General features: G+C 41.0%; 1 protein-coding gene and 30 non-coding genes across 32 annotated transcripts in view; 30 read left to right on the forward strand and 1 right to left on the reverse strand.

Annotated features, from left to right (window-relative positions):
- ecel1 (endothelin converting enzyme-like 1) overlaps positions 1 to 14,373 on the reverse strand; it is a 49,834-nt gene extending 35,461 nt beyond the window's left edge. The window contains exons 1-5 of one of the 2 annotated variants that reach the window (XM_077566351.1): positions 14,226 to 14,373; positions 6,399 to 7,578; positions 3,363 to 3,431; positions 2,883 to 2,993; positions 2,652 to 2,744 (exon numbers count right to left, since the gene is read on the reverse strand). In XM_077566351.1, the coding sequence (XP_077422477.1) occupies positions 2,652 to 2,744; positions 2,883 to 2,993; positions 3,363 to 3,431; positions 6,399 to 7,256 (1,131 nt within the window). In that variant the 5' untranslated portion in view covers positions 7,257 to 7,578; positions 14,226 to 14,373. The remainder of the gene's footprint in view (positions 1 to 2,651; positions 2,745 to 2,882; positions 2,994 to 3,362; positions 3,432 to 6,398; positions 7,579 to 14,225) is intronic. The other variant, XM_077566352.1, reaches the window with a different exon arrangement.
- Positions 14,374 to 60,021: 45,648 nt separating this feature from the next.
- trnae-cuc (transfer RNA glutamic acid (anticodon CUC)) lies at positions 60,022 to 60,093 on the forward strand. The gene has a single exon. It is a non-coding gene; the product is annotated as a tRNA-Glu (tRNA).
- A 1,110-nt stretch (positions 60,094 to 61,203) lies between these two features.
- trnae-cuc (transfer RNA glutamic acid (anticodon CUC)) lies at positions 61,204 to 61,275 on the forward strand. Its single transcript has one exon. It is a non-coding gene; the product is annotated as a tRNA-Glu (tRNA).
- A 3,801-nt stretch (positions 61,276 to 65,076) lies between these two features.
- On the forward strand, positions 65,077 to 65,148 carry trnae-cuc (transfer RNA glutamic acid (anticodon CUC)). Its single transcript has one exon. It is a non-coding gene; the product is annotated as a tRNA-Glu (tRNA).
- Positions 65,149 to 69,392: 4,244 nt separating this feature from the next.
- On the forward strand, positions 69,393 to 69,464 carry trnae-uuc (transfer RNA glutamic acid (anticodon UUC)). The gene has a single exon. It is a non-coding gene; the product is annotated as a tRNA-Glu (tRNA).
- Positions 69,465 to 69,671: 207 nt separating this feature from the next.
- trnae-uuc (transfer RNA glutamic acid (anticodon UUC)) lies at positions 69,672 to 69,743 on the forward strand. The gene has a single exon. It is a non-coding gene; the product is annotated as a tRNA-Glu (tRNA).
- A 485-nt stretch (positions 69,744 to 70,228) lies between these two features.
- Positions 70,229 to 70,300, forward strand: trnae-cuc (transfer RNA glutamic acid (anticodon CUC)). Its single transcript has one exon. It is a non-coding gene; the product is annotated as a tRNA-Glu (tRNA).
- A 2,197-nt stretch (positions 70,301 to 72,497) lies between these two features.
- On the forward strand, positions 72,498 to 72,569 carry trnae-cuc (transfer RNA glutamic acid (anticodon CUC)). The gene has a single exon. It is a non-coding gene; the product is annotated as a tRNA-Glu (tRNA).
- A 765-nt stretch (positions 72,570 to 73,334) lies between these two features.
- trnae-cuc (transfer RNA glutamic acid (anticodon CUC)) lies at positions 73,335 to 73,406 on the forward strand. Its single transcript has one exon. It is a non-coding gene; the product is annotated as a tRNA-Glu (tRNA).
- Positions 73,407 to 74,697: 1,291 nt separating this feature from the next.
- Positions 74,698 to 74,769, forward strand: trnae-cuc (transfer RNA glutamic acid (anticodon CUC)). The gene has a single exon. It is a non-coding gene; the product is annotated as a tRNA-Glu (tRNA).
- A 1,012-nt stretch (positions 74,770 to 75,781) lies between these two features.
- trnae-cuc (transfer RNA glutamic acid (anticodon CUC)) lies at positions 75,782 to 75,853 on the forward strand. Its single transcript has one exon. It is a non-coding gene; the product is annotated as a tRNA-Glu (tRNA).
- A 3,869-nt stretch (positions 75,854 to 79,722) lies between these two features.
- trnae-cuc (transfer RNA glutamic acid (anticodon CUC)) lies at positions 79,723 to 79,794 on the forward strand. Its single transcript has one exon. It is a non-coding gene; the product is annotated as a tRNA-Glu (tRNA).
- A 1,574-nt stretch (positions 79,795 to 81,368) lies between these two features.
- Positions 81,369 to 81,440, forward strand: trnae-cuc (transfer RNA glutamic acid (anticodon CUC)). Its single transcript has one exon. It is a non-coding gene; the product is annotated as a tRNA-Glu (tRNA).
- A 1,389-nt stretch (positions 81,441 to 82,829) lies between these two features.
- On the forward strand, positions 82,830 to 82,901 carry trnae-uuc (transfer RNA glutamic acid (anticodon UUC)). Its single transcript has one exon. It is a non-coding gene; the product is annotated as a tRNA-Glu (tRNA).
- A 485-nt stretch (positions 82,902 to 83,386) lies between these two features.
- trnae-cuc (transfer RNA glutamic acid (anticodon CUC)) lies at positions 83,387 to 83,458 on the forward strand. The gene has a single exon. It is a non-coding gene; the product is annotated as a tRNA-Glu (tRNA).
- A 458-nt stretch (positions 83,459 to 83,916) lies between these two features.
- Positions 83,917 to 83,988, forward strand: trnae-cuc (transfer RNA glutamic acid (anticodon CUC)). The gene has a single exon. It is a non-coding gene; the product is annotated as a tRNA-Glu (tRNA).
- A 1,598-nt stretch (positions 83,989 to 85,586) lies between these two features.
- trnae-cuc (transfer RNA glutamic acid (anticodon CUC)) lies at positions 85,587 to 85,658 on the forward strand. The gene has a single exon. It is a non-coding gene; the product is annotated as a tRNA-Glu (tRNA).
- A 458-nt stretch (positions 85,659 to 86,116) lies between these two features.
- trnae-cuc (transfer RNA glutamic acid (anticodon CUC)) lies at positions 86,117 to 86,188 on the forward strand. Its single transcript has one exon. It is a non-coding gene; the product is annotated as a tRNA-Glu (tRNA).
- A 1,387-nt stretch (positions 86,189 to 87,575) lies between these two features.
- trnae-uuc (transfer RNA glutamic acid (anticodon UUC)) lies at positions 87,576 to 87,647 on the forward strand. The gene has a single exon. It is a non-coding gene; the product is annotated as a tRNA-Glu (tRNA).
- Positions 87,648 to 88,132: 485 nt separating this feature from the next.
- On the forward strand, positions 88,133 to 88,204 carry trnae-cuc (transfer RNA glutamic acid (anticodon CUC)). Its single transcript has one exon. It is a non-coding gene; the product is annotated as a tRNA-Glu (tRNA).
- A 458-nt stretch (positions 88,205 to 88,662) lies between these two features.
- On the forward strand, positions 88,663 to 88,734 carry trnae-cuc (transfer RNA glutamic acid (anticodon CUC)). Its single transcript has one exon. It is a non-coding gene; the product is annotated as a tRNA-Glu (tRNA).
- A 1,598-nt stretch (positions 88,735 to 90,332) lies between these two features.
- Positions 90,333 to 90,404, forward strand: trnae-cuc (transfer RNA glutamic acid (anticodon CUC)). The gene has a single exon. It is a non-coding gene; the product is annotated as a tRNA-Glu (tRNA).
- Positions 90,405 to 91,974: 1,570 nt separating this feature from the next.
- On the forward strand, positions 91,975 to 92,046 carry trnae-cuc (transfer RNA glutamic acid (anticodon CUC)). The gene has a single exon. It is a non-coding gene; the product is annotated as a tRNA-Glu (tRNA).
- Positions 92,047 to 92,504: 458 nt separating this feature from the next.
- On the forward strand, positions 92,505 to 92,576 carry trnae-cuc (transfer RNA glutamic acid (anticodon CUC)). Its single transcript has one exon. It is a non-coding gene; the product is annotated as a tRNA-Glu (tRNA).
- Positions 92,577 to 97,202: 4,626 nt separating this feature from the next.
- Positions 97,203 to 97,274, forward strand: trnae-uuc (transfer RNA glutamic acid (anticodon UUC)). Its single transcript has one exon. It is a non-coding gene; the product is annotated as a tRNA-Glu (tRNA).
- A 486-nt stretch (positions 97,275 to 97,760) lies between these two features.
- On the forward strand, positions 97,761 to 97,832 carry trnae-cuc (transfer RNA glutamic acid (anticodon CUC)). The gene has a single exon. It is a non-coding gene; the product is annotated as a tRNA-Glu (tRNA).
- Positions 97,833 to 98,290: 458 nt separating this feature from the next.
- On the forward strand, positions 98,291 to 98,362 carry trnae-cuc (transfer RNA glutamic acid (anticodon CUC)). Its single transcript has one exon. It is a non-coding gene; the product is annotated as a tRNA-Glu (tRNA).
- Positions 98,363 to 99,127: 765 nt separating this feature from the next.
- Positions 99,128 to 99,199, forward strand: trnae-uuc (transfer RNA glutamic acid (anticodon UUC)). Its single transcript has one exon. It is a non-coding gene; the product is annotated as a tRNA-Glu (tRNA).
- A 207-nt stretch (positions 99,200 to 99,406) lies between these two features.
- Positions 99,407 to 99,478, forward strand: trnae-uuc (transfer RNA glutamic acid (anticodon UUC)). The gene has a single exon. It is a non-coding gene; the product is annotated as a tRNA-Glu (tRNA).
- A 486-nt stretch (positions 99,479 to 99,964) lies between these two features.
- On the forward strand, positions 99,965 to 100,036 carry trnae-cuc (transfer RNA glutamic acid (anticodon CUC)). Its single transcript has one exon. It is a non-coding gene; the product is annotated as a tRNA-Glu (tRNA).
- Positions 100,037 to 108,475: 8,439 nt separating this feature from the next.
- trnae-cuc (transfer RNA glutamic acid (anticodon CUC)) lies at positions 108,476 to 108,547 on the forward strand. The gene has a single exon. It is a non-coding gene; the product is annotated as a tRNA-Glu (tRNA).
- The last annotated feature ends 34,307 nt before the right edge of the window (positions 108,548 to 142,854 follow it).

Raw genomic sequence — 142,854 nt, forward strand, 5'->3', positions numbered from 1 at the left:
TGAAATAAGTAAGCATGTGAATCACTACATTATCAGTGATTATAAAGTAGGGATGTTTGATACCACTTTTTTTCAACCGATACCGATACTCAACTATTGTGTAGTCAATGATACCGATACCAGATACAGATACCACTAGTACATGAAATTCCACCCCATAAAATGACAGTTTAATTTTAAGGAAATACCTATAAATCCCAAAATAGTGTTTTTACTTAAAATTACATGAAATTAATGGCAATTTTCTATTCCTCTCATTTTTAGTTCCTGATTGTAAAACGGTCACTAGAGGGCGACCGATACTGGTATCAGCCACCGTCATGAGTATTGATACCTTAAAGGTCTCATATCATTCAACTTTTCAACATGCTAAAGTAGTTCTCAAATGTGTAAAAGACATGTCTGAGTGGCAACACATGTGACGTGTATGTTGGGAGTGCAGAGCGTCGTGTGACGCGTGCTCTTTGAGAGCTACACCCAGAAGTGTTTACACATATATGGGAATTTTTAGCCGGCTAATAAGCATTAAATTAAACTGTTAAGCAGTCAACAAATCCTATCTTGGCAGTGTATCAACGGCTTTGTGATTAAGTTTGCTTCGTGCTAGCTAGTACGACAGAGATGACACGGATGGATTTAAAACCTTATCAAAAGACAAAAATGACTTCTGCCGTTGGCCAGGGTACAGTGAGGGATCTAGTGGTTAAAGTAAGTTCTTTTAAACTTTATATAGAAAAACTTTTCCGTAGGTCAACGTGGCTGTGTTGGCCACAGTCTTGGTACACTCAGATATGTTTTCAAAAAAGAGAATACGAGATTCGGTAAAGTGCTGTGAACAACATATAGTGTAGACAGTGCTATGTACTGTAAATGTATTCCATTTACCATTCACCATTATGATCAAATTGGAGTTTTTATTTTTTTTTGCAAGATGACGAGTTTTTCAGGATTCGGTTGTGAAATGGTAAACGTACATGCTAACGTGGATATAATTGACAGTATAAGTACACAGCAAATAGTGTTAGATCAAATATGCAGTATACAGTATTATTTTAACACTGACACTAGTGCAATGCACTCATATGTGTTTAAACACCAGAGTTAAGTGTAGTTTGGCAGAATTAAACACTATAGTGTAAAGTACTTTCAACACTATTCAGTGTTTACCAGTATAGATTTTTAACACTATACAGTGTTGGAGTAATATGGAGTAGTTTAGTAGTAGTGTGAAAAGGGTAACACTTTGAAAAGTGTTAGATTTATACTCATTGGTGTGGACACAAACACTATTCTAGTTTTATATTTAACACTCAGTGTTAATCTAACACTGGCGATTTTGCTGTGTAGTTAGTTATATAACGCATGTAATGTAATGTAACTTATCCACCCATCCATCCTCTACACTGCTTATTCTATTGAAGGTCGTTGGCGCCTATCTCAGTTGACTTCGGGCAAAGGCAGACTACGCCTTGACCTGGTCGCAAGTCATTCTCCGGGCACAAATATAGACACAGACAACCATTAAGTCTCACATTCACACCAACACTGAATGGGAACTGAATCCATGTTGTCTGCGCCAAAGTCAGGCGAACATACCACTAGACCATCAGTGGCACTCGTGATTTAATATGGAGTTCCATATGAGAGAGTTCCATATGCTAGAAAAAAAGTCTGTTCTTTCACACACACCACAAACATGGTGGATATGCTGCACTGCTGCATTGCAGCTTTCGGCCCCCCAAAAAATTCAAGATGCAATATGGCGCAATGATTTCAAAGTGGTTAGAATTAGGGAGGCCGGACTGTAGTGCATTTCAATAACAATAATGATAAGGGGTAAAAGAAAGAAAGAAAAATGTTTCTTAAATATGTCAGCAAAATATGTGATTTCTCCATTAATAAGAGTAGAGTATTTTTTGTACAAGATCCAATTAAATTAATGAGAATGTTTTCCCTTCTTTGAGAAATGAGTCCAGAGTTGCCTCAGGAAGCAAATAGTTTAAAGCAAAGACCGAACAAAAAAAAAAGAGGGAGATCCAGAGTGGTTCAGAGCAGCTGCCTTCCACAAATTCATTTTGAGGAATCAGTTAGTAAAGCCTCTTAATTACGCATCATGTAAACAAAATTTGCATCCTAAATTCATCAGCATCCCCCAGATCCAATTGACAGCAAATTGGTTGTGGCAGCACAGAGTGCTTTTTAAGCTTCTGTTTCAGTTCAATTTTCAATCTGCATCTTTGGCCCCATTTTCAGGTTTGCATACTCACTCTCAGAGTATGTTATTTCTTTATATACTCCATACAGTATACTTAATCTCTTTTTTTGGCTGAGAATTTGAAATCAGGCATTTTATCTTTCGTTTTCCCCCAATGTGTCTCTCCCTTCTAACCACAGAACATCTTGAGGATCTCTGTCAGCGTGCTCACTGCTTCAGGGTAGTGCCTCCTCCTTCTTCTCCTCGCTGGAAATCCAATTTACCTTTCCTCCTCCTCCTGCCATCATGTCTAACACCCTCCAATGTCCGCTTATATTCCTTCCTTCTTCTTGCATTCAAGCCTCAATCTTAAGTCCTGCAGGGCGGACACTTTTTGTGATTCACTCGGGTTGTGTGTGTGCGCGTTCGTGCATGTGTGTGTGTATACAGTACTCACACCAGGAGCTGTGCGCTGTAGCTGCCTGAGTGTAATGCGGTTATACATCGTGCTGACGTCCTTTCTTTGGTCATCATATTCTGACATGGTGATCTGAAGAGAGATTTTCCTGAATACTGCACACATACACGCATATGCTTGCACATAAACAGGGGCACACACACACGCACGCGCGCGCACACACACACACACACACACACACACACACACACACACACACAATCAGCTCACATTGGCTAGACGAGTCTCCAGCTGTATAATCTCCTTGGACTTTTGTGTAGCATTGTGAGCACCCAGCATGCTTAGTAAGCGCTCCATCAGGGCTTTGTATGCCGCCAAGATCTGAAAGACACAATGACTTCAACACTAATCGAGGGGAGGAGCATCATCAATAACAGCTGGTGACGGCCTGACATGTGGCGAGGTGCAAAGGATAACAAAAGCACAGTGGGACACAGAAGAAAACAGGTGGATTAATGCAGATGAGTGAGGCAAGTAAATAGAACAGATGGGGAAGAAGGTGGGAAAGACAAGCAGGTGAGCTCATTGACAGTGAAAGGTGCAGGAAGGCATCATATGGGAAAGGGGGTTGAAAATAGGATGTGGTCCAATAGGAAGTGAGAGCAGAAGGGGAAGAGAAAGTGCAGCGAGAAAACGGCAGTGAAAAGTAAATGACGGATGGTTCCAATAAACAAAAGCAGGGATTTTTACCTTGACACTGTCTTCATCCTGACCCAAGTAAAGGCTTCTCTCAGGCAGCGTGAGTCCCTCCTGGTCAATCTATCCAAACATCACACGCATTTCAATGTCAGAGTCAGAAAAATGCCAATATTTACAAGCTAATAAACTGCCTTCCAATCGATTAATTTATCATCCCATTTAGTGCGTGTGTGTATAGAAATAGAGATTACAAATATTTAAGGAGAAGAAAAAAATGTCAATGCTATTTGGCCCTGTGTAAAAACATACAGTACTTACCCCCCTTGTTCAATCATGAATATAACCGTGGTTAATCAAATTTTTTGTAAAGCTGACTTCATTTTTACTGATCAAATCCGAGCCTGATTATCTCCAGATCTGTCCTCATCAAGAAATGATGTGTGGAGTTAGGACTCAAACACAAACAAGACACGGGAGTTGGCAAACAGAGTCTTTATATAAAAATAAAAAAAGTAAAAACAGAGAGCAGGGCTGGATTCAGATGGCCTCGAAGAAAACATTTGACGGAGAAACCTTGACTGACAAATTTGCATGGAAAAAACCTCAACCTCCATCCATCCATTTTCTTAACCGCTTTTTCCTCACAAGGGTCGCTGGGGTGCTGGAGCCTATCCCATCTGGCTTCGGGAGGAACCTCGACACACTGACAAAAGAGTCATTCAGTAACTCTCCCTAGAGCAATGCACAATTCTGTATGACAGCATAAATGCTTATATGACTAAATAAGAGTGACCAGACAAACTAAGAGTGGCTAGTACGTCATCATCATACATTATCATCATAAGGAACATAGTAAATAAACAAGACTAGAGGAACTAAGAGAGACTAATACATTATCATCATACAAATATCATCACATAACAACTGACATCAACAATATGACCCAAGCCAAAACACAGTCATAACAGAAGCTGTCTGGCAAAATGACATTGGCCAAAAGTTCTCCAAAAGCCGCAACAAAATTTCACAATGCAAAGGAATTCCTATCAGTCATCCAGGAAACGGTTAGTGGCTGGCTCACAGAAACTACCCCAAAATCTCAGTGAAAACTCATCCAGGAAGTCATAAGCAACCCAGGACAACATCTAAAAAACAGCTGGCTTCCCTTTACTTAACAATATGGAAGAGACGGGATTAAAATGACATCCATGGCACTGTTCAATGTGAGAACCACTGCTGACTAAAAAGGAGGAAGGCTTGCCTTACTTTTGCAAAAAACTAAATAATAATAATAATAATAAAAACATTGGAATGATCCCCAAGACTTTTAGACGCAAGTTGAACTTTTTGGAAGGTGTTTGTCTTGTTACATCTCACATACATTAAACACAGCATTTCCGATAAAGGACATCATACGAGGAGTCCAAAAAGGGTGATGGTATTGTGATGGTCTAGGGCTGCTTTGCCCCTTCAGAACCTAGACAACCTGTTGTTATTGATTGAACCGTGAATTCTTCTCCAGAGAGTCAACTTCTGAATGTCTTAAAAAGGACAAGAAAGTTTTGGAGTGACTGAATCAAAGTCTGGACTTGAATCAAGTCGAATTGCTGTGGCATGACCTTATAAAGTCTGTTGTGTGTTCAAAATCCATCCTGTGTTGCTGAATTTCATTAATTTGACAAGGCAGAGTGGGCCAATTGAGAGATAAGCGACCCACTGCAAATTTCAGACAACGCTTGATTTTAGTTGTTAGTGCTCAAGGTGGCTCAACCATTTCCTAGGTTTAGGGGCCAGGTACTTTTTCCACACAGTGCCAGGTAGTTTTGAATAGACATTTTGACCTATGATGAATATAATAATCACCATTACAAACTGTGTTTTATGTTTACTAGGCTTATCTTTGTCTATTTACATGTATTTGTCAATTTCAGAGCCTAATGCATGTGCATTATGTTAAAGTTGAACAAATCGGACATACAGTCATTTAATGCAGTGACCGTATTGCATAACATTTTGCTAGATGGTTGATAGGATGTTAAGGAGACATGTTTTAACTTTTTAATGGCTTCAATACACATTGTTGGGTCTCTGGATTGGCTGTCTATTCATCAAGTGTGAAACTGAATCACCCAGTAAATCATCTGCCTAATTTAGAAAATGTGTGAAGGGTTATTCTTTACTTCCAACTCACTGACTACGTTTACATGCAGGCAATAACCCTTTTAAAACCGGAATATTGGCAATAACCGGAATATGCTTTTATTTGGGTTTTTAAAAACCCGATTAAGACCCCTGGGTTACTTCTTTTATAACCGGAATTATTTTTCTGTATTCTTCTTCGCCGTGCGCATGCTTGCTATTTTCTTCTTTGTCTTCTTTTTTTCTTCATCGCTTATTTGACTTGCAAGGAATCTTGGTCTATGTAGTCACAACTTGTATTCACAGCTCCGTGCTACTCGCTAAAGGAGCCTCCCTTGAATGCATTGATTTCTCCGCTGCTGTGTCACATTATTTTGTGTCTCTACGGCAAAAACGCCACCGTTTGTGCCTATATACACATACAGTAAATACAAGTATAAGTCCATGCTTCTGGCGTGTAACCCACTGGAAATACTCAAGCCGTTGTCAACAAACATGACGCTCCCAGCAAAGAAGCACACTTCTGGGGAAACCGACTACTTTATTTAGCGTGGTGAGTGACATCGATATAATGTCTTTTATTGAACGTATAGTCTGTTAAAAGCGGAAATAATTTTTTTTACGTAATTACGTTGTACGGGGTATTCCAATCGAGCACAAATGAGCATGTAAATGGGAGTGACTCGGTCCGCCACGCATGTAAACCTTGATTGTTTCAGAAAGCGTAATTCTGACCTTCACCCGAATATTGACTGCATGTAAACGTAGTCATTGTATTAAGACTAAGAAGATTTCTTTGTGATCAAGTTCAACTCCGATGTTTAAACATTCTCTAATTAGTCGTCACTTCTGTAACAACAATCTGTGTTGTCAGAGGATTAATCTTCTAGCATAATGACACTCGCACACAGATACACGCGCAGCTTAGAGATGGACACTGTTTCTCACCCTGATTGCATTCCGAGAAGAGTTTTTGTCATCCACATTGACGGTGAGAGAGAAGAACACGGCGGTGCTGTACACGCCCTGCGTCCTATAAAGGAGCTCGTTGAAATCTGGTCTTTGTGGGGTGCCCTCTTTCTCCCAGCCAGCAGCACCAGGAGGAGCCCCGACTTGATCCCACCCTCCACAGCTGTCAATCACCTCCATCATGGGGTCCGAACCCAGCTTGTCAATTTCCTGGACGTTGACACAAGATCTATAAAACTCCTTGACCTTGCGCTCGGCCGAGTCGGGCTCACGCCTCTGAATTGGCTCCAGAAGGATGCGCTGCAGTTTTTCTTCATTCTGCTCTCCTATGGCTGTAATGATTCCATAGCTGAGCTTGTCTTCTGGGATGGCGTGACGCCTCAACCAGCCTCCACACGCAAAGGAGTAAAAGTCCTGGCAGGGCTGAATGGTGGGGTCAATATTGGCCTGCACAAAACGCGCTGCCCGCAACAGTACGCGTCTCCGCTGGCAGTCTTGCCTGCACTGCGGATCTTGCTGGGCCTCCAACGAAATGTATTTGAGTGCTAGCATGCTTCCCAAAATCACACACATTCCCGCTGCGAACACCAAAGCCGAAAGGAGGCAAATCTCCCTCCGGCTCCATCGGGGGAGGCCGCCACTGCTGCTCGTGCTGCTCGCATCTCTGTTGCGGCCATTTGACCAGGTGCCTCCCCGCCCATGCGCCATGTGACGGTCCAGACTGCCACCCAAGTGAAGGCTCATACCATTACTGAGGATGTCACTGCTGTAGCGGCCGCCATATTTCACTTCCTGGAACTCATCATAGTGTGCGGTTAGTGAGTACGTCTTCTCCATGACAATGGGACGTTATGAATTAGATGTCAATAGCAGACGGCTGTGGGGGGGAAGGGATTAAAGGGGATTTATTTTGTGTTCAGATTAAGACCATGACTCCGACGGAGATAAATAGAAGGATGCCACGCAGGGCAAAACACGGAGGATATGGCCTTCTTAGGCTACGTTGCCTTTGTTCCTTTCAAATCACAAGACGGCAGAATGAGGACTTCTATTCTGCATGAGGAATCTCACGGGTCTTCCTCTCTATCTCGCTCATCCTTGTTCTCCTGGCTCCTTTTCCATTTGTTCTCCGCCTTCCCAGCCAGTTCCAGGTCACCTGCTGATGAAAATGAGATTGATTTAGGAGGGGGCATCAGAGAAATATTGAACATTGGGAATTCAAACTTTTGGCACAGTTTTCTCACATATTCTGCCCAATTCTACTTACTGCATGGCAGCTAAATCTGTCTAAAGAAGTTTGGAATAGAGATAGGCCGATGTTTTTTTCAACGCCGATACCAATTCCGATTATTGGTAGTCAAGGAGGCCGATAACCGATATTTGAAGCCGGTATTAATTCCCCCCCCAAAAAGGGGGGGGGGGGGATATTGACGTCAAAAATGTTTTATATACAGATGCCATTCTTGACTTTGTTGTAAAGTCTTAAAGCATTAATGCTTATCATATACAACATACTTAATTTTAAATTTCTAAAAAAAAATGTTCACGGAGCTCCCAAGGTTATCAGTATGTCTTAAAAAGTTAAAAACAAACTTAAATAAGTAAATACCACAGGTCTGTTTTTTCCAAAATTAAAAAAAAACTAAACTGAAATCTTAAACGTTCACATTTCTTTGTTTTAATGTCGGAACAAAAACAAAAGGTTCAAAAGGTCAGATTTGGAAAAAACCCAGATACTGGTATTCATCAAAATTCCCAATAGATTACCAGTCTATCCCTACTTTGGAGGTCTCACAACTTTAAAGAGAAAAGAGCTAAAAAGTTAGCTATCAAGCTGGAGGTTGGGTTTGGCACCATAATTGTTTGCTTAAAAATAAAATGCACTCACGGAGAGTAAAGAAAAGCATAAAACTTTGTCACCTGAGAAATCAATGGCTCAATGACTATCATCCATGTGTGCTAAAAGAAGGGAAGGTTTCATTCAGATCCATGTTGTCTCTAAGGGAATAGTAATAGTACCCTATCAGCAAAACAAATTCAATCTTGATCAGATTAAATATTAAATCAGCTTTCCATATCTACAGTATAGTTCAGTCATGAAAACATCATAAAATATTATATTTCAAAAACAAAAAGCCAACAATAATGCTCAACAATGCAGCAATGCAGACTCACATGGGAAAGGTAACTACAAATAGTCCAGGGCTGTCTGCTCCTACTAATCCACTGGCCATACTGCCTGTAGGCGATATCACACACCACAATACGAGCGCCTGACAGATAAGTCCTGTTGTAGCGCTGTGAGTGTGTACATCTGTATAACTGTGTTGGGCGGGTTATTGGTCAGCCAGAGGCAACCTGTCCAGAGCTATGAAGACCATCAGTTATACCTGATCTGTGAATACCTTGCTTGTAATACCGTATTTGCAAGCACACACATATACAAATAAGAGATCATCTCATTTTATAGGGGGCCCTATTTTCGTGGCCTATGCAGGTCTAGTGCCAGGTTGTGCTATTCCAATATTTTTAAGATGATAATGATAATAATTCCTTCAATAAATGGATTTCCACAATGATTCAGAAGGATTGTCCCACACCGTTGTAACATTTATCAATAAAATACTATGACATCCACCATACATGTTGCCGTAATTGCTTTATACCACCTGCGCCATTAGATAGACCTGGTTTTACAGAGTTTAAGATTTTGTCTACTTTTGTCAGCAAATTTTAGATGAGGGAGGCATAGTGCGTCAAACAAATTTGAAAATTTGTTAAACTAGACTTGCCTTGGCACGTAAATTACAATGCACCCGTTTTTCCAGTGGAGCAGTAGCTGTGTGCTCCGGAATGTCCAGAGAAGCGTAACACGTGCCCAAACAAAAAAAACTGAGATGTGCCTGTTTTTACGCCGGGCGCATGTGCGCCTGTATATAAAAATAGAGTCTAAGAAGTCGAAAGATGAATATTAAGTCTGTGGAGAATGTACTACTAGTGTATGATCTTTAAGCAAAATAAAATAGAAGAAGTGTATAAATTAGAAAAAAAAAATCCCAACAAACACAATCACCTTTGTATAAAAAACAGCAGTGTTTTAATTGTGTGTAATTCAAATTACTAGCAAAATCATCATCATCATCATCATAATCATCATCACAGTTTAAGTAATTAGGCTCTATCACAGGCTTATGACAAAGGGACTCCCATTAATAAAAAAGTGACGTTAGGCTTCACATGCCCACCCTGACATCGGAGGTAGTGAGGAACTCGCTCCACAATGTGATGTCATTGACGTGTGAGGTACCGTCTTCAGAGCCAGACAGACAAACCCAATTTGAGATTCATTTTTATTTTTTTCATCCTATTTTTCAGTTTACCCAGTAAAAAACATTAATGTCATTAGTGCCTTTGAGTTTCTGTTGTTTGGCTATCAGTGATTCGCACCCTCCTCATAGTGTTAGTCGTGATTCAAAGTGTGGTGCAGTTCAAGGCAAGTTGGGCATCTAAAAGGGCGGATAATTGGGGTAAGAACTGAGGAAATTCAATGCTCAAATGTCTAAGTAAGATGTCAGTGTCCATCCAAATTTTCATCTATCAAACCTCCACTTCTGTACACGTGCTCGATAAGAAATTTGCCAAATCTGTGAGGCTATATATCATGACCTCAGTTTCATGTACTTAATGGATGAGCACATATTCCCTCTACCTCTACTTATTATAATGCACATCTTATTGGATTACATGATTCAGATATATGCCTCCTCTCTTTGCAACTACTCTCCTCTGCTTTTCAAATGCATGTACACTCCACTCCCTTGTGCCACAGCTCCCTAAACACTACAATAAATTATGGCAACACACACACCTACCTAAGCCAAGTACACACACAAATAACACACGCGCACACCAACACACTCAAAAAACTAGTGTATGGATAATGGATTGGATCTTGTGGGTTTCATCCCAGAATGCTATGTGTGATGAATGGCTATTTACTGAACATGACAGCCTCTGATATCTGAGGGTAACTTATGCTGGAGTGTATGCGCACACACACACACGCACAGTGCAATTTGGACACTAGACACATACGTGGAAAGCACACATCTGATGAGACATGGCACTTTGGCAGCTTTTCCAAGACAGTAGACACCTTAAGCAAGCTGTACAGCGCAACAGCTGTATATGGAGCACCTTTAAAAGTATTCTCTTAACATAAGTGGGGGTAATCATCACTTGTAGAGGGAACACTTTTTCCAATGATGCTCATCACAAACAGTTCTTGATAAGTCTTAAAAAAGACATATTGTGGTAGTTGGGTCTCTGGAGTGCATGCCCACTGATCACTGCTGTTAAGAACATTTCTATTGAAAACTTGGATTCATGCACAATAGCTCAGCTGCAGGATTATTTGCACCTGTGTTACTATAACTACAACTATAATATTTACTGGATAATTCCAAACACTTGCCAGACCCACACCCCCTTCTTCAGTCTGATAATCCATTGCTCTGTAGCATCATTTCTTAATGAAACACTTTATGGTTGCAACTTTCCTGACTTTGCAAATTTTATTGAGTGTTTCTGGTTATTTTATTGTGTGACACAAGCGCGTTCATTACACAAAGTACAACACATCCAGGTTGAGTGCGTGTTCATGCCAAGACCTATAAAGTGTACTGAACTTCAACAGAGGACTAAAAAAACACACACATCAGGCGCTCTGTTTTGATAGTTTTTAAAAATATGTTGTATTTTTTTGCATGTGGGAATGCTAGCATATCCTGACTTTGGTACAGGCAAAAGGCTCGCTGTGCTTGTTTGCCAATTTCACTGACCTGTTTGGGCCAAGAGGGTCATTGTGGCGTAGTGAGGGTGTGTTAACCTGGCAATAGCTAGAATGATATTGTGATTTACTAAAGGGAGTTCTCCACAATATCAACCTGGAACGGCTCCACGGTGATTTGCTCGGGAAAGGCGGGACATTCTCTACAATACTTCAAGCTGATTGGACGATGCGGCTTCACGGCCACGGATGAAAATGTCGTCTTCGTTCTCGTCAATGGGGGGGGGGGGGGGGGTGGATTAATTAGCCTTTACCTATTCTGGTTTCAATCGTAGTAAGGAAAGCAAGTCTATCAAATAAATTAATCAGCTCTCAAACGTTAAAATTAACACTCAGTATTGAAATAACATTGCTGATACAGTGGATTGGATATGCTATTGGATATGCTAGCGTTTTATGCCACTTTTTTTCTTGTACAAATAATGCTGCTGAAAAAAATTACAATTTCTCCAACGTGTGACTAATAATAAAGGTTTATATAGTTTATACATTGATTATATTACTGTAATATAGGTTTTTTCCCCCTTTCTCTTGGAGCTGCCCATATAGCAATGGCACGTGTCCCCCCCTCATTTATGGCAATTCTGTCACACTGAGCAGTGCACACGGGAGGGGATACAAAGACGTCAACGTCAAAATGCATTACTGCGTTTGGACGGTAGGAGGAAAATCTCTACCTTTGGGCAAATTCATACCTTATATTAAATATACTGTCACTACCGCATGCCCCTAATTAAAAATTGTTATTGTTATCATTATTATAATACAATCATTATTATAGTTTTTAAATTATCTCATTAGCTGGCACGCAGCGACGGTGGGCACATGAACGAATTGGGGTGGAGATAAATATATGAGCTCCTCAGACAAATTGTATTTTACCACCAGCTCACACTGACTTTAATTAGTGTACCCTCTACAATTGTCTGTTGCCAAAATGCTCCAGTCATGCACGGATCGCTGCCTCCTTTTCTGCACAGAGACGTATCCATGCAACACTGTCATTGTGCCTCATTTAAAGGGAATGGATCTGCTTTGATTGGCTGCAAATCATGTTGGTTCTGTTCACACCCACAACTTCGCAACCAGTCTTTTTTTTCTTTTTCTTTTTTCTTTTTTAAATATGCTGGCTTGCTTGCATGTGACATTCCCAACATACGATCTAACCCACCTTTTCACTGCGCCAAACTTGCACCAGCGATGAAAATAGAGCCCCAGGTGTCAATGTGCCCAAACACAGAACAAATTTCATTGTGTGAGAATACTTTTAAGAACTCTCTTACTAAAAGGAACAACAGGAAAAATTGCAAAATAAGTGGACATACCAAAGACCAATATTTGTATAAAACTGTGCAACCAAGTAAACTTCAAAATTTTCCCCAACTGTGACATCAGAGGCTTTGGGCGCTTGCGTTACTTTTCTTCATTAGCAAAAAATTTGATCTTGGCCTCAAACCAACTGTGGTAATGTGATGTCCTCCCCGCATTCTCTGCAGTGAGATGGGTACAGAAATAGCTCATTTACATGAAACTGGCTGCTGATCCCAAAACTGGCTGCTTTCAAGAGGTCTGCGAAAGGTTTTGTATGAATTATAAGTGTACCGCCATTATTGTGGTATTTTGACTCCGATATGTGCAATATGTCTGTATAATATGAGGTATTGCGTAATGTCTCTTTTAAGAACTGTCACGATAGCCTTCTCGCATCAATTCAATCTTCTATTCAATATTACTGCCATCACCAATGAGTCACACAGTATGTCTGCTTGCTGTTTGGCATTGAGTAGGCTAGTGTTATATTGATTTTTAGAACATTTTCTGTAAAAGTAACTGCTGGCTGGAGCAGAGGAACTATAGTGCGACATTGTGTCTTTTGAAAGTACAATCATGGACAAACTATAACTCTTCGCTTCACCATGAATACAGAGTTCAGGACTTCCACTGGTGACCAAAAATAAACTCTATAATATACCCCCCCCCCCCCTTTTTTTTAAGTTTCTTCTCTTTAGATTAAATTATTATCCCAAGATCAAAATTGTTTCAAAACTTACTGTAGGAGCACTGGGACTCAACTCTTATCAGCAGCTGCCAGAGGCTACACTAGAGAGCAATGGTTAGTTTTATGGCTACAGGTTTGAAAATCAGCCTTGAATTTGTGATTTTTTGTACCACTGGAATAATTTAGCCACAACAACAACAATAACAAAAAGTACAGCAACAACAAAAACATTATAAAGGACCATAAAAATGTTAACAGATGGCTCACACACGTACTGTACATTTACAATTTACAGTATATTAATAGCTCACACTTGTTTTTATACTATTTTTATTTGACATTCTTGCTATCTATCACACACGATCCTACACGCACGCAAACACACATGGGGAGCACTAAATCTGGGAAGTTTATGATTGAAAGCTTCTATTATTCATTTAGATTATGAATATATTAATACACAATAACTGGGAGACTGCTTCAAATTTTCTCACCATATAATATAAGGCTTTGAATTGGAGAAAAATATTAACCTTAGCAGTAAATTGAATGTGAACTTTCTTATACTTTAAGAACTTTTTTTGTGATACAAATGCATGAGTGTGCGTAAAACGCAACCACTGATAGTCACTTTGATTGAATAACAAAGACGTGAAGGGTTAACAATAGAACAAAAGAGGAATATATGAAAAACAACAAACTGTTAAGTGTTCACTTATCTACTCAAAAACAATTTAACGTGCGTATACGGACCATTCAAACAGCTACTATAGGACCGTTTGTGCTTAAAGTGACGAACAGTACCTTGATTGTAATTATTTCCCCAAGTTACAGTTTCTAATTAATTGCACCCTATTGTCCAAAGTGAAATTGCATAGACCACCTGTCAGCAGTGTGATATTCTAAAGCTCTATTCTAAACGTGAGGGCTAACACGCACAAGAGTAGCGGGAGCTCACCTGTGGAGAGTAAATCAAAACAGCTGGTGAGAAGGTAAAAGTGCTTGAGAGATGATTGAGATCCGCTCCACTGGAAGTCAAGTAGGTGATCCGCTTCCCTCCGGAGATTGGCACGCACACACACCGGGATGTGCACCGTTTACTGCCGCCGCTGCAGCCCACAGCTTCCCAACTAGTATGAAGGGGAGGGAGGCGAGAGGGAGGGACAAAGGAGAGAGAGAGAGAGAGCGAGAGAGAGAGAGAGAGAGGGGGGGGGGGGGTTAGAGAGAGAGAGAGAGGGGGGGGGGGGTCGGGGGGGGGGGGGTTAGAGCGAGAGAGATGTTTAAAGTTTAATAATTGGCCACTATTTATTTTATTTTTTGACAGTTTTTGTGTCAACTCGACTAGGTTAGGTTTTATTTTGCAGATGTTCTCAAACTTTTTTTTTTGTGCTGCCTAAAAATTGTTAGTTCCCCAAGTACCATCATCATGACCACCATTAAAATACAATAGCATAGTTGGCAAAAGTGTTCATGACAAGTGAGACAGTCAGGTACAAGTTAGAATAAATTATGCAGTTTGAACATCAACACTGAACATGTAGCAAACATTTTAAAAGTACAAAATAATTCAATTTAAGTAATTCAATTTATTGCATTTAACAGTTTCTGTAAATGAAAATTGTACTACACCCTTATAAAGGCTGTATCCCACAGGGTGGCATTAGTTTGCAAGTGTTAGTGAGGACATCAGATATAGATTTTTTTCTCAGCGTTTGTTAGGGTTCGCTCAGTTTTTCTTGTCCCAAGGAATTTTTGCTTAAAAAAGACAAGTTCAAAGATCGAATGTAAATGTATTGTACAAAAAGGTTAATACAACTAAACTCTGCTCCACTGGACAATGAAGCTCTGGTGCATGTTTTTGAAATGGGGGGAAAACCAGAGTAACCGAAGAAAATGCAAGATGCCAGACGCAAGCTTGGCCAAAACTCCACACGGGAAGGCCTGGGATAAAATTTCGAAAATCTCAGAACTTCAAAGAAAGCGTGCTAGGATCAGAAGCTGGATCAACTGTCTAACCACCACACACAAGCCAGAGGATCATTTATAGCCAACACGTTGTAAACCAGTCAAACCAAAATGTTATACTGCAAATCAGCTTATTGACTAACTGGCTATTTCATTATCACTATTGAGAGCAAAGGCAAATCCATCATTTTTACTTCCCAATATGCTCGTCTTTTAGAAGGTAGTTGTAGACGGTAATGTTTTGATGACCTTGATAAAATGACATTTGACATTTCAAGGTTACGAATGGCTTACGATGAACTTGTTTTTGCATAAGTGTAAGAATATGTGCTAAGGCAGAACAAAAGGCACTCGTAGTTGCCTCTGCACTTACTGGTTTTCTTTAGACTTTTTTTATACGGTATTTATGGTATATAAGTGTTTTTCATACAAATATTTACACTAATTCTGACTTTAGGACTGCGTTAGCATAATGCTGCCGTTGGGCCGAAACCTCATAAGCCACAATTTGGCAAATTTGATATTTTTGCAAAAATCCATACTTCGGGTGAGTGCGCACGTGTGGGTCTCATTTTTACAAATGATTAACCGGTCTTAAGTGTTGAAAACGGCCTGCTCTCTTGGATGATGCAATGATAGTGGTTGAACAAACATGCCGTTTTTGGGGTCTCCTGAAAAGTGATGATTTGGGAGGTACCAGGTTTTGGCCTGATGCCAGCGATGAGTTAATTGCACATTCACATACAAATTTAATACGCTTTTGTGCTGATCTGCTCAGATGAAGCGTTATAATAGTTTAATTATAAGTTGTTGTTTTTTGTTTGAGTTTTTTAAATAGTTTTTTTTTTAATTGAGTCTTTCTCAAGTTAAAGATAAAAAAAGGGTCACTAAGTATTTTGTAGCTCCAAAGCTCGGCTCATGTATATTAATTAACTAATTTTTTTTTTCTATTTTTTTTTCTGTTTTGTTAATGAAAACATTGTTTTCAATGTTAATTTTAGTTACATAATTTCATTACTTTTTGTTAACCATCGTTACCATTGCAATATTGCTGTTATTCCGCTGTTGACCATCTTGAGCAACAGCAGGTTAGTTTACTTAAATGTTAGCCTACTTGGACCCCAACTGACCCAGCATTATTAATAGTACCTAACCTCAAAAGACCCTGATGGAAGAAGTCTGCTTGATTTCATTCAGTTCCCTATTCAAACTGATCAAACAGACACACAAATTGCTTTTGAATCAACTTTTATTTCATTACATGGATGACTACTTTTTTTTTGGGCACAAAAACCACAGCGTAGACAGCAATTTATGTTGGATATGTTCTATATGTTTGCATGTTCTCCCTGTGCTTTCCTGAGTTCTTCCCACATTCCCAAAAAAATACTTCTAATCTAATCTAATCTAATCTAATCTAATTTTGAGTTTATGAAAGGCTTTCAATTGTTCATATGCAGGCTTGGGGAGTAACCTAATACATGTACCGCCGTTACATAATCAGATTAAAATTTGTTTTAAACTGTATTCCATTACAGTTACAGGAAAAAACATGCAATCAGATTACAGGCACATTTATTAAAAATGGGGATCACTTCGAGGGATTACAATTCCTATGATGAGAGATAAAACTGCCAAATAAAAGTTCATTTTGCAGTTGATGTCACACATCGTCATCTTCATGGATGACTATCTATCTATCTATCTATCTATCTATCTATCTATCTATCTATCTATCTATCTATCTATCTATCTATCTATCTATCTATCTATCTATCTATCTATCTATCATCTATCATCTATCTATCAAACTGTGAGGTGTGGTTGCTTTCAGTGACAGTTCGAAAACAGCATATGGCCTTCAATCAATCAATCAACCAATCAATCAATCAATCAATCAATCAATCAATCAATCAATCAATCAATCAATCAATCAATCAATCAATCAATCAATCAATCAATCAAGCAATCAACCAATAGCCTACATGCTTTTTAATTACACAAGGATTTTTGCTATTTGCAGGCTGCCCGGGTCCCTATCACCCGCAAGTAGCAGGGGCAGTTTGTATAGAATATATATTGTGGGGATATTTATTTTTATTTTGTCTTCATGAGCATACGCAATATTGGAGTAATCCAAAAGTAATCTAAAAAGTAGTTACATTACTTTAATATTATGGCACTTGGATTACGTTACTAACTACATTTTTTTAGCAGGTAACTTGTAACTGTAAGAGATTACATTTTAAAAGTAACTCTCCCAACCCTGTTCATATGTATGAATGTGAGTGTGAATAGTTTTGTCATTTTGTGCCCTGTGAATGGCTGGGCGTACTCAGCCTCTCGCCCAAAGTCAGCTGTGATAAGGTCCAGCTCACCTGTGACTCTAATGACGATAAGTGGTTTAGAAAATGGAATGGTGGCTGTTGGACATTACTTTGGACAAAGCACCCATCTGTTTTTATACTTCATCCATCAATAGTGAGTGACGTGTCACGCTGAGAAGGTAATGTACTGTTGAAAAGTACATACAGTACGCTATTCAGCATTCTTGTTGTGCCTTGGCAGAGGTTGATTCATTAGGAACTTTTCCTTTTGTTTTAAAGGAGAGACAAGAGAATTCTTTTTTGTTTTGTTTTTTCTTTTCTTTTTTTTCTTCAGACAAGAGAATTCTATTGAACAATGCCTGTTAATTTATTCACAAATCTTGCATTGTATGTAATGTATTTGTATGTATGTTTTGTACGATGGATACTTCTTACTGCTTTGCCAGATACATTATAAATGAGACCTTTGTCTAAATTAGTCTTTTAACTGGTCAAACATTTATTGACAATAATATGCTATACGTGACCTCACTTGTCTAAACATAACATTCTGATTAATATTACATTTTTGGAATATGAGTTATGAAGCAAAATCCAGACGTTTTTATGCGTATTAGAGGGCGGCCATTTTGCTCAGGGCTCAGGCAACAAACAATCAGAGCTCAACTGTTTTCTGAAGCTGTGCTGTGATTGGTTGTTACTTGAGACCTGAGCAACTGTGATGTAATTTCAGTCGGCAGCAAGTGGCAAAATGGCCACCCCCTGAGATGGATAAAACTGAATACCATATTTAGGCAAGTGGGGCTGCATAAAACATATTATTGTTAAAAAAATAAAATTAAATAAAAAAGATGAAAAGAAAGGATTGACTTTCCCTTTAAATAAAGGTTGTACAAGAATAATAAAAATAAAAATGTGCAGTTCTCACCAGCTATGATTCCAGCAAGATTTGCTATACATACACAGTAATATCTTAACTCTTCTTCAAATAACTGATGAACACACCAACCAGCTGCACCACTTAATGGAACCTTTTGCAATTAATGGGGTCAATATTTGTGCTTGTTTACACAAAATAAAAACAAATAGGCATTGGATGCCAAAAAACAAACAGCCTGAAAAACGAATGTTGCTTCACAAGTCACATACATTATGGAATCTTTTTTTAATTTAAAACTTGTACACACATTTGCATATATAGAACATGGAATAATTGACAAGAATGGAAAGGTTTCCACTGCTCACATGAGTGATTACACATGTCCAGTAAATGATCAAGGTGGAGCCAAATGATCACAAGCACACGTTTTGCCCATCTTTCCATTTACTACCTGTATCGAAAAAAAAAAAGAAGAAGTCTTTGCTGGGGTTGTTTCATAGCGTCCTCTGACATTTCCGTTGTAGCTCGGGGCATTTTGTCCCACTTTCCCCAAAAGTCATCTTCCTAACAGGTAACAGTGAGAGCAACGAGGCACACTGGCCTATAATCTGGCTCAGTGAAGCATTTCATTTGGGTTCAGCTGTCAGCCTGCACAGAAGCAGAACACTTGGCACAATTATATCCCAAAACACTTGCGGCCTACAGGCCCAGAATTATAACGAGTGCCCCGGGAGACCCGAGGGGAGGGAAAGAACCCGTCGAGCCGGGGACGCTGATGATGAGCAGATGAGCTGGGATCACTGTTGGAGTCCACCTTAACGAACGCCGGGGAGTGTGACGAGGAGCGGCGCTTGGGGCCCGCAGCACTTTCATTCAGACAGATTTGTATTAGGGTGTTATTTACACACCTGCTGCCACGGGGACGGATAAGAAAACCCTCACACCATCTCTGGCTGCTATGCACACACATTATACAAACAAGGGTACTGGTGGGGAAACAAGCACATCTGGGCAATCCTCTCCAAATACACAGACTAATTTTATTGCTCTCTAAACATGTCCTCTTGTAATCAGGGTTAATCAAGAATTGATCAAGGTCTTTACAGCTATGAGGAACAATTTGTTTGTTTCGCTCCAGGAACTGATTTCAAGAAGAAGCCAAAGCAATAGAGTGGGACCAAGTGGAACCCCACCGAGGTCGTACAGTAGGGACTGCTGGTATTAGGGCTGCAACTAATGATTATTCTAATAATCGAATTATCTGATGATTATTTTGTCGATTAATCAATGAATTCGATTTTTAAAAAGCAACTTTTAATTTATATCGCTATAGTCAAAAACATTATTTAAAACTGACAATGCACAAACATAATATTTTATATTGTTTTCCAAAATAAAAGCAAATGATTGCCAATGTTTATTTTGATTCAACACAAAGAAAATAAGTTAGTTTTCTGAAAGTATTTACTTTTGAGTGGCTGAAATTTTAGATTTACCCTCATGTTATGTTGCGACTTGCAAGTCAAAAGGACTCTTTGTAAAATTTTGGACCTTTTGAAGTAGTTAGTATATTGGCGTGAGTACATATTTCGGGGAATTAATTTGACTGTTTCTATGAATTTTAGCACTAATTGTTAGCCATGAAGTCTTCTAAGATCTTTGCCCAACGATCAACCCTCTTGAGGTCAAACTGACCCATTGCAAAATTATTTTATTAAAGTAGTATTAGTAAGTGTGTAATCTCAATGAAATGTAAATATTAATTGAAAGTGATTAATGAAGTTAATTATTTTTATATTAAGTATTTTATTGGTTTTAAGTTTGACTTTTACTCTTAGCAGTGTAACTTTTTACTTTTGTATTACTATTAAAAAATAAATAAATTACTGAACCATTTTAGTGAGTGGACAAGCAGTAATCCAGACTGAACGTTCATCACTGTGTGTGTGTACCGTCATCAAAAATGGGTTGAGAACACAATTGTTTTTGTTTCACAGATATAGCAGCAGTTTAAGACTGGAATTGATTATTTCTTTTTCCGGTTTTCCTATTGGAAAATCAAAATCCTCACACATCAGTGTCTTAGAGTAGAGTGTTTGCAACCTTTTGTGGTCCATTTACAAAGTAAGTGAAGTACTTAAAGCTGCTCACTGTCGAAATTAGCCCAAAAATATCTTTACAATAGCCCTTTATTTGACATCTTCTAGTAGCAGATTAACACCTTAGTTCTTCACAATACATTTTAGAGTCTTCAGTGAAGCTAAAATGTAAAAAAAAATTATATTTGGATGGATGTGTACGGATAGATGTGTACTCCTCTCATATAGCTAAACAAAGTAAGCAAAATGTACCAATATCAATTGTATAATAAATGTACTGTGTAGCTCTTTCACTTTGTCAGACAAAGCCAAGCAACAACATATTTGTACTTTTTGATTCACTACCTCTCATCACATTGTGCAGGTGTAGCGAATGCTGTAGCCGCTGAGCGTGTGTCAGCATGACCACTGATATAGACCAGCTTCTACATGGGTGGGTGAAATAGAACGAGACCAACTTGCCTGCAGCTGGCGCGCGGGAGTAGGAGGACTCATGATGGATGGCGATAGCTTGTCTAGGGGAGGTGGACAACATGATTTTTTCCCTTTGTTTTGCTCACCACGTGAGCCTGACCCCAGCCCATGCATACATCTCTATCTCCCACTCACAAAGACTAATGGGAAGATCCGTTCGTGTTCTTCCACCATTACCTTACATGTCAGGGCAACCTTAATGATCCATGCACATTTTTCTTCACTTTCTTTTAAGAAGTCAATGTTGTTTTATTAAAAAAATAAGTATTCACAGTAACTATTTTGTTGGTAGATTATTAGGTTATTGGGTATGTTGTTGAGTTATGTATTTCAGTCTACTCTTATTAATTGGGAAAAAAAAATCCATCTAGTGGTGAACTAATAATTCATTCATTTTAAAACCGACTGTTTATGCCAATTGTATGTAAAAAAAAAAAAAAAAATGTTGTATCGCATAAATGTAGTATAGATATATATACATATATATATATATATATATATATATATATATATATATATATATATATACATACATATATTGCTTTCGCAAGCTTTTACTAGCTTTATTATTAGTAGCTCCTTCCACTAGCCGCTCTTGTTAGCCACTCCAGCCTATGGCTCCCACTAACTCCCGTTAGCCGCTCTTGTTAGCTGCTCAGGCTAATTACACCGTAGTGTGCGTGCTCCTGCGTGCCTATAATGCTATTCTTTGACCACTAGATGGCGCTAAGGAACACTGAATGTCCCTTTACATTATATGAATTAACACTGAGATTGTATGTGTTTCCAGTTTGAACATCTGAACGTGTATTTTTCCTTCCCTGCATTTTTTGTTGCTTCAAAAAGAGTGCAATCAAAAGCTGTCAGAATTTCTATTTACTTGCTGTCTCCAGTTTAGTGCACATCCTTGTGCGTTGAAGACATTTAATATTTTCTGCAAGCTTGCATAACCAATAGCATTTACAATGTGTCAAAATATCAGAACATTATACTAATACTGTATGTAATGCTGTATTGTCTCATTTATTCAAATACGCACTTTGACAGTTGGTGAAAAAACAGCAGGTGTAAAATGCAATTTTATTCAGGTGCTTGAGTTTTAGCATCCTGGTACAGAGAATGCTGGTTCAATTTCATAGTGTCACGACTTGGTTTACTAGCCATTTGTTATTATAAGTCGTTCTCAATACGTGCACAATGCAAGCACAGTTCTCAGTCGTTCGAGCTGTTGAAAAGTAGTGAGAGCAGGCCTTTAGAGTCTCCACGTTTATCGTAAAAGATGTCCTGCTACTTTCCTCATTCTTGTTCTTCCCAAAGGTGTTTGATGGGGTTGATATCAGGGCTCTATGAGGGGAAGTCAACATCTTACACAGCCAACCATGTATGGACATTATCTTGAGCGCTAAAGCATTGTAATGATGGGGTGGGGTAGGGGTGTGGGGGGTGAGGGTGAGGGTGTGGGGGGCGAGGAAGGGGGGAGGGACAAACAAAAACGGCCTTCGCCAAACTGTTACCACAAATTGGAAGCATAAAATGTGAAATATGAGAAGTTTGCACTGCTTACTGGACATTGTTTACAAACCGATCAGCTTATTCAGGTGTATGAAGGCATGAGGGGAGGAATACAGAATATTGAAACCTTCTTCTTCTTTGAAACCTAACTTGGTATAATGAGGACAATCGGTATTTCAGTATTTTTGCTTGGAGTTGTGCCATTGCATTTTTTTGGTGCAAATTTGATGCCTGTGCTCAATAAAGCTTGGCAAACACTGGTATAGACATACATCCACACTCACATCTACAAAGTTCAATTAACCTAAAGCAGAGTACACATGCCTGTTTTAACCACTTAGCTGAGTCTAAATAAGAGCCCACACAGCCTTTAGAATGTGGTGTACACACAGAACAATAACTCCACTAATAATTGCAAGTCTCCTACCCATATATATTTTTTAATTTTCAATGTTTATTTTAATAGAATAATAGAGCTTTTGGTGTCCAACATTTGATCAACCAAAGGGGTCTCACAATTACCGTATAGTTCTATGAATAACCCCACCACCCCCCAAAAAAATCATGCTTTTCTCTGTACTTGCGTATAATACAGTCCCCCAATTTTCTGGTAACCTTTATTATCAGAGTGAATAATATGAATGAATAAAAATTCAAAACATATGAATACAGTGTAAATCAGGGGTGTCAAACTTATATTAGCTCAGGGCCACATGGAGGAAAATATTTTACTAAGTGGGCCGCACCGATAAAATCACGGTATATAACTTAAAAACAATTGCAGTCACTTCGTCAGTTATACACAGATGTGCATGCCAGCCCTAAATAGCGGGGCTCAACTGTAAATATATTGTTTAAAAAAAAAAAAACACAAATGCAAATGGAACGCGGCAACACTTGGCCCATATGCGTTCCGGGCATGTTATGTCTACCTGTTTTGCATATACAGTATATTGTTCAGTTAATGAAGTTATTGGAAGATCCATGTCATATGTGTTTGTGTTACCAGTAGCTGAATGTGTGTCGTATTCAGCAAGTTTATGTTTGATTTGTGTTGGTCTATGTTTTTATTTTTTATTTTATAAACCGTAACTTTAGATTGTGGTCCCGGGCCGTACGTTTGACACCCCTGGTGTAAATGCTTTTAAATCCAGGTTTTTTCCCGGGACTTTAGATAGCAACCTGTACTGGTAAACGGGAATTTTTTTTTTGGGTGCGGGGGGAGCATGTTTTACTTTATTTTAAGTATCACCTACATTTTTTATTTTATTTTTTCACTCATATATTCCATTAATTTGTAAAAGATAAGATAACATAAAACTTCTTCAATGTTGAATGAAAAGGAGCAGAAAGAAGAAAAGTCTTATTTTATCTGCCCTGTTCCTCCCCAGAATTCAGTTACAAAGTAACAAAATAAAAAAAACGACACAAACAACAATAAAACAAAATACAGTTGTGTGACAGCTGGTCACACAAACAGTCATTTACACTTCAATTGCTGACATTCGTAACAACAAAAATGAAAATGGCAAATGATCAAATTTAACCTCTTTCATATTTCTTTAACAAACAATAAACAATAAATCATTACACAAAAAATAATTTCTTCCATTTTCTTTTCCGCTGATCATACTGATGGTCACTGGGATGTATGGAAACCCAACCAGATGACTTGTTTTGGTGAGAGGCGGACAACAGCGTGAACTGGTCGCCAGCCAATCACAGAGTGCGACAGAATTTATACGATACGATACGATACGATATACTTTTATTTTCCCCGTGAGGAACTTTTTCCTGGACTCCGTCCAGCTGCAGTTTACAGTAAGGAAAAAACAACAGAATAGAAAGAGATAAAATCAAAATTAAATAAGAAGTGCAGCAGTAGTTTACAGTAAGAAAAACAACAGAATAGAGAGAGATAATTAAAATAAATAATACACACACACTCCTATATATATATATTGCACCACTTAGTTAATGTCGGTTATTAAGCAATTTGATGGATGTCGGCAGGAATGAGTTCTTGTAGCGGTTCAGCCTGGTTCTGGGGGCCCTGAATCTCCTGCCGGAAGGCAATAGCTGGAGCTCATGATGCAGAATGTGAGTCGGGTCAGTAACAATTTTCTGTGCCAGTCTGGTGACGGACTGCTCATAAAGCATCTGTAGGGAAGGATGATTCCTGACCCCCATGATCTTCATGGCAGTCCGCACAAGACCGGCAATCTGTGACCTTGACTGCACAGTCAGGTTGCCGTACCAGGCCGCAATGCCGTATCTGATGATACTTTCCAATGCAGCCCGGTAGAACAACAGCATGATCCTCTGCTCCACTCCATAGACCCTCAGTCTGCGTAGGAAATAGAGACGCTGTTGGAGTTTGGAGCAGAGACTTCCAACATGTACCCTCCAGCTGAGTGTGTTGTCGATGTGGACCCCCAGATACCTGTATGAACCCACCTGGCTGATGTGGTTGCTTTTAATGACGACCTGCCTGTGGTCACCAACAGTTTTTGGATCAAATATCACCTCCTCTGTCTTCCCCACATTGAGCACAAGATGATTCTGGTCACACCACCGGACAAATTTCTCTATTTCTGAGAAATAGTCCAGTGGGCTACCGCCGGCCTGCAGCAAGCTGACGATAGCTGTGTCATCAGAGAACTTAATGATAAAGTTCTCTGGGTGTGATGTCACACAATCATTTGTGTACAGCGTGAAGAGGACCGGGAGCTGACGCAGCTCTGTGGGGCGCCTGTGCTTATCAATCTGGGTTCGGAGAGGGAGCTGTTGACCCTGACTTGCTGTGTGCGCTGTGTCAGGAAGGAGTGATACCACCTCGAGATGTACGGGTTCACATTCATCTCCTTCAGTTTACCCAAAAGCAGGTGCGGCTGCATTGTGTTGAACGCTGAGCTAAAGTCAACGAACAACACACGTGCATAAGCTTTAGGGCCGTCTAGACGTTTGCTGACCAGATGTGTGATGCTGTTGATAGCATCGTCAGTGCCGCGACCCCGCTTGTAGGCAAACTGAAGGGAGTCTAAGTGTGCATCCACCTCCCCCCTGAGCCGAGTCACCATCAGCCTCTCAAAACACTTCATAACAATGGAAGTTAGAGCCACAGGCCTGAAGTCATTATTGACCACAGGACATTGTTTTTTAGGAACCGGGGTGATTACTGATTTTTTCCAGAGACTGGGAATGGAGTGTGAGTCCACAGATCTCTGGAAGATGGGCTGCCATGCTGCTGTGAGCTCCTCTGCACAGGATTTTAGCAGAAGGGCAGATATCCCATCTGGTCCTGAGGCCTTCTTTGTGCAGACAGACCTAAAAGCAGATTGGACATCATGGGGATGAATGACCAGCCTTGAGTCCTGCTCATTCACTGAAATGGACCTCAGGACCTCCCCACATTCAGAGGAGAAGTCCTTGGTTTCGAATCTTAAATAAAAGTCATTCAGCTCCCTTGCCTTCTGGAGGTCATTTAGAGTGCTGAGACCTTTTTGAGCAGGAGTCAAGTTGGTGATCCTCCTCATGGTGTCCCACATTTTCTTAGAGTTGTTAACAGCAAAGTGTTTTTCTATAGTCTCTTTGTGCTTCCTTTTTGCTTCTTTAAGCATGTGTTTGAGTTATTTTTGAACCAGTTTGAGCTGGGCTCTGTCCTGGTTCTTAAATGCCCTTTTTTTGCGGTTAATACAGTCTTTAACCTCCTTAGTAATGCTACTGCACGAAAGTCAGCGATGTGCTGGCAAAAATTAAGTTGGGCCAGTGAAAAATGACAAGAGACTGTGTAAACATATTTTTCTGTCCTTGGAAGATTTTCAACTGATGAGAAGCTGACAACCGCTGCAAAACACACTGGCATGTCTCCCATGAGCCACAGCTGCAATGTTCAATAATTGCTTAATTAACTGTTGCTGTCGAAAAGTCTCCTCTGAAGACGTGTGGATGTTGTTTAGTGTGTGTGCTTGCACACACACTAAACAGCTACACGTTGCTGTGCATTCTTGCGTGCACACTTGCACACATGCAATTAAACTTTCACAATAACAAATGAGTGACTTTAAGTACAACAAAATGCTGCAAAAGAACGTCTCAGTGGAATTTTACTTTCTGTTATGCTCACAGACCAAGGAGTTTTTCCGTAAAACTAATTATAATGTCCCTTCATTTACACCCTCCACGGTCCGTCTTTGCCATCTTTTTTTTTTTTTTTACTTCTTTAGTCTCAAGTGTCAGAAACCCCATTACAGTATTTACATCAGTGGACCCTCAAAGAGCCTCGTTCAAAGAGCCGTGGAGGGAAGGACGCATGGAGGCGAAGAGATATGCTTGGAAGGAAAGAGATGGATGGAGGAAGCTGAGCAGCCACACAGAGAGATGTTGACGAGACGCAAGATGAAGGGTGAGGGAGAGGATGGAGAAACGGGAACAAACATACTTCACAACTCGGGAAATATACAATCAACAAAAACACACAGCACAACTCTAAGGTGCACTTGTAGAGTTTTGGCGTCAGTAAATCAGCAGACTGCCAATTTGAATTGCTGCTGTAATTATCATAATCAATTTTCGGATTGATTGGCATCCTGCACTTTTTGGATTGGAGTGGATGTTACCATTTATGGCTTTATTAATCAAAATAACCCTTTTTTTTTTTTTTTTTTAGCTCTCATAGATGTTACATTTTGGGTCCTAATTATTTTTTGGTATTAAAAAGGCAAAAAGGCAGCAGCTTTGTTTGTATGGAAGAAAAGCTTTGGAGTGTCACAAAGAAGCACATAGCAAAGAAAAACCTTGTTGGAGAGCCATTTTATTGTGTTGCCAAACTACTATATTTATGAGCAAGAATATTCAGAAGCAGCATGTTGATTTGCGCGCTTTCTTCTCCGTTCAATAGTATACTCAAACAGATCATAGTCATTTTACAACCGTTTAAAAAGGCAGCAAATTCATTTGTACTAAAGTCAAAATGACAATAATTCAGGCTTGTTTTAAGTCCTTTGCATAGCAACTAATAATGTGTTCCAAAGCTTCAATAATTAACAATTTAAATTACACTTGTATACCCTGGAACCACACTGGATGCATTTCCTTTGTTGTCAAAAGGAAATTATAATTACGTATTTACGTATTATTTTCTTAGACAAAAATAATACATGATAGACGTACTGCACATCCATTTTTGTTTGGTTGTTTGTTTTTGTCCATGGATTCCCAAGAGGAATAAAGTTATTAATTCTTTGGTGGTTTTGCGGTTGGAGAGGCTAACAATTCAGACACTGCTGAGCAAATATCTGCGCCTGAATAGAACCTGTGTTTGCAATTAAATGTACAAAACCAGAACAAGAAAGCAGACTCTTTAAAAGATATCTTGTGACTGGAGAAGATGCACATCAGGTTAGCAGCTGAGTTCCAAGAGCATTTGCGAGAAGGGTAGGAAAAGGACAGGTGTCAAGACCCAGTGATAAAAGCCTCGGAATTAGAAGAGTTATGGAGACTGAAAGGTGGCCAAGGGGAGGACTTGGGAGAGATGGCGATTCAGCACCAGGAGTGCTTACTGCCGTCCTCCTACATTAAAATTCTGAGCTCATAGTTTGCTAAAAAACACTCCCCTCTTTTTATTTCCTAGAGTGATGTCATCTATATGGATCCTTTGGTCAGACGCCATCGCTTACGTCTCTGTCACTGTCGCCATTTGCGTGCACACACGCTCAAGCACTTAGCCTCACAGCGACCTACATCTTAATGCACATTTGCTGCAAAGGACACAAATATATCTGTATCATTAGATGGGTGGAGTCAGCAGGGAGCAGGCGGAAGTGGAGTGCATGATGGAGTATCACAGAGTCATGGCGCACGGACAGTAAGTGAGTTGGAAAGCCACCTATACTAAGAGAGCTTTACGGCTGGTTGAGGCTGGCTAACCAGGCTACTTAAGGCCATTGTGGAGGGGTGTGGTCCATTTTAATATATGAGAGTGGTTCCAGTGGTGAGGGAGGGTGGAGTCGGCCGTGAATCATTTCAAATCATTAGGAATTCATGCATGGGAGGAGAGGAGTTGGAGGTGGGTGTATGTGTGTTTTAATAAAAGGAAGTTGGCCAAAGGCAAGTGCATGAATATTTTATTTTGATTATGTTAAATATCACCACATGATGTGCCAGAGAGCAAACACTGAAAATATTCTCCTTTTCACCAGCGATTTTTAAACTTTTTAACATCAAAATTGAGCACTGTATGCGATCAAATCTGTGTATCGAAAGGGGAAGGTCTGTCATTGCACTGCGCTTGGGAAGGAATGGCTGGATTACACCACCATATTATAAGCAATAGATTTATGGTTTATTGGATAAATTACTCCAGGAAAATACTAATTAGGCTCCCTCAATGTAATTTCTCCCCCAAGAATAATACTTTATTTAGCATTCTAATTCATCAGTTTAACACATTACTTTTTTGTACTTAAAGGAACACAATATTTATGAACAACTAAACAGCTATTCTTTGAGGTGGTTAATTTCAACTCAATCCCTGAAAAAAAATTCAATTTATGTTTTGCATTAAATACAGTATCGGGCATTTTGGACAGTCACGTGATCATCGTGTCGTGTCGCGTGCGTAAAACACGCAAATATGATATGGCCGCTAATGACAACAAAGACACTCACAGGAATCATTGCGTCCCACGACAGACATCAAAGGTGGAATTACGCCCTATTGCAAAGAAGAACTTCTTCAAAAGCAGTACAGCCACGGAGGACTAGCCAAAGATTTGTGTCCACAGCCGAAAACTGGGATGAAAGTGGCCGATAACAACTCATTCAGCCGGCCGGCTCATTGCAAGTCGGAGTTGGGGACGGTCTACAAGTTGCGTGTTACTTAGGCTCAAATGGCCACTTAAGTCACCATTGACATTGTTCACTCTGGAAATGTAAATTGTGGACGGTCCCTAACCTGAACGTTAAACATCCGGGTGACTTTTACTCTGACAGGCCAGCTACATGTCATGTGCTAAGCACACTTTAGCCCACATTAGGACAGGCCACCCACCACCGCCCCGACATGAAACCTGACGTGCTGAGGATTTTACTCTGATCAGAATTGGCGCCGTAATTGGGACAGAAGACGTTTTTTTTTTGCCCATTACGTCAGCAAATTCCCATTCAAGTGAATGTCGGTAGCTGTCGTTTACACACGGGATACTTCATCACGGCCATGTGACCAGGATAATGGCGTTGCACACTGTATGTTTTTATTTTGATGCTTAATCCGCTTAAAAGAAAATTCAGGGAATAAGATGTCAGAGATATTTGCACTTTTATTCTTTATACACAATGCCTAATCTAATACTGGAAAATTAGTTATTAGTGTTGTGTTCCTTCTAGAATAGAAACGTTTTGATGGTTCTCAGGGACCATAATAGAAAGGTTAACAATAAATTCAAATTTTAAAAAATCAAATCAATACAAGCTGACTGAAAATATTAAACCAAGCAAGTTATATTTATGATGAAAATCAGCACCTCCAAATCTTGTCCTCAGTCAGAAAATAATGGAATGCCCTCTCCGTCGGGTCGGAGATGAGATCCTGCCCCAAGCAGAGGAGTTCAAGTATCTTGGGGTGTTGTTCACGGGTGAGGGAAGAATGGGAGATCGGCAAGTGGATCGATGCAGCGTCTGCTGTGATGCGGAATCTTTATCGATGTGTCATGATGAAGAAGGGCCAGACCCGAAAGGTGAAGTTCTCAATTTGACGGCGATCTATGTTCCTACCGTTGATCTGTGGGACGAAGATTCCTAGAAGCGACCAAATGGGTTTCCTCCGGAGGTGCCTGGGCTTTCCCTAAGAAATGATGGTAAGGGATTAGTGTAGACCCACTGCTGCTCCGAGAGGAGCCAGATGAGGTAGCTCGGATAATTCGGCTGACCTAGCAACATCTCGGGGATCCCCCGGGAAGAGCTTAATGAAGTGAAGTGGCTTGGAAGAGGGAAATCTGGCCTTCCCCGCTAAAGCTACTGCCCCTGCGACTGGATCCTGGATAAGTGGCAGAAAAAGGATGGATGGATGGATGGATGGTTGGATGGATGGATGGATGGATGGATGGTTGGATGGATGGATAGATGGCTGGTTGGATGGAGTATGTTTACCTTTCTTTCCAACAATTCTCTTGACAATTCACACGGCGCTCCTAGCCAAGCACCGGTGAATAAAGTATCTCAAAAGGATTCCAGGCTCACTTTTTCCTGATTCTGTCCCATTTGGCTCTGTCACGAATCTTTTTTTTTTTTTACTTGTGATGCTGCTGAGCTAAGCCAGTTTCTTCGCCTCTGCTGCCACCCACTACTGTTTAGCCAGCATCTGAAGCTCTTATAGCAGTTGGTGGTCTGTTATATGGTATAATTGGATCTGATAGTGTTGGTTGGTTCTGCACACCAAACCTCTGCTTACTCGTCAAACTGTTGCCACTCTGTGGTGTTTTTTTTTTAGGCTTAAGTAATCCAGCAGCTGAAGTACTTTGCAGCGAGGTTGTAAATTTAGTTTTGTTTCTTATCGTGAAAGGTGTGGTTAATATCAGAGCTGAGCACTTCCATCTCCCTCTACTTCCTATCGTTGACAACGCCCATCTTTTGCCAAGTGCGCCTGCATATTTGGCAAATGCTTTATGACGCAAATGCTTGCAAAAAATACACGGAATGAGAGGGATCGTCTGTACTCACCCCGATCGACGGACGTAAACGTGCTTCATTCGGTGCTCAGTTCGTGTATTTATTCCAGGGTGTTGTGTCATTGTGCACTCATTGAAAGGTGGGCGTCATCAACGACGCAAAGTGACGTGAGACGGAAGTTCCCAGCTCTGGCTAATATTTTGTATTACATTGATGAGCAAATGGTGGTTGGCATGCGGCCCACGCTCTGTGAGTGGCCACCCTTCCCCCCGCCCAAAAATTTTGGGGAAAAAATTACATATACTGTACAGGGAGTTCCATTCCTACACTGGTGATGTAACCCGAAGTTTAACCTTAAGTCAGGTTTACCTGTTAAAGTCGATATTTACATTAAAATACTTTGTACAGTAATTTTAAAAATCGTATTTGAGTGACCCGGAAGAGCCGGAACCAATATTTCGTGTTTCCGCACGGACATTCATTGCTGACGGACGGCAGAGCAGAGCTAATTCAAACTTAAACACGGATATGTGACACGCCTGATGGTGAGCCGAGCTGCTGATTGACGTCTGTTGCTGGAGTTAAGAACAACACAACTTTGAATAACTTTAAAATGACGTGATTACTGTGGGAAATTAACGAAAAAGAAGGTGCCCTGCGAGGCAGGGGCGTGTTGCAGTCAAAATGACGTATGTCGTGTATGACGTAACTCGAGGACTCCCTGTATACACCAGGTCACAGTGGTGAAAGCGCCAAATCCTAGCCATTAGACCACTAGGGACCACATAGGAACATTCACAAGCAGGCTGTGGAATGAACTGCCAATTTCAGTTCAATGGGGAGATACATTTTCATCAAAAGCTCAAGACCTTTAAGGCCACACAAACAAGGTGGATCGCTAGACTACACCTCTTTGGTACACATAATTATAATTACGGTAGATAGGGGACTTGAGTTACGCTGTTATATCACTGTGACTATTCTAATTGCTATGGACTTTCTTATGGACTTCCTTATCCTTTATTCCTTATACACATTCCTTTAGATAAGCCATCTTCTTTTAGCATGTTCATAGAACTGCAATAACTGTTTGCTCTGTGAAACCCATTGGACCTCCAGCATTGCTAGTTTGCATTCGGCCATCAACATTTGTGTGGTCAAAGCAGAGGTGTCCAATCAAGGTCCAGAAAGTCAAAACCCTGCCACAGTTAGTAGTACATTTGTAGAAGCACCTGTGGCTAAAGCCAAACAGTGGTAGAGATTTTTCTGGAACTGGATTTGACACCACTGATTGAAGCCGTCTACCTGGAGATATTGGTGAAAAAGAGTCATTCACTGTTGAGGCCAAGGGAGCAACGGTCACTGTTGTGGCAACGTCCGTCGATGGAGTCAGTCCAACAGGAGGTATTGGGGCCGGGGAGTCATTCAGTACTGAGGCTGACGTGGGAACTGCTACTGTCAGTGTGACGTCTTTTGATGACGTCACTTCAGCTGGAGATATTGATGCTGGGGGAGTCGTTCACTGTTGAGACCGGGATGGGAAGCGAGCAAGGTCCCACCACACAAGAGAAGAAACTGTTGATGCCACCAAGAATTGCAGGCAGTTCAAAAGCACGAGTCATTTCATCACCTCTTTATTGTTCCAGCAAAGTATGATTGTTAGTAGGGCATACTGTCCAAACCAGTGTTAAATTCTACATTTCCAACTGCATTACTGACAGGAAGAGGAAAATACAATCTGTATAATGCAAAACTGTCAATTAAAGGTTTATTTAATGCAAGTTGAGTGTGTGTGTGTGTGTGTGTGTGTGTGTGTGTGTGTGTGTGTGTGTGTGTGTGCGTGTGTGCGTGCGTGTGTGTGTGTGTGTGTGTGTGTGTGTGAAAGATAGAGTAACTTGAGTAAGCATGGGAGATCAAGTGAGAAGGCAGAAATAGCAACCTGGTCTAGTTGACTATTGGCCGTTCATTGATTAAGGAGTCATTTGAAAGTCATCCCCTTTTACTCGCTGTCCATATCTCTCTCTCCCTCTTTTTTTTCTTTCTCTCTAAACACACATACACACGCACACGCACGCGACTGACAACATAAGGCAACCTGCCAATTTCAGGATCGTAATTTTTAACACGACCTAATTGAAAGTGTTAGCAGCACAAGCAAGAGGAGGAGGAGGAGCAAGGACACGGATGATTTGTTGGACGAGTTGTGAGGTGATTGACAGACAGACAAATCATGGAGTGGGTTTGGGTAGAAGGGGTTGCGGTGGCTAAAAGAGGAATGTCAGAACCTTGGGCCTAATCGAAAAGAGCAGCAGTGTTTGTGTGTACGGCTACAAAGTCTAACATGTCGAGAGTGTCCTTGGTCAGCATCAATTGGCCACAAGATGGAACAAAAGTACACACACTCAGTACAGTACAGATATTTTGTAAAAAAATAAATAACTAAAAGAGTCTACTTGATTACTTCCCACCACTAATGACACAGTTAGCCCATTGTGTCTGTTTTGTTCTCTTATTGGCTCAAATAATGCATGAGCAAAATTTGTGTTTTTTTTCTTTTACATTGCAAATATTATGTACACTCACTGAAATATGTAAGCCTAACTTAAGATTTATGTACTTTTTTTTACATGACAAATTCCCATTTTCTTTTTTCTTCTTTTTGATAATTTTAACACACACCTACCAAATAAACCTTATATGATACATATTCATTAGTCTAATAAAGCCTATTTATTTAAAATGCATAATCCTCAGTTTTATGTACTTAGCATTAATAAAGTATAATTACTCTAAATTAATAATAATGAGGGTAATTATTTAAAATACATAAAGTATATTGATTGAATTGCATAATGACCACCAGATTACCTATAGGCAATAAAGAGCATATCATCAGTGCTATGTGAAGAACACTTATGTCAATTTTTTCCATTTTTTCACATTTTTATATTTTTGGGATGAAACTGAATGCAGACATCCCAAAAACATGAAAATAAAATAGAATAAAAAAAGTATACTTTATTAAAACTAAATACATAAACCTGAGGATTAGGCATTTTAAAGAAATAAGCTTTATTAGACTAATGAATACGTATCATATAAGGTTTATTTGGATGGTTTGTTACAATTTTCACACAAAAAAAGTAAATGGGAATTTGTCATGTAAAAAAAAAAACATAAATCTTAAAAGTTAGGCTTTAATATTTCTGTGAGTGCAGGATGGAAGTATTAGACACTGATGCAGTGCATGTATTTTGCTTATGTCATTTTATATATGTGTATTTCTGAGTAATGACTTGAAAGTCCGCACTCCAGAACAAATATACATTGTTTTCCTCACAGCGATGGAACACTATATGGCTTTCATATAACACTTTAATGAACTTGGCATTGCATTTTTCTCCCAGGAGTGAGCAAAACGCACAGTGACAGAAACAGACAATGTAATAGCTAACACAACCATGAGGGAGGAGTTAAGAGTCGCAGCCCCTCTGTATCGTCCTCCCTTCGGCCTCCTCCTCCTTCTGCTCTCATCCTCCAAACTGAGATGTTCCCCAGATCTTTTTTTTTAAGCTAGTAAGAGAGCGTGAAATGAAAATATAATTGGGTTTTAATTTGTCTGACAAAGTCTCAACTATATCACTGTTCATCACGGCATTAAGGCATAAAAACAAGGAGGTAAATGGCAGACAAATTCCTCCTCTTAAAGAGAACACATGTAGCACACGAAGCGTGTATATAAAATCAGCAAGGCGTGTGTATCTCTTTACACCGATCTGTTTACTCCAATGTTAGCTTTGTTTGTTTAGAATACACAGAGGACCTGGCAGCACTGGCGTGTGTGCTCACAGCCTATAAACAATTGCTCAAGTGGGAGATCTCAAGATCCCTTAAGTAGCTCCTTATCACTACCCTGAGTTTATGTGTGTGTATGAGTGTGTGCGTGTGTCGATACCATGTGTTAATATTCTGACCTGTGACTCTGTAAGCTTGGAAACTCTTAAAGAGCCCTATGAGACAAGCAAGGGAGGTATTAGCTTAACCTGCTGTGCCTACCCCAGCTACTGTCTCACATCTGCAGCTTAGTTGCAATAAAATAGGGATGGGTAGGTACCGATACCAGGTATCGGTATCGAGCCAATACCAGGACACATTTCACAGTATCGGTACTACTCGCAACGGATATCGATACTGGTATCTTCCCCCGTTCTTATGGCCATTTCTCGGTCAGGAACTAAAAGCTGAACTGGTTATTTTGCATTTATTGACCATCATAAATCTTCGGTTGTACGCAACAATTTAATTAGCTCTGAAGTGCAGACAGATCTTTGTATATTATATAGTATATCGTCATTGATTACTGCACTGCTATCATTAGATGAATGATGAACAGAGAACATGAAACAGGAAACGGAAATACAGAGCAAACTTCCAAATTAAAATCATGGATTTCAAAACAAGATATAATTAAACATCACACACTAAACAGCTTGAGGAATTCTTAACATGGTAGATATTACTAAATTACTTGAAGCACTATTGTATTGAATTGAATTCCTTGCACTTCACTGTATTCTTTAAAAATAAATTGTACAACCACATATTTTGATTTGGATTTTGCCTCCTGGCCACTGGATTATTTGTTTAATTTTATTGATCTATTTTTTTTTATTAATTTTATTGTGCGCTCCATGCAAAATGTCTTATGAGCAAATTAAAAAATATATAATTGCCATTATTTCAAGCAATTTTAGGGAAATTTGCTATAATTGGGATATATATACTGTAGGTCTTTTTAAAACTATTATCTGTCGGGGGTTTTGTGCAAATTTTATGTATCATAAGTAGGGATGCTCCGATCCTCTTTTTTCATTACCGATTCGATACCGATACCTTGGGTTTAGTATCTGCCGATACCGATCCGATCTAAATTGTCTTTGCACAAATAATATTCAATATACATATCCACAAAAAAACTAAAATGCTTTTAGATTATGTTTAATGTCTTCGAAATATGTTTTGAACATTTATTGGAGAATGATTTTCATTTAATATTTTCAATACATGTCTTGAATGTATATTGAATGAATGTAATCATTACTTAAGTGACGGTACACTTTTATTTCATTACATTCAAGCAGTGTTAATGTTTCAACTGTGCGTAATGTGGCCAAGGCTCGCCTGATTCCAAGTGCTTCTGTTTACAAAATGAGTTCGATGTGGCCAAGGCTCCTACGCCACTTGCTACCGTCTACACACTGTCTTTCATGTCTGCACGTAAAGAAATATTTATAGGCTACATGCTTTTTTGCTCTTCAGTTTAAGAAAATAGATGATCACCAAATGCCACCTTTATGTACAAAATGCCATTACAACAGGCATAATTAATTGCATTATTCTTTGTCTTGGATGATTTGTCAGTGCTCATCTTGTAACCTGTCCATGTCATGTCTGGGAAGATCTGGTTCTGGTTGAGGGTCCCGATTGGTCCTGAGTGGGTTGCTGCCCTTCCGCGGGTTGACCAATCCGGGCCCTCAGCCACTTGTGCCTGGCCCCAGGTGTGACTAGTTACCCAATTAGTGTGGTTGTATTTAGTTCCCGGGTGGTGATCAGTCGGCGTGGGATCATTGCCGCTTGTCAAGGTCACCCCCGGAGAGCTGTCTGTCACTTTGATTTTGTATCTTTTCAGTTCTGTGAATGAAGTACATCAGTCTCACCCGCACTCTGGTCGTGGTTCCGCTCCGTGGCGGACCGTAACAGAATGATCCCACCATAAACGGACCCAGCGGACCAAGAGGCAGGTACCGTTCCAGTTTTGGCGGCGCGCATGCAGCGCCCGCTTCCAGTTTCCGGCGGCACGTGTGGAGCGCCCGTTGCCAGTTCTGGCGGCCCTCGTGCAGCGCCTGTTGCCGATGTTCTGGCGGCGCTCATGTAGCGCCCATTGCCAGTTTTTCCGGCGGCGCTAATTGCAGCGCCCGTTGACGATGTTCTGGCGGCGCTCGCGCAGCGCCCGTTGCCAGTTTTTCCGGCGGCGCTAGTTGAGCGCCTGTTGCCAGTTCTGGCGGCCCCCGTACAGCCCCCGCTTCCAGTTCCGGCAGCGCTCATGGAGCGCCTGCTTCCAGTTCCAGTTCCGGCGGCGCACGTCCTGGGGCTGCCACCGGTTCCCGTTCCGGCGGCGCACGTCGTGCGGCAGCAGCCCCTGGCATCCTCGCCTGTGCCGCTGCAGCCCCTGGCCTCTACGCCGGAGCCCTCATCCAGGTCCCTCTACCGACGTTGACTTTTGTTTGGGAAGTCTGGGATCCGTCCCTTAAGGGGGGGTACTGTCATGTCTGGGAAGATCTAGTTTTGGTTGAGGGTCCCGATTGGTCCTGAGTGGGTTCCTGCCCTTCCGCGGGTTGACCAATCCGGGCCCTCAGCCACTTGTGCCTGGCCTCAGGTGTGACTGGTTACCCAATTAGTGTGGGTGTATTTAGTTCCCGGGTGGTGATCAGTCGGCGTGGGATCATTGCCGCTTGTCACGGTCACCCTGCCTGTCTGTCTGTCTGCCTGATCTGTCTGTCACTTTGATTTAGTATCTTTTCAGTTCTTTGTTTATTTAACACTAACCAGTACCCCGGTTAGTGTTTTCTGTAAAATAAAGCGCGTCAGTCTCACCTGCACTCTGGTCGTGGTTTTCCTGCCTCCCTGCATTTTGGGTCCTCCACTCCACACGCAAGACAGACTCAACTCCGCTCCGTGTCGAACCGTAACAGTCCAAACTGTCCATTTTTTTTCTTCAGTTGCCAGTCAATCACAGCACATTTTAATAATTACAGTATTCCTTTCGACACAATTTCCATCCATCGGTTAACTACCGTTTATGCGGGGTCAGGTCGTGGGGGCAGCAGCAAAGCCCAGACTTCCTTCTCACCAGCCACTTCATTCAGCTACCAAAGGGATCCCAAGGCGCTCCCAGGCCAGCCGAGAGACATACTCACTCCAGCATGTCCTGGGTCATCCCCGGGGCCTCCTCCTGGAGGGACATGACCGTAACACCTCACCAGGGAGGTGTCCAATTTGAACTCAACAATTATGTATGCTTGTGAATAGAAAACAGAAGTCACTGCTATTTTTTACAGTTGTGCTTGTAAACTCATGAGCACAACTGTAAACGTCGCTTAATGACACAAAAATACTATGAATCGTCACCAAAATTTGCATGCACATCTATACTCATGTCAATTTCAGCCTCTAAAAATGTCATAACATTTGCCACAGTCTTTTGGATATATGGGTATTAAGCCCTTTTCTCACTATACTGTGCAATCCTAAGTTTTCACATAACCTAAGGGTATGGCAATGGCATTCATGCGGTTGGCAAAATAAGAACTTCATCAAACAGGATAAACTTTTAGTGCAAGAAAAAGAAAAGAAAGACAGCACAAACAAAGGACCATTGGATTCCATTGTCAATATAAGTAAAGAGAATTAAATCCTTAACAACATAACAATTAATCCAATACGAATCACACTTAAAAGGGATAAAAAAGAAAGACTTCTAGTACCACCCACTAAAATTCTAGACATTGTTCAGCAGTCTCCTTAGTTTTCACATTAATTTTGTAATTAATGTTAAGTTCAAAACCCTTATACAACATGAGAAAAGACAATCAATGCTGATGGAAAATGGATGGTTGGATGTTACAAGTGGGCGGTGCTTCAAGAATATGTGGTATGAAGTTTCTGATATGGGCTGTTGGTTTGAAGGGACTGATTAAAGATGTGAATCAAATAACTTTATATTCAGTTATGTGTTTAATTGTTCTCATTTCACTAAGATGACACTCAGTGTATGTCTAAAAATGTTCAGCCTCTTTTATGAATATATGTGTGGCGTGACAAATGTAGTTATTCGTCATTTCAGTCTGTATTGATTTGACCATGACTCTGTTCACACAAATTTTACCCAGACACAATTTGTTTTTCTCCCTTCTGCTTTGCAGAGGATGAGCAATGAATCAGGTGTCTTTGAATGGTTAAAAAAAAAAAAAAAGAAAGTCTCCATTATAAGAGGCTGAACTTGTGGTGATATACTAGACCCTGTGGTTAGCCACCAGAGAGCCTGCAAGGTCTTTCTGTTGGACTAAACAATGCACTGGCCGACAACCTAAATTCTAGTATTCGTTCCATAAAATGATATTAATTTATTCCCAAATGCCTATTCTCATTTTGTAGCATTTCTCTTTGCTGCACTGCTTCCAATCAGTGTCGTCAGATGCTAGATTTTTTTGTGTAGTCTGATTTCAGCTTTGATGTGCTGCAATATCAATCTAACCTCACCTGCCCAGGGCTGGCCCATGTAAATTTATAATCCATTAGAAATGCCAAATATATAATAGTAACATCAGAATATTTCTGTTCTCTGATTGGATGGTCAGAGCAAACCAAGTTTAACTCGCAAAACATGCCAGTAGTGATCGACATACAGATAATGTATTTTATTTAAATTTTTATTTTTCCAATGATATTAGATGTATATGTAATGTATATCATTTTTCTCCAAATGATATACTGTGTGTGACACAGTTGCAAACTGTTACATTGTTTTTTTTGTACAGTATAAATGGTTTCTATATTTGAAATGTGATTTAGTGATAATATGAGATGGCCCAAATCCCCACTGAAGATGCAGGTACTAAATACATGGACCACCTCTGGATCTGAACACACTAATGTGATCCGCAGAAGTACATACTGTTAAAACAATTTGACAATTGAATGGCCCAAATAAAAAACAAGCAACACACAGGCATGTTGATGTCCATGGGCTCAAGGATTAAAAAAATCTATACTGCTTCAGAGTAAAAAGTCAGAGTAAATCTGAATAAATCTGAGCATAAAGTGTAATACCAGTATTAAAGTACACCTGAAGCATTCCTTCACATACTCTGATGATAAATGGGTTTGACTTGTATAGCGCCTTTCTACTATTAAGGTACTTGATGAAGCATGTCACATAATTCACATAATGATTAATGAAGGCCGCAAAGGTTGCCACGCAAGCAATAAAATAGCTTATTCACGCATTGATGACATAGCATCACGAGCAACTGTGGGTTCACTATCCTGCTTGAGAGGAATTCAACAGGGCGGTCAGCATCGCGGCCAATGCCAACTCTTTCATATAAGCCAAAAGAAAGGATGGCCAAATTGTATTCCCTTGGTGCAATATTACATATATGTCATTTATTTTCAGTTTTTTAAAAACTTTTATTTCAGTTCATTTGTTAGTATAATATAATATAATATAATATAATATAATATAATAATCATTTTTGCTCAGTCAGACCTGCTATTTTTTAATACTTTGTCACAAGATTGACACACTATTACTGAAAATATGGGGTTTGTGGGTTGTGTTGTCTATGTTAGAACAGCTACATTAGGGATAGGCCATTTCAAAGTGGAATTCAATCCCTCCCCCCACCCCCTATTTTTTTTGCGGGTGACAATGATATGTTATATGTAGCCCCGTTAGTTTAAATATGGTATTCTGGTTAATATTGCGTTAGTGGAATATGAGTTAAGTAGCAAAATACAGCCGTTTTTTATCCATCTCAGGGGGCAGCCATTTTGCTACTTGCTGTCAACTCAAGCTGTTAGAACAGTTACATCAGGGATAGGCCATTTTAAAGGGGAATATAAACCAAACCACCCCCCCCCCCCCTAATTTTTTGGCGGGTGACAATGATATGTTATATGTAGCCCCACTAGTCTAAATATTGTATTCTGGTTAATATTGCGTTAGTGGGACATGAGTTAAGTAGCAAAATACAGCCGTTTTTTTTATCCATCTCAGGGGGCAGTCATTTTGCCACTTGCTGTCAACTGAAGATGGCATCAATGTTGCTCGGGTCTCAGGTAACAACCACTCACAGCGCAGCTTCAGGAAAAAAAGGTGAGCTCTGATGGATTTTGATTCATAACTAAAATTTCAAAAATGTAATATTAATCAGAATGTCATTTTTGGACTAGTGAAGTCACATATAAAATATTATTGTCAAGAAATGTTTAAGGTTGAATTCCACTTTAAAGCTGGAGGTGGCCACAATTCTGATTCTGAGTGTCTGCTGTGTACTTGGGCAAAACACTATACCCTAAATTGCCTCCAGGTCAGCACACAAGAAAAAACATGAAAGTTCAGGCTTCAGGGGCCCTGTGCCATCTAGCAGATGGCTACATTTAAGGAAACAGACTGTTTTGAAGGTTTCATCAAGAGTAGTCAGTGGGAGCCTGATGATTTTCTGGGCTGGGTTAAGAATATTAGGGCCGAAGCAATGAACCTTGCTTTGGGACTTAAGGGCAAAAGAGTGTCTTGATATAAAAAAAAAGAAAATGTACTTTCTTGCGTCAAAGCGTCAATCCAATCAGAAAGGTTGACTAGCTGCATTCCTTCCCTTATACTTGAATGCCCTCAATACCCTGAAGATTCTGTTGAATTCCATCCAAAATTGTCTAGCAGGAGCCTTTAATCCATAAATACTAAATGTGTCATAATGTCATTTCCCCCATCGGCTACTGACCTCATCAACAAGGCACATAAACCTAACAGACAGAAATGTTATTATGAAAAGAACAGGACTTTTGATGGACATATTTATATGTACAGTATGTGAACTGACACACATGGTAACACTGAGGGTTGTGTCTCCATTATTACTATTACATCTGTACACCAACATTCCCATTCAATGCTCGTATTGACGTAGTATTATATTACTTTACTACAGCCCACTGCCGGAGGGGGTGGGTGGATTTCCTGCTTGCGTGTTCCATGTCACACACACATACACACGTGTTCATTTGACTGACCAATATGAAGTGGAAGGAAAGCGAAAACAAAGCAATCCTACTCCTTCTGTTTAATTGACGCATGGTCCAATCTCTACATTCACCTTGCTCATTCAATTATTGATTTATTACTCCTCATTCTGTTTTCTCTTCCCTCACCCATTTAACAACTCTTTCTTGCCATCCTCCCTTCTCACAGCTGGTAAGCTGAGGAGAACCAGTTCAGGATTGTAACCTCTTCTTCCGCCCCCACCACACTCCAGTCGTCTTTTATGAAAAACAAAAATGCCCCCAATAAATAACAGTTTCCCATTACGTCAGTCTAATGAAGCCAGCAGAGGGAAGCAACATAACATGAGTTATTGAATTGCCAATTTTCACTGTCCACTTTTGCACAATATTTACTTTTATTATTATTCAACATTTGCATTTGGAGCATTATGTACAAACAATAGTGAGATTTGTTTGTGTAAATCTAATTGATTGTAGTTGTAACTACATTGTGAGAGCTCATTTTTTCTTTCTTGCCTGCCCTTGACCCTTTCTTTAAATGGCAAGTCACATTCTCATGTGTGACTTAATTCCCAGTTTTTGTGTCATTCCTAGAACACATAATTAAGCAATATTGGAAACCCCACAGAAGTGTGCTATTAAAAAAGTATTCATGTAATCATGAAACTATGATATCATTTTTGCTGAAATGTGTGTGTGAGGTATTTTTTTTGAAAAATCTGACAAAAATGAGTGCATCAGTCATGTATTCATCGCTGCCATGCAATTAAAGCCTGAGCCAATTATTATTCTGCACTGCTTTTTTGACATTTCAATACAAAAGTAAAATAAGTATTTCTAATGCAAGTTTGCAGGAAAGCCCTAGTTAGCATGGGATAATGAGTATGGTAAGTTTCGATATGAACAATGAAATATTTGCATACTTGGAACAGTGACATTTTATGACTTACAAATCCAAGCAAAGTACAAACAATTCTTCCTCAATAACAGTCTACTTCTTTTTGTTTGTTTCTGTTTTTCTCATATCACTGCAGTCGGGCCAAAACTTCATAAATCACAATTTGGTGTGTATGGGGTTTTGGCCTCACATTAGCAATATGCAAGTTGTTTTAGGACACTTGCATTCCATACAAAACATCCTACATTTTTATTCAATTACATTATGTTTATCTCTGTTATTTATAAGCCTATTTTAGGGATCGCACTGCAACCATATCCTCTCTGGTCATGGCATGTACGCTCGGGTGTAAAAACTGGCTATACCTGATTTTTGTACAGGTGCGAGCCTTATTAATAATTTTTGGGAATTTGGCAGACTGCGCTCTGCCAGGCTGGGTGTTTGGGCGGACAGGGGACGTTTTCTTTTACACGCCACCGGCGCACCTGACATTTTGTTGTCTGAGTAGACGAACCCAGCTGAAAGTTGCGGTGCAGAAGGTGTAACTCGACTGGTGGACTTGATTCTGAGCTCCACTGTGTGTGGTGGATGTCATCACATTACATTCTTAATTAAATATTTTTTATATATATTTTTTCAAAAATCTATACTTTTGGTCAGTTCACACTATGTGTAAAGAACCAGCACCCATCATCTTTCTGTTGTTGTCTGCTAAGCTGCCTGCAGTGTCTTCAGACTCAAGCACAGTGGTACTTTTTCATCATGAAATAGCTAGTTCTTGTTGATCAAAAGTAAGCTATAAAATCGGTCTTTAAGTGTAATGACGCTGGATCAGAGACATTCATGATAACATTTTATTTTTTAAATGTTTTCTGGCATTTATTTTTTACTATATATGAAGTATCAATGTAACCCATCCACGTCCTATCATTCTTCCTAATGCTATAAGAGTGACAGATGACTTAAAGATAAGAAATCAAAACAGATGTGGCTCTTCCCAAAGCCCCTTTGTAATTTCTTCGTTAAAGAGGAAGGGATTGGCTTCCTGATGGCAATTGGCGCCTGAAGTTGGCATTTGTGAGAGTGACACTGTGATGAGGATTTTATTATTCTTTGTAATGAGCTGACAGTTATTGCTTTGTCGTGCCTTAATTATTTTGGATTGAAATTGCCTTGCAATAATGAGAAGCCACCTCGAAGAATTCTATTCAATTTTCCAATTTCTCTGGTTTCCAGAGAAAGAGTCAGAGACAGGATCCCACCCAACGATGTTTACCATAAATTACAAGTGCATGGTAGCAATCAAAATTGATTTTTTGTTCTAAAGTGTTGGTCTCTTATGTATGCATGTTTCACTGCACATACAGCACAGAAGAAAATGTAAAGTAACTCATGGGTGCTAGTGACAGCCTGTCAATGATGTGACGGCCCAAACATGGCGACGAGTAAATTATTTTGGCAAATACAAGACTAGACACAAAAATGGGAACACAAAGTAGTTATCAAACTTCATAATATATGCTCAATTTCCCCATCAATACCTCTAAATGTTGCTCTGGAGGTACACTTTCAAGATTTTATTTTAGAATCAACATAATACCCCCCCCCCCGCCCAAAAAAAAAAATGCTTTTAGCATGCAAGGTCAGAAGCTGTTAAGTTTCCCCTAGCTGATGAAAATGGTATGAGGTACATTTCCACTTAATTGCCGAATGTTTGAAAAGTCAAGGGTGGAGTCCCTGCGGCGACACCAAAAAGCATACTGTGTATTTATTATATTCTACTGTAGATTCAAGTTTACGTATCCATTTTCAAGTGAACGCATTTAGTGTCACTTTTTGATGTTGTTGCATGAAACAACCCGTCTATACTGTACAATATATATGCCTAAAAGTGAAAGGTAAAGCCCTATTCTTTGTTGTTACTGTATACAGACTTCTATTTTGCCACTTCTATGTCTTGTCAAGGTGTGGGTCCAAATTGTGTTCTTCACGTCACAAAAGCTTGTTTGTTGGAAATTTCCTGTGATGAATTTGGTGAACACCAAGTTATACCACAAAGTTGTTTTAAAAAAATAAAATAAAAAATTCCCAAAGATAGCTGGAACAGGCTCCAGCATGCCCGCGACCCTCGTGAGGATAAGTGGGTTAGATAATGGATGGATCGATGATGAAAGATGTCACAAAGTTTGCTAACAATGCTGGTGATACAATACATAAATACTGTAGCTATCCAAGTGTTCAGTGCGACAGACGACTACTGAGATAATTCGAGCTGAAGTGAAGCAGCTCGGAGACACTGCTGGTACGTGATGACTATTACTTGTTGTATAGACTAAAACTATGCTGTTTAATGGTAATTCTGCTTGTTATATGCTGCGCTGTCTAACAAGTTTGAAGTTGCCAGACGAGAAGCTGACACTGGACAAAACCAAGACAGTTGATGTAAGAGCGAAGAAATATCAAGGGTTGATGAGAAAATAATAAAAGTAAAGAAAAAGCAATAAAAAGCAAGCTTATGGAACTAAAGTTAAAAGTAGAATTCACGAAACTCAATAGTGACTACAACAAATTCATTGATGTCAATGAAGATTACAAAAGTGCACTTCTTGAAGTTTGACAATCCAATGACAAAAAAACCCAAATAGCTTTTGAAGAACACTTGGGAAAAGAGATTGAGAAAGTCCAAAGAGCCTTAAAGAAATCTTCAGTCCGACTTACAGACAAAAAACAAGGATGACAGTCTTCAAAGGCTCTTACACAAACCTGAAAAGTTATAAAACACTCCTAGAGGTTATGGGAAAACTAATACATGGTGTAAGTCGAGCAAACATCAGGCTACCAACCGCTTAAATAAACCTTACCAAACAATCGAAATTCTGTGAAAGCAACTTTCCTGCGAGTAGATAAAACAATGTAACAAAAAGTCACAATGCAAAAGGGTCTACATGACATAAATTAATGAGACTGTGGAGTGAGTAGCAGCTATAAAACTCATGCTAACTACTACAAGTTTGGAAATGACTGATTTGGTATGTTAGTCACCTGATAGCACCGCCCAAACCTTTATCAGTTACAACCCCTGTTCAACTTGTGTGGAAAAGAAGTCAAAAGTTTAAAGGACTACGGATAGAAGACATTTTTATTTAAGGGAGCAGATGTCCTCAACCTTATCAGGGCCGTCCTGATAAGGTTCATGCATGCAGCACAGGGAGACAAAAAAAGAAAGAAGAAATAGCAGAGGTACGCGTTGACCACCCACACACCACGATGCGGAGATGATTAACAAACGCGGCTTAGTGTTGCAGAATATTTGTGTATTCCAGAGGGTTTTAGGACTTGGGGGAAGATTTTAAGGGTTTTAGGACCTGGGGGAAGACGTTAAAGGTGACAAGGAAGTGATACTCTCGCTTTCTATCCTGCGATTAATGGTTACTTCAGGTGTTTGTTGCCTCTGGACACAAGGGATGCCAAATGTTTGCGCACAAGTGAATTGAGCATGGTCGTTTGTTTGAGCACCTACATAGGCAGAGAATGCTTCAGGAGGACGGTAACTATCTTTTCATCATATCAAGTTAATCACTCCTGTTTGTATCCTCCGCTTATAAATACAGTATATTACATATAGTACATTTGGTGTTATTTTAGTTTCCAAGCATCTGCGTAACTTGTCAGAGTCAAGGTACAATTATTGAGGAATGATTGTTAAAAGGTATGGCTTGTTAAATGACCATTTACAAAGAGGAATGTATGTAACTGACATAAGAGTACCAAATGAAAATGATGTCATTGTTGGTCTATAACTAGATGGTTGGATGGATGGTCTTTTATTTATTTTCTCTTTTTAACAAACTGTAACTTTTATTTCTTTTTAGTAAGGTTTCAATTGATACAGGTATTTTTACCACCTTAAACGGTCAAAGTGCAATATTTTAAACTAATAGAAATATGGCTTATTGTTTTAGTCATTGATACGGTAATTTCATAATTTTCATAAAATTGAGTTAAAATTAAAAAAAGATGTACTGAACTGTGAAAAGAGTGTGATATCGTGTTGAGGTCATTTTTCTGCCACTAGATGGCATAATTGCATTTGTAAGACAGTGACATCTCAGTGCATATTTCTTTTCATATTAAGAGCTATTTAATCTTTAACATGAAGTAACTTGAAAAATTCTGCACATTTTTAAAATTGTAAAATAAAACTTTACCCCAGTCTCCACAAATATGCATTATTAAATTTGTTACTGCTAAATTTTTACATGGACCTGTCTGCTGCGTTGTGACTTACTAACTCAATCGGGCAAAAATAAATAAATAAATAAATAGTGGCGTTAAAGAAACTTTAATTCAACTCAAAATTAACACACTCATTTTGACAACCCTAGTTCTTACACTTTTGGTTTGGTGTGCTGTAAAGAGCTTTTTAGAGAATCATCACAGTTTGTTGTGACGACTACATTTTATGCATTCATGGGTTTTAATTGATACTGGTAATCTGCTTTTCACTTTTGACCACTGTCTTGTTCCTTATTGTATTTGTAATAAAGAATTTGCATTTTTATACTGTAAATCAGACAAACCTGTGAATTGGTGTGGTGAAACACAGTTAAGAAAATGAAACAGCAGTTATATCTCGTTTCCAATCACTACATTTGTTCTGCCTAAATAATCGATGTTTCCACACACGCTGCCCCGCAGGCCACAGGCGCAAAGCAGTTATTCTTTTGTGCAGCCCACAGTTCTCACATCCCAAGGTTGGCCATAGACATTACAGATATGAACTTATGGCCACCCCTATTTTAGTCGTGGTTTCACCCTGGCCACACCAATGAAAATTTGCTGTCTACGCCCCTGACAAACCACTTTCAGGTAGCATTACAGAAGGAAATCTTGTATTTCAGGAATATGTGCAGCTAGCACAAATTAAATAATGCATCGGATTTATATAGCGCTTTTCTAGACAAAGTCAAAGACGCTTTACAATGGAATGGATACATTATTCATGCACTCACACTGCGGTAAGCTACTCAAGTAGCCACAGCTGCCCTGGGGCAGGCTGACGGAAGTGTGGCTGCCAGTGTACACCTATGGCCCCGCCAACCACCGCCAAACAGTCGCAACTTCCATACACCAGTGTGAGTAGCACTGAAAGGTTTACATTTTGAAGACACGTGGCCGCTCGAGTCTGTGTGGCTTGGTCTGCCAACTAAGACCTTTCTTTATCCCTCTACATAAGACTTGATTACCGTGTGTTCAGCTGGATTTTCTCCTGGAAGTCTATTGAAACCTGGTACTCTTGAACAAAAATGAACTGTCGTTCCAAAACTGTTCACAGACGGAAGATTTAGCATGTTCTAAAAAAACAAAACAAAACGTTAAATTGGCAAAAATACACTACATTCAGTTCACATTCACCCAAAATATGAACAAATTCATGAACTTTCGCTCATTGAACTTCTTCAGGTACAACACTGGCTCAACAAAATGGGCGTCCATCATTGACCGATTGACGGGATGCCCATCTTTGATAACCATGTTCCAGAATCACACCCCTACTTGTAAATGTGAATATTTTGTATACCAAAAGAAAAGCTTTGAAAGATTAATCAGTGCCAACACGAGAAAAATAGAAATGCATAATCAGCGTATCCACTAGGTATATGCTACCCCCATCACTTTTCTATGTCATCCAATCACCTATAGTGTAATCTTAACTTTCTAGAAACTCTCTATTTTAATTTTTAATAGACTACAACAATGTTGTCTCGCTATAACGCGGTTCACCCTCATGGCCTCACTGTTTCGCAGATTTCTGTTAGTGCAATTTTGCGTATTTTTGTTTTTTTGTTGTTTTTTTTTTACAATAGTGTACCCTTTTTTAATCTATGAAGAGAGAAATGTGAGAAAATGTTCATGCCTGTCTGAGAAAATTGTATAAAGTATGTGGTGAGGGGTTTTACAGCCTTAAATATATTAAATGTAAAACAATAAAGCTGACTACTACGCAATTTCACGTATTGCGGTTACATTTTGGAACGTAACCAGTAATAAATGAGGGAACGCTGAATATGTAATTCCTGTTGTTATTTAGGGGATTTTTTCCTGATTATCTTATGTATTTTCTGAAATTAACAATTTTATAGTAGAAAGTGTATGTTTGTCAACTCAACTCCAATCTGGACATCGTAGTTGGGAGGGGCCTATAATGATTACTTCACAGCTTCTCTTTTTCCAACATAGAAACCCTGCCCAGACAAAATGCACTGCATGCTTTGAAAAAACTCATCAACCGGCCAGATAGATTTTATATCAGACAGTTTTGCACAAAACAAACTGGCCAGTTCGTGCACAATAAGCATAATGAATTTAATTTATGTTATGAAGCATTGCTGGAACAATAAAAGCTAACAGTGTGACACCAGTATTGACAGCAGCAAGATTAATTACTTGCCAAACAGATCTTTTGTCCCGGCGTGGCATTCTGTGCTTATTGTGTTCCAGTAGTCTCTGATGGGGGGAGGGGGGGCAAGTTGGTGAGTGGTGCTGACTTGGTACAGGCAGCATGGGTTCAATTCCCATTCAGTAATAACGTGGATTTCAGTGGGAATGTTTGTCTTTCTCTATATGTGGCCTAAGCCGGTGATTGGCTAGTGACCAGTCTAGAGTGTAGTTCACCTTTTGTCCATAGTCAGCAGAGAAAGGCTCCCAGTACTCCTGATCAAGTGATACCCTTGAAGACGGATGGATGGATGAATACAAGAAACAGGGTGAACGTCCCCTCTGCCCCTTCACAGTACTATTCTTAAGTCTAACACTCATAGCATGACTTATCTAATCATTTAAGTCAGTCTAACCATCTTAAACTTGACACTTGGCTGAAACGATGATAAGTCCAAAAATTTGAAACAGAAGTACAAAAGATTGTGACTGCCTTTAGTGATCAGCCGCATGCCGGCATCAGCATCTGAGCTAACGGCTAATGAGTTATTTCAAATTGCACATTTTTTTCCCCCACTGGCCAATTCGTGTCTTCACAATTGTGTTTACCAAATGATGCAAATTTCCTTCCCTTAGCTTTAGCAAAAGCATTTAGAATTACCGAGCAAGCAAACAAGTCATGATTAAACTCACTGTTGATGGCTTTGATTACACTCTGATTTTAATCATTTGTGGCTTTCTCCCTGTGGATTCTCCTCCATTTGCGACTCATTTATGTGCTGTTTTTGACTCGTTAGATATAACATCAAACACAGAAAGTAAAAGTTGAAATCAAGATTCTACAAAAATGTGCTTATGCTCCAGCCAACACACATAAAGCCATTGCATGTACTCACACGCACACACACACACACACACACACACACACACACACACACACACACACGCGCACGCACGCACGCACGCACACACACACACACACAAATATACAGATATTTATTGGGGGCCTATAACTCACATTACAAGTGTCATGGTTACTTTTGCTTTGTGTTCTCAGTTCTCAGTTAAAGCGTTAACTAATTATTGAATCCAAATTTTTTTGCGCATTAATCATTCATTAACGCAAATTAATCGCAATTTTAATTTTGACCACAGAGAAGATGGTAACGTTAAAGGTAGCACAGGTTGTGTTTGAGCAATAAAGATAACTACATAGCTACATAACTACAAGGTAAAGCATTTAATAAATGTTTGTGAATGACATTCAGAATATTTCTGTCAGTAAGATGGGGGCTTTAGGACCCAGATGCGGGAAGGCAGGGCAAGGAGGCAGAGGTGCAGTCCAAAAAGACGTTTTAATATCTAATCAAAAAAAACCTAACTTCAAAATACAAAATAAACTGAACTAACAAAACATGAAGCTAAACATGACAAAACAACTAAGGCGAGACTAACAACATGACATGGATCCTGATCAGGCGAAGAGGTCTGCGTGACGTGGCGAAAGACTTACGACAGTTGCAACAGCAAAAATGAACCGACACAAACAGGGGGGAGACAACCGACTAAATACACCAACACTAATGACATGACAAGACACACCTGGCTGAGGGCACTGATTGGATGATACATGAGGGTAATGGGGAAAGGCGGACACAATCAGGGTTGACACAGACACCACACGAGGCAGGGCAAGTGACCAGAAACGAGAGGAGTCAGACTTTTCACAATAAAACAGGAAATGACAAGACAAGGGGAAAACACAAGGAAAACATGACAGGGAGTAAACAAGACTGAAAATAAACATGACAATTTCTTCATGTCAAAACCTTTGGGGTATTTTTCCCCATTTTAAATTGTGCAAGTAATTAACTGATTAGAAAAAGAGGAGGACGATCGTGTGCAGTGGATCAAAAAATGTTGAAAACATCCTCATAACATTAGATGTAAAAAAAAAAAAAAAAAACACATAACAGGTGCTCTTTAAATTTGGTGGGCAAAAAATGTTGATAAAAAAAGCCTTTTGTAATTAAGCGATTAATCGTGATTATTCAAAATTCTAAGATGTGATTAATCTGATTAAAAACTTAAATCGTTTGACAACTCTAGTTCTCACATTAGTTAGATTTCAGATTTCATATAAACATTAAGCCCCCTGTTGAACAAGTCAGCGCAGTTTTTGCATACATGTTGAATGTTAATTCATTATACACTCCCACACATCTTCGCATTCACACACATTTACACAAAGACAATTCTCTACTTGTTTTCTTCCTGGTTCACTGTTATATATACAGGATTTTAAAAACAGTAGAAAATGAAGGAATGTAAGTTTTTTTTCCCATCCCGTTCTTATCTTACCCTCACAAACGCCTCCACATTTCTGGCACATGCTGAAGGGATTGTTCCATTATTTCTGAATTATAGCAACATAAATGGGGCATTTGAGCTACTACTGTAAACACAATGCACAATGTGGTTATTTTGCGTGAGTGAGAGATGTGCACACGTTGGCAAATTATACACATAATAATCACTTACAAAATAATAACTTAGTTTAAGTGTTTAATGCCTCATTCAACATGTACACAAGGCTACAGTATGCTATATTTAGTATTGCAAAATTATGCACACTGTTAAGTTGTCCCCATCGGGCGCAGACTGACCATCGGGAATTTTAGGAGTTTTTCTGGACGTCTGACCCATTTTCAGGCTGGTTCGGTTCCTATTTTGCCTGAACGGAACATTTGGACACATACACTGATTTTTATCTTATTTATTTATTTTCTATCTATCCATTTTCTCAACCGCTTGTCCTCACAAGGGTCCCAGCTGGCTTCGGGCAGTAGGCGGGGCACACCCTGAACTGGTTGCCAGCCGATCGCAGGGCACACAGAGATGAACAACCATCCACACTCACAATCACACCTATGGACAATTTGGAGTGTTCAATTAACCTGCCACGCATGTATTTGGAATGGGGGAGGAAACCGGAGTACCCGGAGAAAACCCACTTAAGTACGGGGAGAACATGCAAACTCCATCCAGGAAGGCCAAAGCCTGGATTCGATCTCACGTCCTTTGCACTGGGAGGTGGACGTGCTAGCCAGTCATCCACCGTGACGCCTATTTTTTATTTTATTTTATTTTTATTTTTTTTATTTTTTTTTTCCTGGGAGCCAACAGGGCGTCTGGGGCTGCTCTATAGTTTGAGACTGAGACTGGGAGGTTGTGGGTTTAATCCTTGGCTGCGTCATACCAAAGACTATAAAAAATTAACCCAATACCTCCCTGCTTGACACTCAGCATTATTGGAATTGGGTGGTTAGATCACCCAATTATTCCTGAGTGCGGCCTTTGCTGCTGCTCACCGCTTCCTTGGGGATGGTTCAAATGCGGAGAACAAATTTCAACCCACTTAGGTGGGTGTGACAATCAAGTGATGCTTTACCTTAATTATACAGGAAAAATAATGATGTTATCAAATTGATGATAGTCAAAATATTTACTTTTTACTTCTGAATATTGCAAAATTAGTAAAGTATCCCTTAAAGCATATTAAGTGAGATACATAGTGATCTTAATATCCACAATGTATTATTATTTTTATCATCCATACATTTTCTATACTCTAGTCCTGTTTAGCGTGATGACTTATGGGTTAACTGCTTGGAGCCTATCCCAGTTGATGCCCACCCCTACTGAGGCCATCCTATGAACTTGCTGGACAGACCAAGCTTTGTTTATACAAGTCTGAGTGACCTACAGAATCAGCTGAATATAACGAAAGATAATTGAATTGTTTCCTCTCTGAGAATTCTGCAGATAACATGATTATATGCTCACTGCTTTCTGATAACTAATGTGTCATTTTTTGCTATTACTATATTAATGAAACTTGAGACTGTTGCAGAGCAGCAGACTGGTGTCTCTTCCATGCATAAACAAACTGTTTGCTTCATTTTAAATGATCTTCACTGAAGGCCTGTATTCATTGAGCGTGTTGCCTCAAAATCCCCCTCTGACCCATAGATGATCGCAGTGGACATGACATACTTTTGTGTCTAAACCAATAAAAATAATTTGGATGATGTCAACATTTGTGGTTCATGATTGGATCCTAGCTAACCAATCACAATCGCAAGTTGATTTGAATGATGTTTATGTTAAAAAAAATGTTACATATAAGCTTGGTAAGTTTCCAACACGTTTCAGCCATACTATCCTGGTGTCCACTATAAGAAATAAAAACTTGAGATAACCCACCAAAATGTTTGCATGTTGTTGGAAAAGAGTCAAAATCAGTTGTTGTTTTTTTAAAATGTGGGTCTGAAGGGGTTACATTTGCGCATATTTAAACAACAAAAATACAGTACACCCCCCCATTTGATTAAAAATGGTTTGATTTACCTCGACCCTCCCCCTCCTCCTTACAAGCAGACAAGCGCAGTGCGTCGTCTTCCTCAGTCCAGTCACATGGTATGTCTCTCTAGTTGAGTGAAAGTGTTCCTTCCTTTTACCAGGATATGTAAAAAGTTTCTTACCTTCTACCACTCAACACTAACGCATTATTTTCATTACTGCTTTTTTGCTCCTTAAACATGTTGCTATGTGCTAATGAGCGAAATAAGTGTTAATATTAAAGTCTCTTTTGTGCTGCTATTAGCTAGCTTACTATAACTTGTGTGGCGTGCGTGCGTGTTGTGTAGTGTGTGTGTGTGTGTGTGTGTGTGTCTGCACAGAAAAAAAAAACTAGCCTCATGGACATGGACATGTCATGGACATAAGATTGTTTTTCAGCAAACAAAAGCTCAATTTTGAAGTATTTGTATTAAAGACAAAATGTAAAAAGGCAGTATGTATGTACTTCATCCATTCACAGACTTGTACATGCATTATTATTTTGTAGATTCAAGCACATTTCTTTTTTTTATGTGTATGTAATATATGTTTTTTATAACATAGTACAGACAAGTATAGTAAAAATAATAATAACAATAATTCTGTATTAAGTTGATGTCTGTTTCATTTAAAAGAACATTTCAAAAACAAGTCCAAGGTCCATTTTTGTTAATTCTCACTGTAGGGAACTGATTTACTCCAGAAATATGCATACTGTCAATGCGTATGTTGAGGAGCTGTTTATATTTTAAGTCCTTTTCTCCTTTGCATAACTTTTATTAGATTCCGTTTACTTACTGACTTCCGATGTAATTTTTGGGGCGGGAAGTAACCCCAAACCACGACAGGCTACCTATCACATACCCCCGTTGTAGTACCCAAGCACCCCTAAATGTCTTTATAGCACCCCTAAACCTCTGAGATCTAGAATCACCTCTGGTTTGCATCAAAAGACGGTACATATCATAATAATAACAATGACACTGGAAGTACTGACAAGGCCTAGAGAAACATGACAAGTGCATCTTGCAACATGAAACTATTTAATTCAATACATCATCAGTGGGAATATTCAAGATAATACATTAAGTCAGTAGGATAGTTTACTCCAACGTGAAGCATGGATTATGAATGACACAGAATTCGTGCTTTATAGTTGAAATAATTTCCGCTTAAATTAAAAGAAAATCCTGGCTTCTATTATAGTTCAGCTTTTAATTAATGTGTGATGCTGGTGGTGGATTTCAAACAAAGCCACAGTCCACAACCCAGTGTTCAATAAGATAATGTGTGTGTGTGTGTGTGTGTGTGTGTGTGTGTGTGTGTGTGTGTGTGTGTGAGAGAGAGAGAGAGAGAGAGAGACTTCTTTGAGTATCTTGTTGGCAGACGATGCACAGATGTGTCCTTTGCAGACATTTTTTTTCCTTAAATCTTGGCAGCTTTAGCTGACAAGGAATGGAGCCTGAATGTGACATCAATGCAATAAATTTGAAGAAGATACACACTTTCCCCCCAAAATGTTATTTTATGGAATAAAGTATTGTGCCCTTGGAGGATATATACTTGCTTCCTGTAAACTTTTCTTACCCAGCTCAGAAACAGAGCTTCCAAACACAAGATGCAAATGGTGGAATAATGATATTTTGAGTAGGTTACCATCCAGTCTGTTCAGCAGGCTGTTTGTTGTCATGCTGCAAATGTTAAACACAGTTGTTTGGTAAGTGTATTAAAGGGACTACGCCATGGTATTTTAAGCCCTTCCACAGTTAACTTTAGGCATAAAATCTTACCTTTGACACAATCGCGATGCCATTTCTTATGAAATGTGAGTTATTTCGGTGGCTATTTTTCTTACCCGGAAGTCAAACGCTCGGTTCAGTAAAACTCCGCCTCTCCCCCTGTGGCTGCCGCGCCCCACTCATAACGTCACAGCGGCCACGAAACATACAGATAGGTTTTAAGCCGATTTTTAAAATGGACTCTAAATGTCAAGGGCTGCTAGATCTCTGCTTTTGGTCACGCAAGCCATCAATTCTTGATTAAACATTTGAAACAAAACGGGTCCTTCCCGCAAGAAATCGTGGAAGAGGAGGGGAGCAGAGAGGTTAGAGGAAAGAAGGAGGAGGGGAAAAAAAGCACTACGCCCTGTTGCTTATGGGGCGAGCGCACGAGCCACTACACCATTCATTCAACTTAAATTCACCAGCGCAAATGTTTTACTTGTAGTTTACACCTGTGTCAGTCAATGGATTTTAAGATTGTCAATTGTCTTTTTGTTGCAATTTTGCATTGCAAATGTGAAGAATAATTGATTGCTTTGAATTCATTTGGACAGAATGTTTATTGAAAGGCTACTTTTGTCATTATCCCATGGAGGGAGGTCTCAGAGAACGTGGGCGTGTGTTTACTCCGCAGAGGCGGTGCGGGGGTGGGGCCGCATGTAATGACGTCAAACCGTGCCAACAGCTCGTTTTCTCAGGTTGGAAGGGACTGGTGCTTGGAGAGCAGAATAACCTAGAATTTCTCATACAGGGGCGAATGGAGGAAAACACAACTTTTGGTGAGGTATTAGCATTTTAACATGGCTAAAAGTTCCAAAAAGTTGATTTTTCATGTTGCAGTCCCTTTAAAGTGAAATGTGTGTAATAATTTTCATTTTAAGTTGTGTTGATGTTACAGTAAAGTACATGTGTTGCAACAACAAACCTGCAAGGTGGAGGGGAGGGGAGGGGCGGGGGGGGGGGGGGGGTGTACATGTGCGTGTCAAGGAGTCATGGTGGGAAAACGAATGAGACCCCTCTAGCTATTTACAGAGGTTTTACACTGACACATATTGATTGTGGGGCTGAATATGGAGCTGGGTGCATGTGGTATAAATGCAGTGGTATAAATGCATGTGGTTGCCATTTACAGTATGTGTTGGAAATTAGTGATTTGGCTAAATTGCAGCTCTTTTCTCCACCAGAAGTTTTATTTGTGAAAAGGAGAAGGAAAAAAAAGAAAAAAAAACCTACAGCAGTAAATTGGCAATTTTCGTAACTAGATTTGTGGAAACACGAAATTCTGATTAATATTGTGTTTGTGGAATATGATTTAAGTAGCAAAATCCACCTGTTTTTATATCCATCTTATGGGTGGCCATTTTGCCACATCCTGTTTTCTGGGTTTAGTAGTGGTGTTTCCTTTGCTTGTTCATGTATTATTGGAGACTCTCCCATGTGTAGTTGTTTCTTGTTAGTAGTCCCTGGTGATCTAGTGACGAGGCTTCGTCACTTTCGCTGCAGCCCGAGTTTGATTCCCGGTCAGGGAGTTAAGAAGTATTGAGGGTCGGTTCACCAGTCAGATTATCTTTAATGTTCGCTGACATTGTCCTTAACAACCAGAAACATGTATGTTATCAGTTGAGCTATTTGACAGATGCCAAAGAGATTGACACAAGGCCGTGGAGTCTTTCTGCCTGTTGCTGCTTGCTTGTTCATATACTATGATATGTTAGCCTTGTCTAGAAGCTGGTTGTACCTGGTGGTCTAGTGGCTAGGATCCAACACTCACAGCAGCGGTCCAGGTTCAATTCCCGGTCAGTAGGTTTGAATCGGTACCAGAGCTGTAGTGTTAATATTTCACATTTATTTATTTATTTTGGTTTCTCATGTGTCCCTCGAGCAATCACTTTGTAGCATATGTGCATGTGTCGGCCTGCCAATGACAGCGGTGGGTGGCACTAGCGGTAACAAATAATTATTTTTACAGTGAATGACATAATATGACAATGAGTCAAACTATTTTTGTTTCAGCTTTTCCAACTACTAGCTGAGCTATGTATTAGTGTAGCACAACATGTAAGTATCGTTTATGTAATGTGACTAAACCAGAGGAACTTTGGTGGCTGACGTTTCTTTGGGTGCAGAAGAGTGACAGTGACTAAGAATATGAAGATTAATACTACATTGCAAAATAAAATAAAAGCCCAGGTATGTATCGGTTGAGGATATTATATTAGGGCATGTTTAAGAACCTAACAAGTCTAATTTGCAAAAAAACAAACACAAGTTATTTAATAGGACAAATGATTTAAAATACCATAATATTTTGCTGAACCGAAAAAGACTTGGTATCTATCTATACTAAAATCTCAAGTATCGCACAGCTCTACCAGTCAGGGAATCCAGGAGTGCTGAGGGTCGGCTCGCAGATACTGTTCTGAACAACCAGAAACCTCTCTGTTGTCAGTTGAGCATTTCACGGATGCCAAAAATATTGAGACTGCTATCTATGTAAGCTGTGTCCAGAAGTTGGCGTTTGTTTTCCCTGGTGGTCAGGTGGTTAGGATTCGGCACTTTCACTGCCGCGGCCAGTGTTTGATTCCCGGTCAGGGAATTCAGAAGTTGATTTTTTCATTTGTCAGTTTGTTTTTAATGCTTGCTAAAACTGTCCTAATCAACCAGAAACCTGTATGTTGTCAGTTGAGCTTTTCACGGCTGCCAAAAAGATTGAGACAACGCCGTAAACTTTTTTCTTCAACTGCTTGCTTGTTGATATACTGTGCTATGTTACTTGTGTCCAAAACGAAGTATTTGTTGTCCCTGGTGGTCTAGTGGCTAGGCTTCGGCACTCTCATTGTCGCGGCCTGACTTTGATTCCCGCTCAGGGAATTCAGAAGTAGTAAGGGTTATTTCACCAGTCATTTTAATTTTTTAATGCTTGCTGATACTGTCCTGAGCAACCAGAAACCTGTATGTTGTCAGTTGAGCTTTTCACGGCTGCCAAAAAGATTGAGACCTATCGTGAACTTTTTTCTTCGACTGCTTGCTTGTTGATATACTGTGCTATGTTACTTGTGTCCAGAACTCAGCATTTGTTGTCCCTGGTGGTCTAGTGGCTAGGATTCGGCACTCTCATTGCTGCGGCCTGGGTTTGATTCCCGTTCAGGGAATCCAGCAGCAGTAAGGGTTATTTCACCAGTCAGTTTATTTTTAATGCTTACTGATACTGCCCTGAACAACCAGAAACCTTTATTTTGTCAGTTGAGCTGTTTCGTGGCTCCCAAATAGATTGAAACAAGTCCGTGGAGCCTTTTCTTCCTGCTGGCTTGTTCATTTACTGTGCTATGTAAGCTGTGTCCAGAAAATGTTGTTTGTTCTCTCTGGTGGTCTAATGGCTAGGATTCGGCACTTTCACTGCCGCGGCCCGCTTTCGATTCCCGGTCAGGGAATTCAGCAGTGGTTGTGGTTCTTTCACAAGGCAGTTTGTTTTTAATGCTTGCTAAAACTGTCCTGATCAACCAGAAACCTGTATGTTGTCAGTTGAGCTGTTTCGTGGCACCCAAAAAGATTTATACAAGTCCGTGGAGCCTTTTCTTCCTGCTTGCTTGTTCATTTACTGTGCTATTTTATCTGTGGCCAGATAATGGTGTATGTTGTCCCTGGTGGTCTAGTGGCCAGCATTAGGCTTTTTCACTGCCGCAGTCTGCGTTAGATTCCCGGTCAGGGAATTCAGAAGTAGTTAGGATTTTTTTAACAGTCAGTTTGTTTTTAAATCTGGCTGATACTGTCCTGAACAACCGGAAACATGTTGTCAGTTGAACTTTTCACGACTGCCAAAAAGATTGAAACCTATCGTGAACTTTTTTCTTCCAATGCTTGCTTGTTGATATACTGTGCTATGTTACTTGTGTCCAGAACTCAGTATATGTTGTCCCTGGTGGTCTAGTAGCTAGGATTCGGCTCTCTCACTGCCGCGGCCTGGGTTCGATTCCCGGTCAGGGAATTCAGAATTAGAAAGGCATATTTCATCAGTCAGTTTGACTTTCATGCTTGCTGATATTGTCCTATACAACAAGAAAACTGTATATTGTCAGTTCAGCTGTTTCTTGGCTACCAGAAAGATTAAGACAAGTCTGTGGGGTTGCTTCTTCCTTTTGCCTGTTCATATACTGTGCTATGTTAGCTGTGCCCAGAATTCAGCATTTGTTGTCCCTGGTGGTCTAGTGGCCAGGATTCAGCAATCTCACTGCCGTCCCCTTGGTTCGTTTTCCCGTTCAGGGAATTCTTAAGTAGTTTCGATTTTTTCATTAGTCAGTTTGTTTTTAAGTCTTGCTAAAACTGTCCTGATCAACCAGAAACCTGTATGCTGTCAGTTGAGCTTTTCACGGCTGCCAAAAAGATTGAGACCTATCGTGAACTTTTTCTTCCACTGCTTGCTTGTTGATATACTGTGCTATGTTACTTGTGTCCAGAACTCAGTATATGTTGTCCCTGGTGGTCTAGTGGCTAGGATTCGGCACTCTCACTGCCGCGGCCTGGGTTCGATTCCCGGTCAGGGAATTCAGAAGTAGAAAGGGTTATTTCCCCAGTCAGTTTATTTTTAATGCTTGCTGATACTGCCCTGAACAACCAGAAACCTTTATGTTGTCAGTTGAGCTGTTTCGTGAATCCCAAAATGATTTATACAAGTCCGTGGGGCCTTTTCTTCCTGCTTGCTTGTTCATTTACTGTGCTTTGTTATCTGTGGCCAGATAATGGTGTATGTTGTCCCTGGTGGTGTAGTGGCCAGGATTAGGCTTTTTCACTGCCGCGGTCTGTGTTAGATTCCCGGTCAGGGAATTCAGAACTAGTGATAGAGGTTAATTATTTGTCCTCTTTTGCGTGTTCCAAAAAACTGAAGATAGACTTCTTGTGAGAAAAACTCCTTGCAAGGATGATTTATTACAGAGAATCTCCGGTCACACAACACTGAACATCACGTAAAAGGTGGAATTCCAGGGTGCGCGTGTGCCCCCTCTTTTGCGGAATACAGCTTTTAAAGAATCCAAATCAGTAAGAGAACACCTATTCCTCCTCCCATCATGAATAAGTAAAACAGATTGGTTCTCACACAATATGTTACATAATATTATTTTCATACACAGTCCGCAGCTGTGTTCATCTTTTTAGACAAAATATACTCTCAGGGTACTTTTCGTACTTTTTTCCCAAAACAATATCTCACAAACAAATTGAACTGGATTTAGAGTGGCCGTGAGTGATGGTGCTTTCAGGGTATGTGTGTGGCAAAATCTGTTCTCACGAACAGAATGTTTGTGCGCAAAACACTGAGAAGGAATTTTTAGACAAAAACAAGGTTAAGGTCAAATTATACTGAGTTCAACACTATTTCATCTACTCTACACATCTATTAAACATTTCAACATGGTTAATATATGAAATAAAGAATTAAAAATGTTAATAATGTATAACAGTAGTTGGGATTTTTTTTAACAGTCAGTTTGTTTTTAATGCTTGCTGATACTGTCCTGAACAACCAGAAACATGTTGTCAGTTGAACTTTTCACAGCTGCCAAAAAGATTTAGACCTATCGTGAACTTTTTTCTTCCAATGCTTGCTTGTTGATATACTGTGCTATGTTACTTGTGTCCAGAACTCAGTATATGTTGTCCCTGGTGGTCTAGTGGCTAGGATTCGGCACTCTCACTGTCGTGGCCTGGGTTCGATTCCCGGTCAGGGAATTCAGAAGTAGAAAGGGCTATTTCATCAGTCAGTTTGACTTTCATGCTTGCTGATATTGTCCTATACAACAAGAAAACTGTATATTGTCAGTTCAGCTGTTTCTTGGCTACCAGAAACATTAAGACAAGTCTGTGTGGTTGCTTCTTCCTCTTGCCTGTTCATATACTGTGCTATGTTAGCTGTGCCAAGAATTCAGCATTTGTTGTCCCTGGTGGTCTAGTGGCCACAATACAGCATTCTCACTGCCGTCCCCTTGGTTCGTTTTCCCGTTCAGGGAATTCTTAAGAAGTTTCGATTTTTTCATTAGTCAGTTTGTTTTTAAGTCTTGCTAAAACTGTCCTGATCAACCAAAAACCTGTATGTTGTCAGTTGAGCTTTTTACAGCTGCCAAAAAGATTGAGACCTATTGTGAACTTTTTTCTTCCACTGCTTGCTTGTTGATATACTGTGCTATGTTACTTGTGTCCAGAACTCAGTATATGTTGTACCTGTTGGTCTAGTGGTCAGGATTCAGCACCCTCACTGCTGTGCCCTGGGTTCGTTTCCCGGTCAGGGAATTCAGAGGTAGTTAGGATTTTTTCATTAGTCAGTTTGTTTTTAAGTCTTGCTAAAACTGTCCTGATCAACCAAAAACCTCTATGTTGTCGGTTGAGCTTTTCACGGCTGCCAAAAAGATTGAGACCTTTCGTGAACTTTTTTCTTCCACTGCTTGCTTGTTGATATACTGTGCTATGTTACTTGTGTCCAGAACTCAGTATATGTTGTCCCTGGTGGTCTAGTGGCTAGGATTCCGCACTCTCACTGCCGCGGCCTGGGTTTGAGTCCCGGTCAGGGAATTCAGAAGTAGAAAGGGTTATTTCCCCAGTCAGTTTATTATTAATGCTTGCTGATACTGCCCTGAACAACCAGAAACCTTTATGTTGTCAGTTGAGCTGTTTCGTGGCTCCCAAATAGATTGAGAAAAGTCCGTGGAGCCTTTTCTTCCTGCTGGCTTGTTCATTTACTGTGCTATGTAAGCTGTGTCCAGAAGTTGGTGTTTGTTCTGTCTGGTGGTCTAGTGGCTAGGATTCGGCACTTTCACTGCTGCGGCCTGGGTTCGATTCCCGGTCAGGGAAATCCGCAGTGGTTGGGCTTCTTTCACCAGTCAGTTTATTCTTAATGCTTGCCAAACTGTCCTGCTCAACCAGAAACCTGTATGCTGTCAGTTGAGCTGTTTCGTGGCACCCAAAAAGATTTATACAAGTCCGTGGAGCCTTTTCTTCCTGCTTGCTTGTTCATTTACTGTGCTATGTTATCTGTGGCCAGATATTGGTGTATGTTGTCCCTGGTGGTCTAGTGGCCAGGATTAGGCTTTTTCACTTCCGCGGTTCACGTTAGATTTCCGGTCAGGGAATTCAGAAGTAGTTAGGACTTTTTTAACAGTCAGTTTGTTTTTAATGCTTGCTTATACTGTCCTGAACAACCAGAAACCTGTATGTTGTCAGTTGAAATTTTCACGGCTGCCAAAAAGATTGAGACCTATTGTGAACTTTTTTCTTCCACTGCTTGCTTGTTGATATACTGTGCTATGTTAGTTGTCTCCAGATCTCATTATATGTTGTCCCTGGTGGTCTAGTGGCTAGGATTCAGCACTCTCACTGCCGCAGCCTGGGTTCAATTCCTGGTCAGGGAATTCAGAAGTAGAAAGGGTTATTTCACCAGTCAGTTTGACTTTAATGCTTGTTGATATTGTCCTGAACAACAAGAAACCTGTATATTGTCAGCAAAGCTGTTTCTTGGCTACCAGAAAGATTAAGACAAGTCAGTGTGGTCGCTTCTTCCTGCTTACCTGTTCATATACTGTACTATGTTAGCTATGTCCAGAATTCAGTATTTGTTGTCCCTGGTGGTCTAGTAGCCAGGATTAATTTCCCGGTCAGGGAATTCAGAAGTAGTTAGGATTTTTTCATTAGTCGGTTTGTTTTTAAGTCTTGCTAAAACTGTCCTGATCAACCAGAAACCTGTATGTTGTCAGTTGAGCTTTTCACGGCTGCCAAAAAGATTGAGACCTATCGTGAACTTTTTTCTTCCACTGCTTGCTTGTTGATATACTGTGCTATGTTACTTGTGTCCAGAACTCAGTATATGTTGTCCCTGGTGGTCTAGTGGCTAGGATTTGGCACTCTCACTGCCACGGCCCGCTTTCGTTTCCCGGTCAGGGAATTCAGCAGTGGTTGTGGTTCTTTCACAAGGCAGTTTGTTTTTAATGCTTGCTAAAACTGTCCTGATCAACCAGAAACCTGTATGTTGTCAGTTGAGCTGTTTCGTGGCACCCAAAAAGATTTATACAAGTCCGTGGAGCCTTTTCTTCCTGCTTGCTTGTTCATTTACTGTGCTATTTTATCTGTGGCCAGATAATGGTGTATGTTGTGCCTGGTGGTCTAGTGGCGAGGATTAGGCTTTTTCACTGCCGCAGTCTGCGTTAGATTCCCGGTCAGGGAATTCAGAAGTAGTTAGGATTTTTTTAACAGTCAGTTTGTTTTTAAATCTTGCTGATACTGTCCTGAACAACCGGAAACATGTTGTCAGTTGAACTTTTCACGACTGCCAAAAAGATTGAGACCTATCGTGAACTTTTTTCTTCCAATGCTTGCTTGTTGATATACTGTGCTATGTTACTTGTGTCCAGAACACAGTATATGTTGTCCCTGGTGGTCTAGTGGCTGGGATTCGGCACTCTCACTGCCGCGGCCTGGGTTCGATTCCTGGTCAGGGAATTCAGAATTAGAAAGGCTTATTTCATCAGTCAGTTTGACTTTCATGCTTGCTGATATTGTCCTATACAACAAGAAAACTATATATTGTCAGTTCAGCTGTTTCTTGGCTACCAGAAAGATTAAGACAAGTCCGTGGGGTTGCTTCTTCCTTTTGCCTGTTCATATACTGTGCTATGTTAGCTGTGCCCAGAATTCAGCATTTGTTGTCCCTGGTGGTCTAGTGGCCAGGATTCAGCACTCTCACTGCCGTCCCCTTGGTTCGTTTTCCTGTTCAGGGAATTCTTAAGTAGTTTCGATTTTTTCATTAGTCAGTTTGTTTTTAAGTCTTGCTAAAACTGTCCTGATCAACCAGAAACCTGTATGTTGTCAGTTGAGCTTTTCACGGCTGCCAAAAAGATTGAGACCTATCGTGAACTTTTTTCTTCCACTGCTTGCTTGTTGATATACTGTGCTATGTTACTTGTGTCCAGAACTCAGTATATTTTTTCCCTGGTGGTCTAGTGGCTAGGATTCGGAACTCTCACTACCGCGGCCTGGGTTAGATTCCTGGTCAGGGAATTCAGAAGTAGAAAGGGTTATTTCACCAGTCAGTTTAACTTTAATGCTTGCTGATATTTTCCTGAACAACAAGAAACCTGTATATTGTCAGCAAAGCTGTTTCTTGGCTACCAGAAAGATTAAGACAAGTCAGTGGGGTCGCTTCTTCCTGCTTACCTGTTCATATACTGTGCTATGTTAGCTATGTCCAGAATTCAGTATTTGTTGTCCATGTTGGTCTAGTGGTCAGGATTCAGCACCCTCACTGCTGTGCCCTGGGTTTGTTTCCCGGTCAGAGAATTCAGAGGTAGTTAGGATTTTTTCATTAGTCAGTTTGTTTTTAAGTCTTGCTAAAACTGTCCTGATCAACCAAAAACCTGTATGTTGTCAGTTGAGCTTTTCACGGCTGCCAAAAAGATTGAGACCTATCGTGAACTTTTTTCTTCCACTGCTTGCTTGTTGATATACTGTGCTATGTTACTTGTGTCCAGAACTCAGTACATGTTGTCCCTGGTGGTCTAGTGGCTAGGATTTGGCACTCTCACTGTCGCGGCCTGGGTTCGATTCCCGGTCAGGGAATTCAGAAGTAGAAAGGGTTATTTCATCAGTCAGTTTGACTTTCATGCTTGCTGATATTGTCCTATACAACAAGAAAACTGTATATTGTCAGTTCAGCTGTTTCTTGGCTACCAGAAAGATTAAGACAAGTCCTTGGGGTTGCTTCTTCCTCTTGCCTGTTCATATACTGTGCTATGTTAGCTGTGCCCAGAATTCAGCATTTGTTGTCCCTGGTGGTCTAGTGGCCACGATTCAGCACTCTCACTGACGTCCCCTTGGTTTGTTTCCCCGTTCAGGGAATTCTTAAGTAGTTTTGATTTTTTCATTAGTCAGTTTGTTTTCAAGTCTTGCTAAAACTGTCCTGATAGACCAAAAACCTGTATGTTGTCAGTTGAGCTTTTCACGGCTGCCAAAAAGATTGAGACCTATCGTGAACTTTTTTCTTCCACTGCTTGCTTGTTGATATACTGTGCTATGTTACTTGTGTCCAGAACTCAGTATATGTTGTACATGTTGGTCTAGTGGCTAGGATTCCGCACTCTCACTGCCGCGTCCTGGGTTCGATTCCCGGTCAGGGAATTCAGAAGTAGAAAGGGTTATTTCCCCAGTCAGTTTATTTTTAATGCTTGCTGATACTGCCCTGAACAACCAGAAACCTTTATGTTGACAGTTGAGCTGTTTCGTGAATCCCAAAATGATTTATACAAGTCCGTGGAGCCTTTTCTTCCTGCTTGCTTGTTCATTTACTGTGCTTTGTTATCTGAGGCCAGATAATGGTGTATGTTGTCCCTGGTGGTGTAGTGGCCAGGATTAGGCTTTTTCACTGCCGCGGTCTGTGTTAGATTCCCGGTCAGGGAATTCAGAAGTAGTGATAGAGGTTAATTATTTGTCCTCTTTTGCGTGTTCCAAAAAACTGAAGATAGACTTCTTGTGAGAAAAACTCCTTGCAAGGATGATTTATTACAGAGAATCTCCGGTCACACAACACTGAACATCACGTAAAAGGTGGAATTCCAGGGTGCGCGTGTGCCCCCTCTTTTGCGGAATACAGCTTTTAAAGAATCCAAATCAGTAAGAGAACACCTATTCCTCCTCCCATCATGAATAAGTAAAACAGATTGGTTCTCACACAATATGTTACATAATATTATTTTCATACACAGTCCGCAGCTGTGTTCATCTTTTTAGACAAAATATACTCTCAGGGTACTTTTCGTACTTTTTTCCCAAAACAATATCTCACAAACAAATTGAACTGGATTTAGAGTGGCCGTGAGTGATGGTGCTTTCAGGGTATGTGTGTGGCAAAATCTGTTCTCACGAACAGAATGTTTGTGCGCAAAACACTGAGAAGGAATTTTTAGACAAAAACAAGGTTAAGGTCAAATTATACTGAGTTCCACACTATTTCATCTACTCTACACATCTATTAAACATTTCAACATGGTTAATATATGAAATAAAGAATTAAAAATGTTAATAATGTATAACAGTAGTTGGGATTTTTTTAACAGTCAGTTTGTTTTTAATGCTTGCTGATACTGTCCTGAACAACCAGAAACATGTTGTCAGTTGAACTTTTCACGGCTGCCAAAAAGATTGAGACCTATCGTGAACTTTTTTCTTCCAATGCTTGCTTGTTGATATACTGTGCTATGTTACTTGTGTCCAGAACTCAGTATATGTTGTCCCTGGTGTTCTAGTGGCTAGGATTCGGCACTCTCACTGTCGCGGCCTGGGTTCGATTCCCGGTCAGGGAATTCAGAAATAGAAAGGGTTATTTCATCAGTCATTTTGACTTTCATGCTTGCTGATATTGTCCTATACAACAAGCAAACTGTATATTGTCAGTTCAGCTGTTTCTTGGCTACCAGAAAGATTAAGACAAGTCCTTGGGGTTGCTTCTTCCTCTTGCCTGTTCATATACTGTGCTATGTTAGCTGTGCCCAGAATTCAGCATTTGTTGTCCCTGGTGGTCTAGTGGCCACGATTCAGCACTCTCACTGACGTCCCCTTGGTTTGTTTTCCCGTTCAGGGAATTCTTAAGTAGTTTCGATTTTTTCATTAGTCAGTTTGTTTTCAAGTCTTGCTAAAACTGTCCTGATCAACCAAAAACCTGTATGTTGTCAGTTGAGCTTTTCACGGCTGCCAAAAAGATTGAGACCTATCGTGAACTTTTTTCTTCCACTGCTTGCTTGTTGATATACTGTGCTATGTTACTTGTGTCCAGAACTCAGTATATGTTGTCCATGTTGGTCTAGTGGCTAGGATTCCGCACTCTCACTGCCGCGTCCTGGGTTCGATTCCCGGTCAGGGAAGTCAGAAGTAGAAAGGGTTGTTTCCCCAGTCAGTTTATTTTTAATGCTTGCTGATACTGCCCTGAACAACCAGAAACCTTTATGTTGTCAGTTGAGCTGTTTCGTGGCTCCCAAATACATTGAGAAAAGTCCGTGGTGCCTTTTCTTCCTGCTGGCTTGTTCATTTACTGTGCTATGTAAGCTGTGTCCAGAAGTTGGTGTTTGTTCTCCCTGGTGGTCTAGTGGCTAGGATTTGGCACTTTTACTGCCGCGGCCTGGGTTCGATTACCGGTCAAGGAATTCAGCAGTGGTTGTGATTCTTTCACAAGGCAGTTTGTTTTCAATGCTTGCTAAAACTGTCCTGATCAACCAGAAACCTGTATGTTGTCAGTTGAGCTGTTTCGTGTCACCCAAAAAGATTTATACAAGTCCGTGGAGCCTTTTCTTCCTGTTTGCTTGTTCATTTACTGTTGCTATTTTATCTGTGGCCAGATAATGGTCAAAGGAACATAAGAGTTTGAGCTTAAAGTAAGTTCATTAGATGTTGCTACATCCTGTGTATGAGAAGTGTGAGACTGTAAAGTGCTGAGCGTGTAAATGGTGGAACAAAACAGGATGTGTGGTGCAAGGGTGTGCAAGAATGGAATGTTTCAGAACAAACGGTCCTAATCGCAAAGAGGATGCAGAGACGAGATAACCAACTGTGAGGAAACTACAACCAGGAGGAGCCAGCAAGCGATTCTGCAGGGGAAGAAAGACCAATGAGAGCAAGCTAAAGTTAACTGCAGTATACACATAGCCAATAGAATAACGCCAGGATGCCTTTGTTGCTGTGCCATTTGCATATTGTGTAGTATAACTCATTGCTGGGCAACTCGGATGTAGAGTACGTCTGCTGGTGGCAACAGAGGCGTACATAGCTGTATTGAGAGGGACCCGAGACCCAGGTGCTTGTATTAGATCTGTTAGGAATAAATCCACTCGTGTGTGAAAATGCCGGCTTCTTGATACCTTTGTATTGCAGAACGAGCGTGCATATTGTTGGATGAGTGGCAGTTGGGTAAGGTCACAAATTGGAGTTTACTAACTTGAGTTTATGTTGATTTAGAAATAAATTCCAACATGGTGTATGTTGTCCCTGGTGCTCTAGTGGCCAGGATTAAACTTTTTCACTGCCGCAGTCTGCGTTAGATTCCCGGTCAGGGAATTCAGAAGTAGTTAGGATTTTTTTAACAGTCAGTTTGTTTTTAAATCTTGCTGATACTGTCCTGAACAACCGGAAACATGTTGTCAGTTGAACTTTTCACGACTGCCAAAAAGATTGAGACCTATCGTGAACTTTTTTCTTCCAATGCTTGCTTGTTGATATACTGTGCTATGTTACTTGTGTCCAGAACTCAGTATATGTTGTCCGTGGTTATCTAGTGGCTAGGATTCGTCACTCTCACTGCCGCGGCCTGGGTTCGATTCCCGGTCAGGGAATTCAGAATTAGAAAGGCTTATTTCATCACTCAGTTTGACTTTCATGCTTGCTGATATTGTCCTATACAACAAGAAAACTGTATATTGTCAGTTCAGCTGTTTCTTGGCTACCAGAAAGATTAAGACAAGTCCGTGGGTTTGCTTCTTCCTTTTGCCTGTTCATATACTGTGCTATGTTAGCTATGTCCAGAATTCAGCATTTGTTGTCCCTGGGGGTCTAGTGGCCAGGATTCAGCACTCTCACTGCCGTCCCCTTGGTTCGTTTTCCCGTTCAGGGAATTCTTAAGTAGTTTCGATTTTTTCATTAGTCAGTTTGTTTTTAAGTCTTGCTAAAACTGTCCTGATCAACCAGAAACCTGTATGTTGTCAGTTGAGCTTTTCACGGCTGCCAAAAAGATTGAGACCTATCGTGAACTTTTTTCTTCCACTGCTTGCTTGTTGATATACTGTGCTATGTTACTTGTGTCCAGAACTCAGTATACGTTGTCCCTGGTGGTCTAGTGGCTTGGATTCGGCACTTTCACTGCCGTGGCCTGGGTTCGATTCCCGGTCAGGAAATTCAGAAGTAGAAAGGGTTGTTTCCCCAGTCAGTTTTTTTTTAATGCTTGCTGATACTGCCCTGAACAACCAGAAACCTTTATGTTGTCAGTTGAGCTGTTTCGTGGCTCCCAAATAGATTGAGAAAAGTCCGTGGAGCCTTTTCTTCCTGCTGGCTTGTTTATTTACTGTGCTATGTAAGCTGTGTCCAGAAGGTGGTGTTCGTTCTCCCTGGTGGTCTAGTGGCTAGGATTCGGCACTTTCACTGCCGCGGCCTGGGTTCGATACCCGGTCAGGGAATTCAGCAGTGGTTGGGCTTCTTTCACCAGTCAGTTTATTCTTAATGCTTGCCAAAACTGTCCTGCTCAACCAGAAACCTGTATGCTGTCAGTTGAGCTGTTTCGTGGCACCCAAAAAGATTTATACAAGTCCGTGGAGTCTTTTCTTCCTGCTTGCTTGTTCATTTACTGTGCTATATTATCTGTGGCCAGATATTGGTGTATATTGTCCCTGGTGGTCTAGTGGCCAGGATTAGGCTTTTTCACTGCCGCGGTTCGCGTTAGATTCCCGGTCAGGGAATTCAGAAGTAGTTAGGATTTTTTTAACAGTCAGTTTGTTTTTATGCTTGCTTATACTGTCCTGAACAACCAGAAACCTGTATGTTGTCAGTTGAAATTTTCACGGCTGCCAAAAAGATTGAGACCTATTGTGAACTTTTTTCTTCCACTGCTTGCTTGTTGATATACTGTGCTATGTTAGTTGTCTCCAGATCTCAGTATATGTTGTCCCTGGTGGTCTAGTGGCTAGGATTCGGCACTCTCACTGCCGCGGCCTGGGTTCAATTCCCGGTCAGGGAATTCAGAAGGAGAAAGGGTTATTTCACCAGTCAGTTTGACTTTAATGCTTGCTGATATTGTCCTGAACAACAAGAAACCTGTATATTGTCAGCAAAGCTGTTTCTTGGCTACCAGAAAGATTAAGACAAGTCAGTGGGGTCGCTTCTTACTGCTTAACTGTTCATATACTGTGCTATGTTAGCTATGTCCAGAATTCAGTATTTGTTGTCCCTGGTGGTCTAGTAGCAAGGACAAATTTCCCGGTCAGGGAATTCAGAAGTAGTTAGGATTTTTTCATTAGTCGGTTTGTTTTTAAGTCTTGCTAAAACTGTCCTGATCAACCAGAAACCTGTATGTTGTCAATTGAGCTTTTCACGGCTGCCAAAAAGATTGAGACCTATCGTGAACTTTTTTCTTCCACTGCTTGCTTGTTGATATACTGTGCTATGTTACTTGTGTCCAGAACTCAGTATATGTTGTCCATGGTGGTCTAGTGGCTAGGATTCGGCACTCTCACTGCTGTGGCCTGGGTTCGATTCCTGGTCAGGTAATTCAGAAGTAGAAAGGGTTATTTCCCCAGTCAGTTTATTTTTAATGCTTGCTGACACTGTCCTGAACAACCAGAAACCTTTATGTTGTCAGTTGAGCTGTTTCGTGAATCCCAAAATGATTTATACAAGTCCGTGGAGCCTTTTCTTCCTGCTTGCTTGTTCATTTACTGTGCTTTGTTATCTGTGGCCAGATAATGGTGTATGTTGTCCCTGGTGGTGTAGTGGCCAGGATTAGGCTTTTTCACTGCCGCGGTCTGCGTTAGATTCCCGGTCAGGGAATTCAGAACTAGTGATAGAGGTTAATTATTTGTCCTCTTTTGCGTGTTCCAAAAAACTGAAGATAGACTTCTTGTGAGAAAAACTCCTTGCAAGGATGATTTATTACAGAGAATCTCCGGTCACACAACACTGAACATCACGTAAAAGGTGGAATTCCAGGGTGCGCGTGTGCCCCCTCTTTTGCGGAATACAGCTTTTAAAGAATCCAAATCAGTAAGAGAACACCTATTCCTCCTCCCATCATGAATAAGTAAAACAGATTGGTTCTCACACAATATGTTACATAATATTATTTTCATACACAGTCCGCAGCTGTGTTCATCTTTTTAGACAAAATATAGTCTCAGGGTACTTTTCGTACTTTTTTCCCAAAACAATATCTCACAAACAAATTGAACTTGATTTAGAGTGGCCTTGAGTGATGGTGCTCTCAGGGTATGTGTGAGGCAAAATCTGTTCTCACGAACAGAATGTTTGTGCGCAAAACACTGAGAAGGAATTTTTAGACAAAAACAAGGTTAAGGTCAAATTATACTGAGTTCAACACTATTTCATCTACTCTACACATCTATTAAACATTTCAACATGGTTAATATATGAAATAAAGAATTAAAAATGTTAATAATGTATAACAGTAGTTGGGATTTTTTTAACAGTCAGTTTGTTTTTAATGCTTGCTGATACTGTCCTGAACAACCAGAAACATGTTGTCAGTTGAACTTTTCACGGCTAACAAAAAGATTGAGACCTATCGTGAACTTTTTTCTTCCAATGCTTGCTTGTTGATATACTGTGCTATGTTACTTGTGTCCAGAAATCAGTATATGTTGTCTCTGGTGGTCTAGTGGCTAGGATTCCGCTCTCTCACTGCCGCGGCCTGGGTTTGATTCCTGGTCAGGGAATTCAGAAGTAGAAAGGGTTATTTCACCAGTCAGTTTGACTTTAATGCTTGCTGATATTTTCCTGAACAACAAGAAACCTGTATATTGTCAGCAAAGCTGTTTCTTGGCTACCAGAAAGATTAAGACAAGTCAGTGGGGTCGCTTCTTCCTGCTTACCTGTTCATATACTGTGCTATGTTAGCTATGTCCAGAATGTAGTATTTGTTGTCCATGTTGGTCTAGTGGTCAGGATTCAGCACCCTCACTGCTGTGCCCTTGGTTCGTTTCCTGGTCAGGGAATTCAGAGGTAGTTAGGATTTTTTCATTAGTCAGTTTGTTTTTAAGTCTTGCTAAAACTGTCCTGATCAACCAAAAACCTCTATGTTGTCGGTTGAGCTTTTCACGGCTGCCAAAAAGATTGAGACCTTTCGTGAACTTTTTTCTTCCACTGCTTGCTTGTTGATATACTGTGCTATGTTACTTGTGTCCAGAACACAGTATATGTTGTCCCTGGTGGTCTAGTGGCTGGGATTCGGCACTCTCACTGCCGCGGCCTGGGTTCGATTCCCGGTCAGGGAATTCAGAATTAGAAAGGCTTATTTCCCCAGTCAGTTTATTATTAATGCTTGCTGATACTGCCCTGAACAACCAGAAACCTTAATGTTGTCAGTTGAGCTGTTTCGTGGCTCCCAAATAGATTGAGAAAAGTCCGTGGAGCCTTTTCTTCCTGCTGGCTTGTTCATTTACTGTGCTATGTAAGCTGTGTCCAGAAGTTGGTGTTTGTTCTGTCTGGTGGTCTAGTGGCTAGTATTCGGCACTTTCACTGCCGCGGCCTGGGTTCGATTCCCGGTCAGGGAAATCAGCAGTGGTTGGGCTTCTTTCACCAGTCAGTTTTTTCTTAATGCTTGCCAAAACTGTCCTGCTCAACCAGAAACCTGTATGCTGTCAGTTGAGCTGTTTCGTGGCACCCAAAAAGATTTATACAAGTCCGTGGAGCCTTTTCTTCCTGCTTGCTTGTTCATTTACTGTGCTATGTTACCTGTGGCCAGATATTGGTGTATGTTGTCCCTGGTGGTCTAGTGGCCAGGATTAGGCTTTTTCACTGCCGCGGTTCACGTTAGATTTCCGGTCAGGGAATTCAGAAGTAGTTAGGACTTTTTTAACAGTCAGTTTGTTTTTAATGCTTGCTTATACTGTCCTGAACAACCAGAAACCTGTATGTTGTCAGTTGAAATTTTCATGGCTGCCAAAAAGATTGAGACCTATTGTGAACTTTTTTCTTCCACTGCTTGCTTGTTGATATACTGTGCTATGTTAGTTGTCTCCAGATCTCAGTATATGTTGTCCCTGGTGGTCTAGTGGCTAGGATTCGGCACTCTCACTGCCGCGGCCTGGGTTCGATTCCCGGTCAGGGAATTCAGAAGTAGAAAGGGTTATTTCACCAGTCAGTTTGACTTTAATGCTTGCTGATATTGTCCTGAACAACAAGAAACCTGTATATTGTCAGCAAAGCTGTTTCTTGGCTACCAGAAAGATTAAGACAAGTCAGTGGGGTCGCTTCTTCCTGCTGACCTGTTCATATACTGTACTATGTTAGCTATGTCCAGAATTCAGTATTTGTTGTCCCTGGTGGTCTAGTAGCCAGGATTAATTTCCCGGTCAGGGAATTCAGAAGTAGTTAGGATTTTTTCATTAGTCGGTTTGTTTTTAAGTCTTGCTAAAACTGTCCTGATCAACCAGAAACCTGTATGTTGTCAGTTGAGCTTTTCACGGCTGCCAAAAAGATTGAGACCTATCGTGAACTTTTTTCTTCCACTGCTTGCTTGTTGATATACTGTGCTATGTTACTTGTGTCCAGAACTCAGTATATGTTGTCCCTGGTGGTCTAGTGGCTAGGATTTGGCACTCTCACTGCCACGGCCCGCTTTCGTTTCCCGGTCAGGGAATTCAGCAGTGGTTGTGGTTCTTTCACAAGGCAGTTTGTTTTTAATGCTTGCTAAAACTGTCCTGATCAACCAGAAACCTGTATGTTGTCAGTTGAGCTGTTTCGTGGCACCCAAAAAGATTTATACAAGTCCGTGGAGCCTTTTCTTCCTGCTTGCTTGTTCATTTACTGTGCTATTTTATCTGTGGCCAGATAATGGTGTATGTTGTGCCTGGTGGTCTAGTGGCCAGGATTAGGCTTTTTCACTGCCGCAGTCTGCGTTAGATTCCCGGTCAGGGAATTCAGAAGTAGTTAGGATTTTTTTAACAGTCAGTTTGTTTTTAAATCTTGCTGATACTGTCCTGAACAACCGGAAACATGTTGTCAGTTGAACTTTTCACGACTGCCAAAAAGATTGAGACCTATCGTGAACTTTTTTCTTCCAATGCTTGCTTGTTGATATACTGTGCTATGTTACTTGTGTCCAGAACACAGTATATGTTGTCCCTGGTGGTCTAGTGGCCAGGATTAGGCTTTTTCACTGCCGCGGTTCACGTTAGATTTCCGGTCAGGGAATTCAGAAGTAGTTAGGACTTTTTTAACAGTCAGTTTGTTTTTAATGCTTGCTTATACTGTCCTGAACAACCAGAAACCTGTATGTTGTCAGTTGAAATTTTCATGGCTGCCAAAAAGATTGAGACCTATTGTGAACTTTTTTCTTCCACTGCTTGCTTGTTGATATACTGTGCTATGTTAGTTGTCTCCAGATCTCAGTATATGTTGTCCCTGGTGGTCTAGTGGCTAGGATTCGGCACTCTCACTGCCGCGGCCTGGGTTCGATTCCCGGTCAGGGAATTCAGAAGTAGAAAGGGTTATTTCACCAGTCAGTTTGACTTTAATGCTTGCTGATATTGTCCTGAACAACAAGAAACCTGTATATTGTCAGCAAAGCTGTTTCTTGGCTACCAGAAAGATTAAGACAAGTCAGTGGGGTCGCTTCTTCCTGCTGACCTGTTCATATACTGTACTATGTTAGCTATGTCCAGAATTCAGTATTTGTTGTCCCTGGTGGTCTAGTAGCCAGGATTAATTTCCCGGTCAGGGAATTCAGAAGTAGTTAGGATTTTTTCATTAGTCGGTTTGTTTTTAAGTCTTGCTAAAACTGTCCTGATCAACCAGAAACCTGTATGTTGTCAGTTGAGCTTTTCACGGCTGCCAAAAAGATTGAGACCTATCGTGAACTTTTTTCTTCCACTGCTTGCTTGTTGATATACTGTGCTATGTTACTTGTGTCCAGAACTCAGTATATGTTGTCCCTGGTGGTCTAGTGAATAGGATTTGGCACTCTCACTGCCACGGCCCGCTTTCGTTTCCCGGTCAGGGAATTCAGCAGTGGTTGTGGTTCTTTCACAAGGCAGTTTGTTTTTAATGCTTGCTAAAACTGTCCTGATCAACCAGAAACCTGTATGTTGTCAGTTGAGCTGTTTCGTGGCACCCAAAAAGATTTATACAAGTCCGTGGAGCCTTTTCTTCCTGCTTGCTTGTTCATTTACTGTGCTATTTTATCTGTGGCCAGATAATGGTGTATGTTGTGCCTGGTGGTCTAGTGGCCAGGATTAGGCTTTTTCACTGCCGCAGTCTGCGTTAGATTCCCGGTCAGGGAATTCAGAAGTAGTTAGGATTTTTTTAACAGTCAGTTTGTTTTTAAATCTTGCTGATACTGTCCTGAACAACCGGAAACATGTTGTCAGTTGAACTTTTCACGACTGCCAAAAAGATTGAGACCTATCGTGAACTTTTTTCTTCCAATGCTTGCTTGTTGATATACTGTGCTATGTTACTTGTGTCCAGAACACAGTATATGTTGTCCCTGGTGGTCTAGTGGCTGGGATTCGGCACTCTCACTGCCGCGGCCTGGGTTCGATTCCCGGTCAGGGAATTCAGAATTAGAAAGGCTTATTTCATCACTCAGTTTGACTTTCATGCTTGCTGATATTGTCCTATACAACAAGAAAACTATATATTGTCAGTTCAGCTGTTTCTTGGCTACCAGAAAGATTAAGACAAGTCCGTGGGGTTGCTTCTTCCTTTTGCCTGTTCATATACTGTGCAATGTTAGCTGTGCCCAGAATTCAGCATTTGTTGTCCCTGGTGGTCTAGTGGCCAGGATTCAGCACTCTCACTGCCGTCCCCTGGGTTCGTTTTCCTGTTCAGGGAATTCTTAAGTAGTTTCGATTTTTTCATTCGTCAGTTTGTTTTTAAGTCTTGCTAAAACTGTCCTGATCAACCAGAAACCTGTATGTTGTCAGTTGAGCTTTTCACGGCTGCCAAAAAGATTGAGACCTATCGTGAACTTTTTTCTTCCACTGCTTGCTTGTTGATATACTGTGCTATGTTACTTGTGTCCAGAACTCAGTATATTTTTTCCCTGGTGGTCTAGTGGCTAGGATTCGGAACTCTCACTACCGCGGCCTGGGTTAGATTCCTGGTCAGGGAATTCAGAAGTAGAAAGGGTTATTTCACCAGTCAGTTTAACTTTAATGCTTGCTGATATTTTCCTGAACAACAAGAAACCTGTATATTGTCAGCAAAGCTGTTTCTTGGCTACCAGAAAGATTAAGACAAGTCAGTGGGGTCGCTTCTTCCTGCTTACCTGTTCATATACTGTGCTATGTTAGCTATGTCCAGAATTCAGTATTTGTTGTCCATGTTGGTCTAGTGGTCAGGATTCAGCACCCTCACTGCTGTGCCCTGGGTTCGTTTCCCGGTCAGGGAATTCAGAGGTAGTTAGGATTTTTTCATTAGTCAGTTTGTTTTTAAGTCTTGCTAAAACTGTCCTGATCAACCAAAAACCTGTATGTTGTCAGTTGAGCTGTTTCGTGGCTCCCAAATAGATTGAGAAAAGTCCGTGGAGCCTTTTCTTCCTGCTGGCTTGTTCATTTACTGTGCTATGTAAGCTGTGTCCAGAAGTTGGTGTTCGTTCTTCCTGGTGGTCTAGTGGCTAGAATTCGGCACTTTCACTGCCCCGGCCTGGGTTCGATTCCCGGTCAGGGAATTCAGCAGTGGTTGGGCTTCTTTCACCAGTCAGTTTGACTTTAATGCTTGCTGATATTGTCCTGAACAACAAGAAACCTTTATATTGTCAGCAAAGCTGTTTCTTGGCTACCAGAAAGATTAAGACAAGTCAGTGGGGTCGCTTCTTCCTGCTTACCTGTTCATATACTGTGCTATGTTAGCTATGTCCAGAATTCAGTATTTGTTGTCCCTGGTGGTCTAGTAGCCAGGATTAATTTCCCGGTCATGGAATTCAGAAGTAGTTAGGATTTTTTCATTAGTCGGTTTGTTTTTAAGTCTTGCTAAAACTGTCCTGATCAACCAGAAACCTGTATGTTGTCAGTTGAGCTTTTCACGGCTGCCAAAAAGATTGAGACCTATCGTGAACTTTTTTCTTCCACTGCTTGCTTGTTGATATACTGTGCTATGTTACTTGTGTCCAGAACTCAGTAAATGTTGTCCCTGGTGGTCTAGTGGCTAGGATTCGGCACTCTCACTGCCGCGGCCTAGGTTGGATTCCCGGTCAGGGAATTTAGAAGTAGAAAGGGTTATTTCCCGGGTCAGTTTGACTTTCATGCTTGCTGATATTGTTCTATACAACAAGAAAACTGTATATTGTCAGTTCAGCTGTTTCTTGGCTACCAGAAAGATTGAGACAAGTCCGTGGGGTTGCTTCTTCCTCTTGCCTGTTCATATACTGTGCTATGTTAGCTGTGCCCAGAATTCAGCATTTGTTGTCCCTGGTGGTCTAGTGGCCAGGATTCAGCACTCTCACTGCCGTCCCCTTGTTCGTTTTCCCGTTCAGGGAATTCTTAAGTAGTTTCGATTTTTTCATTAGTCAGTTTGTTTTTAAGTCTTGCTAAAACTGTCCTGATCAACCAGAAACCTGAATGTTGTCAGTTGAGCTTTTCACGGCTGCCAAAAAGATTGAGACCTATCGTGAACTTTTTTCTTCCACTGCTTGCTTGTTGATATACTGTGCTATGTTACTTGTGTCCAGAACTCAGTAAATGTTGTCCCTGGTGGTCTAGTGGCTAGGATTCGGCACTCTCACTGCCGCGGCCTAGGTTGGATTCCCGGTCAGGGAATTTAGAAGTAGAAAGGGTTATTTCCCCGGTCAGTTTGACTTTCATGCTTGCTGATATTGTTCTATACAACAAGAAAACTGTATATTGTCAGTTCAGCTGTTTCTTGGCTACCAGAAAGATTGAGACAAGTCCGTGGGGTTGCTTCTTCCTCTTGCCTGTTCATATACTGTGCTATGTTAGCTGTGCCCAGAATTCAGCATTTGTTGTCCCTGGTGGTCTAGTGGCCAGGATTCAGCACTCTCACTGCCGTCCCCTTGTTCGTTTTCCCGTTCAGGGAATTCTTAAGTAGTTTCGATTTTTTCATTAGTCAGTTTGTTTTTAAGTCTTGCTAAAACTGTCCTGATCAACCAGAAACCTGAATGTTGTCAGTTGAGCTTTTCACGGCTGCCAAAAAGATTGAGACCTATCGTGAACTTTTTCTTCCACTGCTTGCTTGTTGATATATTGTGCTATGTTACTTGTGTCCAGAACTCAGTATATGTTGTCCCTGGTGGTCTAGTGGCTAGGATTCGGCACTCTCACTGCCGCGGCCTGGGTTAGATTCCTGGTCAGGGAATTCAGAAGTAGAAAGGGTTATTTCCCCAGTCAGTTTATTTTTAATGCTTGCTGATACTGCCCTGAACAACCAGAAACCTTTATGTTGTCAGTTGAGCTGTTTCGTGAATCCCAAAATGATTTATACAAGTCCGTGGGGCCTTTTCTTCCTGCTTGCTTGTTCATTTACTGTGCTTTGTTATCTGTGGCCAGATAATGGTGTATGTTGTCCCTGGTGGTGTAGTGGCCAGGATTAGGCTTTTTCACTGCCGCGGTCTGTGTTAGATTCCCGGTCAGGGAATTCAGAACTAGTGATAGAGGTTAATTATTTGTCCTCTTTTGCGTGTTCCAAAAAACTGAAGATAGACTTCTTGTGAGAAAAACTCCTTGCAAGGATGATTTATTACAGAGAATCTCCGGTCACACAACACTGAACATCACGTAAAAGGTGGAATTCCAGGGTGCGCGTGTGCCCCCTCTTTTGCGGAATACAGCTTTTAAAGAATCCAAATCAGTAAGAGAACACCTATTCCTCCTCCCATCATGAATAAGTAAAACAGATTGGTTCTCACACAATATGTTACATAATATTATTTTCATACACAGTCCGCAGCTGTGTTCATCTTTTTAGACAAAATATACTCTCAGGGTACTTTTCGTACTTTTTTCCCAAAACAATATCTCACAAACAAATTGAACTGGATTTAGAGTGGCCGTGAGTGATGGTGCTTTCAGGGTATGTGTGTGGCAAAATCTGTTCTCACGAACAGAATGTTTGTGCGCAAAACACTGAGAAGGAATTTTTAGACAAAAACAAGGTTAAGGTCAAATTATACTGAGTTCAACACTATTTCATCTACTCTACACATCTATTAAACATTTCAACATGGTTAATATATGAAATGAAGAATTAAAAATGTTAATAATGTATAATTGTAGTTGGGATTTTTTTTAACAGTCAGTTTGTTTTTAATGCTTGTTGATACTGTCCTGAACAACCAGAAACATGTTGTCAGTTGAACTTTTCACAGCTGCCAAAAAGATTTAGACCTATCGTGAACTTTTTTCTTCCAATGCTTGCTTGTTGATATACTGTGCTATGTTACTTGTGTCCAGAACTCAGTATATGTTGTCCCTGGTGGTCTAGTGGCTAGGATTCGGCACTCTCACTGTCGCGGCCTGGGTTCGATTCCCGGTCAGGGAATTCAGAAGTAGAAAGGGCTATTTCATCAGTCAGTTTGACTTTCATGCTTGCTGATATTGTCCTATACAACAAGAAAACTGTATATTGTCAGTTCAGCTGTTTCTTGGCTACCAGAAAGATTAAGACAAGTCTGTGGGGTTGCTTCTTCCTCTTGCCTGTTCATATACTGTGCTATGTTAGCTGTGCCAAGAATTCAGCATTTGTTGTCCCTGGTGGTCGAGTGGCCACGATACAGCACTTTCACTGCCGTCCCCTTGGTTCGTTTTCCCGTTCAGGGAATTCTTAAGAAGTTTCGATTTTTTCATTAGTCAGTTTGTTTTTAAGTCTTGCTAAAACTGTCCTGATCAACCAAAAACCTGTATGTTGTCAGTTGAGCTTTTTACAGCTGCCAAAAAGATTGAGACCTATCGTGAACTTTTTTCTTCCACTGCTTGCTTGTTGATATACTGTGCTATGTTACTTGTGTCCAGAACTCAGTATATGTTGTCCCTGTTGGTCTAGTGGCTAGGATTCCGCACTCTCACTGCCGCGGCCTGGGTTCGATTCCCGGTCAGGGAATTCAGAAGTAGAAAGAGTTATTTCCCCGGTCAGTTTGACTTTCATGCTTGCTGATATTGTTCTATACAACAAGAAAACTGTATATTGTCAGTTCAGCTGTTTCTTGGCTACCAGAAAGATTGAGACAAGTCCGTGGGGTTATTTCTTCCTCTTGCCTGTTCATATACTGTGCTATGTTAGCTGTGCCCAGAATTCAGCATTTGTTGTCCCTGGTGGTCTAGTGGCCAGGATTCAGCACTCTCACTGCCGTCCCCTTGGTTCGTTTTCCCGTTCAGGGAATTCTTAAGTAGTTTCGATTTTTTCATTAGTCAGTTTGTTTTTAAGTCTTGCTAAAACTGTCCTGATCAACCAAAAACCTGTATGTTGTCAGTTGAGCTTTTCACGGCTGCCAAAAAGATTGAGACCTATCGTGAACTTTTTTCTTCCACTGCTTGCTTGTTGATATACTGTGCTATGTTACTTGTGTCCAGAACTCAGTATATGTTGTACCTGTTGGTCTAGTGGCTAGGATTCCGCACTCTCACTGCCGCGTCCTGGGTTCGCTTCCCGGTCAGGGAATTCAGAAGTAGAAAGGGTTGTTTCCCCAGTCAGTTTTTTTTTAATGCTTGCTGATACTGCCCTGAACAACCAGAAACCTTTATGTTGTCAGTTGACCTGTTTCGTGGGTCCCAAATAGATTGAGAAAAGTCCGTGGAGCCTTTTCTTCCTGCTGGCTTGTTCATTTACTGTGCTATGTAAGCTGTGTCCAGAAGTTGGTGTTTGTTCTACCTGGTGGTCTAGTAGCCAGGATTAATTTCCCGGTCATGGAATTCAGAAGTAATTAGGATTTTTTCATTAGTCGGTTTGTTTTTAAGTCTTGCTAAAACTGTCCTGATCAACCAGAAACCTGTATGTTGTCAGTTGAAATTTTAACGGCTGCCAAAAAGATTGAGACCAAAAGTGAACTTTTTTCTTCCACTGCTTGCTTGTTGATATACTGTGCTATGTTACTTGTGTCCAGAACTCAGTATATGTTGTCCCTGGTGGTCTAGTGGCTAGGATTCGGCACTCTCACTGCCGCGGCCTGGGTTTGATACCCGGTCAGGGAATTCAGAAGTAGAAAGGGTTATTTCCCCAGTCAGTTTATTTTTAATACTTGCTGATACTGCCCTGAACAACCAGAAACCTTTTGTTGTCAGTTGAGCTGTTTTTCGTGAATCCCAAAATGATTTATACAAGTCCGTGGAGCCTTTTCTTCCTGCTTGCTTGTTCATTTACTGTGCTTTGTTATCTGTGGCCAGATAATGGTGTATGTTGTCCCTGGTGGTGTAGTGGCCAGGATTAGGCTTTTTCACTGCCGCGGTCTGCGTTAGATTCCCGGTCAGGGAATTCAGAAGTAGTGATAGAGGTTAATTATTTGTCCTCTTTTGCGTGTTCCAAAAAACTGAAGATAGACTTCTTGTGAGAAAAACTCCTTGCAAGGATGATTTATTACAGATAATCTCTGGTCACACAACACTGAACATCACGTAAAAGGTGGAATTCCAGGGTGCGCGTGTGCCCCCTCTTTTGTGGAATACGGCTTTTAAAGAATCCAAATCAGTAAGAGAACACCTATTCCTCCTCCCATCATGAATAAGTAAAACAGATTGGTTCTCACACAATATGTTACATAATATTATTTTCATACACAGTCCGCAGCTGTGTTCATCTTTTTAGACAAAATATACTCTCAGGGTACTTTTCGTACTTTTTTCCCAAAACAATATCTCACAAACAAATTGAACTGGATTTAGAGTGGCCGTGAGTGATGGTGCTCTCAGGGTATGTGTGTGGCAAAATCTGTTCTCACGAACAGAATGTTTGTGCGCAAAACACTGAGAAGGAATTTTTAGACAAAAACAAGGTTAAGGTCAAATTATACTGAGTTCAACACTATTTCATCTACTCTACACATCTATTAAACATTTCAACATGGTTAATATATGAAATAAAGAATTAAAAATGTTAATAATGTATAACAGTAGTTGGGATTTTTTTAACAATCAGTTTGTTTTTAATGCATGCTGATACTGTCCTGAACAACCAGAAACATGTTGTCAGTTGAACTTTTCACGGCTGCCAAAAAGATTGAGACCTATCGTGAACTTTTTTCTTCCACTGCTTGCTTGTTGATATACTGTGCTATGTTACTTGTGTCCAGAATTCAGTATATGTTGTCCCTGGTGGTCTAGTGGCTAGGATTAGGTACTCTCACTGCCGCGGCCTGGGTTTGATTCCTGGTCAGGGGATTCAGAAGTCGAAAGGGTTATTTCCCCAGTCAGTTTATTTTTAATGCTTGCTGATACTGCCCTGAACAACCAGAAACTTTTATGTTGTCAGTTGAGCTGTTTTGTGGCTCCCAAATAGATTGAGAAAAGTCCGTGGAGCCTTTTCTTGCTGCTGGCTTGTTCATTTACTGTGCTATGTAAGCTGTGTCCAGAAGTTGGTGTTTGTTCTCCCTGGTGGTCTAGTGGCTAGGATTCGGCAATTTCACTGCCGCGGCCTGGGTTCGATTCCCGGTCAGGGAATTCAGCAGTGGTTGGGCTTCTTTCACCAGTCAATTTATTCTTAATGCTTGCCAAAACTGTCCTGCTCAACCAGAAACCTGTATGCTGTCAGTTGAGCTGTTTCGTGGCACCCAAAAAGATTTATACAAGTCAGTGGAGCCTTTTCTTCCTCCTTGCTTGTTCATTTACTGTGCTATGTTATCTGTGGCCAGATATTGGCGTATGTTGTACCTGGTGGTCTAGTGGCCAGGATCAGGCTTTTTCACTGCCGCGGTTCGCGTTAGATTCCCGGTCAGGGAATTCAGAAGTAGTTAGGATTTTTTTAACAGTCAGTTTGTTTTTAAACCTTGCTTATACTGTCCTGAACAACCAGAAACCTGTATGTTGTCAGTTGAAATTTTCACGGCTGCCAAAAAGATTGAGACCTATTGTGAACTTTTTTCTTCCACTGCTTGCTTGTTGATATACTGTGCTATGTTAGTTGTCTCCAGATCTCAGTATACGTGTCCCTGGTGGTCTAGTGGCTAGGATTCGGCACTCTCACTGCCGCGGCCTGGGTTCAATTCCCGGTCAGGGAATTCAGAAGTAGAAAGGGTTATTTCACCAGTCAGTTTGACTTTAATGCTTGCTGATATTGTCCTGAACAACAAGAAACCTGTATATTGTCAGCAAAGCTGTTTCTTGGCTACCAGAAAGATTAAGACAAGTCAGTGGGGTCGCTTCTTCCTGCTTACCTGTTCATATACTGTGCTATGTTAGGTATGTCCAGAATTCAGTATTTGTTGTCCCTGGTGGTCTAGTAGCCAGGATTAATTTACCGGTCATGGAATTCAGAAGTAGTTAGGATTTTTTTATTAGTCGGTTTGTTTTTAAGTCTTGCTAAAACTGTCCTGATCAACCAGAAACCTGTATGTTGTCAGTTGAGCTTTTCACGGCTGCCAAAAAGATTGAGACCTATCGTGAACTTTTTTCTTCCACTGCTTGCTTGTTGATATACTGTGCTATGTTACTTGTGTCCAGAACTAGGTATATGTTGTCCCTGGTGGTCTAGTGGCTAGGATTTGGCACTCTCACTGCCGCGGCCTGGGTTCGATTCCCGGTCAGGGAATTCAGAAGTAGAAAGGGTTATTTCCCCGTGCAGTTTGACTTTCATGCTTGCTGATATTGTTCTATACAACAAGAAAACTGTATATTGTCAGTTCAGCTGTTTCTTGGCTACCAGAAAGATTGAGACAAGTCCGTGGGGTTGCTTCTTCCTCTTGCCTGTTCATATACTGTGCTATGTTAGCTGTGCCCAGAATTCAGCATTTGTTGTCCCTGGTGGTCTAGTGGCCAGGATTCAGCACTCTCACTGCCGTCCCCTTGGTTCGTTTTCCCGTTCAGGGAATTCTTAAGTAGTTTCGATTTTTTCATTAGTCAGTTTGTTTTTAAGTCTTGCTAAAACTGTCCTGATCAACCAAAAACCTGTATGTTGTCAGTTGAGCTTTTCACGGCTGCCAAAAAGATTGAGACCTATCGTGAACTTTTTTCTTCCACTGCTTGCTTGTTGATATACTGTGCTATGTTACTTGTGTCCAGAACTCAGTATATGTTGTACCTGTTGGTCTAGTGGCTAGGATTCCGCACTCTCACTGCCGCGTCCTGGGTTTGCTTCCCGGTCAGGGAATTCAGAAGTAGAAAGGGTTGTTTCCCCAGTCAGTTTTTTTTTAATGCTTGCTGATACTGCCCTGAACAACCAGAAACCTTTATGTTGTCAGTTGAGCTGTTTTGTGGCTCCCAAATAGATTGAGAAAAGTCCGTGGAGCCTTTTCTTCCTGCTGGCTTGTTCATTTACTGTGCTATGTAAGCTGTGTCCAGAAGTTGGTGTTCGTTCTCCTTGGTGGTCTAGTGGCTAGGATTCGGCACTTTCACTGCTGCGGCCTGGGTTTGATTCCCGGTCAGGGAATTCAGCAGTGCTTGGGCTTCTTTCACCAGTCAGTTTATTCTTAATGCTTGCCAAAACTGTCCTGCTCAACCAGAAACCTTTATTTTGTCAGTTGAGCTTTTTCGTGGCTCCCAAATAGATTGAGACAAGTCCGTGGAGCCTTTTCTTCCTGCTGGCTTGTTCATTTACTGTGCTATGTAAGCTGTGTCCAGAAGTTGTTGTTTGTTCTCCCTGGTTGTCTATTGGCTAGGATTCGGCACTTTCACTGCTGCGGCCTGGGTTCGATTCCCGGTCAGGGAATTCAGCAGTGTTTGTGGTTCTTTCACAAGGCAGTTTGTTTTTAATGCTTGCTAAAACTGTCCTGATCAACCAGAAACCTGTATGTTGTCAGTTGAGCTGTTTTGTGGCACCCAAAAAGATTTATACAAGTCCGTGGAGCCTTTTCTTCCTGGTTGCTTGTTCATTTACTGTGCTATTTTATCTGTGGCCAGATAATGGTGTATGTTGTCCCTGGTGGTCTAGTGGCCAGGTTTAGGCTTTTTCACTGCCGCAGTCTGCGTTAGATTCCCGGTCAGGGAATTCAGAAGTAGTTAGGATTTTTTTAACAGTCAGTTTGTTTTTAAATCTTGCTGATACTGTCCTGAACAACCGGAAACATGTTGTCAGTTGAACTTTTCACGACTGCCAAAAAGATTGAGACCTATTGTGAACTTTTTTCTTCCACTGCTTGCTTGTTGATATACTGTGCTATGTTAGTTGTCTCCAGATCTCAGTATATGTTGTCCCTGGTGGTCTAGTGGCTAGGATTCGGCACTCTCACTGCCGTGGCCTGGGTTCAATTCCCGGTCAGGTAATTAATAAGTAGAAAGGGTTATTTCACCAGTCAGTTTGACTTTAATGCTTGCTGATATTATCCTGAACAACAAGAAACCTGTATATTGTCAGCAAAGCTTTTTCTTGGCTACCAGAAAGATTAAGACAAGTCAGTGGGGTCGCTTCTTCCTGCTTACCTGTTCATATACTGTGCTATGTTAGCTATGTCCAGAATTCAGTATTTGTTGTCCCTGGTGGTCTAGTAGCCAGGATTAATTTCCCGGTCATGGAATTCAGAAGTAGTTAGGATTTTTTTAACAGTCAGTTTGTTTTTAAAGCTTGCTTATACTGTCCTGAACAACCAGAAACCTGTATGTTGTCAGTTGAGCTTTTCACGGCTGCCAAAAAGATTGAGACCTATTGTGAACTTTTTTCTTCCACTGCTTGCTTGTTGATATACTGTGCTATGTTACTTGTGTCCAGAACTCAGTATATGTTGTCCCTGGTGGTCTAGTGGCTAGGATTCGGCACTCTCACTGCCGCGGCCTGGGTTCGATTCCCGGTCAGGGAATTCAGAAGTAGAAAGGGTTATTTCCCCAGTCAGTTTATTTTTAGTACTTGCTGATACTGCCCTGAACAACCAGAAACCTTTTGTTGTCAGTTGAGCTGTTTCGTGAATCCCAAAATGATTTATACAAGTCCGTGGAGCCTTTTCTTCCTGCTTGCTTGTTCATTTACTGTGCTTTGTTATCTGTGGCCAGTTAATGGTGTATGTTGTCCCTGGTGGTGTAGTGGCCAGGATTAGGCTTTTTCACTGCCGCGGTCTGCGTTAGATTCCCGGTCAGGGAATTCAGAAGTAGTGATAGAGGTTAATTATTTGTCCTCTTTTGCGTGTTCCAAAAAACTGAAGATAGACTTCTTGTGAGAAAAACTCCTTGCAAGGATGATTTATTACAGATAATCTCTGGTCACACAACACTGAACATCACGTAAAAGGTGGAATTCCAGGGTGCGCGTGTGCCCCCTCTTTTGTGGAATACGGCTTTTAAAGAATCCAAATCAGTAAGAGAACACCTATTCCTCCTCCCATCATGAATAAGTAAAACAGATTGGTTCTCACACAATATGTTACATAATATTATTTTCATACACAGTCCGCAGCTGTGTTCATCTTTTTAGACAAAATATACTCTCAGGGTACTTTTCGTACTTTTTTCCCAAAACAATATCTCACAAACAAATTGAACTGGATTTAGAGTGGCCGTGAGTGATGGTGCTCTCAGGGTATGTGTGTGGCAAAATCTGTTCTCACGAACAGAATGTTTGTGCGCAAAACACTGAGAAGGAATTTTTAGACAAAAACAAGGTTAAGGTCAAATTATACTGAGTTCAACACTATTTCATCTACTCTACACATCTATTAAACATTTCAACATGGTTAATATATGAAATAAAGAATTAAAAATGTTAATAATGTATAACAGTAGTTGGGATTTTTTTAACAATCAGTTTGTTTTTAATGCATGCTGATACTGTCCTGAACAACCAGAAACATGTTGTCAGTTGAACTTTTCACGGCTGCCAAAAAGATTGAGACCTATCGTGAACTTTTTTCTTCCACTGCTTGCTTGTTGATATACTGTGCTATGTTACTTGTGTCCAGAATTCAGTATATGTTGTCCCTGGTGGTCTAGTGGCTAGGATTAGGTACTCTCACTGCCGCGGCCTGGGTTTGATTCCTGGTCAGGGGATTCAGAAGTCGAAAGGGTTATTTCCCCAGTCAGTTTATTTTTAATGCTTGCTGATACTGCCCTGAACAACCAGAAACTTTTATGTTGTCAGTTGAGCTGTTTTGTGGCTCCCAAATAGATTGAGAAAAGTCCGTGGAGCCTTTTCTTGCTGCTGGCTTGTTCATTTACTGTGCTATGTAAGCTGTGTCCAGAAGTTGGTGTTTGTTCTCCCTGGTGGTCTAGTGGCTAGGATTCGGCAATTTCACTGCCGCGGCCTGGGTTCGATTCCCGGTCAGGGAATTCAGCAGTGGTTGGGCTTCTTTCACCAGTCAATTTATTCTTAATGCTTGCCAAAACTGTCCTGCTCAACCAGAAACCTGTATGCTGTCAGTTGAGCTGTTTCGTGGCACCCAAAAAGATTTATACAAGTCAGTGGAGCCTTTTCTTCCTCCTTGCTTGTTCATTTACTGTGCTATGTTATCTGTGGCCAGATATTGGCGTATGTTGTACCTGGTGGTCTAGTGGCCAGGATCAGGCTTTTTCACTGCCGCGGTTCGCGTTAGATTCCCGGTCAGGGAATTCAGAAGTAGTTAGGATTTTTTTAACAGTCAGTTTGTTTTTAAACCTTGCTTATACTGTCCTGAACAACCAGAAACCTGTATGTTGTCAGTTGAAATTTTCACGGCTGCCAAAAAGATTGAGACCTATTGTGAACTTTTTTCTTCCACTGCTTGCTTGTTGATATACTGTGCTATGTTAGTTGTCTCCAGATCTCAGTATACGTGTCCCTGGTGGTCTAGTGGCTAGGATTCGGCACTCTCACTGCCGCGGCCTGGGTTCAATTCCCGGTCAGGGAATTCAGAAGTAGAAAGGGTTATTTCACCAGTCAGTTTGACTTTAATGCTTGCTGATATTGTCCTGAACAACAAGAAACCTGTATATTGTCAGCAAAGCTGTTTCTTGGCTACCAGAAAGATTAAGACAAGTCAGTGGGGTCGCTTCTTCCTGCTTACCTGTTCATATACTGTGCTATGTTAGGTATGTCCAGAATTCAGTATTTGTTGTCCCTGGTGGTCTAGTAGCCAGGATTAATTTACCGGTCATGGAATTCAGAAGTAGTTAGGATTTTTTTATTAGTCGGTTTGTTTTTAAGTCTTGCTAAAACTGTCCTGATCAACCAGAAACCTGTATGTTGTCAGTTGAGCTTTTCACGGCTGCCAAAAAGATTGAGACCTATCGTGAACTTTTTTCTTCCACTGCTTGCTTGTTGATATACTGTGCTATGTTACTTGTGTCCAGAACTAGGTATATGTTGTCCCTGGTGGTCTAGTGGCTAGGATTTGGCACTCTCACTGCCGCGGCCTGGGTTCGATTCCCGGTCAGGGAATTCAGAAGTAGAAAGGGTTATTTCCCCGTGCAGTTTGACTTTCATGCTTGCTGATATTGTTCTATACAACAAGAAAACTGTATATTGTCAGTTCAGCTGTTTCTTGGCTACCAGAAAGATTGAGACAAGTCCGTGGGGTTGCTTCTTCCTCTTGCCTGTTCATATACTGTGCTATGTTAGCTGTGCCCAGAATTCAGCATTTGTTGTCCCTGGTGGTCTAGTGGCCAGGATTCAGCACTCTCACTGCCGTCCCCTTGGTTCGTTTTCCCGTTCAGGGAATTCTTAAGTAGTTTCGATTTTTTCATTAGTCAGTTTGTTTTTAAGTCTTGCTAAAACTGTCCTGATCAACCAAAAACCTGTATGTTGTCAGTTGAGCTTTTCACGGCTGCCAAAAAGATTGAGACCTATCGTGAACTTTTTTCTTCCACTGCTTGCTTGTTGATATACTGTGCTATGTTACTTGTGTCCAGAACTCAGTATATGTTGTACCTGTTGGTCTAGTGGCTAGGATTCCGCACTCTCACTGCCGCGTCCTGGGTTTGCTTCCCGGTCAGGGAATTCAGAAGTAGAAAGGGTTGTTTCCCCAGTCAGTTTTTTTTTAATGCTTGCTGATACTGCCCTGAACAACCAGAAACCTTTATGTTGTCAGTTGAGCTGTTTTGTGGCTCCCAAATAGATTGAGAAAAGTCCGTGGAGCCTTTTCTTCCTGCTGGCTTGTTCATTTACTGTGCTATGTAAGCTGTGTCCAGAAGTTGGTGTTCGTTCTCCTTGGTGGTCTAGTGGCTAGGATTCGGCACTTTCACTGCTGCGGCCTGGGTTTGATTCCCGGTCAGGGAATTCAGCAGTGCTTGGGCTTCTTTCACCAGTCAGTTTATTCTTAATGCTTGCCAAAACTGTCCTGCTCAACCAGAAACCTTTATTTTGTCAGTTGAGCTTTTTCGTGGCTCCCAAATAGATTGAGACAAGTCCGTGGAGCCTTTTCTTCCTGCTGGCTTGTTCATTTACTGTGCTATGTAAGCTGTGTCCAGAAGTTGTTGTTTGTTCTCCCTGGTTGTCTATTGGCTAGGATTCGGCACTTTCACTGCTGCGGCCTGGGTTCGATTCCCGGTCAGGGAATTCAGCAGTGTTTGTGGTTCTTTCACAAGGCAGTTTGTTTTTAATGCTTGCTAAAACTGTCCTGATCAACCAGAAACCTGTATGTTGTCAGTTGAGCTGTTTTGTGGCACCCAAAAAGATTTATACAAGTCCGTGGAGCCTTTTCTTCCTGGTTGCTTGTTCATTTACTGTGCTATTTTATCTGTGGCCAGATAATGGTGTATGTTGTCCCTGGTGGTCTAGTGGCCAGGTTTAGGCTTTTTCACTGCCGCAGTCTGCGTTAGATTCCCGGTCAGGGAATTCAGAAGTAGTTAGGATTTTTTTAACAGTCAGTTTGTTTTTAAATCTTGCTGATACTGTCCTGAACAACCGGAAACATGTTGTCAGTTGAACTTTTCACGACTGCCAAAAAGATTGAGACCTATTGTGAACTTTTTTCTTCCACTGCTTGCTTGTTGATATACTGTGCTATGTTAGTTGTCTCCAGATCTCAGTATATGTTGTCCCTGGTGGTCTAGTGGCTAGGATTCGGCACTCTCACTGCCGTGGCCTGGGTTCAATTCCCGGTCAGGTAATTAATAAGTAGAAAGGGTTATTTCACCAGTCAGTTTGACTTTAATGCTTGCTGATATTATCCTGAACAACAAGAAACCTGTATATTGTCAGCAAAGCTTTTTCTTGGCTACCAGAAAGATTAAGACAAGTCAGTGGGGTCGCTTCTTCCTGCTTACCTGTTCATATACTGTGCTATGTTAGCTATGTCCAGAATTCAGTATTTGTTGTCCCTGGTGGTCTAGTAGCCAGGATTAATTTCCCGGTCATGGAATTCAGAAGTAGTTAGGATTTTTTTAACAGTCAGTTTGTTTTTAAAGCTTGCTTATACTGTCCTGAACAACCAGAAACCTGTATGTTGTCAGTTGAGCTTTTCACGGCTGCCAAAAAGATTGAGACCTATTGTGAACTTTTTTCTTCCACTGCTTGCTTGTTGATATACTGTGCTATGTTACTTGTGTCCAGAACTCAGTATATGTTGTACCTGTTGGTCTAGTGGCTAGGATTCGGCACTCTCACTGCCGCGTCCTGGGTTTGCTTCCCGGTCAGGGAATTCAGAAGTAGAAAGGGTTGTTTCCCCAGTCAGTTTTTTTTTAATGCTTGCTGATACTGCCCTGAACAACCAGAAACCTTTATGTTGTCAGTTGAGCTGTTTTGTGGCTCCCAAATAGATTGAGAAAAGTCCGTGGAGCCTTTTCTTCCTGCTGGCTTGTTCATTTACTGTGCTATGTAAGCTGTGTCCAGAAGTTGGTGTTCGTTCTCCTTGGTGGTCTAGTGGCTAGGATTCGGCACTTTCACTGCTGCGGCCTGGGTTTGATTCCTGGTCAGGGAATTCAGCAGTGCTTGGGCTTCTTTCACCAGTCAGTTTATTCTTAATGCTTGCCAAAACTGTCCTGCTCAACCAGAAACCTTTATTTTGTCAGTTGAGCTGTTTCGTGGCTCCCAAATAGATTGAGACAAGTCCGTGGAGCCTTTTCTTCCTGCTGGCTTGTTCATTTACTGTGCTATGTAAGCTGTGTCCAGAAGTTGTTGTTTGTTCTCCCTGGTTGTCTATTGGCTAGGATTCGGCACTTTCACTGCTGTGGCCTGGGTTCGATTCCCGGTCAGGGAATTCAGCAGTGTTTGTGGTTCTTTCACAAGGCAGTTTGTTTTTAATGCTTGCTAAAACTGTCCTGATCAACCAGAAACCTGTATGTTGTCAGTTGAGCTGTTTTGTGGCACCCAAAAAGATTTATACAAGTCCGTGGAGCCTTTTCTTCCTGGTTGCTTGTTCATTTACTGTGCTATTTTATCTGTGGCCAGATAATGGTGTATGTTGTCCCTGGTGGTCTAGTGGCCAGGTTTAGGCTTTTTCACTGCCGCAGTCTGCGTTAGATTCCCGGTCAGGGAATTCAGAAGTAGTTAGGATTTTTTTAACAGTCAGTTTGTTTTTAAATCTTGCTGATACTGTCCTGAACAACCGGAAACATGTTGTCAGTTGAACTTTTCACGACTGCCAAAAAGATTGAGACCTATTGTGAACTTTTTTCTTCCACTGCTTGCTTGTTGATATACTGTGCTATGTTAGTTGTCTCCAGATCTCAGTATATGTTGTCCCTGGTGGTCTAGTGGCTAGGATTCGGCACTCTCACTGCCGCGGCCTGGGTTCAATTCCCGGTCAGGTAATTAAGAAGTAGAAAGGGTTATTTCACCAGTCAGTTTGACTTTAATGCTTGCTGATATTATCCTGAACAACAAGAAACCTGTATATTGTCAGCAAAGCTGTTTCTTGGCTACCAGAAAGATTAAGACAAGTCAGTGGGGTCGCTTCTTCCTGCTTACCTGTTCATATACTGTGCTATGTTAGCTATGTCCAGAATTCAGTATTTGTTGTCCCTGGTGGTCTAGTAGCCAGGATTAATTTCCCGGTCATGGAATTCAGAAGTAGTTAGGATTTTTTTAACAGTCAGTTTGTTTTTAAAGCTTGCTTATACTGTCCTGAACAACCAGAAACCTGTATGTTGTCAGTTGAGCTTTTCACGGCTGCCAAAAAGATTGAGACCTATCTTGAACTTTTTTCTTCCACTGCTTGCTTGTTGATATACTGTGCTATGTTACTTGTGTCCAGAACTCAGTATATGTTGTCCCTGGTGGTCTAGTGGCTAGGATTCGGCACTCTCACTGCCGCGGCCTGGGTTCGATTCCCGGTCAGGGAATTCAGAAGTAGAAAGGGTTATTTCCCCAGTCAGTTTATTTTTAGTACTTGCTGATACTGCCCTGAACAACCAGAAACCTTTTGTTGTCAGTTGAGCTGTTTCGTGAATCCCAAAATGATTTATACAAGTCCGTGGAGCCTTTTCTTCCTGCTTGCTTGTTCATTTACTGTGCTTTGTTATCTGTGGCCAGTTAATGGTGTATGTTGTCCCTGGTGGTGTAGTGGCCAGGATTAGGCTTTTTCACTGCCGCGGTCTGCGTTAGATTCCCGGTCAGGGAATTCAGAAGTAGTGATAGAGGTTAATTATTTGTCCTCTTTTGCGTGTTCCAAAAAACTGAAGATAGACTTCTTGTGAGAAAAACTCCTTGCAAGGATGATTTATTACAGATAATCTCTGGTCACACAACACTGAACATCACGTAAAAGGTGGAATTCCAGGGTGCGCATATGCCCCCTCTTTTGTGGACTACGGCTTTTAAAGAATCCAAATCAGTAAGAGAACACCTATTCCTCCTCCCATCATGAATAAGTAAAACAGATTGGTTCTCACACAATATGTTACATAATATTATTTTCATACACAGTCCGCAGCTGTGTTCATCTTTTTAGACAAAATATACTCTCAGGGTACTTTTCGTACTTTTTTCCCAAAACACTATCTCACAAACAAATTGAACTGGATTTAGAGTGGCCGTGAGTGATGATGCTCTCAGGGTATGTGTGTGGCAAAATCTGTTCTCACGAACAGAATGTTTGTGCGCAAAACACTGAGAAGGAATTTTTAGACAAAAACAAGGTTAAGGTCAAATTATACTGAGTTCAACACTATTTCATCTACTCTACACATCTATTAAACATTTCAACATGGTTAATATATGAAATAAAGAATTAAAAATGTTAATAATGTATAACAGTAGTTGGGATTTTTTTAACAATCAGTTTGTTTTTAACTCTTTCACTGCCAGACGTTTTCCGAAACGGGTTGTCCCCACTGCCAGCCGATTTAAGCATTTTGAGTGATCTTTCAAGGTCCACAGAAAATGTTGTGTTTGGACTATGGAAACACACATACTACCAAATGAAAGATTGGACTCTCATCTTTCATCAGAAAAAAAAGTTTGTTTCTAGCTTATTCCGTTCTTCAGTAATCAACAATAGAAAATGGTAACTTTCACCGAAATTCTCTGTTTTGAAACAAAAAGTGGAGAAAAACGGCTTTTTGTGAAACGATGTTATTTCATGCACTTCAGTGAATTGTACACTTCTTTTTGTCCATGAATGATGCCACAAACACCTAAATAGTGCTTTACTTCTATAAAACAGTACCACCAACAATGAAAAAGTCTTTTTTTATAACAAAAAAAACAGTTTATTTACATAGAAAACTAACAATTTGACAAACTATTTACAAAGGTGTACAACAGTGCATGTGTGATTATTTACAATTGTGTGGATGTTTGAACTACATAAATTTTACTTTTGTGTGGTAAACAGTGTAACACTCGCCTGCGTGCAAGGGGACACTGCAAGATTTGCACCACAGCCTTGTCTCACTGCGAATGCCCCTTCGCATGCAGACCCGACACCTTCTTGCTGGCTTTTTTTTCCGGGAAGTAGCAGGCATGTGTTCCAGCGTGTGTTTGGCCATGTTACCATCAAGTCGGCTTTCAGGATCAAAATACGGTGACCTGGTACTTTGTCTGGCTTCCTCATGCTCTTCCATCCCAACTTCCTCCTGGTCTTGTGGCAACAGCCACCCTCTCACCACCTGCTGGATGAACTCCAAAAAAGGTTGACTCGTCCCATTTTTTTTTTGTACAATATGTAAGCATTGAACATGCATATTTGGAAAAGATACGCAACAAACTTTTTGTGCCACTTCAACGTTTTCCGTGTGAATGGGTGGTACGAGATGTTTTGATCCATCTTGTCCACTCCATTCATCTTGGAATTGTAGTCCACAACACAAATTGGTTTTTCGAAAGGCACTTTTTTTTTTGTGCCTTCCGCCACACCTCCACTGTCCGCATTTCATCTTTGTGAAACGTTGTCACCATCCTCAACAAACGTTTGTCCTGCCATGCCACAATTAAAACATTTGTGTTGTGCCTTACCAGTTTCCCCCCCACCCCAAGGCCAGTGTTGGTTAGGCACGTTATCTCACTGGGTTCACCCCTGTTCTTCCTCAGCGTTCCACAAACATTGGTGCGCGCTGCCAGGAGACGTTCACACAAAGCAATAGAGTTATAAAAATTTTCCATGAATAGTGTGTACCCATTTCCTGGCAGACGATCCAGTAAGTTGAACACTGTATCGGGGAGAGAACAACTAATGCCAACATAGGGTTGCATATTGAAACAATAGCCGGTTTGGGAGTCACACAAAATATATGATTTGATCCCATATTTGACCGGCTTTTGGGGGTTGTACACTTTGAACGAAAGACGTCCCTGGAAACTCATCATTCCCTCATCAATACAAATATTCTTGCCCGGTTGAAACAGTTCCTTGAACTTGTTTACAACGTGATTGAACACAGGACGAATTTTAAATAGTTTGTCGTCTGAACTGTGTGCCGTCTCGTTGTCGTTGAAGTGCAGGAAACTCCAGATGAGCTGGAAGCGGTTTCGAGGCATTGCGCGACTGAAGAATGGTGTCGTCTCTATTTCGTCCTGAGTCCAATACATTTCGATACTGGGCTTGTTTATATACCCAGTAAGGAATTGGAGTGCAAAAAACGTTTTGAGCTCAGACACAGACACCGGCTTCCAAGCACGACTCCTGCAGTGTGGCAGACTTTCAGCCCGTTTTTGCATTGACTGACGTGCAAATAAGTTTGTCTGATCAGCAATGTGCTGCAGAAGTTCGTCTGTGATGAAGAGCTGCAGGAAGTCAACTGGCCGGGTTGAATTCAGCTCTGCTGCGGCACCTCTTGGTCCTGGCTCCACAGTGAAGGGAAAGGAGTTTGGCTGCCAGCCTGCTTCATGCCAGCCAGATTTTTGGGGATCTGCAAATATACATTTCAATATCATATAATATTCATTTTAGATCAGTGTGATGCAATATATATATATAAATATATATATTTACGTTTTTTCTTGGATCCACTGGTTGATGGACCTTTATTCTTCTCACTCCGAGGAGCGTCACTCTGAGCTGCAGCTGAAAGAAATATATACAATTACAATAATATCGAAAGAGCGTTTTCTTTTGTTGTTGCGGTGTATTGAAAACACTTTTTTTATACCTCTCTTTGTCGTCTTTGCAATGGGACGTCGCTGTGAGCACGATCCACGATCTATGAATGCACATTCACGTTACACGAGGTGCTAGCAGCGTGCTAGAAAAGTATCTCATAGCAAGTTTGTGCTTACCTTCGACGTCTTCTGCGGATGAAATACTGTCCGAATCACTTTCTCCGTGGTCAGACTGTACCCACTCCTCCGAAGAATATCCATCGGACTCAGGATACTCTTCGTCGTCGTCCGATTGAACGTCCTCGTGCGGAGAAGTGCTCGGTCGTGCACCACGTTTTCCGGCGCTAGCACCGCTAGCCTCCGAGGCCTTAACACGCGGTCGAAGCTGCCGCCGCGTCAACGCTGCAACTTCGGCATCAACCTCATTGTCGCCATCATCATCACCTTCGTCGGATTGAACGTCCTCGCGTGCAGAAGTGCTCGGTCGTGCACGACGTTTTTCGGCGCTAGCACCGCTAGCCTCTGAGGCCTGAGGACGTGAACGAAGCTGCCGCCGCGTCAACGCTGCAGCTTCGGCGTCAACCTCCTTATCACCTTCATCATCGCGGTCATCATAATGGTGCACTTTAGCACTGGTTGATGCTTCTCCTTTTCCAAAAAATTGATCAAGCGTGGTCTGCTTCTTACCGTCGGTCGCCATTTTTCGTCTCTCCTCAACTCTCGCCTACTCCTCGACGCTCTAGCCCCGCCTGGCCTTTTATACTACTGACGCCCCACCCGATCTTGTCAAAAGAGAGTCATCGCTGCCCTCTAGGGGCCAAAAATAGTCCTTAGGCACAACAGACAGACTTGAAACTTTGACCAGACATGCGGGAGGGTTTCCTCTACCCGTTTCAAAAAAAAAAGAAAAAAATCATTGGATGACGTCTTTTGACGTCATTGGCAGTGAAGCGTAGGTTTTTACTTGACGTCTTTAAACGTCAGTGGCAGTGAAAGAGTTAATGCATGCTGATACTGTCCTGAACAACCAGAAACATGTTGTCAGTTGAACTTTTCACGGCTGCCAAAAAGATTGAGACCTATTGTGAACTTTTTTCTTCCACTGCTTGCTTGTTGATATACTGTGCTATGTTACTTGTGTCCAGAATTCAGTATATGTTGTCTAGTGGCTAGGATTTGGTACTCTCACTGCCGTGGCCTGGGTTCGATTCCCGGTCAGGGAATTCAGAAGTAGAAAGGGTTATTTCCCCAGTCAGTTTATTTTTAATGCTTGCTGATACTGCCCTGAACAACCAGAAACCTTTATGTTGTCAGTTGAGCTGTTTTGTGGCTCCCAAATAGATTGAGAAAAGTCCGTGGAGCCTTTTCTTCCTGCTGGCTTGTTCATTTACTGTGCTATGTAAGCTGTGTCCAGAAGTTGGTGTTTGTTCTCCCTGGTGGTCTAGTGGCTAGGATTCGGCAATTTCACTGCCGCGGCCTGGGTTCGATTCCCGGTCAGGGAATTCAGTAGTGGTTGGGCTTCTTTCACCAGTCAGTTTATTCTTAATGCTTGCCAAAACTGTCCTGCTCAACCAGAAACCTGTATGCTGTCAGTTGAGCTGTTTCGTGGCACCCAAAAAGATTTATACAAGTCCGTGGAGCCTTTTCTTCCTCCTTTCTTGTTCATTTACTGTGCTATGTTATCTGTGGCCAGATATTGGTGTATGTTGTACCTGGTGGTCTAGTGGCCAGGATCAGGCTTTTTCACTGCCGCGGTTCGCGTTAGATTCCCGGTCAGGGAATTCAGAAGTAGTTAGGATTTTTTTAACAGTCAGTTTGTTTTTAAAGCTTGCTTATACTGTCCTGAACAACCAGAAACCTGTATGTTGTCAGTTGAAATTTTCATGGCTGCCAAAACGATTGAGACCTATTGTGAACTTTTTTCTTCCACTGCTTGCTTGTTGATATACTGTGCTATGTTAGTTGTCTCCAGATCTCAGTATATGTTGTCCCTGGTGGTCTAGTGGCTAGGATTCGGCACTCTCACTGCCGCGGCCTGGGTTCAATTCCCGGTCAGGGAATTCAGAAGTAGAAAAGGTTATTTCACCAGTCAGTTTGACTTTAATGCTTGCTGATATTGTCCTGAACAACAAGAAACCTGTATATTGTCAGCAAAGCTGTTTCTTGGCTACCAGAAAGATTAAGACAAGTCAGTGGGGTCGCTTCTTCCTGCTTACCTGTTCATATACTGTGCTATGTTAGCTATGTCCAGAATTCAGTATTTGTTGTCCGTGGTGGTCTAGTAGCCAGGATTAATTTCCCGGTCATGGAATTCAGAAGTAGTTAGGATTTTTTCATTAGTCGGTTTGTTTTTAAGTCTTGCTAAAACTGTCCTGATCAACCAGAAACCTGTATGTTGTCAGTTGAGCTTTTCACAGCTGCCAAAAAGATTGAGACCTATCGTGAACTTTTTTCTTCCACTGCTTGCTTGTTGATATACTGTGCTATGTTACTTGTGTCCAGAACTCAGTATATGTTGTCCCTGGTGGTCTAGTGGCTAGGATTCGGCACTCTCACTGCCGCGGCCTGGGTTCGATTCCCGGTCAGGGAATTCAGAAGTAGAAAGGGTTATTTCCCCGGTCAGTTCGACTTTCATGCTTGCTGATATTGTTCTATACAACAAGAAAACTGTATATTGTCAATTCAGCTGTTTCTTGGCTACCAGAAAGATTGAGACAAGTCCGTGGGGTTGCTTCTTCCTCTTGCCTGTTCATATACTGTGCTATGTTAGCTGTGCCCAGAATTCAGCATTTGTTGTCCCTGGTGGTCTAGTGGCCAGGATTCAGCACTCTCACTGCCGTCCCCTTGGTTCGTTTTCCCGTTCAGGGAATTCTTAAGTAGTTTCGATTTTTTCATTAGTCAGTTTGTTTTAAAGTCTTGCTAAAACTGTCCTGATCAACCAAAAACCTGTATGTTGTCAGTTGAGCTTTTCACGGCTGCCAAAAAGATTGAGACCTATCGTGAACTTTTTTCTTCCACTGCTTGCTTGTTGATATACTGTGCTATGTTACTTGTGTCCAGAACTCAGTATATGTTGTACCTGTTGGTCTAGTGGCTAGGATTCCGCACTCTCACTGCCGCGTCCTGGGTTTGCTTCCCGGTCAGGGAATTCAGAAGTAGAAAGGGTTGTTTCCCCAGTCAGTTTTTTTTTAATGCTTGCTGATACTGCCCTGAACAACCAGAAACCTTTATGTTGTCAGTTGAACTGTTTTGTGGCTCCCAAATAGATTGAGAAAAGTCCGTGGAGCCTTTTCTTCCTGCTGGCTTGTTCATTTACTGTGCTATGTAAGCTGTGTCCAGAAGTTGGTGTTCGTTCTCCTTGGTGGTCTAGTGGCTAGGATTCGGTACTTTCACTGCTGCGGCCTGGGTTCGATTCCCGGTCAGGGAATTCAGAAGTAGAAAGGGTTGTTTCCCCAGTCAGTTTTTTTTTAATGCTTGCTGATACTGCCCTGAACAACCAGAAACCTTTATGTTGTCAGTTGAGCTGTTTCGTGGCTCCCAAATAGATTGAGAAAAGTCCGTGGAGCCTTTTCTTCCTGCTGGCTTGTTTATTTACTGTGCTATGTAAGCTGTGTCCAGAAGGTGGTGTTCGTTCTCCCTGGTGGTCTAGTGGCTAGGATTCGGCACTTTCACTGCCGCGGCCTGGGTTCGATACCCGGTCAGGGAATTCAGCAGTGGTTGGGCTTCTTTCACCAGTCAGTTTATTCTTAATGCTTGCCAAAACTGTCCTGCTCAACCAGAAACCTGTATGCTGTCAGTTGAGCTGTTTCGTGGCACCCAAAAAGATTTATACAAGTCCGTGGAGCCTTTTCTTCCTGCTTGCTTGTTCATTTACTGTGCTATGTTATCTGTGGCCAGATATTGGTGTATGTTGTCCCTGGTGGTCTAGTGGCCAGGATTAGGCTTTTTCACTGCCGCGGTTCGCGTTAGATTCCCGGTCAGGGAATTCAGAAGTAGTTAGGGTTTTTTCATTAGTCGGTTTGTTTTTAAGTCTTGCTAAAACTGTCCTGATCAACCAGAAACCTGTATGTTGTCAGTTGAAATTTTAACGGCTGCCAAAAAGATTGAGACCAAAAGTGAACTTTTTTCTTCCACTGCTTGCTTGTTGATATACTGTGCTATGTTACTTGTGTCCAGAACTCAGTATATGTTGTCCCTGGTGGTCTAGTGGCTAGGATTCGGCACTCTCACTGCCGCGGCCTGGGTTTGATACCCGGTCAGGGAATTCAGAAGTAGAAAGGGTTATTTCCCCAGTGAAGACATTTAATATTTTCAATTTGATGTTTTACTGTTTTTGAATTTACTTATAGGCATATCAATGTGATATAAGCATGAGTGTTTAAAAGAATACAGTGGGATGGTGATTTTGTGAACTTTATTTGATCTTTGTACCCTCAAATGCTGTTGGAGGGGCAATGTGCATGATGTTGTCAGAGTCTCTTGTCATTTAGGGACTGAAGGTCTGGGGTCAGATTTTGATTACTTCTGTTCCCCCAATCAAGAAGGGGAACTGTATAAAGATGTCTGTTTACCATCAACCTTACACCTTTGTTCAATCTAGGAGATGACATGTCTGACCTTTGTTCGATCATGAGCCAGGAGGAGGAACCTTTTATCTTTTTTGTATAAATGAGTCGATGTTCATACAATTGTGACACACTTGGAATCATCACGTTGCATTCTGATGTGATGTTCTGACTGTGTCTTTAGAGGCCTCTAAATAAATTCTTGCAGGAAAACTTCTTCATCAGATCCTGAATACAATTATTTTGGACACGCAAAGATTACACTTAATATAGTAATTTAATATTCCTTCAAAATGGTGACGCCGACGTGATTTATTGAGACGTTTTTCAACAGCTGTGATTGATCCTGAACACCGGATTTCTAAAGCGCAAAAATATTAACAAGGTGAGTGGACATTTTATCCACGTAGAGAAATTCTGGTTGTTTGGGATCAATACAGTTGCATTTCGTCTGTGCTAAGTTGTATTTGGGATCTGTTAACAAGTTAGGGGGGTTGTAGTAATATTTCTTACGGTGGGACGGAAAGTCCTCGATTATGAAAATTACTGCGACATTGAACCATGCATGGGAGTTTTTTCCGCGGTGGAATAGGTTGTGTTTTTATTTCTTCGTATGAATAAGCCGTCAGTATATAAGATACTGGGAGTGCGGAGTGGATTAGCCGCCTGTGTGTTAACAAGGTGTGTGCTGTGTGGAGTTATTGAAACGAGGGACATAATTCCTCGGTGTGTGGATGTTGTGTTAAATAAGAAGCCGGGAAAATATTAAGTCGCGCATGGAAATGCCCCGTGTTTACGGAAGTGACGTCAAGTCGAAGCGCTTCGCCGTTTAAAACGGCATGTGACATTGAGTACCATGGGGGATTGGCTGTTGGGTTGATTGTAGTTGTGCTATTAGCCGCTAAGTGTTGATCACACTTAAGTGAGTGCTGTTGTGTGTTGTGCTTTAAGCGGCCTGTGTTGATCACACAAGGCGTCTGCTGTGTTGAACACCCGTATATTAACGGTGTGTGGTGTAATATTAGCCGTCCGTACAGTGTTACGTTCGAGAGCTGTGTGGTTTAAGCCGCCCGTGAAGATCCGGATATATTTGTTGAAGTCGCGCAAAAGGTATTTAATATCTGTTTCGTTTTCGTCTTGTTTGTGTTTGTCTGAAAAAAAACAAAAAAAAACAACATTTTTTTTGGGGGGGATTAATGAGAATACTTTTGATCTGTTATATCGTAGTATAATAAGTGAGACGTCACTGACTTTATAAATATTAAAAACGACTAATTACTACATATTATGGACGGAAAAAATTCGACCGTAACTAAAGAGGTTTGCATAGACTTCTGGTCGAGAGTCAGAATTGGTCGCTAAGCGAACAGTGAGTTCATGATGCTGGACGCATTTCCACCACGGCGTCAACGTAAGTATGAAACTCTTTTAAATGTATGAATGCGCACGAATTGTGATAGTGGTTGGTTCTCACCGTTGTAAAGTGTGGTGTGTTTGTGGAACTTGATTGTGTAAACAGCGCCAGACGCTGATTACCTCCGTGAAAAACACTTCTATAAGTTTCTTCGAATGGAAGAAAAGGTAGACGTGTGGGGTCGTGAGCCAAATGTTGGTTTGTGCTAGAATGTTAGCGTTGGATAGCTCTTGGGAAAGTTGCGCAGATGACGATGTTAAGTGATTTTGAGAATGAGGAAACTGATGCTAAGCTAGCGGCTCTGCCAGCGTACGAGTTTTGCGCAGGAGATGAGTTTTTGGTAAGATGCTACTGTGCGAATCTGTTTTTAAGGCTAAGGATGAGTTAGCTGCGGGCAGCCGCATCTGTTAAGAAATTGGAACATAAATTGGATGAAGTGTTGACTGTGAAAGATGACCCGGGGGGAAAATTTGAACCAAGCGAGAGCTCTTGGCTTAGAAATGAATTGTTGAGTGAACGCGTTTGTTTGTTTGTTAAGCTCCATGGTGTGTTGTGGCCACGCGGTTTTTCGTTGTTTGTTTTAAATTGTGCGCGACGTGTCTGTGGCGCATCCGTAACGTTGCGATGGATTGTGCGCGAATAAGTCGACCTTTGAGCTATAAGTACGTGGTGAAGTTATTATTAGACGAATAAATGGTGTATTTTACAAATGAGTGCGCACTTCGGAGTGGTTTGTGTTCGTCTGTGGTTCAACAACTGAGACGACACTGAATTAAGTTGAGGAGGTTGTGTGTGAGTGTTTGTTGAGCCCAGTTGGTGAAATGTTTGGAGCATGTGTGGATTGTGTGATTTTTTTTCCTTGTTTGTGTGCCTGCAGGGAGTTTGTGACTGTTTGTGTGACTCTGACAATGGGAAAGGTGTGTTGTGTGATGTTCTAGCGAGATTTTAGAAATCAAAATGGCCATTTGGTCTGTTTCTCCTCACTGCCTTTGTGGAGATGAGGAAAGTGCAGAAGTTAAGTGAATGGAAGTGTAAGTTTGTTTGAGACAGTGATTTTTAAGTGTAGGAAAGAAAGAAAAGATGGGTGGAAAGTAATTTTTTCCCTCCAAAATTCTTTGTCCTCAAAAAAGGGTGAAAAAGAATGGTAAGCAGGAAATCTGCATATTTTGAAAGTAGGGGAGAATTCTGCCTTTGTCTGTGACAATTTTTAAAGCTCTTCCCCCCACGCTTGATTAGGGACTAAAGGTCTGTGAGGATGGGGGCCGTGAGCTGCTGTTTTAAGAAGGTGGTGATTTGTACTGTTGTCTGTTAAAATTAAATTAAACTAGATAAAAAAGGACAGGGGGGTGTGATACGTTTAGTCCTCTCTTCCATTGTCTCCATTTGGGAGACTTGTAGTCTGTTGTGTGTGTGAATAGCAGGGGTCGTCTAAGGCTAAATCAAATTGTTCCTGTTATGCGGAAGGACATAGAGGTCTAGGTGTTAACTACAGGCCACTATCATATTATTTTTAAAATCAGATCTGTGTAATATAGTTGAATAAGTAATAAAACCAAATTTTAATTGAAATAGACTTTTCATTTTTGATTTTTATATTTCCCCTGCATCTCTGATAACTTATTCGTAGGTGTGAAAATGATTTAACCTTTGTCTTTATCTGAGTCCCATTCTAGAAGTCTGGAAAGGACTTCCATCCAAGTGGCCAGGGTGACTGACAGCTGTCACATGTTTCTTAAATTTGAGGTAACACGTAATGAAGATGTCTATGGTAGACATTTGCTTAAATATAGTACTACTACTTGCTATAGTGTAGTGATCAAATTCAAATAAAACCACAAAATGAATAAATTAGGGGTTTGGAAAACAAAATATTTTGGGGGAATTTTTTATTTTATTTTTTCTTGGAAATTGTATGACAACAAGCAGTGTTCTCTTGCTATGATCTCATCTCCCTCTGTCTGTTCCGAGTGTATAAATGTTTCAGGCAGGTTCAATCTTTGACTGAAAGGTGTTTCACTTGGGTGACTCAACCAAAAAGTGCTGGAAATGGAATGAACAGCATTCTCCTGCTATGCTTGATGTTCAGAGTGGACGGCGAACTGAACAATGGTCACTTTCGGGGGGGAAGTGACCACACGGACTGCGAAAAGGATGGTACACTGTAAATCCGCTCGTCCTGTGACTGTTCAATGACTCTTATGCATTGTTTGAGCATAATGTCCAGCAACTTTTTGAGCCGACAGGATAATCATCGATTCTGCCATGATGAACTTTTCCTGAGAACTCCAGTACACAAAGCCCAGTGCCCGCTTTGAACTATGCCCTGCATAAACTGCTATCGACAAGGACAGGAAGGAATATGAACTACAGTTGTGGACTCAAAGTTCTGGAATCATCTGAGTTTGGTGCCTGAGGTCGTATGTTGTATTCTGTTTGTAGACATTTGCACTCTGTACTATGTCAGAAAGGAGATGTGATCTATAGCAACGCAGTTTCGGAAATTGAGAACAGCTTATGTGAATTAGGGTAGTACAAAATTCATTCTAATCCTTAAATACTATATTTTCCGTTGTTCGATGCTTGTTGAATTTGGCCTTCTATTTTTTTTCCCCATTTCTCTTTTATAACTTTGGCTTCTCAGAGTGGACTCAGATATGGAACACTTACGGCGAATTTGCTGGTTAAAATTTTTAATTTTGATTAAGCTCAACAGCACTGATCTTTGGATTCCACGGGGAATGCACAAAGGCAAAGTTCCCTGCTGTGTTTTTATAAAGCCCCCACTACTCTGTAGAAGAGGTGAGGTTAGTTGGCATTTTAAGAATACTTTTTGGTTGGTTTAAAGTAGGGATTTTGTTTTGTTTTTCTGATTATAACTCGTTTCTTTTACTAGTTGAGATGGCAGATATTTGGAAGGTTTGTGACCTGCAATAGATTAATGGGGTTGTTTAAAAAAAAAAAAATTAATAATAATAATAATAATAATTCTTCTCTTCCTGACCCTAAAAGTCCTCCGCTGCAGGATCTTAATTTACATCTGCTTAAGTTGGTTGTTTTTCTAATCTACAGGATTCAAATTTACATTACAAACTCTTGCCTCAAAGGCTTTTGTTTTTATGGCTCCTGGCTAGCTCAGCTGGAGATCTTTTTATAGTTCTGGTGTTGGCCAAATTGTCACAGTTTGGTTGTTTTTTAATCTACAGGACACAAGGTGTCTGTTTTTCCTCTTTGAAGCAGCAATTTGGAAGCGGCTGCAGTTTTCACATTCAGGTCTGAAATGATCAAAATTGATCTTTATCAGATGGGGGAATGATTGGTCTGTCTGAGTTTGTTGAAAAGGAAGTCTGATGTGAGAATGATTGGAAGTCTGATGTGAGAATGAAGTTTGGTGTGAGGAATTTACAGGCAGCGAATGGGGAGGATTTGACTTGGAGGAAACGTAAGTTCTACAAAGATGACAAAAGACGACCCTTATAGCAGAAATACGGTACGTATGTTCCATCTCAGAAACGATTGAAAAGTATAATTTCTAGAGCCCATGGAATATGCCATTTAGGTGTGGAAGGAACATTGACACACCTCGGTGACATTTTTTCATGAGACAAGTTGTTAAAAAGGAACTGCAGTGTTTATTTAAGATATGAGTATAAATCTCTTCTCAGACTGTTCATGGCCCGGCCGGACATGAATGGTTCTGAGTTAAGATGATGTTGTTTTTAAATGATTTACACTGCTATAATAAGAAACCAGCGTTAAAAATACAGAAATTTGATGTACGACAAAGAGCACATTTATGCTAAAATCTACAACAGTAAATATCATGGTAAAATATTTGATTAATCATTATCTACCATCATAAGGGTTTCCTAGGAAGATTGGATCAGACAAACCCACTTGAAAAAACAAAACTTCATAAGATATAGAAAAGGCATTGAGATTAAAACATATTTGATTTAGTATATTATCTCTGATCTCAAGGACATTAAAGAAAAATAGAAATATTAAACAATTGGCCTCATAAAGTTTCAATGGCAACAAGACTTTCATTATTATGCCATTGAATGTACAAATGTCATTACACGGATTCTGTTTGAATGCCACAACAAAAATAACTTTTTCCGTGTCCAACAGCATGTTTCAGGACCTACAGAACTTAAACAATTAACATTTGCTAAAAAAAAACAGGTGCTCTTTTCAAAGTAAAGAATGAAGACTATGTATGTTATAAGTGACTAAATGATAATGATTATGCTTTCAGATATGGTGAAAAAATGGTCGATCTGGTTTGCTGATCATAATGGTGGGGGCCACATCCACCACGTGAGCCACGAGGTCCCAGGCTCATCAAATCACATCAATTGAAACCGACTGAGGGGGTTGACTAAGCTGCTGATCTGCGTCCACACCAATTGGAGCCATCTAACGGATCCCACCACACCCGGTTCCAGTGTCTACCTGACAAGCTGCCCAAGGACACGGAAAAAGTCGCTGAAAGAAGATTCATTGGAGTGCCTTTTCCCTGGGCACGGATTGACACAGTTGGAAAAGCTGATCAAGTGTCAATCTGCTGTTTGAAAGGGGGAAATCACTCAAATCCCCTTTTCATCAATTCACAAGGATTGAGTCACACTGGGAATGAAGTCCCGTGACCTTTCCTGCGATCTCTGGCAGTGAGCCAGGGTTCGGAAAAAGGCTGACAAACGCCTCTTTTTTAAAAAATATTGACCAACTGTCGAACGCACTTTTCATTCAACAAAGACCTTCATCAGGAGATGGCTTCGAGGGACGGACACATCTGCTATTGCGTCGTGACACTTAACCACATCACATAGTGTTATGCCTCACATTTATTATGCCCCTTCCACTGAATTTTTTAATGAATCAAACTGAATTCTGACTGCTAAGTCCCTCTATCTTTCTCTCTCTCTCTCTCACCTGCTATTCTTATTTTCTGAACTCCACACATAAACATTGCTTCATTTTTGCGACGATCAAGATTCGCGCTGGACTTTCTCTCTAGACTATTGTGGGATTAAATGTCCGGTTTTTGAACTTATAGAAGTTCAATGGTAGGACTGAAGACATTTAATATTTTCAATTTGATGTTTTACTGTTTTTGAATTTACTTATAGGCATATCAATGTGATATAAGCATGAGTGTTTAAAAGAATACAGTGGGATGGTGATTTTGTGAACTTTATTTGATCTTTGTACCCTCAAATGCTGTTGGAGGGGCAATGTGCATGATGTTGTCAGAGTCTCTTGTCATTTAGGGACTGAAGGTCTGGGGTCAGATTTTGATTACTTCTGTTCCCCCAATCAAGAAGGGGAACTGTATAAAGATGTCTGTTTACCATCAACCTTACACCTTTGTTCAATCTAGGAGATGACATGTCTGACCTTTGTTCGATCATGAGCCAGGAGGAGGAACCTTTTATCTTTTTTGTATAAATGAGTCGATGTTCATACAATTGTGACACACTTGGAATCATCACGTTGCATTCTGATGTGATGTTCTGACTGTGTCTTTAGAGGCCTCTAAATAAATTCTTGCAGGAAAACTTCTTCATCAGATCCTGAATACAATTATTTTGGACACGCAAAGATTACACTTAATATAGTAATTTAATATTCCTTCACCAGTCAGTTTATTTTTAATACTTGCTGATACTGCCCTGAACAACCAGAAACCTTTTGTTGTCAGTTGAGCTGTTTTTCGTGAATCCCAAAATGATTTATACAAGTCCGTGGAGCCTTTTCTTCCTGCTTGCTTGTTCATTTACTGTGCTTTGTTATCTGTGGCCAGATAATGGTGTATGTTGTCCCTGGTGGTGTAGTGGCCAGGATTAGGCTTTTTCACTGCCGCGGTCTGCGTTAGATTCCCGGTCAGGGAATTCAGAAGTAGTGATAGAGGTTAATTATTTGTCCTCTTTTGCGTGTTCCAAAAAACTGAAGATAGACTTCTTGTGAGAAAAACTCCTTGCAAGGATGATTTATTACAGATAATCTCTGGTCACACAACACTGAACATCACGTAAAAGGTGGAATTCCAGGGTGCGCGTGTGCCCCCTCTTTTGTGGAATACGGCTTTTAAAGAATCCAAATCAGTAAGAGAACACCTATTCCTCCTCCCATCATGAATAAGTAAAACAGATTGGTTCTCACACAATATGTTACATAATATTATTTTCATACACAGTCCGCAGCTGTGTTCATCTTTTTAGACAAAATATACTCTCAGGGTACTTTCCGTACTTTTTTCCCAAAACAATATCTCACAAACAAATTGAACTGGATTTAGAGTGGCCGTGAGTGATGGTGCTCTCAGGGTATGTGTGTGGCAAAATCTGTTCTCACGAACAGAATGTTTGTGCGCAAAACACTGAGAAGGAATTTTTAGACAAAAACAAGGTTAAGGTCAAATTATACTGAGTTCAACACTATTTCATCTACTCTACACATCTATTAAACATTTCAACATGGTTAATATATGAAATAAAGAATTAAAAATGTTAATAATGTATAACAGTAGTTGGGATTTTTTTAACAATCAGTTTGTTTTTAATGCATGCTGATACTGTCCTGAACAACCAGAAACATGTTGTCAGTTGAACTTTTCACGGCTGCCAAAAAGATTGAGACCTATCGTGAACTTTTTTCTTCCACTGCTTGCTTGTTGATATACTGTGCTATGTTACTTGTGTCCAGAATTCAGTATATGTTGTCCCTGGTGGTCTAGTGGCTAGGATTCGGTACTCTCACTGCCGCGGCCTGGGTTCGATTCCCGGTCAGGGGATTCAGAAGTCGAAAGGGTTATTTCCCCAGTCAGTTTATTTTTAATGCTTGCTGATACTGCCCTGAACAACCAGAAACCTTTATGTTGTCAGTTGAGCTGTTTTGTGGCTCCCAAATAGATTGAGAAAAGTCCGTGGAGCCTTTTCTTCCTGCTGGCTTGTTCATTTACTGTGCTATGTAAGCTGTGTCCAGAAGTTGGTGTTTGTCCTCCCTGGTGGTCTAGTGGCTAGGATTCGGCAATTTCATTGCCGTGGCCTGGGTTCGATTCCCTGTCAGAGAATTCAGCAGTGGTTGGGCTTCTTTCACCAGTCAATTTATTCTTAATGCTTGCCAAAACTGTCCTGCTCAACCAGAAACCTGTATGCTGTCAGTTGAGCTGTTTCGTGGCACCCAAAAAGATTTATACAAGTCCGTGGAGCCTTTTCTTCCTGCTTGCTTGTTCATTTACTGTGCTATGTTATCTGTGGCCAGATATGTGTGTATGTTGTGCCTGGTGGCCTAGTGACTAGGATTCGGCACTCTCACTGCCGCGGCCTGGCTTGGATTCCCGGTCAGGGAATTCAGGAGCAGTAAGGGTTATTTCACCAGTCAGTTTATTTTTAATGCTTGCTGATACTGCCCTGAACAACCAGAAACCTTTATTTTGTCAGTTGAGCTGTTTCGTGGTTCCCAAATAGATTGAGACAAGTCCGTGGACCCTTTTCTTCCTGCTGGCTTGTTCATTTACTGTGCTATGTAAGCTGTGTTCAGAAGTTGGTATTTGTTCTCCATGGTGGTGTAGTGACTAGGATTTGGCACTTTCACTGCTGCGGCCCGTGTTCGATTCCCGGTCAGGGAATTCAGCAGTGGTTGGGGTTCTTTCACCAGGCAGTTCGTTTTTAATGCTCGCTAAAACTGTCCTGATCAACCAGAAACCTGTATGTTGTCAGTTGAGCTGTTTCGTGGCACCCAAAAAGATTTATACAAGTCCGTGGAGCCTTTTCTTCATGCTTGCTTGTTCATTTACTGTGCTATGTTATCTGTGGCCAGATAATGGTGTATGTTTTCCCTGGTGGTCTAGTGGCGAGGATTCAGCACTCTCACTGCCGTGCCCTGGGTTTGTTTCCTGGTCAGGGAATTCAGAAGTAGTTAGGATTTTTTCATTAGTCAGTTTGTTTTTAAGTCTTGCTAAAACTGTCCTGATCAACCAGAAACCTGTATGTTGTCAGTTGAGCTTTTCACGACTGCCAAAAAGATTGAGACCTATCGTGAAGTTTTTTCCTCCACTGCTTGCTTGTTGATATACTGTGCTATGTTACTTGTGTCCAGAACTCAGTATATGTTGTCCCTGGATGGTCTAGTGGCTAGATTTCCGCACTCTCACTGCCACTACCTGGGTTCGATTCCTGGTCAGGGAATTCAGAAGTAGAAAGGGTTATTTCACCTGTCAGTTAGACTCTCATGCTTGCTGATATTGTTCCGAACAACAAGAAACCTGTATATTGTCAGTTCAGCTGTTTCTTGTCTACCAGAAAGATTAAGACAACTCCGTGGGGTTGCTTCTTCCTGCTTACCTGTTCATATACTGTGCTGTGTTTCTTGTGTCCAGAAGTCAGTGTTTCTTGTCCCTGGTTGTCTAGTGGCTAAGATTTGGCACTCTCACTGCTGCCCCCTGCGTTCGGTTCCTGGTCAGGGAATTCTGAAGTAGTTATGATTATTTCACCAGTCAGTTTGACTTTAATGCTTGCTGATATTGTCCTGAACAACAAGAAACCTGTATGTTGTCAGTTCAGCTGTTTCTTGGCTACCAGAAAGATTAAGACAAGTCCGTGGGGTCGTTTCTTCCTGCTTGCCTGTTCATATTCTTTGCTATGTAAGCTGTGTCCAGAAGTTGGTGTTCGTTCTACCTGGTGGGCTAGTGGCTAGGATTTGGCACTCTCACTGCAGTGGCCTGGGTTCGATTCCCGGTCAGGGAATTCAGAAGTTGTTAGGATTTTTTCATTAGTCAGTTTGTTTTTAATGCTTGCTTAAACTGTCCTGAACAACCAGAAACCTGTATGTTGTCAATTGAGCTTTTCACGGCTGGCAAAAAGATTGAGAGAAGGCCGTAAACTATTTTCTTCCACTGCTTGCGTGTTGATATACTGTGCTATGTTACTTGTGTCCAGAACTCAGCATTTGTTGTCCCTGGTGGTCTAGTGGCCAGGATTCGGCACTCTCACTGCCGTTGCCTGGGTTTGTTTCCCGTTATCGGAATTCAAAAGTAGTTAGGATTTTTTCATTAGTCAGTTTATTTTTAAAGCTTGCTAAAACTGTCCTGATCAGCCAGAAACCTGTATGTTGTCAGTTGAGCTGTTTCGTGGCACCAAAAAACATTTAGACAAGTCCATGGAGCCCTTCTTCCTGCTTACCTGTTCATTTACTGTGCTTTGTTATCTGTGGCCAGATATTGGTGTATGTTGTCCCTGGTGGTCCAGTGGCCAGGATTAGGCTTTTTCACTACCGCGGTCCGCGTTAGATTCCCGGTCAGGGAATTCAGAAGTAGTTAGGAATTTTTCACCAGTCAGTTTGTTTTTAATGCTTGCTGATACTGTCCTGAACAACCAGAAACCTGTATGTTGTCAGTTGAGCTTTTTACGGCTGCCAAAATGACTGAGACCTATAATGAACTTTTTTCTTCCACTGCTTGCTTGTTGATATACTGTGCTATGTTACTTGTGTCCAGAAGTCAGTGTTTGTTGTCCCTGGTGGTCTAGTGGCTAGGATTTGACACTCTGACTGCCGCGGACTGGGTTTGATTCCCGGTCAGGGAATTCAGTGGTAGTAAGGGTTATTTCACCAGTCAGTTCATTTTTAATGCTTGCTGATACTGTCCTGAACAACCAGAAACCTGTATGTTGTCAGTTCAGCTGTTTCGTGGCACCCAAAAAAAATTATACAAGTCCGTGGAGCCTTTTCTTCATGCTTGCTTGTTCATTTACTGTGCTATGTTATCTGTGGCCAGATAATGGTGTATGTTTTCCCTGGTGGTCTAGTGGCCAGGATTCAGCACTCTCACTGCCGTGCCCTGGGTTTGTTTCCTGGTCAGGGAATTCAGAAGTAGTTAGGATTTTTTTAACAGTCAGTTTGTTTTTAAGTCTTGCTAAAACTGTCCTGATCAACCAGAAACCTGTATGTTGTCGGTTGAGCTTTTCACGACTGCCAAAAAGATTGAGACCTATCGTGAAGTTTTTTCTTCCACTGCTTGCTTGTTGATATACTGTGCTATGTTACTTGTGTCCAGAACTCAGTATATGTTGTCCCTGGATGGTCTAGTGGCTAGGATTCCGCACTCTCACTGCCACTGCCTGGGTTCGATTCCTGGTTAGGGAATTCAGAAGTAGAAAGGGTTATTTCACCAGTCACTTAGACTCTCATGCTTGCTGATATTGTTCCGAACAACAAGAAACCTGTATATTGTCAGTTCAGCTGTTTCTTGTCTACCAGAAAGATTAAGACACCTCCGTGGGGTTTCTTCTTCCTGCTTACCTGTTCATATACTGTGCTGTGTTACTTGTGTCCAGAAGTCAGTGTTTCTTGTCCCTGGTTGTCTAGTGGCTAAGATTTGGCACTCTCACTGCTGCCCCCTGCGTTCGGTTCCTGGTCAGGGAATTCTGAAGTCGTTATGATTATTTCACCAGTCAGTTTGACTTTAATGCTTGCTGATATTGTCCTGAACAACAAGAAACCTGTATGTTGTCAGTTCAGCTGTTTCTTGGCTACCAGAAAGATTAAGACAAGTCCGTGGGGTCGTTTCTTCCTGCTTGCCTGTTCATATTCTTTGCTATGTAAGCTGTGTCCAGAAGTTGGTGTTTGTTCTCCCTGGTGGGCTAGTGGCTAGGATTTGGCACTCTCACTGCAGTGTCCTGGGTTCGATTCCCGGTCAGGGAATTCAGAAGTTTTAGGATTTTTTCATTAGTCAGTTTGTTTTTAATGCTTGCTTAAACTGTCCTGAACAACCAGAAACCTGTATGTTGTCAGTTGAGCTTTTCACGGCTGGCAAAAAGATTGAGAGAAGGCCGTAAACTATTTTCTTCCACTGCTTGCGTGTTGATATACTGTGCTATGTTACTTGTGTCCAGAACTCAGCATTTGTTGTCCCTGGTGGTCTAGTGGCCAGGATTCGGCACTCTCACTGCCGTTGCCTGGGTTCGTTTCCCGTTATCGGAATTCAAAAGTAGTTAGGATTTTTTCATTAGTCAGTTTGTTTTTAAAGCTTGCTAAAACTGTCCTGATCAGCCATAAACCTGTATGTTGTCAGTTGAGCTGTTTCGTGGCACCAAAAAACATTTAGACAAGTCCATGGAGCCCTTCTTCCTGCTTACCTGTTCATTTACTGTGCTTTGTTATCTGTGGCCAGATATTGGTGTATGTTGTCCCTGGTGGTCCAGTGGCCAGGATTAGGCTTTTTCACTACCGCGGTCCGCGTTAGATTGTGGGGTCGTTTCTTCCTGCTTGCCTGTTCATATTCTTTGCTATGTAAGCTGTGTCCAGAAGTTGGTGTTTGTTCTCCCTGGTGGGCTAGTGGCTAGGATTTGGTACTCTCACTGCAGTGTCCTGGGTTCGATTCCCGGTCAGGGAATTCAGAAGTAGTTAGGAATTGTTCACCAGTCAGTTTGTTTTTAATGCTTGCTGATACTGTCCTGAACAACCAGAAACCTGTATGTTGTCAGTTGAGCTTTTTACGGCTGCCAAAATGACTGAGACCTATAATGAACTTTTTTCTTCCACTGCTTGCTTGTTGATATACTGTGCTATGTTACTTGTGTCCAGAAGTAAGTGTTTGTTGTCCCTGGTGGTCTAGTGGCTAGGATTTGGCACTCTCACTGCCGCGGACTGGGTTTGATTCCCGGTCAGGGAATTCAGTGGTAGTAAGGGTTATTTCACCAGTCAGTTCATTTTTAATGCTTGCTGATACTGTCCTGAACAACCAGAAACCTGTAAGTTGTCAGTTGAGCTTTTCACGGCTGCTAAAAAGATGAGACTTCTATCTAAGTGAAAAACTAACCCTGTTACTAAGTTCGCCAGCTCGCCGACTGGCGAACTCTACCCCTAAACCGTGAGTGTGACCCCACCCAGTGTATATACATAAGTGTGTGTGTGTGGTGCATTAAAATTGGGGGCAGGTGAACCGGAGCAGAGGGAAATGATATCCCCCCCTGCTCCGATCCACCCGCCCCTCAGGCATGTCAATGAGCGTATGTGGTGCATTAAAATAAATGAATGGGGGGTGCACACGGACAGGCGACCGCAGCACTGCTCCATACCGCGGCCGCCCAAACCGATGCCCCCCCCCCAGTTGTGTGGTGCATTAAAATTTGGAGGGGAGCTGCAGGGCGGAGACGGTGTCTCCACCCCACCCCACTCCCCCCCAAAGTGTGTTATGTGCCCTAAAATGTATTGTGCAAAACTAGTGCAGTGAGTTAAGAGGAGCGACCAGCTGGGCCCCCCCCCCAACCGGGCGGGGGGGGGGGGGGGTAGGCGCACCCACCCACCAAAACTGGAGAGGAGGAGGAAGGGCGACGAGGGAGAAGGGACAGGGAGGCGGAGGACGGGCGGGGAGAGGTGAAGAGGGAGAGGAAGCAAGGGGGAGGAAGGGGGAGGGGAGAGGGAACCACGGGGCACCCCGGCGGCCCACAGGCCCGACCCGCGTCGCCGGACCCAGAGCGACGGACCGCGCCGGGGCGGCGCCGCCCCGGACACCAGGGAGAGCCCCGCAACACAGCACCCACCACGAGACCCAGGGAACGACCAAGACACAGCCGCCACCCAGCAGCCAACAGAGGGGCAGACCCGCCCACGCCCAGCCAGGGGGGACAGCACCTGTAGAGTTAGTCCCCTGGCATGCAGTGAATCCGAATATTAGCCTTTAGTGCCCATTGGAGGTGAATCTGCTCGATCCTGTTGGCAGCAACTGGGTTCCTGACTATAAAAACACAACCATTAGTAACAAACTGCCAAATGCAGAGACATCAATGTAAGTTATCACGATGTGGTGGCTCTCGCTAACAGGCAGAATTAAATAACCAGAATTAGGTTAAAATATTCTATATACGTAGACCATATTTCTATGAATTTTGATATTTGTTTTTTATTTGAGGCCGATATTTTTTCCATTAAAATGTGATTTATGAGGAGGTTAGACCATTGGTCGATATTCAGAGTTTGTTTATTTTTCCAGTTAACAAGAATTGTTTTTTTAGCGATAGTAAGGGCTACAAGTGTAGATTGAAATTGTTTATGTGGTAGGTCAGTTGTTGTTAGGTCACCTAGCAAACACAAGTTTGGAGATAAAGGTATCCTATAGTCCAAGATAGCGGAAAGTTTTTCTAAGACTTTAGTCCAGAAATACATAACCGGGGTGCATAACCATAAAGCATGAAAATAAGTGTCTGTAGTGTTTTGTAAACACTGGAGACAAATGTCGGAGTCGGAGAGGCCCATTTTCTTCATCATATATTGAGTAATGTATGTTCTATGGATTATTTTGTATTGGATAAATTGTAAATTTGTGTGTTTTGTCATTTTAAATGCATTTTCACAAACTTGAATCCAAAAGTCAGATTCCGGAGCTATAGACAAGTCTGTCTCCCATTTTAAGATGGGTAAAGACATTTTATCCGTATATGAAAGTAACTTATATATTTTTGAAAGTTTTTTTGTTGTTGTCGGAGAAAGCTTGGTAATATCTTTAGCTAAGCCAGGCGGTTGGAGCGTACCCTGAAGTGTTGGAATTTGTTTCTTTATCATATTTTTAACTTGCAGATAATGTAAAAAATTTCCGTTTGTTATTTTGTATTTTTGGAGCAAAGATGTATATGATATAAACATATTATCTGAGAAGAGATGGTGAAGATGTATATCTGTTCTAAATCTACAATGAAGAAAATTTCTAGGTTTTCATACTCCTGTAAACAAAAGTGGAAAAAAATTGTAATCTAATAGAAATAGTTCAAATTAATTTCAATGGCAGTGAATGAACAAAAAAATAGAAAAGAAAAGATAATTAAAAATTTGGGGCTTCGAGTGGTTAAAATTTAAATCGGAATTAATCGCATGTCTTCACTAGTTAACTTACGATTAATCACAAATTTCACATCTGTTCTCAATGTACAATAAAAAAAATTCTAGCTTTTCATACTCTTGTTAACAAAAGAGGGAAAAATGTTAAACTAATAGAAATAGTTCAAATGGACTTTTGACGTTTTTAGCCGTCAATGGCAGTGAGTGAGTTAATAATGTGTTCTAGTTCCATAAATTTGCTGACATTATTTCTCCTGTTGTATTTTTTATGTTCTGTTTCACCCTGCGAAGCATTTTGTGACTTTTTGTCTATGAAAAGTGAAAAACGTACTTACTTACTTACCTACTTACTTACTTACTTACTTACTTACTTACTTACTAGTGTGTACATGTGTGTGTGTGCTGACCATTCCACCTCGCTATGTTAATGTCAGACCTAACTTTAATTCAGAGTCCATTTTCAGTCCATTACACTGGCCTACTGGGAAAGCCAAAGCAAATTACAACTATCTCTACTCCACTGATTTCATCATTAAAATTTAAATTGGCCTTACGGCACCCTGCCTGTCATACATGTGGTCTTATATTACTGACCAGTGTCACCACACAAAAAAAAGTGGCACTTATTGGTACGGTACCTAAATGTGCTGCACCCTTCCTATAAATGAGCAGACAGTGACGAAATTTGTGAACATTGGCAAGAATGTCCACCATAATTAACAAGGGAATGTTGCTGCCTTAGTCTACACTCTTTACTTTCAGCATGGCTAATCTATTGTGGGATGGCACCCTGGCCGCCACTGTGTTTAGTCCACTCTTCTAATCGACACGCGTGTTGGGTAATTTGCACAGCAGGGATTACGTTTGATAATGTAAAAGAGAGAAGGGCTGGTCATTTAGGTGATAAAGCTTCACACTAGGTTTCATCCCACACTGTTTCCCATACAAAATCAATAGTGGAAAGTGAAAGCGCACAGTGTGAGAAAAGTGGACAGGAAAGGAATAGATGTACTAATGTTAGAGCCCTAAGTCCTCCTTGGTGGTAATCACAGCCATAAAAAGGGATAATTGCCCCCCCCCCCCCAAACACGAGCGACTGTGAGACGAGAAGAGGGCTGATGTTTGTGGTAGCTTGCTGCAGTTGTGTTTGACAATTGCTATCCATTTTCACACGCAATCTCAACATGTGAATTAATTCTTTTGAAGGGGCAAATTGTGCACTTATTCAAATGAGATTGCATGATTTTCAAAAACTTCTGCATTCACATCAGTGTCTGTGGGCTTTGGTGCGCAATGTATTTGCAGACAATATGTTTTGCAAAATGCTTTGAAAGCTAAGTTACTGGCAGAAGCAGTTTAGGATAAAACACGGTTTCATGTTTTCTTCATGGTTCACAAAGATGTCACACTAAGAAGATATAAAATATCAGATAAATCTCAGCAGGGGGAATTGAGATGGGTAGTGGAGGAAAATACACACACGGTACTCAGCTGTGAGAGTGTGAGTCCACCTGATGCTCGTAGAAATAGGAATATTGTCATTCTTCTCTATACATTCGGAAAAATGAGAGGGTGTATGTGTGACTTCGAGAAAGCTTTGATACATAATTAGTGTTGGCTGCAACAAACCACAAACCATATTCTGCTGGCATTAATTAGCTTGACTGAAGCTTTTCATGCTGTACAAATGTATAAATCCAGCTCAAACTACATACTTCCTGTCTTATTTTTTATACATTTTTAACAAACAAGCAAACAATGAAAACTGCATAACAACAACATTTCCTAAATAGTGCTTTTCTGCCTAGAAGTATTTGTAGTAACTATTTGTCCTGTTTTCTCATCTCAATTGGTACATAAAATTAAGATCAAGTTTAAATTTGATTATTGATCTAATTGCTGTTACAACATCCGACCAGTAGGAAGAAATACAGTAGTGGGACACTCCTGTGAAAGAAATGCTAGAAATTGAATTGCTTACAGTGTACAATCAAGGCGGACACACAATTTGGTTTGATGATGTGGAAAAAATAGCTGGTGGAACAGTGAAGTTTATGTCATTTGCCATTGTGTTATGAAGAGACTCAGGGTAACGTGCTGTGCCATGAATTCTATTGGCAAAAGTCAAAGCTGGCATCCCGCTGAGTAACAGGTAGGTGGAGAACACACAATACTTCCTTCTTTGAATACTAACATTCTCTAATGATACTATTTCCTTCCTCCCCCCAAAACTGTACCATACATTGGTCACACTATGGGTCACAAGCACGTATACTGTATGTTTAGTGCCAGTTTCAAGCCTAGGTAAATGGTGAGTATCGTGTAAGGAAGGGCTTCAGGCATAAAACATTGTTAGAGCAAAATATGCAAATTACAAACTTGACTTCCATCCTGGATCGGTTGGGGCCCGGGGTTAACAGTGACCGCCAACAGTGTTGTTTACCTACAGAGTACTGGTGAAAATTGGCATACTGTTGGTTGAACGCAATGAAGAGGGGGAAGATTCCAATGGCTCGTAACGCACTGATGGATGAACGTTTGCGAGTGTTGGCGAAGGTAGCGAATGTGCGCTCCCGTCAGGGCTGGTCAGTGTTTGTTCAAGATTCGTAAACTTTCGCCAAACATTTGCCTGGAGTGTTAATGTTTTTTCTTGTTGCAACATATTCAAAATCCACCTAAAGTTTAGCTAACGTTGAAAGAAACTCAGCATTCGCTAGCTTGGCAAAGGTTTACCCCTCAGTGGGATACCTGCTTAAGGAGAAAGACAGAGAAAAGGATAATTAGGAGTGTTGAACAGAGAGTTGGAGCAGGCACACTGGCAGGCAAAGGTAAAGAACTGGCCGATATGATGCAGAAAAGAAGTGTAGTCATTTGGCATTGAGTTGGAGGCGAAAGAGGTTCTGGAGTCATTTGGTAGAGTTGCACAGATCAATCCAAGTATCGATATAATCAATACTAACTTATCGGTATTGGATCGATACCAGAGCGCTAGTAGCGATATTTTACATTTATTTATTTATTTTGGTTTCTCAAGGGTCCTTTGCGCAATTCCTTGGTAGCACACGTGCATGTGCCGGCCTGCCAATGATGACAGGAGTGGGTGGCACTGGTGATAAGAAATAATTATTTTTACAGTAAATGACATGATATGACAATGAGTCATATTATGCTTCGTTTGAGCTTTTCCAACTACTAGTTGAGCTAGGTATTAGTGTAGCACAACATGTTTATATATAATGTGACTAGACTAGAGGAACTTCGGTGGCTGACGTTTCTTTGAATGAAGAAGAGTGACAGGGACTAAGATCATGAAGATTATTACTACATTGCAAATTTAAATAATGGCCCAGGTATGTTTCCGTTGATGGTATTATATTATGGCATGTTTAAAGGAATGCAAGACTTATGAACAACTATTCAATTATTATGTGAAATGGTTAATTTCAACTCTTCCCTGAAAAAAAATGTCAATTTATGTTGAGCGAATATGATTTTATAGCACTTTTTGTGAATATTTTTGCATTGAGTACAGTATCGGCCATTTTGGACAGTCATGTGATCATCGTGACGTGTCGCGTGCGTAAAACACACATATATGACATGGCCGCTAATGACAACAAAGACACTCACCAGAAATTATTGCGTCCCACGGCGGACATCAAAGGTGGAATTACGCCCTATAGCAAAGAAGCACTTCTTCAAAAGCAGTACAGCCACGGAGGACTCGCCAAAGATTTGTGTCCACAGCCGAAAGCGTGGATGAAGTGGCCGGCCACTTTCATAGCAAGTCCGAGTTGAGGACCGTCAACAAGTGACATTGTTCACTCTGGAAATGTAAATTGTGGACGGTCCCTACCTGGACATTAAACATCCGGGTTACTTTTACTCTGCCAGGCCAGCTACATGTTGTGTGCTAAGTACGCTTTTGCCCACATCAGGAGAGGCCACCCCCACACGGAATGACATAAAACCTGACGTGCTGAGGATTTTACTCTGATCAGAATTGGCGTAGTAATTGGGACGGAAGACGTTTTTTTTTCTTGCCCCTTAAGTTAGCAAACTCCCATTCAAGTGAATGACGGCAGCTGTCGTTTACACACGGGATACATCATCACGGTCACGTGACCAGGATAATGGAGTTGCACAGTAGATGCTTTTATTTTGATACTTAATCAGGGAATAAGATGCCAGAGATATTTGCAAATTTTATTCTTTATACACAACGCCTAATCCAATACTGGAAAATGAGTTGTTAGTGGTGTTTTTTTTAAGAACCTAGCAAGAAAGTCTAATTTGCAAAAAAAAACAACACAAACAAAAACAATAAACCTGTTATTCAATAGGACAAATTATTTAAAATACCATAATATTTTATTAACTTAAAGTACGTGGTATCGACGATACAGGCATTGCTTGTCCCACTGGTCGCTGAATCAGTGGAGGCTGGTGTTTGTAGATCACACTCGGCTTCAGCTATCTCCCTTCCTTTCTTTAGTCTTTTGAAGGAATTACCATTAATTGTAATCGTTTGCGTGTTCAAATAATTCCAAGATGAGATTCTGGTGAAGAGGGTCCTTGCAAGGTTGCTTTATTACAGAGATCTCTGGTCACACAATTGCATATCACCTAAGCAGTGTCATCCAATGTGTGTCTTCTTTTGCCCACACAGCCTCTTTATTCAAAACATGAGGAAACACCTCTGTCATCCCGTGAGGCACAGAATGAGTTTGCATTTTCCCAGTAAACTAGATCGTCCTTGAACTTTTGACAACCATATTTCTGATGAACAGCAACTAGACTTCTTATATAAACATAGAAACATTTTAACTTTCTCATATCTGGGAAAACAGAAAGATAAAAGATAGCAAGAATGTCAAAAGCATTACTCACACAGGTTATATCAGGTCAACATAATTACACCTTCATCAACACATCTATAATGAAATGTAAAACAGGTAAAATGTAAAATAAAACAATGAAAAGGTTAATAATGTCAACAATCCTTCAATTGGGCTCGAAAGAGCCCAAAAATTAAGCATTTAAACATTTTTACAGAAAGATTCCAGCGGGATCTGCATCGGATGTCGCAGTAGGTGGGAGTGGAGAAGCAACAGACTCAACCATCATATACGAAGACTTATTATGTACATCCCGTTTTTCAATAGCTGTAATAATAATTCTTTGGCAGAGAGAACGTATACATGGAACACAACAACATCCGCAAATGGTTAATAAAGCAGCAAATACAGCAACAGATATTAAAATTGTAGAAATCAAAGTTTTATAGCGGCCAAAAACATCCATCCAAGTATCCCATATTGAAGTATCTATACCAGAATGTTCTTTCATCTTTCTATTGAGTGTCCGGAGTCCTTCAATTGCAATACTTAAACTTCCATCCGGTGCAGTATTGTTAGGAATAAAAGTACAACACTGATCTCCAAACATTGAGCAAACTCCGCCCTTTTCTGCCAGTAACATGTCTAGTGCAATTCGATTTTGGAATGTCATCAAAGATGTAGCAGCTAACTGGCCGTGCACAGCCTCAAAACCAGATTGAGTCCAATTTCCTAGTCTTTGTACATTATAATGCACATAATTAATTTTATCTACGTTTTTGTTAATGGTGCACCACCAACAAATTAGCGATTCAAACCCTGAGAGTACTTGATCAGCCAATTTGTACTCATCTGGTACACCCCGTGGTACCCCAATTGTATCAATGTAGGTGGGAACATTTTGCTCTTGCCAAGAAGACCGTTTGAATCTCTGAAAAGGAGAAGATTGTGGTTCCCATGTATCAATCATTTGTAAAAGGTTATCAACAGAGGTGGGGAAAAGTTGTACTGGCAGAAGGAGGGTGATGAGAGCACAATATCCTCTTACATTCAAAGGTAACTTGTCAAATATTTGATTATGACCACACCACCACCAAATGTCAGCTCTAGATTGAGGTTGGAACTTTTGTCCGACATCTATTGCTGAAATGCAGCGGGTGATGTGATTTAGTTCTCCCAATTGTTCTCCAGTACCTGTCAATTTAATACATGAAAAATTACCATGCGCAACTTCATTTGAAAATACTGGTTTAGTTGTCTGCCAATTTACGAGTGGGTACACCTTATCCCATTGAGAGCATTTGGCATTGGGGACAGTTTTATTCATAAGTTCCATTACACAGTGATCCTCTATTTTAACAGGGATTACTCGCAATAAAGGTCGTGGTCCTACATTTACACAAACTAAAAGGGAAAATAGGGGTCAGTTCCAGAGAACCATGCCCATAACAATAATCCAAAACAAGAGTTGTTATATAGAGTTACATTAGGCAGCCGTATATTTCCGTTGGGAAGAGAAATTTCAATTCGAGTTGGCCTCCCATTTTACGCAATGTTACCCTTTTGCTAAAGAAAATAGCCTCCTCGCTCGTACCCGGTAGCCAATATTGTCAGCTTTGGGTGGTTATAAAAGCACTCCAGTATCGCCGCAAAACATTTCCTGTCAAATACCACCAATATGTCACCCAGTCCCCTCCCGTTATCTGCTGGCCACTTCTAAATCCCTTCAATGATGTAATGGGCATTTGGACAGAGGTGTTCGTGTTTGGGGCAACTGTCACAGCAATTGAGTCATCATAAGTCCAGGATATGATCCAGGGAATGTGTGGAGGGGCAATGTCTCGCTTAACACGAAGTGTTGTGGTTACGTTCAAAGTTGTGGCGAGGGGATCCCAGAAATACCAGATTGGCATAACAGTCAATATGAGAAAGAGTGTCATGATGTAACCACAATTGAAGACGCAATTGAAGACGTGTTGTCGCTTGGACGCCATCTCGAAGTTCTTTGTGAATGAGAAAGGCGTTTGTCAGTTCTGTTTTGTTTTTGTGTTGTTTGTTTGTTTTTTGAAAAGGGCGTTGTCAGCTTTTTTCAGAACCCTGGTCAACTGCCACCGGGATTATCTTCCCAGAGAGTGACTCAATCTCTGCGGAATGTTGCCCTGGAAAGGACACGTGACTCAATCTCCATTGAGTGATGTCCTCAGCGAGAGCAGCTCGTCGAGGTGGACACTGGAAGCAGGCATGGTTTTCCAGTTGAATCGTCAGGTGGCTCCTGCTGGTGGGAGCGCTTGAGCAGGAGGCGCACCCGGCGGGTCTGATAGACAAGATGTGGAACGATGTGTTCCCAGTCAACTGGACCAGATTGACCTCTCCGTCACCTCATCTGGATGCAGGACATTTTCATTTAGTCACAAATAAACATACATATTCACCTTATTTTCGCCGTCTTTGCCAAAACTTACTCTCTTCCATGTCTGTAGGTCCAATCACCAATCCTCAATTGTCCTCCTGTGAATTCATTCATTCTCACGAACTATATAGTTATCACATTCAGACTAACTTATAGTTCTACATTTATTTAATTCAACATGAACTGTTTGTGTGCATATCTTCCTTCGTGACGATACACACAGACAGACCAGTAATTCCCCCATCTGATAAAAGATCAACTCAGATCATTTTCAGACCAGTATGTAAAAACTGCTGCAGCGAACAAATTGCTGCTTCATAAGAGGGAAAAACAGACACCTTGTGTCCTGTAGATAAGAAAAAACAAATTGGGGCAAAATTGGCCAACACCAAAACTACAGGGGCAGATCCGGCTTAACTTGCAACAACAAGTCATAAAAACAAAAGCCTTTGAGGCAAGCGTTTGTGACGCAAAGTTGAATGCTGTCCAGGCAACACAAAGTGAGGAAAAACAAACTAACTGTTAATTAAGATAAAAGATCAGAGGGAAAACAAGACAAAATTCCTACTTTAAACAAACCAAAAAGTAATCTGAAAATGCTAGTTAACCTCACCTCTTCTACAGAGTAGTGGGGCTTGTAAAACACAGCAGGGAACTTTGTAGAGAGCATTCCCCGTGGGATGCAAAGATCACAGTGCTGTGAGCTTAATCAAAAAATAAAAATTTAACCAGCAAATTCGCCGTAAGTGTTCCACATCGATGAGTCCCATTTCAGAGGCTAAAATTACGAAAGAGAAATGGGCAAAATATTAGAAGACCAAATTCAACAAGCATCAAATAACGGAAAATATAGTAATTAAGATTGAAATAAATTGTATCCTACCCTTATTCACATAAGCCGTTTTCAATTTCCGAAACTGCGTTGCTATAGATCACATCTCCCGTTCTAACATAGTGCAAATGTACACAAACAGACCAAAACATGACCCAAGGAGCTTATCTCAGATGACTCGAGAGCTTTGAGTCTACAACTGGAGTCCATATCCCTTCCTGTCCAGCAGATGGCAGCAGCTGCGCAGGGCAAAGTTCAAAGCGGGCCTTGGCTTTCACTGGAGACCCTCTGACAGTTTCATCAAGACGGCTGTGATGAGAGTTCGAGTTGTCTGCTCAAAAAGTTGATGGACATTATGCTCAGACAATACATAAGAGTCATAGAACAGTCACAGGGCGAGCGGATATACAGTGTACCATCCTTGTCGCAGTCTGTGTGGCCACTTCCCCCCCGAAAGTGGCCTTCATGCAGCTTGCCGTTCACTCTGTACACCAAGTAGAGCAGGAGAACGCTGTCCATATTCGTGGCCCAACAGCCAGGTTAATCCAGCACGTTTGTTGAGTCAGCCAAGAGAAACACCTCTAGCCAAATATTGAACCTGCCTGAAACACTTATACACTCGCAACAGACAGAGGGAGATGAGATCGTAGCAAGAGAGCACTATCTGCTTGTTGTAATTCATTTGTTTTTGAATTTATTTATCTTTATTTATTCTATAGTTTTATTTAAATTTGTTGACTACACTATAGCAAGTAGTATTACTATATTAACGCATATGTCTACTATAGACATCTTCTTCATTATGTGTTACCTCAAATCATGCTTAATCATCATTTAATACACTTTTCTTACAGTTATGTCCGGCTTTTTTCTCTATTTAAAGAAATGACAGATGTGTCTCGTACTTGTTTGTCCAGCGCATGACGCTTTTTTACACATGCAAGTTCAACGGCTTTCATCAGTGATATTAAGCAAACCGTAGATTGTAACGGTGGGAAAAAACCTTTTTCACAGCAACTGTGCATCCATTTGTTTAATTCCTACTTCAATTTACGTCTATTTTTCGGGGGCATCGCCTCGATAGCCACCTCGGAAGCGTTAGCAACCTGGGTTATCAACAACATGTTGCGACCATCAAGCGGAAGTGCCTTCGGATCAAACCATTCGGTATGACGGTCAAAAAGGGCTTCCATAACTTATATTAATTATTAACCTCCTTAGTTATTATTATATTGAAGTCGTATCAATAGTTATAAATCCAGTGACGTCTCACTAGTAATACCATAAAATTAGTCGACAAAAGATCGCTTCCGCGACAAGACAATAAACATCCGGGATGCCTGTTGTCCTTTCAGCTGAACAAAATTATCCAAAAACAATAAATATCGCGATCTCTCGATTTCTTAGCAATAGCATTTATAAGTAATAAAAGCTATGCGTCAACCTGTATCTCTGAAAATAATAAATACTGCTTTAAGACGATCACAAAGCAGTCTCTCGGCTCCTTCGCAGCGAAAAGTTGTTTCCAACTCTACATGTACTTAACAATTGCCTCAGAAATGCAGGGACTTACAATCTCTAAGATTCCTTCAGAACGAGACTGCCATGTGTTTTCTGTATTTTTTAATAAAACGCCTGCTTCAGCCTGTTTGCCACAATCCGTCTTAATTGTGCACAATCCATCGTAACGTTACGTCCTCATCTGCGCATGCGTCTACCTGTTGTCGTGCAGCTGAACAAATGTATTCAAGAATCTCACGATTTCTTAACAGCGGCGTAAATCCGTTGCGTCAATCTGTACCCCTTAATATCAAATTTATTCAAGAATATCCCGACTTCTTAACAACGGCGCAAATCCGCTGCATCAGTCTGTTTTTCCCGTTCAGCGCAACAACGAATGTGGCATTTCCGTAAACAATGCTGTTGTCACCACGTACGTTTACAGTTCGAACACCGTAGTAAAATCCGAAATCAGGGACTTCGCGTCCAACACGACTTCAAATTTTACCAATACCTGTTCATACAGATCTCATCTCCAATGTAGTAATTTTGCAAGACAAATACCAGCTGCAGCGCCTCGAAACAGACAGAATTCCTTAAACGTGGATAAATGTCCACTCACCGTAATTAATTAGGCGCCTGGAATTGTATCCGTCCGTGAATGCCACAGCCCGCAACGTCGCTCGTCGGGGGTCACCATTTGAAGGAATTACCATTAATTGTAATTGTTTGCGTGCTCAAATAATTCCAAGATGAGATTCTGGTGAAGAGGGTCCTTGCAAGGTTGGTTTATTACAGAGATCTCTGGTCACACAATTGCATATCACTCTGAAGTATCCAGTTAAGGTGAAGGGTATGGTATTTTTAACAGTTTTCAGGTGAATTAAAGAGCACAAACTCACACGCACACACAGACACAAAATATTAGTGATGGGTGGAGCAAGAGTCTGTGGTGGTGGTAGTGGTGGTGGTTGGGGTGTGTGTGTGTGTGTGTGGGGGGGGGGGGGGGGTGCACTTAGCCACATAGCCACGAGCCACATTTTTACTAACAATTCTGAAATGTCATTGTCATTTGGCAAACCCAAATTTTCCTATTAAAGATATCTTATTATCAGTAGTGACGTAACAATATTGAAAGGTCACGGCTCGGTTTTTATCATGGTATTGGTGTCACCATGATACCTATCAACAATATCGTGCTACTGCATCAAGCCTATTATTAATGCGTATAATATGCATATTGCATACGCATTGCAGGAATGTTCACGGTACACAGTCAAGTCAGCGTTTTCCTACAGCATTTTGTCAAAAAGCCATCAAATCAAATTTCATTCACATAGCACTTTTTATACATAACAATGCAACACAAAGTGCTGCACAAGGATAAAAACAAACAATACGGAGATAAGAGGAAAAAACATCACACAACTCCGTCGCATCACCACATGTAAGAACATACATCCATACCCACATGGGCTCAAATCTAGGTTAAAGGGAGGATTGGATTTCCAAATCTGGATTAGAATTTTCAATATTAAATATGGTTTGAAATGCCCAATTACCCAATTTAGGATCAGATCTTGGTTTAATCTAATTCACCATGTTTAATCCTGGTGGCTTGTTTCAAACACCAGGCCCAGAAGATAAAAATATACATCAGGGGCCCCGGGGCGTGCTAACTTGAGAGAGAAACGGGTGGACTAAAACCTATTTGGACTCATTCCTGATATGTTGAATGAAATTAAGGTCAGAATTGAAAAGTCGCAAAGGTTCTTTACACATTGGTCAAAGTTTTTCTTTCTTGGCTTCAGGACCAATCACTAAAACTTCAGTTTTGTCCTGGTTGAAGTGTAGGAAATGCTCTGCCAATCCATGCCTTATTATCCAAAATACATTTAAGAAGATAATTGGCTCTGTGTCATCAAGAGACATGATGGTGTCCAGCTGTGTGTCATCTGCATTACTGAGGAAGCTGATGCCAAGCCTCCTGATGATGTCCCCAAGAGGAAGCGTACATAGATTAAAAAGACTTAGACCCCGTCCACATGAAAGCCAGTTTCAATGTATCCTCACAAGTTTCTTACGGTTTAGGCCGTTCGTCCACACGATGGCGCTGTTTCGGAGCTTGAAACCGATCACTTTTGAAAACGGGCTCCAGAGTGGAAAGATTTCAAAACTCACGTCCGTCTGGACACCATATGCAGGATACTCCTCCAGTGATGACGTAATGGTTTGCAGCTCAATGACAACGCATTGTCGCAGATTGATGACGCATGCGCCAATTCCCTCGTGTCAGTCAACAACAATGGTGGGTAGCCGTGTCGTAGTCGTTTTGCACAGCTTAGCTTGCTTATGCTTTTGCAGCCCAATATTTTGCTTCTTTATTCCCACATTCAACAAGTGGTGTTGTACTTGAATCACCCGCCATTGTCACTTCTCCTGTGTTCGTCTTTTTCATGTTGTTTTGATACACGCAGAGCCATGTTTGTTCTGTAGATTGCAATAAAGTTAGAATTTTTTTTTCGTCATCTTCGCTGATTTTTCTAGGTTAACTCCCTGTGGCTGCGCTACAGCGCCACTCCAGACTTGGCATATACATTACAGCCGTTAAACGTTCAGCGTCTTCTTTTGGACACACGCAAGTTTTGAAATGCTTCTGTGTGTACGAGATTTGTTTGAGGAACATAGCTTCCTTCTGGACGGGGCCTTAGACCTAAAATTGACCCTTGGGGCACCCCACACTCAATTTCATGTGTTCTTGAGGAACATGTATCAATTCAATAATAGTAAAATCAGCATTTTACCTGAGGTCATTTAAAACCTTTAAAAGGGATGTCTCGGTACTGTGGTAACATGCGCAACATGAAACACCGAAGTGGAGTTCTTCCAAGTGATATTAAAAATAGAAAAACTAATCAGAATGGCTATTATTTTACAGGAAAAACAAGACCACAACTATAGAAAGACACTTTTAATACCATGAAAATTGTGGCAGTCCTAATTACCAGGATTTTTATTGATTTATTTTTTTAATCAACTGATCAGGCGTTCCAGATATAATTTGCGGCATAATTGGCCAGTTTCGGGCCTCACGTTGCCGACCACTGCTTTAAGAGATGCTCTACTTTATACCCAATCATGACTCACACCTGTTTTCAATTACCCTGAACGTGTTCTTTGAGTTGTACGCACACACACACACGCGCACACCTTAATTATGACCTAATTACGGTACGACGATGATGACAATGTGTTACATCAACCGCAAAACGAACATTTATGTTGTTTAAATAGTACATTAGTGCGTGATTTGTAAGGAAGGTGGAACTCTGACTCATGTTAGCATGTAGCGGGTTAGCAACTAGCTCCTCCGTAGCAGGACCCCGCAGCACACCGATAGCTAAAAAATTTTTAATTAAAATTTCCTGCATTCAAAGTGGTCGCGTAGTGTGTGGAGGACTCGACTCTCGACATGGCCCATCCGCAATTCCACCCTGCACTCATTATCAAGGGACAGACAGCTCTGCCAACTTCTCCTAATATGGCCTGCTGCTTCTCCACAGAGAAGTTACACCCAGCATGAAATTTAAGACCCAAAACAACATATGTGCAGTCCCCATGGGGACTTGTTTATGGGGTGCACCTCTGTCTCATTTTCAAAATGACGGAAATCCGTCGCCACGACGGAGAACTTTAACCCATGTGTTAACTTCATTGGAGAATTAGGATTTGTGTATTGCTCTTTCACGTTCATTTTTGGGGAAGAGTGCAGAGTAATATACCCATTTCCTACCTTGATTTTCTTCCAATGCTCTATATCGATTTTCACAAATTTATTGTGTCATATTAGCATTATGACAAAATATAAAATGTCATGACAATATCATACCATATCATTACTCTGCCATGCCCATCCCTAAAACTGACATTCACTTAAGATGTCTTACATAGACATCATTGGCTAGTTCAGAAAAAAAAAAGTGGTAGAAACATTTGAGAGTGTCTAAAAGTATTTTGAGTATATGATGCTGATGTGCTGGGGGAGTAAGTGGTTTATACCTGCATGCAGCCTACAGTAACTGACTTCATTCCGAGTCGGAAGAGCACAGGCACTGGCCTCCAAATCTCATTTGGCTATGGGACATGAGGGGTGATTTTCTGATGCGGGGAACATGAGAAGAAGAGGAGTGGGTAGATGAGAGCGTAAGGGTTATGGTGGAGCTGAAGAGAAAGAGAAGCAATGGAAGGAAATTGCAGGGGAGAATGAATGAGAATATGTGTGTGTGTGTGTTTGGGGGGATATGAATGCAAGCGGTAGAAGAGTCAGCGAGGAAGCAAGCGGGTGATAACAAGAGGCATCATCTCGGATGGATTGAAAGAGTAAATAGAGGTGAAGGATAGATAAGAAGGGAAATAGTGGCTTGTTTCTCAGGACAGGCAGCGAGATGTGGCAAACTGTGTGCAAAAAGGTGAACGAAAGAGTTTCTTGTCACAGAGAAAAGTAGGAGATGGAATTATGTGGAAAGAATTGGAGAGAATGTAGTGTGAAGAAAAAGATAGGAAGTGGAGAATGGGAGAAGAAAGTGTATTAGGAACGAGAAGACTGAGAAGAAATGTGTCTATGTGTGTGTGGGTGTGTGCACGCAAGTGTGACTGATTTGGCCGAACCAGCCGTAAAAAGTTCGTCTAATACAGCGGGTGGCAAGGAGATCGGAGGGAAGAAGCCTGCAGGAAACATACTTTCAGAAAAGCCAAGAGACGATGAGTGGAACTTTGAAACAAACGTTCACCTTTTGTTATGCCAAATATGACCTTCCATCTTTTATTACTTGTGTCCATTTTTTATTCATGTTCCCTCTTTTAACTTGCATTTTCTTTTGTTTTACAACCCCAAATATATAGCTGTGATTTTTATTTTATTTTTTTACATTATACCATCACTGATTTCTATTTAGAAATTGTGTGAAAGCTGTTATTCTAGACAATTAAGTTTGTTATTATGTTTTATTCCTCACAATTGTTTGCCCTGTTACTTGTTTGCCCTGTTACGCCTTCCACATTTTTCGACCGATGCTCACCATTGCAAAAATACACGCCTTCTGGGCTTCCATTTTTCTCATTCCAAAAATTTACATTTTCCCCAAAACTTTTTGCATTTTTCACCCAAAATTACCAATGGCACATTCAACAATACACATTTGCTGTCAAGGGGTGTGGCTGATTTAGGACCCAGGAGCAAGTAACAACAACATTTTATTCAATAAAGTAGCAAACAAACAAAGTATCAAACCATAGATGGCTGGGCGTGGCAGTGGTTGGGCTCTCAAAACATCCGGACGTGAATATGGCGAGACGTTCTGACGAGGCGTGAAGGTCAGACCTGAGCTTAAGTACTGAGGGTGATTGAAGATTGGAGGTAACTGTGTGAGGAGCCCAACACGATCTGACCACGCTCAACCCTGAAATGAAAAACAAAGACAGGGGAAAACACAGGAAATAGAACTACTATGATGCCAAAGTAAAAGGGGGCCAAAAACAAGTACCCTCCCTCAAGGGGCACCACCTGGCGCCCCACCAGCCTTAAGGGGGAACTCAGAGTAGAAGTCCCGAGGGATGGTTCAAGGAAGAGTGAACGAGACACCCAGGAGCTTTCCTCAGGCCCGTACCCCTCCCAGTCCACAAGGTACTGGAAACCACGGACGTCCAGAATCTTCTGGATGATGTAGGCAGGATGGTTGTCAATGAGAAGGGGAGGAGGAGGGGACTCAGTCGAAGGGTTGAGTGGGCTGGGGGACAGGGGTTTGAGTAGGGAAACATGAAACGTCGAATGAATCTTGAGAGTTGCTGGAAGCTTGAGGCGAACCGCAGCGGGGTTGATGACCTTCTCTATCTATAGGGCCCTATGAATTTGGGAGCCTGCTTCCAAGAATCCACCTGAAGAGGAAGATCACGCGTGGAAAGCCAGACCTTATATCCAGGACGGTAATCTGGGGCAGGGATACGGTGCCTGTCCGCTAGCTGATGATTGAGCTGGGCGATGCGGGACAATGCGGCTCTGGCATGCCTCCAGACTGCATGACAACGACGGAGATGGCCGCAAACAGAGGGAACCGCTACCCCATGTTCCTGAATCTGAGACAGGGGGGGCTGATATCCGTATTCGACCATGAATGGTGACATCCCAGTGGCAGAGGAGGTGAGGGAGTTATGAGAGTACTCGATCCAGGGAAGGTGCTGGCTCCATGATGCAGGATGGCTTGCAGAGACACAGCGAAGAGCAGACTCAAGATCCTGATTGGCTCTTTCTGACTGGCCATTGGACTGGGGATGGTGACCAGAGGACAGGCTAGAGGATGCCTCGAGACCCTTACAGAAAGCCTGCCAAACGCGGGAGGTTAATTCGGGACCCCTGTCTGGGACTATGTCATTAGGGATACCATGAAGCTTGAACACGTGGCTCAACAGGAGGTCAGCCGTCTCAAGAGCGGAAGGTAGTTTGGACACACGATGGCGCAGTTTCGGAGCTCGAAACTGATCACTTTTGAAACCAGGTTCCAGAGTGGAAAGATTTCAAAACTCGCCCTGTATGCTTCCGTCTGGACACCATAGGCAGGATATTCCTCCAGTGATGATGTAATGGTCGCAGGTCAATGACGACGCATTGTCCAGTTTGATGACATATGCTCCAATTCTTGCGTGAACGCGCGCAAACTGTCTGTCAACAACAATGGTGGATAGCCGTGTCGTAGTCGTTTTGCGCAGCCTCCTTAGCTTGCTTATGCTTTTGCAGCAACATATTTTGCTTCTTTATTCCCACGTTAAACAAGCGGTGTTGTACTTGAATCACACGCCATTGTCACTTCTCCTGTGTTCGTCTTTTTCATGTTGTTTTGATACATGAAAAGCCATGTTTGTTCTTTAGATTGCAATACAATTAGAAAAAAAAAGTGTTAGTCTTCGTCGCTGATTCTTGTTCTACGCTTTCCGTTAATTCTCTGTGGCTGCGCTACAGCGCCACTCAAGATTTAGCATACACATTTCAGCCGTTAAACGTTCAGCGTCTTCTTTTGGACACACGCAAGTCTTGAAATGCTTCTGTGTGTACGAGATTTGTTTGAGGAACGAAGCTGGCTTTGCTTCCATCTGGACAGGGCCAAAGACAGGGGAAAACATAAGAAACAGAACTACAATGATGCCAAAGTAAAACGGGGCCAAAAACTACTCACACCATTTACATTGTCCCCATTTGAAATTCGAAACATTCACCTTAATCAGTTAACCTTGTGAAGGATTTGCAACATTCCAAAAATGCACACTTACCAAAAATTTCAAAATTTTCACAGTATTCTTCCCAAATGTTCATTAAATTTGTTCACAAATTCACATTTTTCTATATGTGATTATATCCAACAGTTCCCACCCCTCCCCCTACACCACATCCATTTACTGATTCACACCATTCCATTAACAACACACTTCAAAAATTAATGCTGTATCCAGATCCAGACACGACACCAATAGCACATTTCTGTAAAAGTAGTTTTTGCAGTTGCACCCCACACTTCAATGCAATAGGTCAGGTATGGAACAATTAATTAATTATTAAACGATAACAAAGCATTCTTGTTCAATGATTCTTTAACCTTGTATAACACGGCTACGGTTTGGGATACCTTAGATTTGACATGTTCTATATGCGCTTTCCATGTTAAATGTTCATCAATAATGATACCTAGAAACTGAATTTCAAGAGCTATTGTTTTTCTCATTACAAGAATTCACTTTTCCAGCCAAAAATACACAAATAATTCCCAATGGCAAATTCAACATTACATACATTGTTCCTATTTGAAGTTATTATATTTATCACGGGTACAATTTTCAATATGACAAAAATTACCATTCACCAGGGGGAAAAAAATCAAAATTTTCACCATTCAAATAACCACAACAATTTCAAATTTTGTTTATTTTTCTCCTCCAACTTTAAACTGTTCAGCTGGTCAACTGTTCTCCACCACAAAATATTTTCTAAATTTAAAAAAAAAAGCCAAAATTTTAATATTTCTCATTTCTTTATTACTTTTATTGACCGATTCAAACCACTCCGACTTTATAATGTGCAGGTCATTTTGTCATTCTATGCCATTCAAAATCATTCCACAATTTTTCATTCAGCCTTCACACACAATTTCTCCAGAAATTGCATTCTCTAGTTATTCTTTAATAATCACTAGGACTTGAGTTTCCAAATTAGTTCAAAGGAATTAGTCAGCATTTTTATCATACGGTATATGTAGGGGGTTTGGGAAACAAACCCCGTCTGTCGAGAGTTTATTTTACCCTGTGCATAGTGACTATACACCACTCGGTACACTTCCAAATGGACTTTTACATCGTTTGGGTGAGAAAGTGATAAACCTCATTCCAATCAACCTGCCAAATGAATACATCAGGTTTGGCAATAAACTGCATAATGATGACCCAATGATGGATTTGGGAATGAGAATGACAGATGTGAAGGCACTCTCAGAATGTATTACTGAAGGCAGAATAGCCCTTTGTACCACTTCATATATTGCATATTCTTTTTTTCCTTTCTCTCGATCACCAATTCCTACCTGGGCTGGCACTGGCTCTGTGCCTGGGTCCACATCTGAGTTGGCATTGCTTTTGTAAAAGACAAACTGCCTTAAATCTGCTGGGAGCAGACTGAGATGAAGGGGTATGCATGTACAAAGTGGAAGGGGATAAAAAAAAAAGGAAAAAAGGTGTGGTTCACTAAAAGGAGGAATTGCTCCAGGGGGAATTGTGGTAACCCGTGCCAGCACATTGATTTACAAATTCCAATGATGTCTGCTTGTAGTAAAGTGACGCATTCCGGCTTAAGTGTGCATAAATAATCATAGCCGACAGTGTCTAGTAATGTATGGTCCTGCCCTAACAAGGTTAGTGAGGCTGTTTGCAGTGGCACAACACAAACATCAAAACCATTAAAAGTGCCACTGTGGATTAAGATTGCATTCGATTAACAGACGTGGCTCCTGGTATGTCTGAGCTCTCGGTACATGGCAATGAAATTACTGACTGCCTCTCGAGGTTCACTTTACTCATGAAGTTTCATTATTAATTGACAATTTGAAACATCACATCATCAAAACAAATGTCGAATTAATAATCAGCCATCATCCAATGAAAATTAGAAAAGTGGAACATTGGGAGTTGATGTAATGGTTTATATTTCACCTCATCGACATTGGGTCACTGTTAGTGATGTATGATACTCCACATTTTGTTATTGATCTGATACCAAGTAAATAAAGGGCCAGTATCGCTAATATCGATATTGATACTTGTTCAAGAATTAAGCTCAATGTATCATTGCAATTAATTGCCATGACCTCCATGACAAGTGTTTTTGTGATGTCTCCTTTAAAAAAAAGAAAAGATTTTCGATTATTAAAAGCCAGGACATAATTAGGACATACTGTACTACTTTTTGCACATAAGTTTTCCACGTCTTGGACTGCACAATCTGATCATTGGAAAACAAATTACTTTTTTCCAGGTTCTGTTCAAAAGTTAAAATACAACAATTGTACACAATTTTTTTCTTCATTGCACATGTTTTCTGGATTTTTACCAACTTAAACAAGCTGTTCAAGATTGTCACTCCACAAGAAATATTAGAAAACATTTAAGTAATTTGTTTTTAAATACCATGTGTGCATAGCAACATTTCTTTTTCTCTTTCTGAAAAACAAAAAACAAAGGCTTCAATAATGTAAAAAAAAAAAAAAAGCCACCATGTGCAGAACAAAAGTTTTGGTTTAGGTTTTTATGAGCGAATCCTGCAAGCTGCTCCGTATTTCTGTGAATGCATGCATATGTGTGTGGTCCGATCCGAAGTGCATAGTCACCATGGGAGACCACACAATACATGAAGGGATGTTGGGGTGGAGGGGTCCAAAGCCTGCACGCTTCTGAGACAAAAGCAACCAGTCCGGCAACATGGCTGTTGTATGATCCAAAACAACTCTATCGATCTCATCGCACCAGAATCAATCTGATATTGACCAGACATCATTACCACCTGTGTCAGTTATCATTCAAAAAGAATTGACAATTGCAGTATAGTGGGTTAACACAGAGAAGAGTTTGCTGAGCCAAAAAGCAAAGCTTTTCACTTTTCCATGTTCCCACCATCACATCACCTTCTCTATAGTCACTAACTTATGAAACAGAAAAAATTAGTCTCTTTGGCAGGAGAGATTGTTTTTTGTTTTATTCATTTTTTCCTTTCGGAGACATTATTACAGGTTACATCGATCACATCATTTGCAACATTGACATCCGAAAGAAGGGATGACGGGTAGAAGCCATGGCTTATTAGTAACCCGTCCCCATCGATTCTTACTAAACGCATCAGTTATGTACATTGATTGTGATAGTCATTTATTCATATTGTTATCCATCAATCCCACACTCCTCGGTCAGTTCATCTTGAGTGAATGCCCATGTGTAAGTTGTGGCAAGCCCCAATCATTTAGAATTGGTAAATCGGTACCCGGATGCCACCAGCAGGCCCACCCACCAGGCAAGAAGCCAAAGCGAGCGCATGCTCTCTCGTCACAGTAGTGTCTACGCTGACCTTGGATCAGCTTTCACACATTGTGGCTTCCAGAAGAGTAGATCGGCTTGCATTCTGCCCATTGCGTCCACAGCAATGTTCACTCAATTCCAGTCAGTTCAGCACCAGTTGCAAGCATTCGATGATGCTTACTTTTAGATCTTGATACTCTTTAGCGCTCACCAAGGCCACCCACCAAGCAGAGTAGCCCCGCCAGCCCTCATTCAGGAACCAATTTCGGGATTGTGTTATAGGTGCTCAAAGACGTAGTTATTTTGTAAATACGATGTTGGAAATGATCATTTAATCACTAGACTTCGGCATCTGTCAGTCACAATGAGTCTGCGAGTTGAAAAAAAAAAAGTAGCTAGTGTGGAGCATTCTTATACTCTGTGTCAACAAGTCAATTCGGAGCCCTGATCATTAGACTGATATTGTTACCAACCGTTAGGCTACGTTCACACAGCATATGTGATGCCCAATTCGGATTTTGTGTTAAATCCAATCTTTTTATGTACCGTTCACATTACAAAAACAAATCCGACATCTAATGTGAACGCAACGCGCCCGTGATGAGACTCGCATGCGCAAAAAGCACACGTCGAGTACACCCAAAACGACGACGCCATGTTGCGGTGTTCACGGGAGTAAATATTGTCCCGACTTGCAACGTTTTACCGCCTGCCAAGCCGCTGAGGCAAGCGACATTCATCAGTGTCATATGCAAACGTAACTGTGCCAACGCACGCTACAGATTGGCGGACTCGTTTCGCGGACGTGTTAGGAGTTCGATTCATCTGTCTTGTCTGCATACATTATTCAAATTCAGCTGTGCGAACGCTCGCGCTCCTGGTTGGTGGGCTGTTTTAACGTTCGCTCCTGGTTGGCTGCTATCCTTGGCTTCCTCGTGCGTCAGTTTTGAATGTGCTGTTTACAAACAGCAACAGAAATCCGTCTGACTTATTTTTTCATCTCATGTCGCCAGAGTAGCGAGGTTGGAAGAGGTAATTTGGGGGAAATGAGGAGACATCCTCGACCTCATTTCATTGAGAAGTCTACTGAAGATGACATTGAATTATCGCCGTTTGTGATGAGCCGTCTGCAGGGCTGAATTTCTACTATCACATGTCAACTTTATGCTTCATGTTTCAAGTATGATTAAAATTAAAAATATATATCTGTTACTCAAAACAGCTTTGTATATATTCACAGATGTGTCAGCACTCTCTCCTGCCCGCACAGAGCGCATATCAGGCTTTTGATAATGTATGAATCGGATACGTGCGGATGAGCATTCACAGTGCAGTCACATCGCATACATATCCAATTTATATCCACATACGAAAGAGACCCAGGTAGGGTGTGAAAAAATCGGAATTGTACCGTTGACACTGCATTTAAAAAAACAGATACTTGTGAAAAAATCTGAATTGAGCTGTAGTGTGAACGCAGCCTAACGCCCAATTCAAACTGAGTGCGGAACGGACGCGGTGCATTTTCCGTACGGCCGCCGCAAGGAATAGAAAGCATTAGCGTCTGCTTGTCAATTCACACCAGCTGCAGTGCGGTGCGTAAGGGATGCGGCGCTGCGGAAGGTTTCCACAAGTGTTCTATTTTTTTCCGGACAGCTTGCGGATTTTCATGAAGCTGAAGAAATTACACCAGCCGGGCAGTCGAGCGTTGGCATAAAGGTGAATTCGGTATATTTCAAAATAACGAAACAAAGCAAACACATTTTTTTTGTGGGGAGGGAAGCTAGCTAACTACATAGTATAACATGAGTCGGACATTTAAGACAAAAAAACGAGCTCAGATTAAAAATTAACATGACAAAATAACACTATTTAAACACAAAATGTACTTACCCATGGTAGAAGAGCCATGGTAGAAGTCACATAAATATTGTCCAAAAGCATATCGATTTGACAACAGGCAAATGTGGCTATTGTTTACATATAGGACTCTATATACACGGTTGTTATTGCGTGAACTCAACTCTTCAGCGTGAACTTGTGGTCTGGCGGGTGCAGATTTCCGGACACGGACAGCATACGCAACGCACGCGGTGTGAATTGCAGTCCGTGCGGCGGCTGTACGGAAAACGCACAATGGCTGTTCCGCAGTCAGTGTGAATTGGGACGTAAGTATATTAGCTTGATTTCAATGCAGTAAACAAAACCACTAACTGTTTTAAACATATTTATAGAAGATTGTTACGAATAATGATTGATTCTAGCCCCATTTGTTGATATGAATTTTGATTTAAGGCTTTGGTAAGCATCAGAGGATTTTGTGATGGGTCAAGCACTCTTAGTGGTTGATGCATGTCAGAAAAAAAGGCCAAAAATGTGAATCTCTTTTCCATAACCTGATCTCCATTGATGTCTTATTTTGGTTAAAAGGCAATGGTAATTTGATTACCTTAACGAAAGCTTAAGAAGATTTGATTAAAAATCATATGATTTGGACTTATCTAATTTAAAAATGGTTCAATTAATTTTATCTTCCTTTCCATTCCTTTTTCTGTTTCCAATAATCTCTCAGACACAAATCACAAGCTGTGCAATTTTCATTCATGCATTTCCTTTTATTATAATGGTTTGGTAAACGTGGTCAAGATCAGGAGTGTTATGAATGTAATTGTTGATAAATTGTATTTACTGTCCTGCAAAAGGCACTTAATTTGATTACTTTCTCACTTAACACTGTTAAAAAAACACTAAATGTAGACGGTCGCAAGGCATATGAGGGCAGAGAAACAATACTACAGTATGCCGTCAATGTAGAATGTGAGGTGGACCACCTAACGTCAGCATTTTCTCAATTGTGTGTCATAAAGAACAAAATCAGTTCTGGAGAATAATTCTCATGACATCGGTAGCGCTCCAAACATGACATGGGATTTTTTTTGTGTGTGGCCACAATATAGTTATGACTGTACATGTAAATAAATACTGTACATGTAATGTGTGCTGAAAATACATTACCATGAACAACAAACAAGCGGTGTCTACTTCTTCTATGCCTGGTGTCCTTGAGGCAAATCTTTTCTTCTTCTGTTCTCATCAATAGCTTGCAAGGCCCGTTTTTTTTTCTTCCAGAATGTCTTTGTAGCTTATCCCCAGCATAAAAGGGAATTCAGTCTTACTACTGTATCCGTGTCTCATGTCTTTATCCTCTGCCTCTACAGGGTTCCCGCGGGGTCTAAATAAGTCTTTAAAAGTCTAACATACAAAAACGTACATTTAAGGCCTTAAATGTCTTTGAATAACACCCATATTCTTATCCCAGGTCTAAAATTTAATTTACACAAGTCTTAAATTCTTATATCCGCCCTGTCCATTCCGAGAACTGTCTGTAGACAACAACAAAAAGTGGCTGTTGTGTTGTTGTTTTTACTGTCTGTGTTCTAAAAAACGTCCACACCAAAAGCAAAGGGGTGCGTTTGTATTGTAATCAATGTAGTTCGGGCGGGTGGGTAGTTCGCAGCGGTTAGCATAGAATCTAGCTTGTTGCGTTCAGGATCACAGCAGATAAAAGCCTTGGATCGGGGCAAATAGTTTTCAATTGGGTGGGGGTCGCTGCCTGTAGCGGACATTGAGTTTGATAATCTGACAGCATTCTAAGCAATTAGTCTTGTATTTGACTTTATTCATTATTAACAGCTTCGATTCAAAGTTAGCACATGACGCTAAAGAATCCTTTCACGCAATTCTCGGCTCTCTTCTTCGGCTGTCTATGAAGTACGTCATTATGTGGGTGCAACTTAGTGTGCCACCAAGTGTTTAGGCGGAGACACTGCAGTTTGTGTGGAAAACAATTAAATGGGAGCTACTTTAGGCATGCTGTTGCATGGAATTTAATTATTTGGACTTGCCTTGAAAAAAAAAACTTGTACAACCACATATTTTGAATGTGACTTATATATCCATCCATCCATTTTCTTGGCCGCTTTTCCTCACTAGGGTCGCGGGGTGCTGGAGCCTATCCCAGCTGGCTTCGGGCAGTAGGCGGGGTACACCCTGAACTGGTTGCCAGCCAATCGCAGGGCACACAGAGACGAACAACCACACTCACATTCACACCTAGGGACAATTTGGAGAGTTCAATTAACCTGCCATGCATGTTTTTGGAATGTGGGAGGAAACCGGAGTACCCGGTGAAAACCCACGCAAGCACAGGGAGAACATGCAAACTCCACCCAGGAAGGCCGAAGCCCGGACTCGATCTCACGTCCTCTGCACTGGGAGGCGGACGTGCTAACCAGTCAGCCACCGTGCTGCCCCATGACTTATATATATATATATATATATATATATATATATATATATATATATATATATATATATATATATATATATATTATACTTTTTATTTTATTTATGTATTTAGTTTTTCAAATTAATTTATTGTGTATTCTAATTATGCATCATTATATTATTTATTCACTTATTTTTATAATTATAATAATTTCTTATTTCAGCTATCTTTTTTTTTTTTTTTTTACCAAGTGGTGTCGTGTTTGCGATGATGATGTGGCAAGTTCTGGTGATGTGCTGTGTTGCCGTTATCCTCAAAAACTGAATGTTTGTTCAATCATTGACATTGCATTATCAAAGAAAGCAAGCAATTTTTAACACTCGAGTTTGGTGAATTATTTGTAAAATAAATACTAAACATTAAAAAAAAATTAAACACATGTGAGGACGATTAGTAGTATTGATTTGAAAAATGTTAAATTGACCAAATACTGATGTGCGTTATCGGCAATATACAGTGCCAGTGCTGGTTCTGGCAGGGCCGCCACCCAAAAAGACTTAACGTAGAATTCTGCATTAGCTAAAGCATTATAGCACAGTCTCAGACACTTGATTGTAATGTTGAAACTTTTTCTGAAGAGTTTTGCCATAGTGGAAATGGCTGCGATAAGTGAAGCAAAGCAAAGCCCCTCTCTCCGGTGTGCGCAAATTAAGAGCCCGTGTACACTCACTAGTGAGTAAAGCGAGGCAAAACGTTCCCTATGCTTTTGGTGTGAATGTAGCATTATATTTAGGTGGCTCAAAATGTGTGCACTACCGCGCTACGTAACTTTCAAGTTTTCGTTTCCACCGAGTTTATGCAGTTAGTTAATGGGGAGTGTGAACAATGTGTTTCAGTAAAATGGGTACATGTCAGTTTAACAAGAATTGGCTTGAAAGTAGAGTTTTCCAACTGGTTGGAAGAGGTAGCAGGCAATAGGCACTTGGCTCGTTGCAAAGTATGCAAAAAAAAAGCTATTTTGTGGCCGCAAATGTGTGTTTTGTGCCAACGTTATATCTCTTTTTTTTTCTTTTTTTGGGGGACAGCAAATCAGCATTTTGTGCATGTATATCAAAATAGTGGCCACAAAGTAAAAATAAATGACACGTCATCTCTGGAGCGCCGCAAACATCATCTCCTATGCTGTGTAAGAAACCAGCAGCAAACAGTGCAGGAGTACACGAGTCACTCATGCACAAACGTCATGTCACGCTTATGCTATGTGCCCCTCTTTTATCCTAGAGCACCAGCCCCTCCAAAGGTCTCTACATGCTCCTGTGGAGGGACTCTGTTTGCATGCTGTGGGAACACCTCAGTATCCCCCAATTTCAGCTGGAGGAAGTGACTTGTGACGGGAACATTAGGGACCCCCTGCTCAATCTGGGCTCAATCTCATTGGTTCTCAGAACTTGTCACCAATAAGTGAGAAGAACTTCTTGACATACCCACTTTGGAAGAAAATTTTGTTTGGATCAAGACGTATACAGTAGTGAAGGTGTCAGAAGCCATTATCAATTTAGTGACTCAAAGTCCACACCCCCGTCAGAAATATAAATTTAAAGGGGAAGTCAACCCAAATATATACAGACGCTCCCCTACTTACGAACATTCGAGTTACGAACAACGGTACATACGAACATGTCTGCGCGCATGCGCGCATGTCAAAAAATGTTCGGAAAGAGATGCTGTAAGTTAGATTTTGTATTGCGCACCTTTTTCCGAGTACTGTAGTGCTTCTTTCCGCCGCTAATACCGACGCTTGGCGCTGTGAGAGCTCACCCAGCATTGGAGGCTCAGCAACGTGTCGAGGAGGAGGAAGAAGAAGAAACGCCTGTCGCTCATAGATAAAGCCATCGCACTCTTCAAGCAGCAAGACCCAAATATTGAACGTTGCACAAAGGTTGCAAATCAATTGAATGATGCCATACAGTGCTACCGCATCATTTATGATGAAAAAAGAAGAAAACTGTGCAATCGTCGTTAGATCGCTTCTTTCGGCCAGTTTCTAGTAAATCCTCCAAGGAAGATACTCATCAACCCTCATCTTCTTCTCCTCGACCCTCAACTTCTTCCTACATTGAAGTTACGGAGGAGGAAGTAACTTTTGAAGCCCATTCCAGCGACGACGAAGAACCTCTCATGATATAAAATCCTCCTCTTCCTCCTCCTCCATCAAATCCTTAAGCATCGAGTACATCTTCCAAAAGTAAGTTAAACTTCATTTTATTTATCTTATTACGTACATGTATATACTGTGTGTGTCTCTCGCTCTCTCTCTCTAACATACGTAGTACAGTACTGTACGTATTCTCTTTAAACATAAATTATAATACAAAATATAGCACTGAAGCAACTTACGAACAAATTCACCTTACGAACGATCGCTCGGAACGTAACTCGTTCGTAAGTTGGGGAGCGTCTGTATTTTTTGGACGATAATATGTTCTATGCAGCCCCACTAGTCTAAATATGGTATTCTCGTTAAAATATATATAGTTGAAGAGGAAATAGTTACCTTTATTTTCATAGGACACAGACCAAATCTTATGGTTAGTGGAATTACTTCATTTAGAAATGTTTCTTTAGGAATAACTAATAAATTAATGTGGACAGCAAGACGGTTACGATGCATGCACAATATATACAGTATCAAAGCATGATGGAGACAGTGAATAGTCTCAATAATCTCAAACCATTTTAGCCAGGTTGATTATTGAGCCAATTATCATCTTTTTGTGTCTCTCTTCCCTCCCTCTGG

The sequence above is a fragment of the Vanacampus margaritifer genome, chromosome 5 (genome assembly GCF_051991255.1).
Source record: "Vanacampus margaritifer isolate UIUO_Vmar chromosome 5, RoL_Vmar_1.0, whole genome shotgun sequence".
NCBI lineage: Eukaryota > Metazoa > Chordata > Actinopteri > Syngnathiformes > Syngnathidae > Vanacampus > Vanacampus margaritifer.